The sequence below is a fragment of the Cydia fagiglandana genome, chromosome Z (genome assembly GCF_963556715.1).
Source record: "Cydia fagiglandana chromosome Z, ilCydFagi1.1, whole genome shotgun sequence".
Classification (NCBI taxonomy): Eukaryota; Metazoa; Arthropoda; class Insecta; order Lepidoptera; family Tortricidae; genus Cydia; species Cydia fagiglandana.
The window spans coordinates 8,837,418-8,965,689 of NC_085959.1; the positions used below are offsets into that span (position 1 = coordinate 8,837,418).

General features: G+C 38.1%; 3 protein-coding genes across 8 annotated transcripts; all 3 read left to right on the top strand.

Annotated features, from left to right (window-relative positions):
- The first annotated feature begins 357 nt into the window (after positions 1-357).
- On the top strand, positions 358-66,981 carry LOC134678738 (calcium-binding mitochondrial carrier protein SCaMC-2). 4 transcript variants are annotated; one of them, XM_063537418.1, is made up of 7 exons: positions 358-738; positions 5,159-5,285; positions 13,202-13,289; positions 19,158-19,269; positions 63,811-63,969; positions 64,396-64,969; positions 66,585-66,981. In XM_063537418.1, exons 1-7 carry the CDS (start codon positions 565-567, stop codon positions 66,767-66,769), a joined length of 1,419 nt encoding a protein of 472 aa, XP_063393488.1. In that variant the 5' UTR covers positions 358-564; the 3' UTR covers positions 66,770-66,981. The 4 variants fall into 4 exon arrangements, with proteins under 4 accessions (XP_063393488.1, XP_063393489.1, XP_063393490.1 ...); XM_063537419.1 differs by lacking the exons at positions 358-738; positions 5,159-5,285 and adding an exon at positions 5,416-5,450; XM_063537420.1 differs by lacking the exons at positions 358-738; positions 5,159-5,285; positions 13,202-13,289; positions 19,158-19,269 and adding an exon at positions 50,517-50,788.
- Positions 61,519-62,667, top strand: LOC134678959 (uncharacterized). Its single transcript, XM_063537713.1, has 2 exons — positions 61,519-61,812; positions 62,428-62,667. The coding sequence occupies exons 1-2, from the start codon at positions 61,663-61,665 to the stop codon at positions 62,587-62,589; spliced, it is 312 nt and encodes a 103-aa protein (XP_063393783.1). The 5' UTR covers positions 61,519-61,662; the 3' UTR covers positions 62,590-62,667.
- Positions 66,982-82,540: 15,559 nt separating the features above from the next.
- Positions 82,541-107,337, top strand: LOC134678732 (ATP-binding cassette sub-family F member 2). Of its 3 annotated transcripts, XM_063537406.1 has the most exons (12): positions 82,541-82,670; positions 82,889-83,059; positions 87,466-87,672; positions 98,253-98,441; positions 99,990-100,133; positions 100,477-100,600; positions 101,029-101,227; positions 101,554-101,733; positions 102,849-102,989; positions 103,957-104,148; positions 104,624-104,827; positions 105,606-107,337. In XM_063537406.1, exons 2-12 carry the CDS (start codon positions 82,906-82,908, stop codon positions 105,747-105,749), a joined length of 1,878 nt encoding a protein of 625 aa, XP_063393476.1. In that variant the 5' UTR covers positions 82,541-82,670; positions 82,889-82,905; the 3' UTR covers positions 105,750-107,337. The 3 variants fall into 3 exon arrangements, with proteins under 3 accessions (XP_063393476.1, XP_063393478.1, XP_063393477.1); XM_063537408.1 differs by lacking the exons at positions 82,541-82,670; positions 82,889-83,059; positions 87,466-87,672 and adding an exon at positions 88,562-88,638; XM_063537407.1 differs by lacking the exons at positions 82,541-82,670; positions 82,889-83,059; positions 87,466-87,672 and adding an exon at positions 88,700-88,776.
- The last annotated feature ends 20,935 nt before the right edge of the window (positions 107,338-128,272 follow it).

Below are 128,272 nucleotides of genomic sequence, written 5' to 3' on the forward strand. Positions count from 1 at the left end.
GCGCCATCTTTATATTTCTTATTACACTTATTTTGAATGAGCATGGTAGGAGGCAACTAATAATATTGGTAAACGTTCACGAGATGGCACTGTCCTAAGCTGTTTACTAAAGCAAGCTCATAGATGGCTCTAGTAATCTGCAATAACCTATTGTTTACGATTTTACTTATTAATTTTACTTATGTACATGTTTCTTTTATGAAATAAAAAAACGAATTATAATTAACAATGAAGTCAATAGGCAACATTGTCGGTTGGAATGTAGGACACGACAGATGGCGCATTTTTTCAGAATGACCTAAAAACGCTCAATGCCAATGTACCGTCAGGGATGTGTGTGTGCGACAAGGAAAATGTTAGTAGTGTGTGTGGGTGCGCAGTGCAGTCCTTCCGTCTAGCTGTCAACGGTTCGCTGTTCTCGGAAAGCGAGTGCGAATCTTCCGAAAATGATTTATAATATATTAATTTTCACTTAACTTAGAGTTATGTATGACTATACCAATACCTCCGAAGATATATCACTATCTTGTTGTTTAACAAGTACTTACGCAGACGATAGACACTATGGTGCAGTGTCATCCACCGTTGGAATTAGAGGAATTACCAAAAGAAGACGAAGAAAGACTAGAAAAAGTGTTCGCTAAGTTAGATATCGACGGTAACGGGAAGATCGACATCCATGACCTGTCGGTCGCGCTCAAGGAGCTGGCTCCACACATTAACCGAAGTTATGCAGAGGTTAGAATTTCATTTTTTATTGTATGCTTTATGGAATAAATAACGGTGGTTTCACCTCGCATCGCTATTCACGACGAAACGCCACACGTGTGACGCTCGAGTTATGACTCACTTTAATTTATTCATATAAATTGGAGTAGCAACTAATAATTAAAGTACCTAACAATACAAATGCACATATTATTTATACCTACATATCTAACATCAACTGTCATATCATTAAAATATGCAGTTTCAAAATAGAATTTTACAAAATAGATGTTTTGATTGCATGTGCCAAAAGCGAAATTGTATTGTAGTTGGTTCTTTATGTTCTAATTTCTTGCTCTATTAATTGTCTGGCTAGTGGCTACTTATGTTTATCATTCTTTATCTATGTACCTATCATATTTTTTTACAACCTATTATAAACTTCAGTAGCTATACATTTTTTACAACAATGTCAAAGTAGCATTTTTATAGATGATCTATGGATGCTAAGGTTTAGAACTAAGTCATATAAGTCATATAGTCGCACCAAACAAAGTCTGCAGCGGATTTGATAGCCCACGCAGTGTAAGTGTTATGTATACGTCATAATTTCATAGAAGTTTGATGTTTAAAATCACACTTGCACTGCGTGGGCTATCAAAATTGCTGCAGTTTTTTACAGTCTGACTATAGGAAAAAAATACATAGAGTGCTCACTCCATACTTCAGTTTTAGTATCAATGAGACTATTATTTTCGTACATCTAGCATCGAGTAGTGGAATTATCAGTACTGCTAATTCACAATAGATGTTGCACCAACTGAAAAAGTCTAATGCTCAACAATTTTCAGCTAATATTATAACCGGATTAACCGGAACTCTATTTTCAACTTCTGCTTTTAAAATTAGTTGTAAATTGTTGTTCAATAAAATTTTTGTGAGTCGCGACACTAGTGAATTCTAGTATCAGGTAGCGGTACTGATAATTGCGCTACTTGATGCTAGATGTCCACTGCGAAAATAATAGTTGTTTTGGTACCAAAACTGATGTATGGAGTGAGCGCTCTATTCTTACTGTATTTCTCTATGACTAAGTAAACTACTTCGAGCTAAGTAGCAACTTCTCCTTATAATGAAAGGTACATAAGATACCTAATTTTCTCACTGTCTGAACTGCAATATTTGCCATTGACTTGTTGATAAAGAGATTGATTTATCTTTTGTCAAGATTTAGCCAAAAATCTCATCCAGGTAATCTGTGATAAGAAAAAAGATAAGGTCTATTTATTATATGCAAAGTAGGGTATACTGAAATTGTACATGTACAATCTTGAAACTGATTAAGACAAAATTACGTTTAGGCTCCATGTTGACCGAGACATGCGATGAATTGATGATGCATTGTGATCACATGTTTTTAAGAATCACTACATGCTTAGCGAGGAAAATGAAGTGATGCTATTGTTTCTTAATAAACACATCCCTCGCATTGCATTCTTGCATGAGGACGGCCTCTTAGCCTAGTCGGTAGTGACCCTGTCTACGATGCAGGAAGTCCCAGGTTCGAATCCTGGTAAGGGCATTTATTTGTGTGTTCAGCACTGCTCGCAACTTCTTTTGTGCGTGATGATGATCACTGATAAAAACTATCCTATACACTACCATGGGCTTCTAAATGTCTCCATTCCATCAGTTATCTCTTTTCTTAATTGGTTCAACAGTTTGGTCTTGTTACATTTGTTACGTCTGGGCTTTCTGACATCAGGGCATTGTTACATTCGGATAAATTGACCATGGAGACACTTCTCTGACATATATGCTCCTAAAGAAGATAATAGGTAGTTATTTGTTTTACAAGGGGACAAAGTTGTTGTTTAACCGCTCGTGCTAAAATTGATACCCGAGCAAGCGAAAGATTCCAAAATTGGATTCGAAAAATGGAATCTTGAGCGTTGCAAGGGTTTCAAAGCACGAGGGTTAAACAAAATTTGCTCCCGTGTGAAACAAAATTTTTCACCACACCAACCCGAAGCAAATATTGAATAAAATGTAAAATATCAAACAAAATCAAACCAAATCAAATCCAAATGTATGTTATTAAATATTTATCATCCAAAAACATCATTTAAGTCAATTTTACCAGCAAACATAAGAAAACAACTCAAAATTTGCATTTGATTACTTTGCCTCACATGTGAATAAAATGCAACTTTGCTATCAGTTTTTAAAGTGCAAAGTAAGCATTTCCGAGCTGGTGTGGTGAAAAGTTACTTTCACGTTCATAATATAATATTACAGTACAATATTTGAGATATTTTTAAATTAATATTTTTTTATGGTTGTTCTGTTTCATGCATTATCAATTTTTATTTGCTTGTAGTAATTCCAGTTGTATCAACATCTCCTACAGACATCACCGTTGATAAGTGCACACTTGCAGACATAATGGCATGCAGCCAAGCTAGCTAGAGCAGAGTAATTAGGGGTCATCCATTAATTACGTCACACGTAGGGGGGGGGGGGAGTCACAAACATTGTGACGTCATTTTAACGTCATCACTATTCATCAGTAACTGAATTTTTTTTATTTTTTTTATTCGCTGTACATTTAAATAATGAGGTTTTGGAAGTAGGCAATTTTCGTTCCTAATTGGTTTTGTGTTATAAAATTACTAATATTTCTATTACCAAAAATATTTTTTTATTAAAAAAATAATGCCGAGTTAGTATTTCCGATTTCGTTGAAAACAAAATTGTCTTAAATGTGACGTCACACCAGGTGGGGAGGGGGGGATGTGACCAAGTGTGACAAGCAGGGGGGGAGGGGTCAAAAAACCTAGAAATTTGTGTGACGTAATTAATGGATGATCCCTTAGTACAAAATCATGTTTTTTATCTAGAGGTGAAGATCTGAATTGCATTGTGTATAATCAAATTACTAAGCGGTTGCAACTTGGGTCCGCGATGAAAATGCTTTCAAACCGCCGATCGCATCGCCGCCTTGCTACCGTGCCGCCCTCTATGTGACGGAGCCTTTAGCTAGGTTTCTAGGCTTTATATTTTTAGTTTCAAAGTAGGTACTAATCTATGACACGTATTGATCGGGGTAAATGCAACAGCAGCGGTGTGAAGTGGGGTGTATTTAACGTTCTCCGGCTGAACGCACTTCGAACTAGTTGAGATAGGAAATCGGCTTGCTAATTAAATGTTCCGAGTTTACGCTGAATTGGAATGAAAGTTATAGATCAATGGAAACTAGCTTGTTGACCTTTTGGTTTGGAGTTTCTATCAAGACATACACTAGTGACTCTGTCTCACTCACACATCATAGTGCTGTCGCACTCAAAAATCCGTAAAGAGTGGTCATCACATTAGTTTAATATGTTACTAATGTTAATTTGATTTGATGCAAAGCAAGTCGTTTTATGGCAAGAAATTTATATACATATTAAATCATAAGTCTTAAAAGGTTTTATGATTAACTAGGTAGTAGGTACCTTTATAATTACTGACACGCTATTTAGAACAGTATTTCGGCATACCTTTAGCATAGGCCGAGTACACCTTTTACCACAGATAAAGATTTTATACACTGTGGAATTTTCCAAATATACAATATTAGAACATTTCACCTTTATAGACGTAATAGGAGGTAGCTTATTGATTCTCATTTCTTAATATGATTGAAGAGAATTACCATTAGGTGCACTAGCAGGTGAACGCATGTGTCCTACGAGTGACCTAAATTAAGTGCGTCTGTGTCGCTGAACTAATAATATCGCTGGATCAAAGTATGTGGGATATTTCTCGATACATTGAGGACTCGTAAAGACGTAGGAAATATTTAATTTTAATACATGCACTAGAAGTATTATCTAACGCAAAAAGTAACATTAACTATAACAAGCCTGAGCCTTCAAACATGCAAGTTTCATCTAAATATTGAATTTATCATAGGTGCGATGTTTTTAATTTCTATCAGTTTTTACGACATAATTATTTTCAATTAAAATTACTTTAAATCTTATAAAACGGTTATTGGGAATTACATTTGTTGTCTACGGAAGGCCTGTCGTTTAGCTTAGTGTCTTTTTATTTCAGTGTTCTCTTGACCTCTCACGGCACGTCTCACCGAACATCAAACATCAACATTTATTCACATTGAATTTACATACAAGCAAGAATAATAACAATACATCAACAATTTTATAAAATACAACTAACAATTCAAACTAACGTATTACAATTACTTAGAGATGTAGTCTAAAGTTTCGCCTAGATCAGGAGAATGCCACTTGCTTATCGCTCGTACTGTCGCTACAGTTATTGCCAGTTGCCAGAATTGTACGCACCACCTCCGAGAATTGCCACACTCCACAGTTTTTAAACCTATGCTTAATGAAAACAGTTCGTTTTACCATTTCTGATCTCAATAACTTTGTTGTTCCAGAAATTCCTGGCCAAGTCCGGTGGCAAGGATGCCGGCGACATCACGCTCTCCGAGTTCATACACTACGTGCGCGAGCACGAGAAGAACCTGCGTCTGCAGTTCACCCATCTCGACAAGAACCAAGATGGTGCGTATCACAGCTGTTCGCTGCCCTCTGAACATTGTACTAGATATTACTGGGCAAGTCCGGTTAGGATGCCGGCAACATTACACCCTTAGTTCCTACACTACTTGCGCTAGCATCAGGAAAACCTGCGCCTTCAGTTCGCCCATCGCGACAAGAACCAAGATGGTGCGTATCACAACTGTCCGCTGCCCTCTTAACATTGTACTAGAAATTACTGGACAAGTCCGGTTAGGATGCCGGCGACATCACACTCTTAGTTCCTACACTACTTGCGGGAGCATTGTTGTGTATCACGTATGTTAGTGTATATCGTGGTTTTCTTAACTTTGTAGATTTTTCAGAGATTTACCGCCAAGGATGTTGCCGGCATCCTTACCGTGATGCCGGCAACATCACACTCACCGAATTCATGCACTACCTACACTAGAGTTCTCGCATCTCGGCAAGAACAAAGATGGAGTAGGTAGTACATATATTAACGACTTCCAGTTTCCAAAATGTCGAAGCAGGGTCACGGATTTTCGTTCAAATTGGCGCCAATCGGGCTAGGAGCCCGTGGCATTTTGCCCGCTTGCCACATGTTCTCGAGCATTCCAAGAAATTGTCTACCATTGCACCGTATAAACGCGATTTTTCAGAAGATTTATATACATATATATGAGTTTTATTTTCAGTCACAAGGGATTTCAAAGATGCTCAGTGAAATAATCATTGCTTTGAAACATTGAAAAAAATTAGGTGCGTTAAAAATGCATTTGTACGGGACAGCTCATTGAATGCCCCTTGTTTAGCTGGGCTTAAGACGAAACAGGACGTCAGCCCGATCTCAGTTTTGAGATTTTGAGGTGAATATCGCCGTCGCGCTGACGGGGGCGGCGCTGCGTAGTGAAGGACTATCCCTGTGTGTGTGGTGCGCGCACACAGACGCACACGTCATTTGCCTTTCTTTTCTTATAGTACAAACTTATTCTTCGGTGGTAACTCGTTAGCTCGCTACCGCCACTAAGCGTTTACTTATTTGATTCGGTCAAATTATGTTTTTTGAAAAACTAACTATAGCCAGTATTTTATGAATGTAGTATGATACCTTTGGGTATGGTGCTTTACGCACACTAGCGTCGTACCCCCTCCCCCTGACGCAATCCCCGCCACCCCTTTTAGCATGAAATAAGTCCCGGTTGGCAGTTTTATTTTTATTTTAGGGGTCGGGACACTAGTGTGCGTAAAGCACCATACCCCAAGGTATCATACTACATTCATTGAATGCTGGCTATAATTTGTTTGTCTTCCCCATACATTAGAACACAATTTGACCGAATCATATTCCCTGTTATTGTGATTTAACTTCTTGGCTTTAGGTACCTAACTGAATTCAATATCCGTCTACAACCTGCAATCAAATTAAAATCTTAATAACTGTTTTATTATTGGTCCGATATTTAGGGTTGCGTAGTCACCAAAGAAACCCTTATTGTTTCGCCATGTTCGTCTGTCTGCCTGTCTGTCCGATCAGAGGCTTTGCTTCGTGATCGTAAGTGCTAAAAAGCTGCAAGTTGGCAACTTATTGGCATGGATACATGAATCACGCATTGCGACGGAACGGTAAAATAAAAACTATTAAAAAAGAATTGCAGACCTGAGACCTCCCATACAATATTCGATACCTTTGGGTTCAATTGGCGTAAAGGACAAAATGCTATTTTTCAGGAGACAGAGATTTTTTTAAATGTTGATTTATTATTGTTGTTTATGGAGCTATATTTTTGATGTGTATTAAAAAAGTACTCAAAATGTTAGTCTCTTTAACCTGAATTGCAATCATATCTATAAATTAAAAACGAAAGAAGTTAATGTCCTATAGAATTGGTCAAAAATACTATGAATGTCCTTTACACCCATGCTGCGTTTTTTGATAATATAGTGTATCTTGTTTAGTAGGGTCGTAAGTGACATTCTGAGACTATTTTATTCCAAATTCGGGGTGTATTAGTTACCAGCCACGGTACCTACACATGTTAACTGTTTTCAGCATAGTTTATAACGAAGCTTAAAAATGTATCAAACGGTAGTTAATTAATGTAGCGAGATCTTGTCATACTAGAACAACCTTTGCGAACTGTAAAACTGTATATTTATTTATTTAATCGTATGGCATGCATGATTAGGCAATCAGAGTACAGCTTTGAGGTTGTTAAGCCAGGTATTAAAACTGTATATATAACTCATTTTCGCTAAAATGTCCTTTACGCCAATTGAACTCAAAGGTATATATATTTATTTTTATTTGCTTAGTCCCAATAGTGTGGGGTATCCTTGGATAGGTGTTTCATAACGAATAAAGGTCTCCTTAAAACATTTTTTGATAAATTTATATATTTTCGGAAATAATCGCTCCGAAAGAAAAAAAAATATCCCCACCACCCTCTAATTTTTGAACCATGGTCCAAAATCATGAAAAAAATCAACAAAAGCTTAATAACTACTTTCAATGAAAACTATACAGGGTGATTCATGAGACGTGAGCGGGACTAATCCTGCACACTCAGTAACTGATAATCGATCGATCACCTTCGTATTTAGGTGAAACAACCACACTTTTTCCTATTTTTTAACTTTTTGGCGAGGGCACATTTAATTCTCTACAATCATGGTCACCCTACAAGACCTAATTAATAAACATAAAACCTCTTTAACCGTAATGACAGCATTATGATTACGAAGAAAATAAACTGTCAAACTTGAGTGAGATACGAGTTTTCAAAAGTAACCAGACCGTGATGACATTCAATTTGACACAGAATATCGGTAGTTTTGTATTCTAATTGTAGGGTGACCATGCATGTCGTAAATAAATTAATAACTTTTTTTTTTCAACACGACTAGAAAATTAACGTTAACCTCACTAATACTGATACGAAACAGTTGCTTATAATTTACGAAATGCGCAGTGCTAGTCCTGCTCACGTCTCCTGAATCACCCTGTATAGCGAATATGACCGGACTCCAGTCGGTTTTGAGTTATTGCAAAAAATCTTCTGTTCTTAGTAAAAATCTAAAAATACGTAAAACGCTCTGTACTCCCTTGTAAACGTATGATACTGACTTATCGCCCCGGTTTGGCCTATTTTGACAGAACGGTAACTACAAAACTCTACACTAAGCATGGCCCGACATGCTCTCAGCCGATTATTATTTTTAAGTCAGATTTGGATACATACGGAATAAATACGAAACCCCAATTTGGGACAACAGTATAGTACAAGTTCAAAAGTGTGATACCTCATTGGATTCGGAATGATGTTTAGAAAAATGTATTCAAAGCGTTTATTACCACAGATATGAAATCAAAAATTATTATTAAATAAAAGTGCGTCTACTCAGCTTTGTATGAACCAAGAAATAATAGTGTTAAACGGTTTCCCCTGAGGCAAAAGTGCAATAGGTATTACTTACTTCACTAACTTCGCCTACTAAGAGGCAAATCGCGACTTTGTTATGGTTTATCGATAACTTCTCACATCACTAGATTATCGATATTACATGTCGACTATTGCCCATCACTTTTCTGTCTGTGTACGTATTTAGAAACTTGAACCCGCCCCTAAAATTAGTGCGATAGGGACAACTGCAGCTTAGGCGAAAAATCCTGCGTAAAAATGTCAAAAATCGAGGTTTCGTAGTCCTCTTTTTCCTCCTCCAAATCTTAACCAATCGTAACCAAATTTGGAAATCTGAATGATTATGAAATTATCTGTGTCGGACCGTTTTGCTTTTTTGGCTAATTGATATCAGTTTTGAATACCACGCCTCTCATTGCGGCATAGTCAATTAGGCCATTTTGGCCATTTTTGAAGGGCTCTAGCGCCTTAAAAAACAAAAATATCAAAAAAAGCAAAACGGTCCGACACAGATATTGACAATATTAATCTGTGTTGAAAAAATCATTGCTCTAGCTTCAAAAACCACGGAGGAAAACGAGGACTACGTTTGTATGGAGGAATGACCACTCCCGTTGGCTCTTAACGTTTTTACAGATGTAATCAAACCAATACCAAGGATTTATCGGGACATTGACATCACCCATCGTTTACTTTCAAATGGACATATCGATGTTGTCAGGCGCATGCGTAATGTATTGTTAAACGGGTCCAGATCACCAGATACATAATGTGTGGTGACGTCACGCTCAAACACGAGCAATAACATCGAATCTTAGTACGAGGAATCCATTGGTCTTAGCTTCGGCACAAAAAGCTACGACTGCCTTGTTTTACGAAAACATAAATCCTTAAAGTTAAATAAAGGGCAAGTGCGAGTCGGACTCGCGCACGAAGGGTTCCGTACCATAATGCAAAAAAAAAACAAAAATAAAGGAAAAAGACGGTCACCCATCCAAGTACTGACCACTCCCGACGTTGCTTATCTTTGGTCAAAAATCACGTTTGTTGTATGGGAGCCCCATTTAAATCTTTATTTTATTCTGTTTTTAGTATTTGTTGTTATAGCGGCAACAGAAATACATCATCTGTGAAAATTTCAACTGTCTAGCTATCACGGTTCGTGAGATACAGCCTGGTGACAGACGGACGGACGGACGGACAGCGAAGTCTTAGTAATAGGGTCCCGTTTTACCCTTTGGGTACGGAACCCTAAAAATTAACCAAAAATTATCTTGATGCCACTTTTAACAGCTTTATAAGTAAATAAATCAATTACCCTTTGCGCTCGACTTCGTCCGTGTAAAAATCGTTAATTCTCGCCCCTTGAAGCGAAATTATGAACTAATGATTTAGAATAATTTTTAAGAAAAAAAAACCGACTTCCATGGGGGCCGATGAAAGATTATTGTAGATGGTACACTATGTAGAAAAGGAGGTAAAACCACCCACTTTTCTACTAGCATTTCGCTTCTGTATAATGGCTCCTCTACAGGATGGGCCAACGCCGGCCACTCCAAGGGACGTAGCCATGCGGTAGAATGAGATAGCAATATCACTTGCTCCCTCTAACGCATAAATGCGTCCCTTGGAGTGGCCGGCGTTGGCCCATCGTGAAGAGGAGCCATGAGGGTCGTAGTTCTAGCCTAACCTAACCCACTCCTCAGATAGCAGTTCGGTTCTGTGCGGCTCGCAGTTCGAACCTAATCAAACCCACTTTTCAAGTAGCATTTCGTTTCTGTAAGGCTCGCAGTTCTAACCTAACCTAATCCTTGTTCGGTTCTGTGAGGATCGCAGTTCAAACCTAACCTAACCCACTTAATGGCGCATGCCGTGCGGTGTACGGGGGTTTAAGCGGGAGGGGCTAGTAAGATTGGCATCATCGTACTTTATACGTACGTAATCATAGTTGTTTATTTAGTTAAGGTATCATAGTGGTTTTCTGGGTCAAAAGTCCGGGTCCGAGTCCGGGTCCGAGTCCGGGTCCGTATCCGGGTCCGAGACCGGGTCCGAGTCCGGATCCGAGTCCGGGTCCGAATCCGGATCCGAGTCCAGGTCCGGGTCCGAACCGGATCCGGGTATGACTCCGAGTCCGGGTCCCAGTCCAAGTCAAAATCGAAATTCGTAATCACCAAACGTGTACCATGCGTCATTGAAGAGTTCTGTTCTGGTCATCATCAGCAGTTTCACTTCATCAAATGCGACAGTTTTTAATGTAAATGCTTGATTTTATGATGAAAATACAAAAAAAATCTATACGTATGCCTTTAATATTTGAGGAGTTCCCTCGATTCCTTATGGATCCCATCATCAGAACTCGAGCTTGACAAAAATGTGGCTTAAAAACTTAACTTGCTTAACGAACATAACGAAAAGGAAAAATCGCCAAACGTGAACTATGCGTCGTTTAAGAGTTCTGTTCTGATCATCATCAGCAGTTCCACTTCATCAAATGCAACAGTTTTTAATGAAAATGCTTAAATTTCTGATGTAAATACAAAAATCTCTATACGCATGCCTTTAAGATTTGAGGAGTTCCCTTGATTCCTCATGGATCCCATCATCAGAACTCGAGCTTGACAAAAATGTGGCTTAAAAACTTAACTTGCTTAACGAACATAACGAAAAGGAAAAATCGCCAAACGTGAACTATGCGTCGTTTAAGAGTTCTGTTCTGATCATCATCAGCAGTTCCACTTCATCAAATGCAACAGTTTTTAATGAAAATGCTTAAATTTCTGATGTAAATACAAAAATCTCTATACGCATGCCTTTAAGATTTGAGGAGTTCCCTTGATTCCTCATGGATCCCATCATCAGAACTCGAGCTTGACAAAAATGCGGCTTAAAAACTTAATTTGCTTAACAAACATAACGAAGAGGACAAATCGCCAACCGTGAACTATGCGTCGTTAAAGAGTTCCGTTCTGATCATCATCAGCAGTTCCACTTCATCAAATGTCACTTTTTTGGGTGTATATGCTTGATTTGTTGATAAAAACCCAAAAATCACTATACGTATGCCTTTAATATTTGAGGAGTTCCCTCGATTCCTCATGGATCCCATCATCAGAACTGGGTTTTGACAAAAACGGGACCAATCTGTATGCATATACATTCAATCAAAAAAATAATTTTCAAAATCGATCTAGTTATGACGGAGATATGGAGTAACATACATAAAAAAAAAAAATAAAAAAAAAAAAAATAAAAAAAAACATACAACCGAATTGATAACCTCCTTCTTTGAGATTTGGAAGTCGGTTAAAAATATAAGTACCGTCGCCCACGCTGTTAACTGTACATACGTGGACCTTGTTCCTTATGTAATAAGGTCCACCGATGTACAGTTAGGAGTGTTGTTGTTTGTACTTACCTGTTTCAATTTCTAGTTCGCATTTTGAAAAGTTTGCTGTTAGTACAGTCACCTGCAATAATATGTTACACAACGAAGCCCGCAGTAATATCTGATACGATTTTATTTGTAGAGCCATAAGAGCGTGTCACATATTTTTGCGGCCTTCGAAGAGTAACATATTATTGCAGGTGACTGTACATATATCGTCTATCAGTATCTATAGGTATAACCAGGTCTGTTTTATTTATTTATTTGTGCGTTGGACTATGACCGTAGATATGAATAAAATTTGCTGATGCTTTATCAAAATATCAGTTGTTTTAAGATTTATCAAAACAAAAGACAATAGACATAACAACAACAACTTGCAATAATGGAATCGCGCTAATTAGTGTCCCACTAAGGAACAAACGTCACTTAATGAAGAGTTTATGACTTCGCACTTTTTAAGAAACACGAATAGCCAAATCATTAAACAAAAATACCTGAGTATGAGACGTCTGTATTTTTTTTTACACTTAATTAAATAAATAAATAAATAAATAATAGTTTAATTTTCTCGCGATCCGTGTGGCTTCCGAACTGGATGACGTAGGTTCGACCCCTCATAAGTTTCCCAAAACTTACGTACCTACTTACGTAATATCTTTGATATTACCAACTCGGTAGCGTTTCGGTGAAGGAAACCAGAAACCATCAAGAAACCTAAATTCCCATTTTAATAAAAAGGGGACTAAGGCACGATATCTTTTGAGAGGACTGTGCCCAACATTGGGACTTATAAAGGCTGGCGATGATGCTCCTTATTTAATGGCTCCTCTACACGATGGCCCAGCGCCGTCCACTCCAAGGGACGCATTTATGCGTTAGAAGGAGCAAGTGATATTGCTGTCTCATTCTACCGCATGGCTGCGTCCCTTGGAGTGGCCGGCGCGGCCATCGTGTAGAGGAGCCATAAGATTATAGACCAACCAAAGGGTGGCGGGGAAGGTGCGGGCGGCAGGCGTACGGCGCCCGCACCTTCCCCGCCACCCTTAGTCGTCCCGCCCCGTCGCCCCCGTACCGCGCAGGCGAGGACTCAGTTAAGCGGTCGGTCTATAGTCTTATATTTATTTTTACAGGGAAAGTGGACCTCGAGGAGCTCATATCCGCATTCGCCGATCTCGGGATAGCCGTCGGCAGGAACGAGGCCACCAACCTGCTGAAAAGGTGAGACTGCAATGCGATTTCATTGCTATTTAGCAAACTCCGGGCATCTTTCTCGGTCACTCTAATTTCGCCCTAATTGGAGTAAAAGAGAAAGATGCCCGCAATTTAGGAAATTCGGTGTTCGCAGTAAACGGAAACCGCGGAAATATTCCAAATTATTACAAAAAATCTCAACATAATCGCAGCTAATGGCGGGAACTTTCATTTGGGAAATGGAGAATTTCGATCCCCGTATAAAATATGAGAAGATTCTGAATTTTTTCCATGTGGAAATTTCGCAATCTTGGAATGCTTCCGACGGCATATACATAAGTGTATGTAATTTAGAGCGACACTACCGTGTTTTGAGAGTCGGAGTCTACCGACCGACAAGCGGTAGGTAGTAGAAATTAAATGAAAATGAACTAAAACAGTTTTCAACTGGCTATACCAGATTTATCTTTATGACTATTGTCACCACACAATATTGTTGCATTCTCATGGCAAACAGCCAACGTACAGGGCTTATGCGGCAGAATTATATAGGTAAATGTATGACTGTTTCAATCTGGGAAAGATGTATAATTAGTGCTGGTAGGAATTTGAAGCACTCGTTTTTACGAACGGCGCTAAAAAAATTGATTTTTTGAAGTCCCGAGTACTTTGTTGAGTATTTTTAAAGCGTAACTCAATAGGACTCGAGCCTCCAAAATGGACTCCGTACTCCGTCTACAGTTTTGTAGGTTTCATCTAGAGTCGCTAGTGAGACTTTGGTCTCCGGTCGACGCCTAATAGGCTGCGTCAGGCGTAGCTCACTCCGCAATTTCGTCGCTTTGCTACAGGTACCTAAAAGTACATCCGTTCCACACCAATTTTGGTGGCTAGCCATAAGCCGCGCGTGGCGCTGTCGCCACCTAGCGGTCATATCTGTCCTGATCGTAACAGACGCGTTTTGTTAGAGAGTGAGTTTTCTGTACCTAGTACTATTATTTATTCTGTGGCTGCGTACGAGTACAACAGCGTTTATCATAGTTTCTCTAGAACGCGACGTTGGCATTGTGAAGGGGCAACCGAGAATGAGGCCTTACTGATCTTTACTTATGTCATAACTGCAATAATTATTTTAATGCATCTCTATTTTTTATTAAGTATTTCTCTGCACAGCGAATTTCTAATATCTCTGTGATGTAGCTCGCACGCATTTGGTCCGATTTCTTTTTCCTTACTTTTGGATACAATTTGGATGCTTTTAACAGCTCCTCATTGTGGGCGGGATAAATACTAAATCACAAATTGTACCTACCGATAATAATGTAGTGTACAGTCGCCATCAGATATATCGGAGCGGCTGAGGTGCTCAAAAATATCTGAACATGCACTCTAGCGCCTCGACAATAGAGGCGTGTTCAGATATTTGTGAGAACCTTGGCCGGTTCGATATATCTGATGGCGACTGTACTTATCGTCGGGTGACAAGTAAAAGTCACTAAGTACCACCACAAGTTCATAGCCATAGTGAATCATATTAGTACTAAAAGAAGGTCGGTTATTGTTTAATTTTTTTTTGTAATTAGGGACTTTTGCTTGTCACCTGACGTTATGTAATTTTCCGTTCAGTTAGGTACCTACTATAGTTCGTTTTTATTAGCATTATAAAAACACTACGCGATCTTGACGTGTCTTTTAATTGAAAAAACGCTTTTACAAGTCAGTACTTATGAAAGCAAAAGAATGCATATAATCATATATGATTCATAATTGTTACATATTTGCCGTGTTTTATTTTTCAAAGGGTTTTTCAATAAAAGTACACGTCAAGACTGTTTACCTTTTTCCTAATGTTAAAAAAAAAACTATAAAGTACCATACCTCGCAACTCAGTGGAAGTTTCTTTGGTATGGATACTGCGCTTATACTGTACAAAATAAGTAGTGAACTCTTCTATATGCCCATAATTATATCGAAATATGACGATAGTATTTGAGAACAAAATAAGTACCGTCCCATTTATCTTTTATATTTACTTATCGGTTAAAAGAAATCAATATTCTGCATGCTGCTACATAGATATTCTCAAATTTCTCGTTACATACAATTTAATTTACGTACTGTTTAAATTAGACCGTCCGCACGACAATCTATGCCTGAGAGCTGTATTTAACGTAAGTCCACGCGAATGTTTACACCATTATATGACATATGCCACTTAAAATATGGATTGAGGTCGCGTGTAAAACTAATCGACTTTAGTTATTATGCCTCTAAGGTACAGAGTTTATATGTCTGCATGGTAAATTGCCAAGGCCAATGAAATTGCTAGTTCATACTAAAATAGAATATTCTGTATGCAAAGACCACGCGTAAGTGAAAGGCCTGAGTGGACGCTCGGAGCGGAGCGTTCGGCGGGGCGTGCAGCGTGGCGTCGGGCTCACAAGTGATTTGAGCAGCGTGCACTAAGGCCGCTCCTATACATTTGCATTTGTTTAACATGCACGCCGCACGTCCCGCCCCGCTGCACGCTCAACTCGAGCGTCCACTCAGGCCTTACACTAATGGCTCCTCTACACGATGGGCCAGCGCCGGCCACTCTAAGGGACGCAGCCATGCGGTAGAATGGGATAGCAATATCACTTGCTCCCTCTAATGCATAAAAGCGTCCCTTGGAGTGGCTGGGCCATCGTGTAGAGGAGCCATAAGGCTGGTCCAGTCTGCTAGCTGGCGCATGTGCACCTAGCGGGCGCACTCACGCGGGTGCCTAAGACCTACGAGTATACTCACCGCAATATCATTGGCTACTGAGGTCGTAATGCTACCTCCTTTACCCTCGTTAAGGCCAACCAAGGGTGAAAGAGATGGCATTATGACCTCAGTCGCCAGTTGGTATTGCGGCTACTATAGGTAAAACCCGTCGCACGCGTCCGTCCCAGCGTTGCTCATACTATTTTTCGTTAACTCCCTCATCCATTCCGTGCAACCGTGCCAGCTAGCGGACGCCATTAGGCCTTTTAATAGACTCAAGTCAAAAACTCAAACATACGTACCGAGGTATCTTTTGACCGCCGAAGACGTCAACTGACGCACGCACTACATCCCAATACCAACCTTCATGCATTCCGGCAAGATTCCGTGTGACGTCCGTGTCTTTGAACGGACCAATCACGGCACGGGACTTCGCTCACCTCGTCCCGCGCACCCCCGCATTTTTGGCATCATCGGTTGCATGAAATAATTGCTAAGCTCGGTCTAGAGGATTCCTAGTCTGCGCGCCGCGCAAGATAGGCGTGGCATTGAAAGGGTTAACTGACCATTGGATGCCATTTTTTATTTACTATGTGGACAGTGGCAGAGATGTGACTTATTTGAAATACTTGTATTTAAAATGCAAATACAAAATGCAAAATACCTATTTTGTATTTAAATACCTTTTGAAGAAAACTATTTTGTATTTTATTTGAAATAGTTTTTTGGACCTATTTTCTATTTTCAAAATACAAAATACTTTATAGTAGGTAGGTAATGTAGGTAGGAGTTACAATCTCTTCTGATGTTACAATCCTGGCAACTCTCTCATTCTTTTAACATGGAACTGTTGAATCTGCTGTTTAGTAACGTCGCACATGACCACAAGCGTAGCAAGTGGTTAAAAAAGTGGAATCTTGAGTGTTGCGAGGGTTTCAAGGCACGAGAGGAGAACAAACTTTTTGCCCTGGTGGAACACAAACGAGACGTTTTCATCACACTAACGAGAGGCATTATAATAGCTGTAAAACATTACAAATTAATGCTTTAAAAGTTGGCCGTTAAAAACCATCATCCATAATTCCATACCTACATCCTACCGGTTAATATGAGCAAACAACTAGAAATTTGCACTTTAGATAGAGGATCCGATTGATTTCAAAGAATAGAAAGAGTCTTTTCAACTCGGAAATTCCGAGTAATACTTTTTAATTCAGACTATGAATACCTAATTCACTACTCAGAGTACCTTTTATCGCAAAGTATTTGTATTTTAAAAAAGTATTTTGAAAATACCTATTTCGTATTTTGTATTTAAATACAAATTCAAAAACTATTTTGTATTTTGCATTTGAAATAGTATTATCAAGGAAGTATTTGTATTTTGTATTTAAATACTTTTTATAAAGCATTTTTCACATCTCTGGACAGTGGTAGATAAATTTTATTGGTACCTACTATACGTTGTTGCATTACATTATATCTAGAAAATGTTAACAATGTAGGTAATTAAGTGCTGGTGTTTCAGAAAAGATGCGTGGCCTAGTTTTTGGTGGTAAGTCATCATGTAGCCGGCTTCCACCTGTGGTACACACCATTGTACATACCTATCGTTGTCCTTGTCATTGAACACTGGAATCATGCGATAGAAATACATCGGCTTACATTTTGATAAACCTAAAGTACTTGGAATTGTCTAGACTCAAAAGTAGTTAGGCCAAATTCTGTAGACTAAACCTTTGAGTGTGAATTAATCGGACTCCAAAGGTCGAACGTTAAATTTAGACACTGGAGGCTGCAAATGACAACGTTCCTTCCTTCGACAATAATGTATCAAATGTGTGTAATATGTATAATGGCTCCTCTACACGATGGGCCAGCGCCGGCCACTTCAAGGGACGTAGCCGCATGTAGAATGAGATAGCAATATCACTTGCTCCCTCTGACGCATAAATGCGGCCCTTGGAGTGGCCGGCGCTGGCCCATCGTGTAGAGGAGCCATAATAATGCAATTCCACATCATGGCCTCACATTACCAAAAAGCACAGTCAAAGAAAAAAGATAACACGAACTTTACATGCTTCTTGCATAGTATTTAATTTGCTAGAGCATACTAAGTGTCTATAGGCACTTCCATTACGCCGTACCACTTAAAATGGAGTTTACATGATATTTATAATAGAGGATTTGGAATTTGAATATGAGTATCTAATTGTTGCTTAAAATCGGCCGCACATAGCTAATCAACAAGAACAAACTGTACCATAATAACGGTTCACCAACTGTCTGAGATGTGCTAGACCAGGGCTCTCCAAAATCCCTCCAAAATCCAGCCAGGCTCCAGGGATTCAGTCCTTACAGCAGCAACCAGATACACCCCCCTCCGCGCTGACTGTGGCCCGCGCGAAGTTTCTGAGGCGCAAGTTGGCCCTCAGGTAAAAAAATTTAGAGACCCCTGTGCTAGACCTTTGTATAGAAGCTACCCCAACTGCTTATGCTGTTTTTTTATACAAGATGTTAAGAAATAGGCTACTTTGATTGGGCAAGCGTATATTTTTACCTGCTTTAAGTGTGAGCAATTATTCTTAAAAGATACTGCCACAGCTTTTGTATCTACAAACTAAAGAGAAGTACATTTAAGCCATGCTACAGCGACATCACTAGACATATGCCTAGGTACAACCGTCTGCAAAATTGCATGGCCACGTTATGAGTGAACTCATTCGTGATGAAAATGCAATTGTGCAGCTCGGTTTAGGTACATAATATATGAATTCTTGCGATCACTCCACACAGGCGCTCTTATGGCTCCTCTACACGATGGGCCAGCGCCGGCCACTCCAAGGGACGCAGCCATGCGGTAGAATGAGATAGCAATATCTCTTGCTCCCTCTAACGCATAAAAGCGTCCCTTAGAGTGGCCGGCGCCGGCCCATCGTGTAGAGGAGCGATTATGCTTGCAAAGTACCTACTGCTACATCGCAAGCCGCACCACGCTCCTTTTCACCGTTACTGTAACCGATAAAAGCGGTCGCTCTCTCATGCTAAATTAGTAATTACGCCGCAAAAGCGTGGTGAACTCGTCATCTTACATCTAATCCACTTGAACGCATAGTGTCGGTCTCTTCACTCCTCCCAGTTTGTCCGCAGGATGGACCAGGACGGCAGTCTGAACATCAGCTACGACGAATGGCGGGACTACCTGCTGCTGGCCCCGGCCACCGACATCCACGCCCTGATCCACTTCTGGAGGCATTCTACTGTGAGTACCTTATTATTTGCTCTCGACGACCACTATTTGGTGGGTACGCAATTCCCATGGTGAGGTATCGAAGGCGCGCGAGGCATATCTATAGGTAGGCAAGTTCCTCGCGAGGTGGTTCATTCTGTGCCTAATGCACGGCATGACAGGCATAGCAGACCTCCGAGTCGTTTACCATGCCTCGTTGTTTCGTTTTCGTTAAAAAAATACAGGATGTACTTATTGTAAATAGACCTGAAGGCAGGGTCAGCTACTTTAGGAGGAACCTAGGTCGTTTCATAATTATTGCCAGTTAAAAGATCCAGTATTTTTTTATGATCATAGACCGCCTGCTCTATAAGCCATTTTGTAAGTTTAGTTTTAAATGTTGCTAAACTATTTATATGTAAGTAGCGATAATTTCACACGGGAGGTGGTTATAGATCTTTTGCGACCCATGACACGAGTCGGTGTGACACGCAAGGTAGCTTTCAAGCGCGCGCGCTATGGCTTTAACACATTCATTACCACTAAGTGCTACGGGTTACGCTCGTAGCGCGTAGCCACGGTTTCGCCGTATGTAGCGCGTAGTCGCTACGAACAGTGTACCCGACAGTCGGGTTCTTGGTGTTGAATGTGTTAAAATTACTATGGCTTTCGTGCTTGTGTGATAGCGCGATACATCAGTAGAAAACGCGGCCCCGCGCAGGTATGATGGCTCCTCTACACGATGGGCCAGCGCCGGCCACTCCAAGGGACGCATTTATGCGTTAGAGGGATTTTACCGCATGGCTGCGTCCATAGGAGTGGCCGGCGCTGGCCCATCGTGTAGAGGAGCCATCATACCTACACGGGGCCGCGTTTTCTACTGATGTACCGCGCTATCTCTCAAGTCCTAAAGCCGTAGTAATTTTATTCTTCCACTTTCATCTCGTTATGGCCGTTATGGGTTGATTCCCGGGATAAAAGGTATCATTAGGTCAGAATTGTCTGCCGTATTTGCGTTAGCTACTGAAGAACAATCATCTAAATATCCCTAGAAAAAAATCTAGGGTCAGGTGGGGTAAATACAAGACACGGGTAAAAATAAGCCTCAAGTTTTTAACACTCATAAACTTATTCTACTTCATTCCTATTCTTTAAAAAGCAGCCCTGTGTGTAGACTTATATTTTAAGACTGCATCGAGCAAAATCAGCGAAAAAGGCAGTCACCGTTTAGTGGCTAGCGTCCACATCTCTTGATAATTTTTTTTATAATAAATATCATTATTATCCCAAAGAGTGTGTTTACAACGAATCACCCTTGAAAATTTGAAATCTTTTACAATATAATAAATACACTCATGCAAAGTTGTACCTAAAACGAGATGAACGAGTGTCAGCGTTTAGTAAAATTTGTATAAAAATTTCGATGCTCAAGCTATAAAATCGAGTGATTTCGAAAGCCAGATAACTGGACTACAACGAATCAGGCTTTTCCTATTTTTCCTCTTAAAGACAACAGAGAAACTCAATCGTAAACGTAAACTTTCGTAAAATTTCCATACATCCGCCATATCTGTCAAATTCTCCTTTGAATCAGATGCCCGCTGTGGGCCGTCCGGAGCGGACGCATACTTAAAATCTCCCATTTTGACAGTTCATTTATGACATAAATTCATGTCCGTATACGAATGATGATACCAGTGAAAAACTGTGTTCAAAATAAATAGGGTAAATGAATAATGTCACACGGAGATCAAGAGTCATTAAAATTTTGATTTGTTTTTATTCATAAGTCATAATACTTTAAAAATATAACAAATTATATAAAAAATATACGAACACAACCAAATCAGTGTAATTAGTTTCTTCCTAATTCACTAAAAATGAAAAAAGTTTGAAGATTTGTTTTATCTTATTGGAATAAATTTTCATTGTGCTGGCATTCATATTACGTCATTTTAAAAACATATATGACATAATGTCAATATACTAGATAGACAATTTATCAACAAATTTCTTCACATTTTAACGTAAACAATATAAATTATTAAAATTTTATTTATGAAGACGAAGCAATGTTGTTCACATAATATCAGCAATAAAATTCTTAGTTTCAACCAGTTTTGTTGCTATTCTGAGAGCTATCACGTGCTTTGAAAGTTAATTCAATGATATATCATAAAGAAATTGAAATCAAGACTCGACCTGCAGTCTCAGCGAGTTTTTGTGGCTATATTATCAGTTGAAAGAACGATATTTAAAGCCAATACCGCAGTGGTCTGGTTTACGAGTACCTATATTGGTTCCATGTGACGATTTTTATATAAATGTATCTATCAAATTAACGTGCTTTTATTTCATTGATATTCGGTGCAAAACGATAACTCAGTAACGAAAAATAATTACTTATCAGAAATGCCTTAGGGTTTTTTTCAGTGAACGTTTATTTATAGGTATTTATGAGGTCTTATGTCTTATCAGTGTGGCTTTGGCCTTTGGACATTTTTGTAATGCTTTGTAATAAGGTAGGTGAGGTATCTATATCCCTAATTGTAGTAACCTTTTTTTGAATGAATTACAATTTAATTATTTAAATAAAAAAGTGGTCTACAAACATACATATCCGCTCGGTCCGCTAAAATAATTTAAGTGCCCTACATAATAGGTATATTTAAGATTAACAATCAGTAAACATCATTAATTACGCTCAAATGCTTGTTTCAAAGGTATAAAAGTACAATTTGCTAAGTAAACTGTCAATCTACACTAATTATAATAGATAGACTCCTAGAAGTCAGCTTACTGAAGATTATGAACAACATATATTATAAGTACTTTCTAAATAAAATACAATTTGTTTTTCCATGACTCATGTAGGCCGTATTTTACTATAGACCATTTTAAATTGAAGATGAAATTAATTCATGATAAAAGCTAATAAGGCCCGGTAATATTTTCTATTATTCTTGAACTTATGTTCAAGTCAGTGTTCAACTGTCAGTGCAAGTAACAAGGCCCGGTTCCGAACCAACATGGTATGGTTTTTTTATAAAACGTGTATTTTTCAAAAGCGCCGGAATATTTTTATAATTATTTTGGTATATATGAAGAAACATTGATTTGGTAATAATATCCTGATTATTAATATAACTATTTCAGTTAAAATAAAGGTGGGCCTTATATGCTTCACCTGACCTTATTCGTCCACATTTAGATCCTATAGCTATATTTGGTCACTTTGGCCGTCACTCTCCATTTGATGCCGATTGTACTAACCATTAAAAGTACAGCTCATATGTACTTTTACCTGTACTGAAACTTAAGCATTTGAGCGTAATTAAAGATGTTCACTGATTATTAACATTACGTGTTAAAGAACCGTGTCCCGATTTGGGCCATGGTGCGTCCATTAATGAATCGCATACTAACGGATAGAGGTTTACGAGTACATTCAAAGAAAAATAATTATAGGCAACCCAATACTAGTGGCTTAGTATACCAAAAATAAGAGAAGAGGGGAAATGGTCGGCTCCAATCTATGAAGTCCAATCTATGCTATATTTCTTCATGCTTTTAGCAACTAGGGCAAGTTATATATCATTTTTGTATAATTTAGGGACGAGGAATTCAGTTTTTAAATAATCGTATATAGGTATAACGAATGTAATAATTTATGGTAAACATACTCGTAATGAGTCACCATTATTTTAAGTTTAATATTTGTACGCCAATAGGCAAAACACAGAGCTCTATTTATTATTTTATATATAACACCTTAACTGTACCTGTGTTCCACAAATAAATTTTTACTTTACTTTACTTTACTTTACTTCATACAAATAAACTGATTTTTGCACAATAAATGATAATGATATGTAATTTTAGGACAATTTTGGCCTTTACAATCACAGTGTGGTGATTTGTACTAAATAAAAAATTGCAAAATCTAGGCCTAGCAACAAGCTCTTATGAATCGTAATTAATCTTAATCTAACTATCAGAACAATTTATTGATGTTAATATTATTCCATAATAAAATTGGATTATTATACATATCAAATTTAACACTAAGAATTTCACAGAAGGATCGTCAAACATTAAAAAGATTGTATAAAAAATACTAGTCTATAATTTCTAGAATAAAATCTAAATGTCAAAAAAATAAAAATAGGCACTCATATATTTTTTCTGAATATTAATTAGTAGCGCGTGGCGGTGATGATTTCTATTCAAATTGAATTATGGCCAAAGTCAAACATTTAAAAAAAAAACTGAATCTGGCATTTGAAAAGTGTGAATACAATGTTTTAATATTTTACAGATAAATTACAGGTGATAATTTTGTAGATGTGGAAGGTAGAGTTGTGCTAGGCGTGGTAAGCGGGTGCAGATGCAGGAGCAAATAATAGGCACCAAGCGTTCGTTTTCGCACACCGATTTATTGTCCGTTACGACACACAATACACACATCTATCTATCTTTATACAAACAGAAGGAGAAAGAGCGAAAGCCAAATAATAATTACAAAACACAAATTTAACGGGAAAAAGCAACTTAGTATGACAGCCTCGATAACAACGTTCGTATCTAGCTCTCTGCGCCTGCGGGAAGCGGGCACAATACATCGCTGTCAGCGCTGCAGCCGAGGGCGGATCGTTAGACCGTCAAACACGGCGCGCAGCGCTTACAGCTGCTCTAGGATTACTTACACAGAACAGAGCTCATACATGTGAAAATTATCTAATAATAAAATCGGTCGCTCTGTCCGCGGGTAATTTAATATATTTGGGATTTACAATAAACTATACATTCATCCCTACAATTTTACAAATGAAATGGGTTTCTGCCACCATTGCCACCCTATTATAAAGCAGTAGGCTTTTTTACTAATAAGGGATGCCCACCAAATACGCTCATAAGAACGATTTATTCTATAGATATAGGCTATGAATTATCTAATGATATACAGGGTGTAATCGTTAAGTGTAGCCGGGCTATAAATCCGTAAATATAACAGATATCAGAAAATTTCAAATTGATATCGAAAGTGCGTTATCCAATGAGTAAAATTACATTAATATATTTTTTTAATAAAAGCAGAAATATCCCAAACATTAACTTCAAACCCACCCATACATTTAGTACGACGACTCACCCCTCAAAGAACGTTGGTGTTGTAAGAGATAAATCTGCTTGAGATTCATTATTTGCGATAATAAACTGTAATAAAATAATAAAACTACCGTTTATGAAATAATAAATCTAACATTTATTTTTTAATCACGCCGCAAAGTTAATTTAGAAATATTTAAGGGGGCCCGTCAATGTATCGCACAAGAAGGGCGTCATTTCGAGAAACTACTGTAAACAAAAAATGTACTTCCTTAAAAAATAAGTGTTAGATTTATTATTCCATAAACGGTAGTTTTATTATTTTATTACAGTTTATTATCGCAAATAACGAATCTCAAGCAGTTTTGTCTCTTACAACACCGACGTTCTTTGAGGGTTGAGTCGTCGTACTAAATGTATGGGAGGGTTTGATTGGAAGTTAATGTTTGGGATATTTCTGCATTTATTTAAAAAAAGTTATTAATGTAATTTTACTCATTAGGTAACGCACTTTCGATATCAATTTGAAGTTTTCTGATATCTGTTATATTTACGGAATTGTAGCCTGGCCACACTTAACAATTACACCCTGTATAAGTTAATTCAGGACGCGTCATGGACCAGAACCCATACTATCCGGGACACAGTTCTTTAATATTATGTAGGACTAAAAAGGCCCTCTGTCGGTGCGGGTGACAAGGCCCAGTCCCGGGCCTTATTGAACGTATGAGATGAATTAGTAAATTTAAATATTTTAATATAGGTAGTTATGAGTTATTTGATTTCCCGATAAGTTTTAAGTAAGCATCACTTACTGACTTACAAAAGTATAAGTGTAGTACCTGAATTTTATTAGATGTTTTTAAAGCCTTATTATCAACAGAGCTTTAAAAATTAAGTTATAAGTGAAATATAATAAGCGTCTATAGTTGTAAAAAATGTTACAAGACCTATAACTAATGGAGGGATAATTTTAGATAGAGTCGATCCACTTTTTTCGAGTAGGTAAAGTAGACGATTTCTTATATCTTTAATAATAAAACTCCTAGGTTTAATTTGGTCTATGTCTACAAACCGCATACCTACCATCGCACACCACCACACTGTTAACTGACAGTCCATAAACCTTATTACAAAAGGCATAAGGTCTACCGATGGACAGTTAAGAGCGTCGCCGTTTTGTACCTATCTTAATACAAAAGTCAACAACGAAAATAATTAATTACCTAATACGTCACATACCTATGACATGACATGAACAAACAAGGAAAGCTATATATAAAAAGTGTTTTTTCTCTGTCTTCTCACAAAGGAAAGCTTTGACAGTTTAAATTCCTCAAAGAAGGTCAGTAGTTAACACTAAACTCAAACAGCACCTTTAAAAAAACATTAGGGGTCACTGACCTGTCCCAGTAAATTGAGGTAGTGTGCGTGAGCTGCGTTTGTGTGTGAAATGGGGTAATTTGACAGAATCTGAAAATTTACCCTCCTCGACGCCCTCTTAATGGAATAGGAATGAAATACAATAAGTTTATGAGTGTAGAAAACTTAGTCTTATTTTTACCCGTGTCTTATATTTACCCCACCCTTCCCTATATGTTTATTCTAGGGTAGGGTGTGGGGTAAATACTCCACCTCGACCCTATACATCCACTCAAAATAGTTAATACATATTACTATAATACAATTTAGTTTACATCGGAATCAGTTCAACATTGATTAACTAAGGTTAGCCCTTCATGGTGATCTAACAATGCCATGAGATCATCTGCGTTGATTCGCAGAATTCTGATTGCTCGGCAATCGAAGGTCGTGTGACGTCACTCCTATTCTCAATACTCATTATTAACGGTATTAACTGTTGATTGTAAGGACAACTAAGTTGTAGTTCACACTTAATATGAGACACCTTAGAACTACATTACTTTATTAATGAATATGTGACGTTCCACTGCAAAAGGTACCTTATGGCGGCTGGCGCATACGTCGCGTAGCGCCGCAATAATTTTGGAGCAGCGTTAATAATAGCGTAAGCGCTAACCTTTACCCGTGGGACGTCACATATATAATAGAAAAAGTTTTTCTCCGTACCAGAACGTTACTAAGCATCCGTCCTTCCGTCTGTCTGTCAGAGGGCTGTGAACTCACTGTAACGGTTGAATGTTTTTATACTATACCACGTCTTCGGGAAGCGCTTATAGCTACATCTATTGCAAGAAATATATACTTAACGTCCTAAATGGCAGCTAAGTCTGTAATTTTATCATCGCCAGTAACGATGCGCTGACAAATACTACATTTGATTTATATTATTTTCATAGCTTATTCACAAGAACCATGTTATTAAAAGGTATTTATTACGTTAAGCCATGGACCCATCCTGATAGGGCATACGAGTAGCAAAATAAATTCTAAACATAAACAACAATTGTGTAACATAGTGATAGAAGCGTTTTAATTAATCAGACAGAGGGTGTAAATCAGATAATCAGGTAATATTTAACACAATTTGCCGTCAAAGTAGGTACAGATATAGTGCATAATTGTCTTCCATCGTATTTTCTCGGAAACGTTCGTATTTGTCATGCCACTGCAGTCAACCTCAGTCCTCAGTACTTTTGAAATAGCAAGTAAGGTTCGTACGTTTCCGTGAAAATACTATGGACAAGTGTGCACTACAAATGGGACGTCTTCAGTGCGTCAGTCGTTAACGTAGCGCCTGGTTATTAAGTCACGGCAATGCTTATGTTTAGCTATTTGCCATGACGGATTCACGGTATTAGGCGGCTAACTAAATTACTTTTTTTTTAGCCTATTAGTGTGTCCCACTGCTGGGCAAAGGCCTCCTCTCCTGTTATTACTTTTATGTTTTGTAATTAATGACAAATAAAAAAACGGTTTTAGGATTTGTATTAAATAAATACTTTAACGTGTATGAGGAATGTGATGAATGTGAAGGAAGCGAAAGAGGTATGTCAGGATCGTAACAAGTGGAAATCCGTGGTCTCTGCCTACCCCTCCGGGAAAAAGGCGTGATTATATGTATGTATGACATGTATGTATGTAAATACTTTAACACGCGCTAGACGAAACACACTTTATTCTTCTGTAATTTGCTTTTGTCATTCAATCTGTACGATCCCACGATGTTTAAATTTGGTAAAGCTTATTGCAATCCGATGGCGTGCTGTTTGAAGACTATTTTTGCAGTATTTATAGTATGGCCAACCATTACCAATGGGGACTTACCTTATCTACTCCTCGAATAATTCCTGCCTACTAAAATAACTGTCACCGTAGCTGATAGCACGGCGACGACGCTGGAGTGGAATAATTCCTGTTGCTTCCCTTCAGTATCTATCTATCCTCCTCAAAAGGTTCCGTCACACAGGCGCGTTTTCCGAGCGGGGCGTGAGCGCGGCGTGAGCGTTTTATATGTAAAAGCGGCGCGCCCCGCTCACGCGCCGTCCGCAAAACGCGCCTGTTTGACGAACTAAAGTACCTAATGTCCAATGTCTATAAGCGTTCGGTATGCCCAAAATGCATCAAGTCTGTTATGATGCAGTTTAGCGACATTTTATTAAGACCCAATTACTTTCGCAAATTTTTACAATATCATTATTTATATATAGGTATAATTATGTATTATGTATACCTACTGTTATCTATTTCCGCTTCGGACTCGACAGCGTCCTTGTGTCTTGACAGCGGATTACCATCTGTAACTGTCACGGCGAAGGCGAAAGTCCCGACGATATGTCATCAATGTTATCAACTTATCAGTTATTCCATTTACGAACTTGAACGTGCGAATTATTACTTGCTACGTATATTTCATTTCCTTGTTTTGGTGGTAATTCTGATAGTGTCCACGTATTTATAGCATTGGGTAGCAGGGGGTAGAGGTACACTGCTTTCAAACCATTATCTTTTTATTACCGAGGATGGTCCCCATTTCAGATTGGGCAAAAATGCTTTCGAATGTCCGGCTGTCGGCCTGTTCTCCTCTACCCAGAGGATGGATGGATGGAAGTAGATGAGCACGTTCTATAATTATTTATATTTTTTTGGCATTCCAATTCGGAAAATTTTCGAAATGGCGGAACCATTGAGGGTTCTCGGGGTCTACTTATGTTCCCAGCAGAGCCACTAGTTTATTAGAATGTTAATTGGGTAAAAATCCTCGAATGTTTCACCTATGGTTAGATGGCATGACAAAGATAGGTGCTTTTCACTCGGTAAGTAGTTTTACCAGTACGAAAATCATAGTAGAGTCAAGACTATAGTTTTTAAGTTCAATGTCTTACTCATTGGTTCTTATTATCACTTTTCCATGTTGTTTACATAGATACACAACAAAATAAATACCGTATTGTTTTGATACTACGCTGTAACGGCGCGTAAACATATTTGTTCGCCAGCCTTCCACAACATTGCGCAGTTGCGTCCACTTCAGGCAAATTGCTCTGCAAAGTGTTTGTTCGGTCAATACTGCCATCGTGCCATCCCCTGTGGCGTTGTAAAATGGCTACAGGTAGGTACAAATAGAAACTAGATGTATCGTCCGACGAACGGCAATCAGCGATGAGTATTTTCTTCACGGGCGAGCTGTTACATCTTATAAAGTAAGTATTACTCGTGGGTTTCTTGGACCCTTAGTCAGGTTGCGGGGGAGCTTGGCCAGTATCAGGGTTTTTAGAAACCGCAACTAACCACTGGAAGCTACTTAACAGTTTGGAGTTGGTCATAGCAAAGGGAAGGCTATACTGTAGCCTCAGCATATTGTAACGAGTTAAGGGGCTAGTAGTCGGTGTTGGCCATTCTTGACCATTAACCACTACAAATTGAACCGTCAACTGTAACCGTCTGTTGCCGTTTACGGTTCAATTTGTAATGGTTAATGGTCAATTGTAATTAACGTTCGGCCAACAGTCAACACTGCTAGTAGTTGCCCACGAAAGGTGTAATGGGCGGTTGAATAGAGGCTATTACTGCAATGTTCTGCCGCCAGAGTGCAGCACTACCGCCTATCGTAAACCATAGAGTAACTTATTGCAAGAGTGATAGAGAGGTTAATAATTTTCTTGTATCGGTAGACCATCAGATTGTGATGAATTGTCGTAGTGGCGCCCCGTACGAGTCTTTCGCGTAATATGACCCTATTGTGAACGACCCGTCCACGACTGGTTTTTAGGGTTCCGTACCCAAGGGGTAAAACGGGACCCTATTACTAAGACTCCGCTGTCCGTCCGTCTGTCATCAGGCTGTATCTCACGAACCGTGATAGCGAGACAGTTGAAATTTTGATGATGAATTTTTGTTGCCGCTATAACAACAAATATTAAAAAGTACGGAAGGAACGATGGGCGAGTTCGACTCGTACTTGTGGTTTTTAAAGAAATTACCATCCAGTATATGTCAGGATTTTCAAGGTGATTTCCGGACACACGGATTTCCTGAATGTTCAATTTTTAACCCCCGATGCAAAAGAGGGGTGTTATCATATGTTTGACGCTAATAATGTGTGTCTGTGTGCGGTATAATAGCTCTTATTATAGCGTTTTTTAGGGTTCCGTACCCAAAGGGTAAAACGGGACCCTATTACTAAGGCTTCGCTGTCCGTCCGTCCGTCCGTCCGTCCGTCTGTCACCAGGCTGTATCTCACGAACCGTGATAGACAGTTGAAATTTTCACAGATGATGTATTGCTGTTGCCGCTATAACAACAAATACTAAAAACAGAATAAAATAAAGATTTAAATGGGGCTCCCATACAACAAACGTGATTTTTGACCAAAGTTAAGCAACGTCGGGAGTGGTCAGTACTTGGATGGGTGACCGTTTTTTTTTGCTTTTTTTTGTTTTTTTTTGCATTATGGTACGGAACCCTTTGTGCGCGAGTCCGACTCGCACTTGCCCGGTTTTTTTACTTAAAAGCGAGTTTCCTTGCAGTGGTTCTTAGCTATGTTTAAAAAAATGTTCCAGCAGTCTCAGCTCTTTTCCAAAATGATCTAAGGTATTATTTGTATAAAATTGTTTTTTTGGCATAATGCGCAGGAGGTTTTTAACATAGTTATTCACATGGCAACCCTAGAGCCAACGACACTGTGACATGGTCAAAGTGCGGCCTGATTCATCAAGTAGTCCAATTGCGTTGACGGGCAGTATCAGTGTGACTGATCGGTAGTATATTGTATGATTGAATGATGGGTGTGTCTGCGTGTAATAAGTGAAAATGGCGGTTGTACTATAGTTATAATTTAAAGAGACTTGTGTATATGTTTTCTTAGACTGTTTTTAGTTAGCAATCGTAATGCCCATTTGTTTGTCGTAGTATCAGGCGTGGCTCACTCCAAGATTTCGTCGCATTGCACAGGTAGCTACAAGTACATCCGTCCCACACAAATATTGGTGGCTAGCCATAAGCCGCGCGTGGCCTAGCGGTCATATCTGTCCTAATCGCAACAGACGCGTTTTGTTAGAGAGTGAATCTTCTGTACCTATTACTAATATTTATTCTGTGGTAGTATTATACTGCTAATCTTGCTAAATGCAGTAGATACCTACATCATATCCTGGAATAGGTTGTGTTACTCTAGTGTTCAAATATAGAACTAGTTGACACTTCCTTCCTAAACATATTATCTTTAACTGTTAATGAATATACAGTAATACAGGCACATAACATAATATATTTATTAAATATATAAATATAACATAGTAGTATTTTAATACGTTTTTCGTTCCTCTTAAGTATAGTAATATAAACGTACGTTCCATTTAACTGGGATTACCAACCCGACGAGCTGCTAACGATGTCTCCACTTCACCGAATAATCAATCCAAGTACCCAAATCGACACACCCAACAATCCAAATCTCTTGAACCAATTGTACCTACTGTTCTAACTAATAAATGTTCTAACAGCCTCGGGTTACAATGTTACATAGGCTCTTTTAATTGTAATATCCTTGCCAAAGACGCAACGAATTGCGCAGGACCTATTCTAGACAATCTAGACATTGAGGTCAACGGGCGGGTGGGCGCTTATTTGTGCCCTGGATTTGAGAAAGATGAGGGAAATTGCATAATTTTCTTTAAACTAGGTCGAATGATAAAACGCGCTAAATTTCTGTCACTAGTAGTTTGTCCGGAATGAGAAGATTCGTTAAATGTTATGGGCTCCCTTATATTCCACAACTCATCTCTTTCCACACAGACTATAATATTACGATATTATTTAAATCAATCAGCTTCCTCTTTCTCACAAACTGATCAACGTTAAACATGGAGGCGGAAGCAGTCCCATAGAGTACCTACTGTCAAACTTACCAAGTTCATACAAATAAAATGATTTTGAACTATGATGATGATGAATGACCAAAACGCCTGGAGAACATTAGAGTGTGTACCGACAAGCCCCTCGAGTATTGCGTCGCAAGGATGACGCCGTCGACGCAAATGACAAAATCATGATACAACATTACATCTCAAGTGGTGGCATTAGGGTTCAAAATTGATCACATGTTGAGTTGACCTAATTCACCAATGGTCAAGTCTACTATAATCTTCTCCCTCGCCAGGTATCGCCAGGAGAGTTGACGAAAATTATTACACACACAAATTGAATGAATGTGACTTCAGCTCACGATAGTGGAGACGCAGGCTTTAGGTTAGGTTTCTTCATGTCGTCACAGCACCTAACCCCACCACTTTCGCGTTTGTCATCTCATATATTTGTGTTCAGGGTATTACACTGAATGCATCGATACCATATTCACCCATATACGAGATGACATGACCGAAAACCGATTTCTAAAAGACTTTTCTTTCGCTTGACGCTTTACTACGATATCAAGCTGCAATGTCATCATTGCATGATTTTTTATTGTCATTGTCATTACATTGATTTTGTTGTTGTGTGCGTGACTTCAACTCGAGTGCCGCGATACCTAATCACTTGACTTTAAAATCTGACAAATCTGTAACGACTGTTAGAACAGGAGATTACCCTTGATTTACCTGAATCTTGAACCGTTTACCGGTGTTCGGCCATCCATCACTTAAGCGTCCACAGACGGGCAAAGGTCGGAGCAAAAACGTGCAGTTCACAAATGTAGTTTCAATCGTTCATTCAGAAGTTCATACTGCAATTTAAAACTACAGGGCCAAGTTGAGATGAGATTGCTTCAAATTATAGTGGCCTTTGAGCCCTCGCTCAGGGTTATATTCTTCATAGGAACGTGCAATAAGGGCTACTAGGGTACTGCAATGGAAATGTTTAATAGTGTCTGTACTCTGTAACTCTGTATAGCTCTTGATTTCTGGAACCGAAGGAATTCTGTCCGTGGTGTATCATCAGACACATGGAGATGGTCGAAAAAGCCCTCTTGAGTAGGCACAAGACATATTTAGACTAGGAATCCTCTAGACCGAGTTTAGAGCAATAATTTCATGCAACCGATGATGCCAAAAAGGCGGGGGTGCGCGGGACAAGTTGAGCGAAATCCCATGCCGTGATTGGTCCGTTCAAAGACACGGACGTCACACAAAGACACTTTCGACTCCAACATGGAGTAAAATTACCGTATGCGTGGCAGAGGGGGAAGCGCGACTATGCTCAGTCTGGAGGATGTTTTGTCTGTGGCACAAGATAAAAGGTAAGATACCTAACTCTGTCTAGCTAGACGTAAAAAGATACCGTATTGTAGATTGTAGCCAAAGGTCGTTGTATTGTTTATCGTCTGGTATGGAAAATTTGTATGACACGCAAGTAGAAAACCTAAATAAGTAAGCAGAAAAGCTAAGTAGTTTTTCTGGGTATTTTCCGCTGTAGTTAGTCCAAGGGGATTTAGGGGATAGTGCTACTCTAACCACCCTAGCTCCTCCGGTCTAGAAATGCTTGCTTACCTATTATATATATATATATATATAGCTCGGAGACCTTACGATCGTTAGGAAATTACATTGAGAAAACGCCTGTCGCATATAAAACTTTGCTTTTCCGCCCAGCAGGAAAAATCAAGTTATTGGTTATAATTATATACGAAGCTGCGTACACATCTGTTCACGTATTCCTTAACATTCTGAACCTGATGATCTGTACGGTTACCATCAGTTTGTCACTGACATAAACGCCGTCGAGAACGTAATTTACTTTCTATACATCCCGTTTGCACTAATATGCGAGTGCGAGCGAGATGTATAGAAAGTAAATTACGTTCTCGACGGCGTTTATGTCAGTGACAAACTGATGGTAACCGTACTGAACACATGAGGTCGAAACTCAGATAGTCGAACGATACTATCTGATATTGCCCTTGACATTTCCCATGAAGCCATACCGTGATTTCGCCACCAGCTAGTACAAAACAAGCTAATCTAAACCTTTTTTTAATGTAATATGGTTACTTTTGCCATGTAACAGAAGATGTTATGAAGGGAATGCAGTTGCTGGGCGAAACAGCTATTTCAAACAATAGAACGATCGTCATTTGGCTTCGATACCGTGTCCTATGACGGCTAATATGAGGCTTTTGTTCTTACTGTACAATCGACCAATTATTACTTGTGCCACAGTAGACAGTACACAGTAGTATCACTCAGTTAAAATTGATCCAATATCGAATTACGCAAATTTACAAGTACATAGGTCAGGGTGATCCTAATTTCGTCGATGTTATATTTTTCTACGGGGCACCCGCTTAATGTAAACTCTAAGCCTAAAAATTAATTTTATTTTATATCAGAATTTTTAAATACATTTTAGGGGTCTCTACCGCACTTTGACAATTTGGACCCTCCATACAAAATGCTATTCTTTTTATTTTATTTTTTTTCGATTTTTCGTTGTGGGGCAAACAGTCAGGGTGTATTAAAACTAATGTAATTGTTTTCAGAATTTTTAAATACATTTTAGGGGTCGCTACCGCACTTTGAAAATTTAGACCCTCTATACAAAATGCTATTTTTTAATTCGATTTTTTGTTGTGGGGCGAAGAGTATATTAATATGTAACTTAACATAAAATAATGTCAATGATTTTTCTTTAATTATTTATTCATATTTTAGGGTTCTAAAAGACTTCTAAAGTATAAGTCTTCCAAATTTTCAAAGTACGATACTGACCCCTAAAATGTATGTATTTAAAAATTCTGAAAACAAGTTACATTGTTTTTAATACACCCTGACTCTTCCCCCCCACAACGAAAAAACGACAAAAAAAATTAAAAAAATTTAATTTTGTATGGAGGGTCCAAATTTTCGAAGTGCGGTAGCGACCCCTAAAATGTATTTAAAAATTCTGAAAAAAAAATACATTGTGTATTTTACGCGTAGATTTTACATTAAGCGGATGCCCCGTAGAAAAACATAACATCGACGAAATAAGGACCACCCTAACATAGGTAGTAAGTTGATAGTGACTTTTTCATAAACTCATCAATCATCATCATAGGCCTTTCAGTCTATTGCAGACTATACAAACAGTGTCTGGCAGGGCGACAACGCTTTTCATGGCTTTATAAGCCAATACGGGAGCGGCAACCAAGACCGCAAAACAGGCAGGTGTAGTGTGTCCGTGGCGAACAAATGTCGGGCTGATGACGCTTTTCATAACTAGAAGTAAACATTTCATAGAAGTAAAGAAAAATAATGTGTTGATAATGCGCGATAAACGATAGAAGTAAAACACTTTAGGGCCCCCCCACATCTGGCGTCTTTCGAGCGTCGGCGTCTACAATGCTATGGCCGACGTCGACGCAACGTCGACGCAGCGTCGACGCAACTGCGCAGCGACGTCGTTTTCCATAGCGCTGGACCGATGCCGACAGACGCCGACGCTCGAAAGACGCCAGATGTGGGGGGGCCCTTATTGTTATCTTATCGCACATAAGTAAATATTCAATAGAAAAATAAACAACACAAAATACAAAAATGAACGGTTACGTTTTCTACAAAATTTACACGTACATACATTCAAGAAATGTTGTTATGAAAAAATTTCTTTGTAACTTTCATATTATATCATTTCTCTTCACTTGTACTAACATGTGTAATATTGCCATAGGTACTTTACATATATATGTTATGCATAAAGTATGCACTTATTAATATTAATAATTGTAAATGCAAGCTACATTTAAATTTTTTAAACACGCAGTTACGTCTGCGAGCGATATTCTAAATTTTATATTAAAGGAAAAAATAAAAATTTTACGCTTCCGGCAGGACTTGAACCCGCAATCTCCGCAATCCAAAATAAAAAAGAAAAACATTTCTTCCTTTAATATAAAATTTACAAATTTATTGCATGTAAATTTAGTTTATGTGCACATAATGTTATGTGAGGATAAATAAATAAATAAATATAGACTAAAACGACGGAATTCATACCTATACTGAGAATATATTATATTATGTGAAACAGGACCTTTGATCCCTAATATACATAAGAGCTTGCTTATTCAAGTTTAATATGTTTTGCATCATCCAATTGCATCAGAAACAATGTCATGGGATCTCACTTTATTTCGTTTTCAATAATAATATGTACCTACATATTGAATATAAAATAACTTATTAAAATAAACTAAAACTACAAACAATATAAAATTAATACTAAAACTTACCTATAAAATAAAAAACCTAATTATAAAAAGAATACCCCCTCTAGTAGGTCCGCCTGTGCTGTGGCATGGTACCCATGACGCTGGCGGCGTTTCCTCGCTGAACCGCCAGGGCGATCCGTTGCGAGAAATACGCGCCAGCTGTGGGGTCCCCTGTGGCGTCAATCAGCCGCCCCGACAGGGCCCTCACAAAGGCCTGCATGTCGGCTGACCAAGGGCCCAGTGTCTCTACAATGTCATTGTCAACGCCTCTGTGGTCTTAGACAGTCTCTTCGCTAGAGCTCCGAATACTCGTAGTTTTTGACGTACCTATACGGCTACCATCAGTCAGTGTTGGGCAAAAAGTAATTGAATTACTAATTAACAATTGCAATTACAAAATGTAATTCCAACAAATAATTTCCATTACATGTGGAAAGTAATTAAAATTTTAATTACTAATTACAATTGCAAAATGTAATTAGTAATTAAATTATTAATTACATTTTGTAATTAAAATTTGTAATTTAATTACTTTTTTGAATTACAATTACTTTTATAGAATGCAAGTTTTTGATCATCTTTATTTCCAAAATCAGATGAACATTTTGAATGGTTTTAAATTTGACTAAGCAACATTGTCAATGTTAACTTTGGTTGATTTGGTTGGGGTTGGACTGTAGCAAAGGGAGGGCTGGGACTTAGAATTTTTTTCTGATTAAGTGGTGTCATTATGATACTATTTTTAAATGATTGTAATGTGTAGATCACGTCAAAATAAGCATCTTTTACTGAAACAACTTTTCTCTAAAATAAAAAATGGCTGAGTTAGACGCCTCCAAAGATTGATGTTTTTAAAGGGAGCTGGGACTTAGAAAATTTTCATCGCGAGTGGTGTCATTATGACATATATTTTAAATGATTGTAACGTATAGAACACGTTAAAATAGGCAACTTTTACTTGAAAAACTTTTTTCTAAAATTGAAAATAGCGGACTGTATCAAAGGGGGGCCGTTTCTGGGACTTGGAATTTTTTTTGAGAAAATGAAAAAAACAGGGGTTTTAAAACAGTTCTTAATAAAGTTTTAGAAAAAAGTTTTTCAAGTAAAAGTAGCTTATTTTGACGTGTTCTATAAGTTACAATCATTTAAAATATATGTCATAATGACACCACTCGCGATGAAAATTTTCTAAGTCCCAGCTCCCTTTAAAAACATCAATTCTTGGAGGCGTCTAACTCAGCCATTTTTTATTTTAGAGAAAAGTTTTTTCAGTAAAAGATGCTTATTTTGACGTGATCTACACATTACAATCATTTAAAAACAGTGTCATAATGACACCACTTTGCCAGAAAAAATTCTAAGTCCCAGCCCCCCCTTTGCTACAGTCCAACCCGAAAGGCACCTTAGGTTGGCGCTTACGTCATTATTAGCGGCGCCCCAATACTAATGCGGTGCTACGCGACGTAAGCGCCGACCGCCATATTCAACGTGGTTTGTCACATCGTACCCTGTAAAGGTATGATTCCAGGGACAAAAAATATGTTATAACTATAACGTTATCCAGCGTATAATGGAATTCATAAAAGTTTTTCTTTATAATTACTCCAAGTAAATTTGTTCATATTTGCATATTATTAAAAAAGTAAATGAAAAGTAATTGAGTAATTTAATTACTAATTAATGTAATTACAATTGCAAATTACACAGAAAATTTAATTACATGTAATTAAATTTTAGGTAATTCAATTACATTGTATATCAATTACATGTAATTAAATTAGTAATTAAATTACACGAGTAATTAATTACGCCCAACACTGCCATCAGTACGGTTACCATCAGTTTGGCATTGACATAAACGCTATCGTGAACGTAATTTACTTTCTACATATCTCTTTCGCACTATAATGTCAGTACGAGCGAGATCCATAGAAAGTAAATTACGTTCACGATAGCGTTTATGTCAATGCCAAACTGATGGTAGCCGTACTAGAAGGCACGAGAACTTTTTGTCCAAACTATAGGCAAATCAAATTATATCTTTCGATATTACTATTATTATAATATTTCCACGACAATTAATAATAATAACATAAGTGTTCATTTCCATACAAACTTAAACCATAGACCAGTACTCTGTCCATATTCTCTACAATAGCTTCCAATGCCTGCTGAAACCGGTTCGCGGGTATCTATTGATGTACCCGTGAATGGGTTCCAGCAGGCGTTCCACATGACATCAAATCTCTCCAAACGGCCTCTACGTGTTGGATCTATATCCCCACGCACGCCTTATAAATGACCGGGCTCGAAAGACCCGAGAGTTTCAAAACGGAGATACACATAATATGAAGGTATCCGACCGCTGAACCCATACATGTTTACAGTAAATCAACTTTACAAGTACGATAACTCGCATGTTATTGACAGCGCTTCTTGTTCAGCATTTATAAAAACTAGTATATAGCGTAGAGCCCTGAGTAAGTATAGTTATTACGTACTTGAGGGTCTTGTGAGACTAAACTTGCGCAATGTTTTGTGAGTGGTAGAACTAGTATAAGTCAGAGCTCTGATTGCGCGTAGTTGCTATATACTCGAGGGTCATGTAAGACTGGACAATGTCTTGTGTGTACTTTGGTTCAAGTTCGGTATCGCGCAGGGTCAATATCTAGGCCGTCTTAGCGGTCAAGGCAATAAGCGAATCATGTGTTACGATAAAAATGCCGAAAATAAAAGTTTAAAGATAGCTGCTTGGAGTTTGCTGTATCGACTACACTTTATCAGAATACAGAACACACTTTTTGCTTTATAACCAACGAATGAACGATTCATAGCATACTACATACATATTACTTATTCTATGTCAGCATACCTACAAGGCAGGAGAATATGGTTTATAGTTTTCACGTACGCCCAATGATTAGAAACTGAGGCAAATGACACATCTATGGATTTCTTCGCACATGTACGAAGCAAGCAGGGGGGCCCTTTTAAACTATGTTGGGGCCCTTGGGCACATAAGAATTTGGGGCCCTTTTGGAAACTAAAGAAAGCGAATTAAAGTAACATTTTTCTACTATGATCTTCTATTTATTATGAGTAATCACATAAGTATACTGTTACTGTCTGTCCTTCGGGGCCCCCTGAGGATGGTTCTACATACCATTATCATCTCGGGACATTAACATTATAGAAAATATTTTTTTTAAATATGATTAATAGACAATAAATTGTGGAAAAATATTTTCCATAATGTCTATATCTATGGAGGAAAATGAGAAGCAGCTGTTCACTATCCTCTTAAGCCCAATGAGCTTCAATAGTATTAGCCCACAATTTTCCACGCACGTGCTTGTACACTGGCGTTCAAAAGTGCATAGACATGTTTCAACCGTCATATTAAGGCATTACGGTCGACATCTATCCATGCACCTTTGAACGCCACTGTACATTTTCCAATGCAGTATCGTTCGGCTTAGCAGCGGATTGAACTTGAACGCCTTTAGAAACCCCACATGGTGACTTCGGCGGACATCAATACTAAACAAACTCCAAGGGAAATAGATCCTTAAACGTATTGGCGTAAAGACGAGCCTTTCTCCCTTCAACTTTTAACAGTGCGCGCCCTTCACCTTGAAATGTACTGTCGCGGCTCGAATTAAGGTGCACAGTCGATTTGGATCTTGACATTTGAGAATAAGGTTCAACATTTGGTACTACGACAGAATGCAGCCATTATGAGGCTTTTAACCTCGCATTTGATATGATCTATAGGTTATACATAGTGGACTAAGCTAACTCTGCACAAACTTTGCATTGGGCAGTGTTTGGTATTCATTAGCGACCAGCCAGACGTAAATAAATAAGAGAATAACACCACAGAATATTCCACTGTAAACAAACAATGTGACGCGGCACTTCCCCGTTGTCGGTCTAGCACGGCCTCAGGTCCCATTGGCGACGCCATCCATCGCTTACGGTCATTTTCTAGATTTTTCTACGTTAAAGCAAATTAAATACATACAAAGGGTATCTTACCGGTAGGCATTACTGCAAAAAATGCAGTTACTTGACATGTACGTCACACACATTTTAGGAATTATATAAATTGTTAATAACTATTCAAATACGCACAAACAAGATTATTAAGATCATGCTATGCCAATTATTTTATCATTATTGCCTATGCTATAAACTAGAAATCAAGGTTCATAGTTCAATCACGTACGCTAATAAGCACTTATAGGTATTATAATTACGAGTAATATTTGTTAATGATCAACCGTTTCCCTCTCCTTGATAGGTCAGTCAGATTAGTTTTTTTCCAGGAATTCATTCCCAGCAAGCTGGAAAACGTTTTAAACTCTCATTTTGTTCTAAATTAATGATTTTTTTTCAAACTCGTGCTCTATTCCAAGAGTTGTGGAATAAAAAATAACTCTTTTTCATTTTTTGCTCTTAGTTCAAAAACGGTACGTCCGACGAAAACTTTGACATCTGAGAATCCGAAAGGTACGAGTACCTTTACATGAATTCGTTGTCAAAGATTGGAAAATGGCCGACTCTTTTATTATTTTTAATCGTGTTAAAAAAAAATTAATAATTAAAATATAATTATTATAAATGGGCTTACTCATGGCCACAGACTAGCCGAGGTGTAGACGTGACCACTGGCCTACGATGGAGCGAGCTCGCCCAGAAGGTGCCTGTTCACTCTTGACTTGAAGGTTTGAAGGAATGTTTACCTGTTTCTCTGATTAATATATTAAGAACGGGTCACTTACGTTCTTAATATATTTAACATGTCTGTGCCTCATGGAAGGTTTGTTATTCAAACTGTTTCTCTGTTACTCAGAAAATACTCGTAAATTTGTTTAAAATTTTGCTCGTCAGATCCCTCGGCATCTCGGCAATATAACTAGCTATTTTTTACTAAAATTATATTGCTATGGTATGCAGGCTAACATTATACAACTAAATACAACTCAACTAACAAAATAGCTGAATGCCATTGACCTAATCTCTTCCTTCTTTTGTTCGAACTTATTATTCCAACATGTAAAGAAGGTTCTTTTAGTATTGTAAAAATCTTCTGATATTTTCTCTTAATTCTGACCATCCATGTAGCTTAGCGGAAATGCATAGTCTGAACTACGTATGAAACCGCTCTTGACATTTTGTTTGCCAAACCGATGCCCAGAACAGACCGGCAATTGGCTTAGTTTCATACCAGATATCTATTTCTGGAAACCTAATTAATTAATGTACCTAGATTTTATCTCCAAAGCCGGCGTCATGAGGCAAAAAACAAAATTAGCTGTCTCGCCTACTTTTTTTGGTTATTGTCTCACTACAAATTTAAATTTTATATGTACCTAGTACATTGTACAGACAACTCGTTCGCCAGAGAATCTATTCTCCCCAAATCGAACAAAACATTTAAAAAAATATCCAATACCATCTGCGAAATGTCAAAAGCCAAACTGGATCTCGCCGGTTGGTACCACACGCAAGGCTCGTGCACAAATTGAGTCAGTCCAACTCTGAAAGGGCTATAGTAATAGTAGTTAATGTGTTACATACGTCAATTCAGTCAGGCGAAATAGGCGTTAATTATCATAAGGTTCTCTTTATACACACAGGTGTGTAGCTTGATGACGTTACGATTGTTTTATTGTTTTATTGAGGATGGTTTAATGTTGGCGTTCCTTAGTTCCATTACAATTAAATAATAAATATCTGGGGACATCTTACACTGATTAACCTAGCCCTAAACTAAGCAAAGCTTGTACTATGGCTGCTAGGCGACGATATACATACCTATATAGATAAATACATACTTATTTACATAGAAAACACCCATGACTCTGGAACAAATATTTTTGTACACAAATAAATGCCCTTACCGGGATTCGAACCCAGGACCGTCTGCTTCACAGTCCGGACAGGCAGGGTCACTACCCACTAGGTCAGACCGGTCGTCAAAGTCATTCCAATCATTCATTACACTGTCAATACTAACAATGTCATTATTTGCTCCTTAAATATACGTACTAAGTTTAGATACTACGTTGTTCAGTGACCGGTCCTGTTTCCATTAGTGCAAAGTAAGTAATGGTCAGTACTGTCCAGTCACAGCCTAAGTACTCAAATGGCCCGTGACCAAACAATTATCGTTACGTAACACCTAATTATCACTGGCTCGTGTTTCGTGTTCTTTGTTCGTTATGATCGCCTGGTACTTTTGATGGCTTGATCTTGAAACTAGTTTGATGTCACGTTTACATGAAATATTTAGGGTATAATTATGAATGTATTTAAAAGAAATTATTTCACGCCATGCATGAAATAAAGCACCAGATAATTATTAAAAAAACATAGCAGTTATTTTTAAAAACATTTTTTATTTAATATCGGATAGAAATATAAAGACCGGTCAAGTGCGAGTCGGACTCGCGATCCAAGGGTTTCGTACATTACTCAATTTTTAACAATGTGTTTTTTATATGTGAAACACGAATGAATTGCCTTACAAAACCCGTAGGGGTCGGATCAAAAACTAAGTAATTAGTCCGACTCACGCTTGACTACATATATCTAATAGATTTTCCTGTTATCTATAGGTAAAGATCTATTTTATGTATTTTTTTTACCAAAATTTTAGTACCAGTAGTTTCGGAGATAAAGGGGGGAATGGTAATTTTTTGCATATTTTCTTGAATTACTACTAAATTGTTTATTCTAGAATTATAAAAAAATATATTTGAGATTCTCACATTGAACTCTTTCATTAGATATGTAACACGATATAGTTTTAAAAACTTTATTTTTTAATTTTCGCATTTACCTCCCAGAAGTTACACGTCCGTCTTTGGGTCACAAACTTACATATTTGTACCAAATTTCAACTTAATTGGTCCAGTAGTTTCGGAGAAAATAGGCTGTGACAGACGGACAGACAGACAGACGCACGAGTGATCCTATGAGGGTTCCGTTTTTTCCTTTTGAGTTACGGAACCCTAAAAAGTAGTATTTATATAAGTTGACCGTGACGTCATTGTGTAATATTTCATATAAATTCCATATTAGCAAATTGTTTTGACAATTCTAAAAAAGAAACTCATTTAAGTAGGATAATACCCTATAGTTTTGTTTTTGCTAAATTTAACAGCTACGCTCCATACAAATATACAAATATGATATGTAAATTTGACCCGATCGTTCATACAAATGACCTGTTAACGGTACTTTAAACTGATATCGCGAAAACACAAAAACAGTGAATCGCGTAAACTTATTTCGTCTGTAAAGTGGTATCGCATCTAGAGTCATTGAGGGCGCGTTATGTGAACGATTGCATCAGACTCTTTAAAATTTATGTTCTTAATAGTTCAATTGTTATAGTATGCTTTTCTAAGAAACCTTAACCCTTAACCCCATCTAATTAAAGAAAATAACTCATTGAGATCTGCCGCCGAAAAGCCACCTCCACATTTAAATGAAAACTAATATCAGACATAGTTCATGCCAATAATAGCCACCCTACTCGTACACTACTCGTAGCGTCTTTTGAGCGTCGGCGTCTAGTCTACAATGGCTGCTGCTCGACGCAACGTTGCCGCGACTTTGCAGCGACGCCATTTTCCATCGCGCTGACTAAACTGAAAATCGTAATTAGAGTCCAAAATAAGTAAGACAATATTGCCGCTTTTTACTAGCGCGTCTTGTATTTATGTAAAAATAAGTAAATAAAAGTACTTTTTTAAATCGTAGGAGTAAAATTACCAATAAATAAATTATCTTAGCGTGTTTATTTTTAAAAAGGAATTTACTATTTTACAAACAAATTATTGCAGTGGCAACATTGTCTTACTTTTTTTGGAATCTAATTACGATTTTCAATTTAGACGCCGACGCTAGTGTGGAGTGGACCAAAGATTCATGTTATTTCAGCATGTCGGTTTAAATTAAATACTATTTCATAAGAAATAGCTGTACAAGTACATTATTGCGAGAGTAAATACTTCGTAGCCCAGAGCTAGTCGCTTTCTAGCCACCGGTCAGGCATGTGCCTCAGGCGTCTCCTTATGTCTAATAAATAATTGGCTAAATCACGTTCTAGAATTTCGATGTATGCACTAAACTACTAATAACTGCTCAGGTCTAGATTTTATAAAAGCGCTTGAATGACGGACGGGTGAGCTCAGCATGCATGACTTAGTTACAAACGATGTTCATACAAACTAAGCAAATTTCGACCTTACGTCCAGGCCAAAGTGCTTTTAACGACAGCTTTTACTTAAGCGCTGTTGTACATTATGAGTGGCATTAATGAGATCTGAATCTTTTATTTTGACTTTGAAAGGTCCTAAATCTTGGAGACATAATAATGCCGTTGCATCAAATACTAAGCAAAACTTAAAAGTATGAACCTTGCTTGCTTGTCACTGCCAAACTGTAGACTTAGCGTAGACAGACTCCATAATCATAATCTGAAACACAATATAAATGTGGATTGATCTATCGCCTCAGTATTCCCCTAATCGCGCCGACAATCTCTTATATCATAGATTAGATACAGTAACAGAGGAATGTTCGTCACCTATGCACATCCATATAATTTAAGCTGTACAAATAAACTCGCTGAACTAGCTTATCTTTTATCTCTTCCTCGAACTGTGGTGTCAATACAGTGTTCTTTTCTTAACTTCTCAGTAAGCGACGTTGTAACAATAATAGGGATGTTGACTGTAGTTAGTTCAAAATTGTTCTAATTACATTTTTTTACATTCACGAAATAAAAATATTAAAAAATTAGTGACCTGCGGTAATTTTTGACACCACTAGAACAAGAATACAAGGAATAGTTATGTAAGAGTTTTTTTTTACATTTTTATTTAAATTGGTGGGAGAAACAGCGGTAGCGAGTTGATCGTTCGGGTTAACCGACACGACGGAGTAATTACTAATCGATTACGCATATATGTAGTTATTACTATAGCCAAATGAGAACCTAATGCAATTTGCTGTCATAAATTTGACAGCTGATAATGGTTTTGTATTAAGTTGCGTTACGTTGGTTTCGTTGATTCCATGTGGTCTCCTACTATATATAGCCTGCATGAACCAGCCATTTCTGCTCACGAAACAGTGCGAAATTCCACCCAATCCGGCCCGTGAGAAAGAAACGAAAGCCTACATTACCCGTCTGCGCCGCACTTAACAAACAGTGAGTCTACGTTGTTAGCCATCCGTGACCTAGTGAGGCGAGGCTGTGACGTCATAATGACGTCTTTCACGGAAACCTGAGAAAATTGGCAAATGCCGCCGACAAAAAAACAGCTGTCCGGTGGGCCATGATTAACTTTTTCGCCGCCAGTGACTTGATATAAAGACTATAAAGTCAGTAAATTTCGTGCCCCACACGCCACGACTTGATATTTTATACGTTAGGGTTGTCTACGTGAAGTAATTTTTGACATGGCGTTAATTACTTCATTGACGTGGCGGCGAAAAGTTAACAAGTAGCGATTAGATTAAGCAGGTAATTATAATACTTCGGAGTGTGTACGCAACAGAGATCTATTTAAAATGTCAACCCTATATGGGTTGAGATCAGAATAGGTAACGTTTCAGTTTAACGCGCAACTTTTGAACATTCAGCAGCAGAAGTTGCTAAGCGGGCCAGGTATTCAAAATGATCTTAACGCGACTTTATTGTGAGTATAATAAGAGCATGTCAAGATAATTTTGAACACCTCGCCCGCTTATCAACTTATGCTGCTGACTGAACTATGGCAGAAATCTTTCAGTGACATAATGTTTGTTACCCTAAAATTGACATGAAACTCTAGCGTCGTTTGGGTTTTAGAGCAAAAAATTGTCTACAAAAACCGGGCAAGTGCGAGTCGGACTCGCGCACGAAGGGTTCCGTACCATAATGCAAAAAAAAAAACAATAAAAAGCAAAAAAAACGGTCACCCATCCAAGTACTGACCACTCCCGACGTTGCTTAACTTTGGTCAAAAATCACGTTTGTTGTATGGGAGCCCCATTTAAATCTTTATTTTATTCTGTTTTTAGTATTTGTTGTTATAGCGGCAACAGAAATACATCATCTGTGAAAATTTCAACTGTCTAGCTATCACGGTTCGTGAGATACAGCCTGGTGACAGACGGACGGACGGACGGACGGACAGCGAAGTCTTAGTAATAGGGTCCCGTTTTACCCTTTGGGTACGGTACGGAACCCTAAAATAGGACATGTCATGTATAAAGATACACTGTCAGTGTCAAGTCAATTTTTTATGTTTAATTATAGCAAACATAGCTAGCGCACGTTTAGCTTTTATTTAATTTCAAGTTAACATAAAGAGTAACATTTATTAATACATATACCTGTAGTTTCATTTCGTACGCTTACTTATTCTTGAAATACTTTATGTGCCAATGTCTACAATTTTAGCGGCATCGGCACCATTACAATGAGTGTCAGTTTTAAAATATATTCTACTTTTCCACTTTCTACGAAACTAGAGCAATAGAATGATGATGATGCCGTGTACAGTCTCCTTCAGATATGTATATCGGGAGCGAAAGTGCTAATAATTAATAGCTCGACACGCACTGAATTATTACACGTACAATTGATGAAAAGATGCCTCGTAATTTTGGGTTTCATAACTTTTTGGAAGCGCTGGTAGTTGCTAGCCTATGCTTTGTATTTCTAGGCATTTAACAGAATGTAATCAGTAGGGAGCTGTCAAAAATTTCATTTTCATTTCATTTCAAAAATGAGAGCGACGATTTGTTCATCGTCAATATCGTCATCCATTACGTGAGATTGTGAATCTCGACTGATCGTCTTGTGGACGCAGCAAATCGTAGTTTTAAGCATATGCTTATGCTTATATGTTTCGCATATGCGATCGATTAAGTATTCTGTTATTAAATATTTACCAATTTCAATTATATATTCGTAAAATTTACATTTCATACGTCACTATACAATTACAGATTTAATATTAGGTACAATAAATGGATTTTATAATTTTGCCGCAGCTGGGGCGTACAAATCCGGCCCTGAGCAATTGAGCATGGGCATACTTTTTCAGTTTTTAACGCCACGTATACAAATCTTTAGTTTGTATACCATACGAGTAGATAATTATTTAATTATGTTACTGATCGTTATTAAACTGATCCCGTAAAGAGAGAGATGGGGTACTTATACTTATACCTATTTTACATATTTCGATCAATAGTGTGTTACGACATGTGAGAGATAGTCCTAGTCATAGGTAGTTCTATAGTCGCGTGCGCGATCACGTTTTGGTCAACAACGCATTAGAATTACATCCGTCATTGTCGTGTGTCAAGTCAAAGAGCACGTGTATTGTAAATCTAGGCTTAAGCCATATCATAGAGAAATATAGTAAGAGGGTGCTCACTCCATACATCAGTTTTGGTACCATAAACGACTGATATTTTCGTAGTCGACAGCTAAACCGACACCGGTATAGTGCGTAGCTTTCAAATAGAGCCCGATGGCTAATCCTATTGTCTATTGTTAAGTAAAACCGCACGTGCTACTTACCTGCAAAAAAGGGTCTTCTTTATTCTATTTGGCATCTGATCGCGGGCTAGTCCAACGCTCAAAAAACCAGTGTAGGTGCGCTCTCCGATAACGCGCCTTTGTTACGCATCTCGATGACACATTTTAGACTGGTTCTGTAGCGTTCGACTCGCCGGCACTCAGTAACCAAAGTACGTATTTTTTGTGCAGGTGGTTGTGGCACGTGGCACGAGCGGTTTTACTTAACAATAGACAATAGGATTAGCCATCGGGCTCTATTTGAAAGCTACACACTATATAAGTAAGCTCTCCACTCGTAGGTTATTACGGATCTCACGGTCACGTTACACTGGAGTTTTCGAGATATTCTACACGCTTGCGAGTTGCGAGTAGCCAGCAGCCGATGGGAATTAATTAGATGATGATGCTTATTTTAAAGACTGACCTGTAATTACTAGAATTAAAGTATGATTTTACTAATGCTGTAATTATGTAATGCGACATGCTGATAGATATTACAAAACACCTATTCTTTATAAAAATGAGACGCGCAGTCATGCAGGTTTTCGTAATAAAAAGCGAAGTGCCTTCTACCTAGGCACAATTGCCGTCGACGGCGACGATTAGAGAATCCGTTTTCGTGCTATCAAATTGATTGGCTTGTTGCTTAACGATTTATATTCGTGCGTTGTCAGTCGGCAGCCCCAAAAATAACTTCCGCATTTCTCTGATGTAACCAAGGCTAGTGTAAGATGCCAGAACGCTTGTGACGAAATGTTTCACTGAACTAGACTTGAAATCGGCTGTCCCTTTTCAGACAGACTATCTAGAAAGGAATGGAATGTACAGGAAACGATAGTTTCGACAAAAAGTGAGTAATGTGACAAAAAATAATAATGGTGCAGTCCAGTTTTTATATTAGAACAATACGTTTGACCACAATTGTTTAATGGTATTATATTTTTTCGTGTTGTTTTTTATTGAAACTCAATTAAGGACGGAGTGAGGAAACCCAAATGTGACAGATTAAGCCTTAGAGCATTTAGTAACTGGAGACGCCTTGGCTGTCATTTTCTGTAGAAAACAGTCTGCCGATTATTATTGCAGGGGAGGGCCACGCTAAAAGTATGGCTCTTTCTACATGATTTCTATATGTAACGTACAAATAGCCATGTCAGATAAACGTCAGTCCATACAATAGTTTGCACAACTGTGCAAGATTTTCGGTAGAGGGGTAAGCTCTTAAAGGCGACTCCGGTTATTAAATGCTCTAAGGATTAAGGCGACTTCTAGGTAGAGTCCATCTAAGCTAACTTGAATAGACCAAAGTGCGGCCATGTCACATGTCATTACAAACATCATATTTTCATAGAATTTTGACATTAATGATGACATTACCACACTGTCATTGCAAATGGTATGCAGAGTTAACTTGGTCCAGACAATTATCCGTCAAAAATATTGTCAACTTTGCTTAAATAAGAAGCAATAATATATTTTGAATTTGAACAATGAACTTCAATGCATAGAATATAAAACATACCCTAATGTACAGACGTAGGCATCAACTAAAATATTATAGAAATAACAGTTTTACGACGAAAATACATAGTAGATACAAAGAAATTATAGCGAGTAGATGTTTACTACTCGCTCTATTTGCGGGGGGTCCATGGTTCCTCTATAGTCTAGTTAGTCAACTCTATTCTATTGTATACGGTAACAAAAAACAAATGCCATCTAAGCATTACTCTTATTTTACTAGATCGTTAATTAACCAGAACTATTGGTTAGCTCTTGGAGCTTAATTATTAATTAGACGCAATTAATTAGTAATTAGTTGTAGTGTTTGCTGTTAATAGCTCTAATAGTATAAACACTTGTGACATTACTTAAGTGCAATCCTCGGAAAGATCACTTACCCTAACCACTAAATGTAAATACTTAAGTACCTAAGTTTATTGGTTATTTAATGGCAAAAAGTTAAGTACATATATGGAATGTTTTATCTTCACTAAGGGGCTCGGCGCAACATTCATCGCTTTCACCTTCGACTACATCCAACCGAAGTTGCTAACTAAACTCGCTATCGCAATTCGCGCAGCCGAGCCCCCGGTAACCTGTCCTGACCGACCGTTCTTTATCAGCTTGACTAATTACTACCACAATCGGTGTGTTAAGTATTTACAACAATTCAAGGAAATGCTCTGAAACTAGATAAAAGCTAATAAAATATCACGTCATAGATTGTAATTCCAAAAGATATAAATCACTCGGGGTTAGTCCCGACATTCATTGACAACAAATAGCAAATTAATGAATCATTGTCTTTGAAGAGCAAGTTAGCTAATCATTGTCTATGACTAGATCAGCTCTGTACGCATTCGATTAAACTTGCGTTGTCGCGCGCGACTCCATATGTCAAACGCGACTTGAAGTATACAGTCGAGCGCGACAACGCAACTAATGCTAATATCTGGTTCAATAAATGTTAAGAAGAAAGCGTAAAAAGGAATTGTCAAAAGAGTTTGAAGCCCTTTTGAGGGTACCTAATACATACATTGTACACCTTCGACTTCATCCAACCGAAGTTGCTAACTAAACTCGCTATCGCAATTCGCGCAGCCGAGCCCCCGGTAACCTGTCCTGACCGACCGTTCTTTATCAGCTGTTATGCCTGTACCACTGTATCACCAAGACGGTTGCTTATCGCTCTAGCTTCACTGTTAACTGCTCGTTTGACTAGAGTCGTCCGGTATCGTGGTACTGGCTCGTCGCCTCGCACCGCTGCCATGCGGTTCACAGTTCTACAAACTCGTCTCACATTCCGATTCGCTTACCGAGTTTAAGCTCAGGCGAACACTTGTAATTGTTACCGTATAAACTTAACGTTATCGGAGAGCGCGCCCACAATGGTTCTCTTGAGCGTTCTAGTTGGGAAGTGTGTGGAATTATGTCCGTGAAGGATGACGAAACACCGACACGAGGACCGCCTGGCCAGTGTGACACCGTTCGCTGGTCGAATCGTACGCGTTTCGCGTCCCGCACTCCTAGCTAAACTAGTATTATAGACTATAAGATCTGATAGTCCAAAGCAAACGATCTGTGATCATAGAATTTAATTTTTAATAAGTATTTATCTTATTTACCCGTGTAAACTAGATAATATAGAAATGTCTCTGGAACTGGAGGAGCTTACGGTCGGAACGGGCGACGTCTTCGAGGACTTCCTGATCGTCTTCCGAAGATGTTTGGCAAAGGTAAACGCATTCTAAATTAGTGCTTAGCGGCCTGCTAGTGCCAGTCCGCGTCTAGACTTCTGTTCGGTCACTTCGATCGAGAATACTTTGAATCGAGAATCTTTCTTCTTAGTGACATTAGAAATTAAAAGTGACTTTCACCATGGATATGGAATCTTATTACGACGCTTGGGAATGGATCGTTAAGGTAACCGAGAACCATTTAGAATTCCAACGCCACTTTCTAGCCTTTAGCTGTCTAGATATGACACCTGTGGCATTTGGAAAGCATTCAAGCTATCGCGAATATGTCTGGTTCTTGCATTATTAAATACGGAACTAAATTTTCAATGCAACTGGCAAACTGTCAGATTCTACCCACTCTTTCTAAGGTGTCTCGCCCTCCTTTATTCTCGTGCGGAATGTCTTGTACTCACGTGGTGCGGTGCGGACTGTTGCCAGGGAAACGGTCCGACATATGGAACCATTAAAATTAATAATGCAGGCCGTAATCGCCTTTATGTCAATAATAGTAAGGACCTTGACATTTTGGTGGACGACAGAATAATCGAGCGTTGGAAATGTCAAAAGTGGGAAACATTACAAGTAACGATAACGGGTGCGGGTATGCGATGGACATGTGCTTGTTTGGAGCTATTCTTGATTATTCTAGAATTAAGCTTCGGTGTTGCTATGCGAAAGATATACAAGCGTTTTGGATGAATTCAATACATTTAATGTACTTATACTAATCTGTATTTGATTAAATAATAATAATTTATATCTCAAGATGTTTCAAATGTTATAATCGATTTTTTGTAGGTACGAGTACTTACCTACTATTGTGTTCATCCAATCATTCTATGGAGCGAATTTTGTAATTAACGAGTTAAAAGTCACTAGTAGGGCATATTCTACATCTCCTTATTTATTTATACGGATAAAAAAAAACACTTTGGAGAAAGTATTTTTCACAATGAAACTACATAATCACTTGACTAATTACTACCACAATCGGTGTGTTAAGTATTTACAACAATTCAAGGAAATGCTCTAAAACTAGATAAAAGCTAATAAAATATCACGTCATAGATTGTAATTCCAAAAGATATAAATCACTCGGGGTTAGTCCCGACATTCATTGACAACAAATAGCAAATTAATGAATCATTGTCTTTGAAGAGCAAGTTAGCTAATCATTGTCTATGACTAGATCAGCTCTGTACGCATTCGATTAAACTTGCGTTGTCGACTTGTCGCGCGCGACTCCATATGTCAAACGCGACTTGAAGTATACAGTCGAGCGCGACAACGCAACTAATGCTAATATCTGGTTCAATAAATGTTAAGAAGAAAGCGTAAAAAGGAATTGTCAAAAGAGTTTGAAGCCCTTTTGAGGGTACCTAATACATACATTGTACTATATGTATTTTAGACTATTATGCTATGCGATTTTATAAGTATTGTTTTATAATACAGCCATGTCATAAAATAATAATTTTCTCAATCTATATTTGAAATAAATTAACAATTTCCTATACAATTTTACCCGTAATTGTACTTATGCTAAACGCTATAGGACGTGTGCGCACCATTGCCCACACTGTTAAAGTTCGTAGGTTTCTAATAGAGCCCGAGCTAATCCTATTGTCTATTGTTAAGTAAAACCGCTCGTGCCACGTGCCACAACCACCTGTATAAAAACCTGCGTACTTCGGTTACCGAGTGCCGGCGAGTCGATTACTACAGAACCAGTCTAAGTGTCATCGAGATGCGTAACAAAGGCGCGTTATCGGACAGCGCACCTACACTGGTTTTTTGAGCGTTGGACTAGCCTGCGCTCAGGTGCCAAATAGAATAAGTATGATCCTTTTTTGCAGGTAAGTAGCACGTGCGGTTTTACTTAACAATAGACAATAGGATTAGCCGCCGGGCTCTGTTACAAAGCTACGAACTATAACTGTGCATCGGTGGATCTTATGCCTTTTGTAATAAGGTCCACCGATGTACAGTTCATATAAAGTGCGTATAAAATTAGAACATTTAGTTACTTACATAAGGTTAAACTGACACTTATTATTGCATAGACCAGGGTGACTTATGGTCAAGAGTTGTGTGTTATACATCGTATAACTGTACCAAAAGCACGCTTATCGCATACGCAGCTCGATAAACACATTCCTAGACTTATTACAAAACTGCAATATGACAGTATTTACGTATCAGATAACGAATAGGGTTAAACTAACACGTACCTAGTTACCGGGTCGCTCGCTGTACATTTGCCATCAGATATATCGGAGCGGCCGTGTTGTTCACAATACCTGAACGCGCACTCTATCGCCTTTACAATACGCGTGTTCAGATATTTGTGAGCGCCTTGGCCGCTCCTAACCGATATATCTGATGGAGCCTGACAGAAACCAAGAACAATAATGTAATTCTATTCTATTCTATTCTATATAGTTCTATCGTCCACCAAATATTGTATTTGACCCAGAAAAGTAGCATAGTTATTTGTATACTAAAACGATAGCTGACAATTTATATACCTTACGTCCTAATATTCACTTCCGTTTGTACAGGAGGCCATTCCTACTTTTGCCTAGAATCTAGAAATCTCTTTTGTAAAAGTGTCAGTGAAATTTATAAGAATTGAGCTTTTTAAAACAATATTTATGGATTTTAATTTTTAACAAGCAGAAACGTCTGCGAACGATGCTATTAAAAAATTTATTCTAATATTTATGGACTTTGTGTTTGTTTATGGGACTATTGAGTCACACTGTATTTAGTTCTCGTACAATCACGATGACTGTAGATTTCTATAATGTTATTAAACTTATTAACTTGTAAAAATTTGGCGGCTTGTGTCAATTTTTTCCTCGACCGGAACGGAACTAATACCTGTTGTATTTCCAGACGTAAAGTGACGACAATCGTCGTTGTTTAGTTTAGGTTTAATAACTAGGGATGTCTCTGCATTAGCGGGTTTATTAAATTCGAAATGGCAGATTTAATACACATATCTCCCAGACAACTGATAAGTCACGACTATCAGCGTACTGGTATTTGGACAAAGTTCATGCTATTTTTACAAGCGCCGAACTCGTAGTAATCTAAATATGCTTTCGTTCTAATTAAATAATTAATAAAAAAGTAATGGCTTATTTAATTTCATTTTACTTCAGTTAGGTAAATAATTCTGTAACCTGTTACTTCTTCCGGATTACTGAAGTTATGTTATGTGTATTTGGTGTTAAATTGGCGTCCGTGACACATTTAATTATAAATATATTACGACTGTCAACAAACAAACACACAAATTGTTACAGTCGACGTGTAAAACAAAAACGCAAATAAGAATATAAGTAATCGTGACAGCCCTATTTGCGCGTGACGCGTCGTCGACGCGTGCGCGTGACGTCATGCGTCCGCGCAGCGCGCGGGAAACTACGTCTCCGATAACTGACAGGAAAACATGGCAGGATTAGTGTTCGTGGAATTACACGTATTTAAAACATAACTCAAAACCAGCCGGTAAAAATGACTCGCATTTTTAAAAGCTTATATAACCTAATAATTGTGTTTGGGATTTTTAGAGTTGTCTTGATGAGTATTAGTTGCGGAAAGAAACTTAAAGTCAGCAATAAAAGCTTGTACCAAAATTAAAATTTTGCCAATAACTTATTAATTATTTAAGTGATAAACACGCGTACGACCTAGCTCTTATTTCATCAGCTAAGTAAATATAAATATTATGGGAGAAACTTACTCAAATACCTACCTAGTCTCACACTGTTAGGCAAATAAGGTGGCTCAGCGAGGCAGATCGCACTGTACATGTGAATATGGCCTTACATCCCGAGATTTAAGGAGGCCAAGACGATGCTCCATATTTGCAACTGCATTTTATAGTATTTTTATGTTTGTATCATATAGTTAATATATCTTTCATACTCAAATGCTTGAATGGTTTTATCTATTCTATATGAAGCCGGCTGCTATGGTACTTTAAGTAAAACCCATTAAATACAACGGGATTAACCACCACTCGTCGCTAAGTACGCGTATTGGTAATGCCACTAATGCCCACCTGTCTAGTGGAAAAGCTGATAATTCCAATGCTTGCAACAACACGTGGTTCGGTACAGCAGCAGAAGTGGGTAAGCGGTCCAGGTGTTCAAAATGATCTACACACGTTCTTATTCTCTTAGCAATAATCACAATAAAGTTAACTATTGGCTTCTGTGTTTATACATATACAGGTAGTTGGCAATTGCGCTCCTTGGTTTTATTATGAGTCGGAACCCGTCTTAGAATCATGAAAAAAAGGTATTTCAATATAATATGTAATGTAAATTCTGCGTTTCTATATGTATTAATGTACATAATTATGTCCAATAGACGGTCACGTTGATTTTATGACCTATAAACTCGGTCTGATACCGCTCTGACCTAAATGGCATTGTGAATCCATTCACTATACATATATAAGTACTTAATACATAAATATGTGTCGACTGGAAAGATTTATGCAATACACGTGTCTCTGAAATTATCTTAAGAGGCTTGAAATTGGAACAGTGACATAGATTATGTGTAATAATTTATACTAAAATATTATTCATTGCCAATACTTTGGAATAAAACAAGTATAGTTATACAAACTTAGAGTCGGACCAAGCTAACTCTGCAAGGCATAAGTAATTTGCAATGGCTATGTCATTAATCATGTCAAATTTCTATCAAAATATTACGTTTATTTACTTCCCACACTTTGTACAGATGTAGTGCATAATTGTTTTCCATCGTATTTTCTCGGAAATGTTCGTAATTGTCATACTACTTCAGTCAACGTCAGTACTTTTTGAACCGAGACTGACTGAAATAGCGAGACACGTTCGTACGATTCCGTGATAGGGTATTAGGATATTTGATTACTAATCAAATCAGTTTCTTTTTAGAACTGTCAAAACGATGTGCTACTATGGAATTTATATGTGTCGCTTAACTTCAAACTCGGGTAAATCCATTGGACCCTCTCAGCAAATATTATCTACCCTATTACGTTTTCTTAATACCAAAATCGCATAATCTGACAGATGGATTTACCCGAGTTTGAAGTTAAGCGACTCATATGGAACACTAGCATGTGACGTCACAATCAAATTACCTAGGTAATACTCTTTATAGTTTTATACGGGTTTTAAAATATAAATTGTGTCTAAAAATAACTGCTGTCTACGTTTCTCTATTAATCTTCTGCTGCTTTATTTTTTGCATGGCGTAAAACCATTTATTTTAAATACAGTCAAATACCCTATTGTGTACTAGATCTATATGTTACTGTAAAAGCCCGAAGTACGGTAAAACCTAGGATTTACCGGTAATACCTACTGTTCAAGTGTAACAAAATTTTACAAACACATTCCAAATTCATAACATAGTCTGCCTCGCTTAGTTTTCACGTTTCATCATATTCCAGTCACACAGATGACGGTGACGCTCAATGATAAAAGTATCTTGATAACACTGATTACAATTTTAAATAACTACGCGTTACATACTATAACATTAATTATTAAATATTTTAGACTTTTCTTGAAACTGTAAGTGATTCGCCGCGCCGATATTAGAAGGCAAAGTACAACAAATATGATAAGTTTATCTATGAGGTCGTAGTTATATTAATTAACTCATTTAGTTTGCACATCTATAGTTCGTTTTTTTAGTATTAGAAATAAGGTAAACAATCTTGATGTGTCTTATAATTGAAAAACACATTTTAAAAATAAGATACGGCAAATATGTAACAATTATGAATGTAATACGATTATTTATATTCTTCTGCTTTCATAAGTAATAGTAACTGATTTTTAAAAAGCGTTTTCAATTAAAAGACATTTCATGATCGCTTACCTTCTTTAAAGTTCTTTCTAATGCTAAAAAAACGAACTATAATTTTGAAGCCAAATCTGGAGGGGTTGGGAGTTAAACGATCTTTAGAAAGCATGCATAATTGTATGTACATGAAGCTGAAGAGATTAACTGACCCCCACCCTCCATAGAAACTTGTTTGAGAGGGGGGCAGTTACCTCTGCAGCTAACTGTACTTCAAATGGCAACCCACGTTGCCTTTAAAATATTCGTATATCATGTGCGCGGTGCGTCATCGAAAACCTTGTCACAATGCACGGAGATTAGTATTGGTATTAGCCGGCCGCGTCATTTGACGTTCTTGGCGGTCAAATGGTTAAGTAAATTTGCAATGAAAACGTTCAAAGTTTGACCTTCTATGAGAATCTCTAGTGTGCATATAGCCTTCCACACCATATAGGTACTATTATTAATATTCAATTATAAATATCCTTTAATTCGAAATATTGGTGTTAGTCCGATGGATTTGTATGAACTGTCCACCGATATCGATTCGAGCTCTCTAACACGGCTCTAACTACGTACAACAATTACTTTTAGACAACGGTAACGCGAACATCATTCGTTCTAGATCGCAATGGATTTATTTATTACTCTTAATGATCCTACCTACTATTGGCACGCGTACGTTACCAGCGGTGACATTTCAATATCATCACGCAGACAGAGCAATAATCTCGTTCATACTCGTATCTTATCGTCAGCAAACTTAACAGCCGAGAAACAATCGATTCCAAACGTCATTAAATCTAAATATAAATAATGTACCTACTTCTAAATATCATTTAATAATACCAAAAGGTACTTATATTTTTTTTATTCTACGAACGCGCGCCGGGGATGTCCACTGCTATACATACCGACATGTAGGTACTTTTAAACATAATAATTATAATAAGTTATGTCACGAGTGTGTCTCGTGCAATGACGCGATGACTCACAAGTCATCCGAACGCGTTGCCAATTCACAGAACTATTAAGATGTACTTTAGGTATGTTTAACTAATTGGGCTGGCAACTGTCAAAGGTTTTTATAGATGGCGCCAGCATTCGCTTTTACCTATCTCTAGGTTTGTTCTTGAGGTGGCTTAAAGGGCTCGTACCCAGGGCATACATTTCCAAAAAAAAGTATTTATTTGTAGGATTGACAGGTAAAACCTATGCTGGCGTCATCTGTAAAATACTTGGGCCCGCCAACCACATTGAATGAAATGAAATGAAATGAATACATTTATTTTCAGGCAACTATTGGCCCACAGATAAATACCTTAAAAACTATTATTACAAAATATATCTTAAAACTAAAAACACACAATTATGGCATATTAATATAAAGCACTTCACATTTGAAATGTTTTCTTAACCTGTTGGACGATAAGGACGCTTAATATAAATGTGCCCACAGTGCCAAGAACGCTTATAAGACAAGTGCTCCGAGATGGCGTTCGCTGTCAATAACTACAGTATTTCAATGCTTTCAGATCCCTGAGGTTTATATTGTTTCCCAATTCCCTTACCCATGATCTTGGCTTGTAAGTGACATTTTGATTAGGAAATATGCCGTTCCAAGGGTTAGTCATAATTACAAAGCAAGTTAAGTCTTAAGTTAAGGTGATGCCTTGTTGATTAAGACCCTTATCCAGACGTGGCTCACTCCGCGATTTCGTCGCTTTGCTACAGGTAGCTAAAAGTACATCAGTTCCTTACCAATTTTGGGGAAAGCCATAAGCCGCGCGTGGCGCTGTCGCCACCTAGCGGCCATATCTGTGCTGGTCGTAACAGACGCTTTTTGTTAGAGAGTGAGTCTTCTGTACCCAGTTCTATTATTTATTCTCTGTTAAAGTCCGATCACACAGTCCGAAACAATTTGTAACAAAACGGTTTACTAAAGTTTTTATCAATCGATCACGCAACTTTTTATCAAGCCGTATTGAAGTAACAGTTTCATAACGCCGGCATTGCGAAGGTTGTCTATCGGGGTCAGTGTCGAATTTGGTCGGCTAGAACACCAAAAACGAGGTTATGACCAACAGCGACCCAATTGCTATGATACTTAGGTAACATCATGCTCCGCGATTGTTAGGTACGTCATTTAGGCTAGCTAAATTGGTTGTTCAATACTTATGCTATAGAATTTCCAATTTACCAAGAACCCTAAATGGCATAACAATCCCGTGCGGTGACTGTACTTACCCCACCTAGCGGAATGAAACATTAAACCTGTATTGCCGTAGCTTATTGGGCTTTCCTTGTATTTATCTATGAACACTTCCTCTCTTAATCGAATCTACCTCCTTAGAAGCCGATTTAAGAGCTGGCGAGAAGTAATGGTTCCTTTAAATCGGTCAAATACATTATATTTAGGAAATAAACCCTAAATAGGAAATTATATTTATATTTTATATCATGTGGCCCCTTTTCTTTCATCTTCTGTTGATAATTTCGATCTCCAATTTGGGAATTTTAAAATCATATCAACGTCCCGCATTCTGTAGAAGTGGCATTGACATTTCAAAAACACCCACAAAGTGACGATAGTGATAGTCACGGTTAGATCTCAATGTTAAGGAATGTGGTGAGAAGGCTGCAGCAAGGTTAATTGTCTATACATAGAAAAGGTCATTACCTAAGGGAATTGATTGTAATAGAGAGGTAAAGATTAAGAAAAAAACGTGCCCCTTAGACATCCAAAACAGATGACGCTGTACTGCGCCGTACGTTTTGCGGTCACTGAATTGTCTAACGTGAACTTATGACAATCAGACTTACCGCCAAATGTATAGAGCTGTACAGCGCCATCTCTTTTTCCTCTCAAATTAAAAAAAAGAAATTGTCTTAGATTTTACGCATCTATCTCAATCTTAAATGGAATTGAACGGAACATGTTTCCAGGCAGAGTAATAGCAGGTAGACCTCTAAGTATAACCGAATAGGTGGCCGCTTTCGGATGAAAGAAGCACCTAGCGTCCGTTACTTAGTAGCTCGTTGCGTAGACAACATACAAAATTCTTGCAGAGGTCTTTGCAGACACCGGTCAGTTTTAAGTGACTTAACTTGTTTTTATCTTGATTTTACTCAAGATTTTTAATTTTTATCCAGGCAAGCCGTAACGAGGTATAAACTTGGGGCAATTCTATAGCTGCCCTAAGTATGGCGAGCATGCCCTAGCTCAGGGGTCGGCAAACCCCGACTCGTGAGCCGCATGCGGCTCTTAGGAGGTGCATTTGCGGCTCTTCAAGAGGTCACTCATATTATTTACACTTGGAGTTCCCTGATCAAATAATGATCAGCTGCCGACCCCTGAGCACAAAACAACGTTTGCGGCTCTTTGAGGTTCCTAAATCTATTAATTTCTACTGCGGCTGGCTCTTCTTGAAAGTTTGCTTTTATTTAAATATACCCAATGAGTAATTAAAAGCATAAAGCCTAAGGTAACATTCCATTTCTAACCGAAGCTGCATTACTGTCAATTTTACTATGGAAATTGACAATGACAGCGACGCGTTTAGTACCGGTAGTGCAGCTGCGGTTAGAAATGGAATGTTACCATAAGAAGCATCATAGCTGGATATTCATCGTCTTAAATGCTAGGAAAAATATCATATACCAACACGTTTTACATATAAATATCAAACCATAATATCATTTAGGTAGGTACAGTTACATCCGCATGTGTGACACAGAGCAAAGTCCGCCTTTTGTGGCGCAGAGCTGATTAATGTTCAATTGTTCTAATTCCATCATTTTATTAAATTTTATATTAGGTATATATTAGTACTAGCTACTAGTATAACTACCTAATTCTGACAGGGACTTTTTTACTCACAACGTACTTAAACGTAACATGATTACTAAAACGTATTATTTTAGATATACATATACAATTATACATGTCCCCATTTTCATAGTAATTTGGCTTTAATGATGACACTGTCACTTTTTTCTCTGCAAACGCGATGTAGACTCAGCTTGGTCCAACTTTCGCTTCCTACTGGGGTCCGAGATCATCTCATAAATATTTGAGAAATAGCATGTGCGCAACCAGCAGAACTATTTCGAGCTGTATTTGCTAGTAAAAGCAAATATACAGCCAAAACGGTCGTGCCAGATAGTCTAAACGTAGTATTAGTGTGTTATAGTTTCATTCGCATTCGGCGTCCATATATGTAATAACAGCAGCAACGTAACGTAACGCCGGAACGTTTCTCATAACTTTCTAATTACTTAACACAAAAGAAAGAATTTGGCGAATGTGTGGCGCCCACTTTCCATTTCTGGATGGAACCGGTTCGCGCTAGACCGAGGTTCCGGATGTTTCGTTAATGACTAATGACATACATACATACATAATACGGTTACGCGTGCATATGTAACTTTGTATTGAGTCTAATGATTCAAAATGATAACATGGAGTCTGTTCGGAAAGAGAAGAGTCATGGAACGTACATTCCACGACTCTTCTCTTTCCGCACAGACTCCTATCTGATGAATTGGAAAGAAATAATACAAATGATACTCGTTGGGTACGTAGGTGTCCCATGTTGTTTTGTATATGAAAAAAAGGCCGTCTTATATACAATATAACGTAATAAGATAGTGCAACCAGAAAATATGTTGGTAAATTATTGTTATACCTTGAAAACTGAAGTGAGGTTCACAGCACAGTTATGTGGTGGAACAAGTTGTATAATGAGGGTGGTTCAGGTGGAAGTTGTTAAAATGGAAATGCTACATCACATAAAAATACCTAACCCTACCAACCTATCTAGTTCAGCTTCTACTTTCCCTTTAAGGGCAAAGGGTATATATAGGTCGTGGGTTAAAAAATAAACTTCGCTTGCCTATACAAACTCCCAGCTCCCTTTTACATGCCAGCTGTAAACTGACATCTGTCAAAGTAACAGTCTTGAAAACATGCTTAGGCATCGCACAATTGGTGGGCAAAATTAAAAATAATGATTAGCAAGGGAAAAATTGTGTTTAAAATTATCGTTTATACAGGATACCAGGAAGCCATGCTTTGGCAGACCTACGTTGCTCTGCTGACTCTCGCCGTTGACTTGGAACATACGATCATGGGTCAATACAGATTGAAGGAGACTGCGGTAATATACCTACCTGCCTTGTTTAAACACATTTCTCCAATATTATTTTGAGGATTCTTAAATGAAGTTCGATGAGAATTCAATAAGTATCAATAAAAACACATTTGAAAGCAGTCACTTCTTTATCTAGTTGTTTCAATCGCAAATATTGGTCAAACTGCTATAAAATCTAATGGCATTGTTTTGTATGCTAGCTTTGTATCAATGTTGGTTAAAGCACTTGAAAATCTTGTCGAGACTGACTGTAGCTGTAGCTTGGTAGTTGACATGCTCTATGCGAATCATAAAATACGATCGTCAGATAATATTACTGCACTAGGATCTAAAGAATATTTATAATAAAATGCTTTATACGTCTTTTATTTATGTAATTTGTATATACCACGAGAAAAAGCTATAAACACGATAGCTTTTGAAGTAGGAGGCACCATGTGCAAGTAACAAGCTTCTATACAATAGCTATCATTTTGTATTTGAGTTGCAACGGATTTTATCAGTTCTATTCACGACTACTTAGAGAAGTGACGCTTCTCAAGTATTTCCATAGTCGTCAAAACGACTTCTATATCCATTAGGTAATTTGGCCTTGGAGGATCTGACCCTAGTTTCTCACAGGCGGAGCGGCTTCTGTACCACGCGTGGACTAATTTTAATATTAAATTCAAACAAGTGAAATACGTCAGACCCGAAGTGGACGAGCCACACGTCGTCGAGGATGATGATGATGACGATGTAGAGTATGAACATGAACAACATGTAGACCCTGTATTAGGGTAAAATACTTATCACTAGCTACATAGTTACATACCAGTAACTGGCCACTTCACAACTTAAAAAAATCTAATAACAGTGCGGTTACTAATAAGTGTAATAACCTGTCGTCTGTGTTTGATAAGAATCCTGATATAGATATTTTTATTTTACAATTTTAAACCACCACACACATACGAGTATGAAATGTTAAAACAAAAGCGACACTGTTAGCTCTTGTGCGTTGCGATACCGCGAGTTAGACTAAACTAAACAGGGTAGGTATTCCCCATCTCATGTCCGGAACGATATTGCCACGCACACGGGCTGTGAATCCAGAAAATTTAGTAGACCAGTTTTGATAATAATTTAGTTGTTACTAACTAAATGAGATTTTATTAAGTGGCCAGTTACTGGTTCATATTCTTGTACATTTAATAATAGAAAATAAAGGCACATCCTAGTCGAATCATGCCAGGAAAATAATACAAATAGCAAATCGCGAAATCATTCATTCAATCACTACAACATTTTGGTATTGCTCCACAACACGGTGGTAGAGTGTCACATTGGCATATGTAGGTAGAGTGCAAATCTCAATCCCTAGAATAATATTTAATTTAAAATCAGTAACTTACCATACGATAAACAGATATGTAGATTTTGGCTTCTTAACTGCTACTACCAGTAGATTAATCGCGTCCTTTAGTCCTTTCACAATTTAGTTATACCTTTACTCTAGATGCATTCTCTCTTCACTCTACATTCTGTCATGAGCGTAATGTTCTGAGCCTAACAAAAATCTTTCTTTTATCACACGAATGGTTAGAGTATTTTTAACGTTTTGGCAAACGCGCGAGTTGAATGGCGCCAAAAAGAATAATCTTTGCCACGTGTCACCTAAAGACTCCCTGTTTTATTTCCATTACCAGTAGAAAGTATCTCGCTCATATTATAAAATTATGCACGATCGGCTGCAGAGTTACCCATGTAAACTAGTTTCTTCTAGAGTATTTTATAAAAGGCACTGCAGGGCATTCAAAGTTCAACCAGATGTCCTCGGCAAACATAAGTTAAGGTGTTTACAGTAGCTACTCGTACCTCTGAAGACTTCTTACCAAGCTCTTCCCTCAGCAGCAAGAGCATCTTATTTAAACTGTTTCAATATTGTAAACTGAGCGAGTTGTATATTTAACATATTCCATGCTACCAGGCACCCATAAACTAAACAGAACCTTCTCCTTCCAGTATCTGGACATCGGGGAGGACATGAACGTACCCGACGACTTCACACAGAGCGAACTCCAGACGGGGAAGTGGTGGCGCCATCTGCTGGCGGGTGGCATCGCCGGAGCGTTCAGCCGGACCTGTACGGCGCCTCTGGACCGACTAAAAGTGTTCCTGCAGGTAACTAACTGCAACCTTCACACTGACTTTGTCAAGAGCAGCCTTTCGGGGCGGGCCAGCGCACTGTATGTTAAAATTATTGGGACGTAACTGTGAGCGTTTTTCTGATGATTGATGAAGTACTACAGATACAGATTTTCACGGAAACATACGAACGTGTCTTGCTATTTCAGTCAGTCTCGGTGCAAAAAGTACTGAGGTTAACTGAAGTAGCATGACAAATACGAACATTTCCTAGAAAATAGGATGAAGAACAATTATGCCTTACATCTGTAACGACAAAATGATAATATTTTTCCAAAGTCAAAATAAACTCTCTCTAATCCCATAAATCACAGTTAATATTAATTACTAAGTTTGGACGGCTGATAGCAAATCCAACTGGATTCAACCACCGCTCAATTAACCCCGATTCTTATTTTCCAGGTGAATCCAACAAGAGAAGGCATGAGCAAGTGCTTAGCGAGAATGATAAGCGAGGGCGGCATCACCGGCCTCTGGCGGGGAAACGGCATCAACGTCATTAAAATAGCGCCAGAATCAGCTATCAAGTTCGCCGCCTACGAGCAAGTCAAGCGTCTAATACTCGGCGACAGAAAAAACCAGCCTCTAGAGATATATGAGCGATTCGCCGCCGGCGCTACGGCCGGGGCGATCAGCCAAACGGTCATATACCCTCTCGAGGTTCTCAAAACGCGATTGGCGCTTAGAAAAACTGGCCAGTACAGCGGCATTCTGGACGCCGCGCGGAAAATATACGCCCGCGAGGGGCTCAGATGCTTCTATAAAGGCTACATTCCAAATATCCTAGGGATCGTGCCGTACGCGGGGATAGACCTGGCGGTGTACGAGACGCTGAAGAAGAAGTACATAAACAAGTACCACCACAACGGGCAGCCGGGCATGCTGCTGCTGCTGGCGTGCGGCAGCGCCTCCTGCACGCTGGGCCAGGTGTGCTCGTACCCGCTGGCGCTCGTCAGGACCAGGTTGCAGGCGCAAGGTTAATATACACTAAACATTATTAATTAATGTTTGCTATAATAGCACTCATGAGGTTACTAATTCTTTTTTAGGGTTCCGTACCCAAAGGGTAAAACGGGACCCTATTACTAAGACTTCGCTGTCCGTCCGTCCGTCCGTCCGTCCGTCCATCCGTCCGTCCGTCCGTCCGTCCGTCTGACTGTCACCAGGCTGTATCTCACGAACTGTGATAGCTAGACAGTTGAAATTTTCACAGATGATATATTTCTGTTGCCGCTATAACAACAAATACTAAAAACAGAATAAAATAAAGATTTAAGTGGGGCTCCCATACAGCAAACGTGATTTTTGACCAAAGTTAAGCAACGTCGGGCGTGGTCAGTGTCAGTACTTGGATGGGTGACCGTTTTCTTTTTGCATTTTTTCCGTTTTTTTTTGCTTTATGGTACGGAACCTTTCATGCGCGAGTCCGACTCGCACTTGCCCGGTTTTTTTTTATTAGGGCACATCTTACTCAGATCAACCTAGCCCCAGACTAAGCAAAGCTCGTACTATGGGTGCTAGGCGACGATATACGAGTACATACTTATATAAATAAATACATTCTTATATACATAGAAAACACCCATGACTCGGGAACAAATATTAGTGTTCATCACACAAATAAATGCCCTTACTGGGATTGGAACCCAGGACCATCGGCTTCGCAGGCAGGGTCACTATGCACTAGGCCAGACCGGTCGTCGAATTTTCAAAAAATCAAAAATCAAAAAATCAAATTGCTTTTAGCGGTATTTTCACTATTATGTAGCGTTAGCGGTATAGACTTTAGATCAATTCGAAAAAATATTCATAGAAGTTAGAATAAAGGATGACTCACGCTAGACAGGGCCGGAGTTTCGGGGCGCTTCGTTTTCTATAGAAAGCACCGTGTGAAAATGACATGTCGGACGCCTCGGCCCGGGCCGGGCCCGGTCTAGCGTGAGTCGTCCTTACCTCTGTCACTATCACACGACCACCCTTGTCAGTTACACCGAAGGAAGATTGAAGAAAACAATGTCTTACGGCGCGATTCGGGAAATGAATTAGAGATTCACTAGACATGAAATAGTAATGATATGTGACGTTCCACGGGAAAAGGTACCATTGCCCCGACTGAATATTGGAGCGGCGTTAATAATAGCTTAAGCGCCAGCCGCCATAAGATACCTTTTGCCGTGGAACGTCACATATGTTTACTATTTCATATCTATTGAATCTCTAATTCATTTCCCGAATCGCGCCGTTACTGTAGTCTCTTCGAGCAAGAATGTTTCCCATTACAGAACGGAACGTTTTGTGGAACGACACACTCGAGATAAAATTCATTCATCATCATCATCATCATCTCAGCCATAAGACGTCCACTGCTGAACAAAGGCCTCCCCCTTCATGATGGGGGTGAATGCCATAATCGCCACGTTTGGCAGGCGGGTTGGCGATCGCAGTCGAGTACGCCGAATTTGAGGGACGCTGCTGCCCGTCCACCGGTGGTCTTGGACGTGGTTTAAGGACATACCCGGGTCCTGGACGTAGTTTAAGGACATACCCGGGTCCATTCAAAATTCATTAACCAATCCTTTTCCTCATTTCAGAGAAAGCAGCCAAAGTAGCGGAAGGCACGATGCGCGGCGTGTTCAAGGACATCGTGCAGCGAGAGGGCGTCCGCGGCCTCTACCGCGGCATCACACCCAACTTCATCAAGGTCATACCCGCCGTCTCCATCTCCTACGTCGTCTACGAGTACGCCAGCCGGTCCCTAGGCGTCAATATGACGTGATCACGCACCGAACATTATTGAGTTATCACTTAAGCATATTAGCAAATTTTGCATTTGATTGTATATAGCTGTATGTAAGTCTTATTTATTCTATGTATGTGACATATTCCATTTTTGAGTACGCGTCGTACTGTGGTGAGCTAAATGATTGCATTTTGTCCGGCCCGGTTGGGTAGCATCTGTGATTATAATAAATAACGTAATTTTTTTTAGTTTGATTTTTTTTCGTTCCGTTTTTGTTTTGGCGTAACTAGCGCTTCTCTCAATCTGGGTTCTTTTTATTTATTTTTATTATTGTGTTACTCTTTGAAAACTCATTTAGGGCATCCGCTCGCTGACGCGGGTGCATGGAGCGGGCGCACGTACGCGGGTGCCATTGTAGGTAAAATCCGTCGCACGTGTGAGAAAAGCGAATTATAATAGCTGTCTAAGTAAATAAGGAGAATCCCCACCTTAAATATCACACTCAAAATAAATAAGCAATATTACTTCTATTCTCATTACTGCCTAATAACACTATGTTTGGTGTAAAATTTAGGCATAACTTTTCGTTAGATATTTATTTACCTTGATTCAAAGTATGTACAACTGCTAAAACAATCACTGGTTGTTATTGGAGTTATAAGTAGCATAAATAAAATAATAAACAGATGTAATTGAAAATAAAACTGTTTATTAAAGTCAATACTCCTATTTATTCACCTTATCATCAACAACTAATAAATATAATTACTAAGAGTAATTATTCACTAAGAGATGGTAGAATCAATTAATCCATCTAATTAATCAAGTAAATACTTAATTATTATAATACTTATTATTAATTATCAACATAGTATTTACTTAACTTTCAATATTCCTTTGGCGACGATTAACTCAGTGCTGATGCTCAAAGCAGAATGACCCAAATGAATTTTGGTCGGGCCCTTTTATGCCCATCGCTAGCCAGCCACTTGCACCTGGTTAATCATGCCACTTGTCATTCCAGAAATGACGTCACAACCGTGGTTTTTCATGTACCTTGTCCATTTATCGAAATATCCAAAATAAAATGATTATAACATCTTTTCATTAAATTCCGTTATACATAAAATTACTAATCAGTAATATAAATACATAATAAATCACTTAAAAGTAATGTACAAATCTTAGTAGTAGGTTAACTACTATATTATTACTAAAGTTACCACTACCCCTGTTTCTCTTATCCACGGTAGGTTTTGTATCGTACCCACATAAATCACCAATTGTGTAAACTTCATGTGAAGTTGTGTTTAAGTGTTTAAATAGTGCAATATATTATCAACATTGGACTTCAAAGAGAAACAGGTCAGCTTCATACGTAACACAATTTGTACATAGGATAATAATATTCTAACACGGCCATACTGACTTGTACTTCGTTCCCGAAGTACACCTCATTATGGTCTGTTAGGTAAGTATTGTATGATCATACAATTGGGATACCTATTACTATAGTTTGGCCAGGGACTGTCTCATCTCAAACATAGATAGAAGGAATCATATTGTATTCTTCTTACGCTGGTACTAGCAGCAAAAAAAATTAACCATGTTTTTTTTTCTTCACTTAAAAGTTGAATTGCCAGTTTCTTTTTTTGTATACATATGTTTTTCATGTACATTTCTTTTTTTTTTTACAGTCATTTTTTTTCAACCATGTATTTCCAAACTTTATCATAAGATGCATCATTTTAAATCATTGTGTACGATATGATAGCTCCTTCTTAAATAGTCTACCACATCGACACTTGGCCAACAACATGGTGTGATTTGATCGCTCCTTCTTCAATAGTCAACCATATCAACACCTCGACAAGATAGCTCCTTCTTAAATAGTCTACCAAGTCGATATATAGTTAACACCATGGTGTGATAGGCGCTCCTTCTTCAATAGTCAACCATATCAACACCTCGACAAGATAGCTCATTCTTAAATAGTCTACCAAGTCGATTACATAGTTAACTACACATGTGATATATGATTGCTCCTTCTTCAATAGTCAACCATATCATCACCATGACAAGATAGCTCCCGCTTAGGCAGTCTACCAAGTCGAAACTCAATCAACAATATGTGATATATGATTGCTCCTTCTTCAATAGTCAACCATATCAACACCTCGACAAGATAGCTCCTTCTTAAATAGTCTACCAAGTCGATATATAGTTAACATCATGGTGTGACAGGCGCTCCTTCTTCAATAGTCAACCATATCAACACCTCGACAAGATAGCTCCTTCTTAAATAGTCTACCAAGTCGATTACATAGTTAACTACACATGTGATATATGATCGCTCCTTCAATGGTCAACCATATCATCACTGTGACAAGATCTCAATCAACAATATGTGATATATGATTGCTCCTTCTTCAATAGTCAACCATATCATCACCATGACAAGATAGCTCCCGCTTGGGCAGTCTACCAAGTCGAAACTCAATCAACAATATGTGATATATGATTGCTCCTTCTTCAATAGTCAACCATAGCATCACCATCATCGTCAGTCATATGACCAACTAACATACATCTCTCTTTTTTTTCCTTTTTTTTTTTTAATACATAAATTATGTTAAGTATATAAAACTTCTTAGTCCCATAGCAAGCTCAACTAGCTTATGTTTTTGGGCACTAGAAGACTATAGAGATGTATAAATATATTTATGCATAAGTATATATAATATGTTACGTATACTTATGTACATAAAAATCATTCATGGCTAAGGAACAAATCCTTCCGTTAAACACAAATAGATGTACCCACTGGGTATCGAACCCGGGACCAGGCAGTGATATCTCAATTTCTTTCTTTTTTTTGTTTTTTTCTTTTAATTCTTTAATATAATATTAATATTATTGGACAATTTTACACAGATCAGCCTAGTCCCACAGTAATCTCCAAATACCTTGTGTTGTGGGTACTAGACTACGATATACTCGTATATATAATATACACATACATACAAACACTTATATACGTAGAAAACATCTATAACTCGGGAACAAATATTTGTGATGAACATACAAATAAATGCCCTTACCAGGATTCGAACCCGGGACCTCCTGCTTCGTAGGCAGGGTCACTACCAAATAATCTGACAAATGAAAACGCCAAAATATGAAAGTTACCAATCCCAGACTTACTAAGTTCTTGTGAACTGTAAATTTACAACCACAATTATAATGGTCTTACATAATTCAATTTGAACTTCTTATAACCCTAATGTAAAACTCCGTTCGGCTATCCTTCAAACAACTACTCTACTCAGTGATCAGAATTCCATATAATGTATTCGAAAATTTTATGTTTACACATAAAACTACACATTACACATCTATGTTACATGTTACCATGTAGAAAAGCCAACAAATTTATCTCTCTCTTTCTTTTCGTCTCTTCACTTTTCTTGCCCTCTTTTTGGAACTGTTCTGTATTTAAAGCTACCTACCTACCTACCTACCTACCCTATTTAGCAGATTTCGCGATATAATCCCTTATCATTCAAACACAAAAATATGAAGGCAGACCTAATGCAAAAAGTCATTCTAAGTCTAGAATGTCTAAGTGGTACCATCAACCTTTTTGTGTTTGTTTTTCTATCCCGATATCCAATGGATAATAGTGGCACATTTTATTGTTAGAACGTTTGTTATATTAATCATGCTTAATAAATGGTTCATTATGGAAGTGGCTTATTACTTTTAAAAAATGCATGTTTGATGAATACGTGGATTATACGATTTGCATTTCTCTTGTCAAGTAACACCAAAAGACTAATTCAACCATCTACATTCCGCATGACTGTTCTTTTCTCGTATGTACCAAAATTAGGACAATAAATAACGAACTAGAAAATTACTACAATTGAATTACCACCAGATCATGTTAATGGTTGTACATATACCAAATGGTGGGCATATGAGCTTCTACGAGAACCGTTAATGTTTATATTATAACGGTTTAAAATTATGATTTTTTATTTATTAACAGGTTAGCTAGATAAATTTCCCTAAACGAATAAGTTCGCCCATGTAGGTACTTCCTTTTTGCAATAAAGTAATTTATTACCAAGAGAATATCTGTATTTTTCTTATTTACTGTCTAATAGTACCTACAGCATTGTGCAAAACACTACCTATCTACTTCACGGTTTCAAAAGCAGCATTTACTAATACGGGACTTCAACTACCTTTGACAACCACAAAAGACAATAAGACAATGCTAAACAGGTTGTCACTGACTCATCCTTTATTTTATTCATAATAAATTACTAAATTTATCAAGCTAACTGGAAAAATAATTTCAAGGACGTTGCAACGTTTCAAAACACATATTTTTATCTGTAAACGGACCTCGCAATAAGTCTCATATCGTACCACTGTAGATTTTTTTTCTATTCTCTATTTCCAAAATAGTGTACTTAAACGTTTTTTTCTTGTGTGCTGTCTTTATCCTTCACCTTCAAACGACCTGACAATTTAATATTATTTTATTTACTGCATCATGCTTATTGAAAAAGTATTTGTTAAGATTCTGATCGGTGATATAAATTCTACCCTTAAGATATGTGACTTCGAAAAGACTATTAGAAACCTAACCTAAGTAACTGGTAAAACCTAACAAATATCTATTCATATTAATCCTATGATAAATAAGAATAATTTGAACTTTAAAATACAGAGGATGTATCAGGGCATTGAATAAAATAAATGAAATTAAATTCTTCACTTAACTATTTACGGTTAGCAAAGGTCACAAAACTGACGATAAATATCAAAACCGTAATAAACTGACAGCTGAACGTGACTTGACCTCTCTAACATAAGACACGCTGTAAGTTAAAAGCTACAATAAAAATGCCCATTATATTTAATCATTTAACTAAATTCAAACGTAGTCTTTAATGAAGGCCTCAGTTTCGAAATTTATCTAACAAAACTGCTTTTCAACGTTTTTAAATCCTTTTTTTTTATTCAGATATTAAATAGAATAGAATAGTAATTTGGTGGGGAAGGTAATAATACTGATGATGAATATGTTTAAGATATTAAACACAAGAGTCCTACTTTTTAGTACTACAAAATTAACATACCAGTAACATAATTCATCAGTCATCCTTTCAGACAGATGCCACTCCGCAGCGTCTCACAGGCACGGCAGTTTCTGTGTCGCCAATTCTTTTTAGCTGCTTGCTGCTGTTCTCCATAAAAAGCGCCAAGCTTAGTATACCAAATATCGTGTTTCACCTGGGGTTTTCACTGAAAGTGAACCGCCAGTGTCCTCGTTTCCAGTATAGCGCAGCTTACAGTTGCGCTTGAAGTTGGTTAGCGTCCGGCTTTTGACTGGCATAATCAGTCTTTATTTATACTCGTACTGCTCCTGAAACATTAGTTTTGTAGGCATAGAATGTGTGTAACATCCCACTTCTGATGTGAGAAAAGCGAATTATAATAGCTGTCTAAGTAAATAAGGAGAATCCCCACCTTAAATATCACACTCAAAATAAATAAGCAATATTACTTCTATTCTCATTACTGCCTAATAACACTATGTTTGGTGTAAAATTTAGGCATAACTTTTCGTTAGATATTTATTTACCTTGATTCAAAGTATGTACAACTGCTAAAACAATCACTGGTTGTTATTGGAGTTATAAGTAGCATAAATAAAATAATAAACAGATGTAATTGAAAATAAAACTGTTTATTAAAGTCAATACTCCTATTTATTCACCTTATCATCAACAACTAATAAATATAATTACTAAGAGTAATTATTCACTAAGAGATGGTAGAATCAATTAATCCATCTAATTAATCAAGTAAATACTTAATTATTATAATACTTATTATTAATTATCAACATAGTATTTACTTAACTTTCAATATTCCTTTGGCGACGATTAACTCAGTGCTGATGCTCAAAGCAGAATGACCCAAATGAATTTTGGTCGGGCCCTTTTATGCCCATCGCTAGCCAGCCACTTGCACCTGGTTAATCATGCCACTTGTCATTCCAGAAATGACGTCACAACCGTGGTTTTTCATGTACCTTGTCCATTTATCGAAATATCCAAAATAAAATGATTATAACATCTTTTCATTAAATTCCGTTATACATAAAATTACTAATCAGTAATATAAATACATAATAAATCACTTAAAAGTAATGTACAAATCTTAGTAGTAGGTTAACTACTATATTATTACTAAAGTTACCACTACCCCTGTTTCTCTTATCCACGGTAGGTTTTGTATCGTACCCACATAAATCACCAATTGTGTAAACTTCATGTGAAGTTGTGTTTAAGTGTTTAAATAGTGCAATATATTATCAACATTGGACTTCAAAGAGAAACAGGTCAGCTTCATACGTAACACAATTTGTACATAGGATAATAATATTCTAACACACGCGTCCACGCCGGTTAGGCAACGCTCATACTATTTTTCGGACTGGAGCGGACGTCCTTACAAGTAAGTAAGGCATTATTTCGTTGTACTAGTTTACTATTATAAAATTGGTAACATCAAGCGTACTTTTAACAGTTTTTAACACAGCGTGACAGATAGCAATTTATAACCATACGAGTAACATTAACGTTTCAAAAAATAAACTTACACAGTACTCAAACTGCTGTTAAAATATATATTTATTTTATGTCAGGATATATTTCATGGGCTGGATTCGTAAAACGTGAGACTTGCTATTGGTTTGCTAGTTACGCCGATAGACCGACTTCAAAGAAAGACAATTCACGTAGTTTAAATATTTTAGACGTCACGTACTGTCAACAGTACCAACAGTAGAGACAACCTTAGGTATACATGTACCTAAGGAGTACATAATAATGCAATGACTACATAGGCCGCAAAAGTATTAGTTTAGCACCCCTGCATACATATTTATATGCAGGGGTGCTAATCTAATGGTTTTGCTGACTACTCGAGCCTCGCCTCACTCTATCGAGTGGGTGCCAGCGCCTGCTTGTGGCCTGCTTAGGGCCACTTGCACTGCACCATTCATTAACCCGGGGTTAACCGTTTAAGCCCGTGAATTACCATGGTTACCAGTACAATTTGACACTAGGTTAACGGTTTAACTGGTTAACCCTGGGTTAGTGGGATGGTGCAAGTGGCGCTTAGTCTGTTCCAAACTTACTATTCTATAGGAACTGAGCTATAGAATTGGTCAAGTTTAATAGAAGTGTTATATTTAAATAATATAGCCTAAGCTAAGCTACATCAACTTGACAGTGACAAAGTGTGGCAACGCCACTATAAATGTATTTTCAAAGGAATTGGACTTCTATAGTGACTCATCCACCACTGTTGGCCGAAACGTTAATACAATTGTCAATTTTTGACCATTAACCACTTCAAATTGAATTGTAACTGTAAGTAACCGTCCGTTACCGTTCACGGTTCAATTTGTAATGGTTAATGGTCAATTGCAATTAACGTTCGGCCAACACTGTCGCTTGCCAAGTCACTGCAGAGTTATATTTTCAATAATTTACTTGGATGTGGGAAAAAGCAACTTATATTTGCAGAAGTTAAAGTTATCTCGCAGAAAATATCCGGTAAGTGAACCGGCAATACCGGCATGTAACTATGGATATGCCTAGATCTAGTTTTTGTTCTGAACGCCTTGAGATTACCAACTTTCTTTCATATTAATTGTAATAGAAAACGACCCAGTGGGTATATATGGGTTAAAAAAAATACTTATACTTCTGAATGCGCAGGTAGAAGTATAGAAATAGCAAATATGTATCGCAATCAAACATGTCCTCGTAAGAGACCACCATACATAAACGTAAGTAACGTAAGAGTAAGTTGCTTATTCTATGCTTCATCTATCTATATGATAGGTATCTAAAAAAAACTATATATTCATGCAATGTCCATATGAATTAAGTAAAGTAATCACAAGACGACTAGAAATTATGTCAAATGTGGGAGCTGTGATTAGAGTAAGGTATGAAGGATTTAAGGAATGTACAGTTAGCTGCTAAAACTCAAAAATACTTAAAATCTAGCTGTGAATGCGCTAGTGTTAAATACAAGGACCTATACTGCCTCGCCCAGCGTTAATCACTACTGGTGTGCCGTCAGAAGGTATCCATATTTGCGAAATTTCCACATGTAAAATATTCTGAATCTTCTCATAGGCTAGAGGCTGATGTAGGGACCTAAGGGCGTCCGCTAGAATCGCTAGCTGCAGGAATAGGGCGCAGCTAGCGGGTGCCATTGTAAGTAACATCCGTCGCTCCAGTCCGCGCCAGTTATTCTCTAGTTTCCTAGGATAGCGGTGCCGTCATATAGCGGCCGTCTCCATACAAATATTACGACATCATATTTAGCCGTATTATTTAGTATGGAGACGGCCGCTATATGACGGCACCGCTATCCTAGGAAAACCGATCTTAGCCTTGCTCAAGGTGGTCCAATGTCATTGCGATTCAGTTTCACTCTCTCATTAAGCAAAATGTGCGACGCAATATACATTGGACAAAGAAATTGGATAGGTGGAATACCATCCTCACATAATATTTGTTAACCCCCGCTCCGTGCAACCACGCCATCTATAATAGCCTTCTGTCATAATAATAGCAGACGCCCTAAGGCGCATAGAAGATGTCAATAGATCCGATCCGTCTCACTTGTTAAAACCAATAAAAAATCAAAATAGAGGTATTTTTTAACGGTCTATTCATTCTTTATTAAATTAACAGTAATTATTTATTTATTTATTTAAACTTTATTGCACAAAGTATAAACAAAAATGTACAAATGGCGGACTTAATGCCAAATGGCATTCTCTACCAGTCAACCATAGGGCCAAACAGACATCTACAATTGGTGCAGAGAGAGAAATATACTTTATCAGTGAATAAAAAAAAAAGCAAACTATACATATAAACTACATAAATAAATAAAATATATATAAACTACTACATATTTATACAATACATACTATAAATATAATAATGATGGATATTATTCGAACTCTTGTTTTAGCAAATGCTTACGCAACAACCGCTTAAAAGAAAACTTACTTGGAGCTTGTCTAATATTTAGAGGGAGTGAATTCCAGAGACGACTAGCCTGGACGGCGAAAGAATTAGTCATAAAACCAGTACGGTGAGAAGGTATGGTCAGTTTGAGAACGCGGGAGGTACGCAGCTCACATCCTGGACGAGGAGTATCGAAGACGAATTTACTTTTGAGATATCCAGGAGCAGAAGGCTCAAACAGGATCGAAAATAGGATACAAAGGATCCGGAAGGACCTACGACGACGGATGGAGAGCCAGTTGAGCTGCCGGCGGTAAAAGGAGACATGATCGTATTTACGAAGTCCAAATATAAATCTAATACAGTTATTGAGTAGACGGTCTAGTTTATTGAGTGATTCCTGAGTGGCATTAGTAGTACACACATCCCCGTAATCAATTATTGGTAACACTAAGGACTGCACTAACATTTTTTTCGTGCTTACAGGCAGAAAGTTTTTAAATTTATATAGAGTTCTAAGTGTACCTAATGTGTGTGTGTGTAATATTGAAACAGCATAGTGAAATTATCATTTTAACTTAAGTTTTAAATGTTTATGTGCCTCAGGCATTTAAACTCTTCTGAACTTTAGATAGGCATTGAGAAATATCACTATTCGATTATTAATCGAACCATTTTGAAAATTATAGGTATAGGATGCCTAAGTTTAACGACATATATACTGGGTCAAGCAAATCTTGTCAGTAGCAAACGGCGGCAAATTTGAAAAATCGTGGGTTAGCAACACTGTGTTCGAATAATTCCAAAATTGCGTGTCATCTGTGTTTTATCTGTGGAATATGGATCGCGAATGACAGCCATCATCATTGTTTAGAGTCTGGCTAGCCAAAAATTGTTGACAGATATTTCGTTGTTGTATCACCAATTGTCTATGATTTGAAAAAAAGCTAAAAGTCAGTTGTCGATTTATGTCATTCATTCAAATTGTTTGCGGTTTTTATGGGGTTTATTTTAAATAATATTAATAATTTCTATGCTGAGTGAGGTTCACAAACTATTATTTAAGCTCGTAAATAATTACGACAATGTGCGAAGTCGACGTGTAGCGTTGTATAATGAAAAAGTGCAATGTTTACAACTTCTAACCAAATGTAAACAAAATACGAGGTTGGTGCTCTATAAATATTTTGATACTTTAAGTACTAGTTCTAACATTTGCCGATTACTTTTATTAAGTACGTGAATTTATTAATGCCTGAATCTCATAAATAGGACAAGTGTATAAAGAAACGGATAAATTAAAAGTTCTGAAAAATATCTATAAAATCTAAATATTGGAACGTAAACATGTGTGTTTGTCGTTGACTGTACTTTAAATAGTGGTAGAAATTATGTGAGCTGACTTTGAGTGCACTTAAACGTTTATTTAGCTTATTTCCTTAGGTACCTTATTTGTGCACAGAATATCAAAGATATTGTCTAGTATCAAAACTATAATTCCTACTACACAAAGTGTGACCAGCCCAAGATTTTTTGAATTTCCCGCCAATAATTTAGGTAAAATTTCAGTAGCCAGACTCTACGTTCGGAATCGATTCTAATTCAAGAGATATTTCTGCTGAGTTACCATTAAATACCAATATATTAAATAAGATTGTGCTTAATCAAACTAAGGTGCCTACAATGCCTACAGCGCCAACTGAGGAATCTAATAAAATATTAAAATCCAGTAGGACATCTACCTGCTGAAGCAATGATTTTAATCATACATTCTTGTTTAACGGCATAGTCCACTTCTAATTTTATTTTGAGATCTTTAAATTGGTTAATCATTTTTATCAACAACACACACCGCTTTTAAATTGTCCGTCCATACCTATTAATAACAATTTCAAACATTTTCAATAGAGAATCCGCAACTGACAATTTGAATTGACGTACGTAATAGGGCGCACTCGGCGGAAAAAAAGTTTTGGTTCGATGAACATTGTACATTGCTGCTTTTCTTAGCGCAATACTACTCTTTGAGTGTTGCCCTACTTTAGTTTGCTTTACATTGCTACTGACAAGATTTGCTTGACGCACTATACCTACTTATAGGTACCTATCCGGAGTCTGGGATGGGGTCCCAGATCCCATATTAGAAGGCGTACTACAATAAAGGGGGAGACGCGATTTACCTACGTACAAATAAACTTTAAAAATTCCATGTAAAGTAGTAGTTTTCATATACAGTTGCTGTCAGACCTTTGCTTCTTTGCTCAAAAATATCTGAACATGCACTTTAACGTTCTAATTAAGTATAGGGACATTATCAAGGAATTTGTGAATACCTTGGCCGCTACGATATATCTGATGGTGATGACGATTGTACATATATAGTTCAAAGTACCTAAGCTTAAGTCAGTGGCGGGAGTTTCCTAGCAAGCTGTCCTTATTATATAAGCAAAGATGAGTACATAATAATGCAACAACAAAAAGTAAAGTGATGCCATCAGGATATTGTACCTACATTTCCGAATGCAACGTTGTGTGGACATAAGCAGTCGTTATAATTGACTCGTCTCTGTTATTAGATAGTCTTTGAAATAATATACAGTGATTTTCCATATTTAATAGTTTTTAAGCATTTTCATAAGAAAACCCCGGGAATAAGTTCTTGGAAAAATATTTATGGGCCACTCTTCTTTGAGAAAAATAGGTATACCTAGAGTCGGACCAACAAAAGTCTGCAGCGGATTTGATAACCCACGCAATGCAAGTGTGATTTATATGTCATAATTTCATAGAAGTTTGACATATAAAATAACACGTGCACTGCGTGGGCTATCAAATCCGCTACAGACTTTTCATGGACTGACTCTATCCTGATTTCATTCATTATTCAGCTTTGTCAAAGTTATAAGTATTATTCATATTAAAAATAACGGATCTCTTACAGTTTCAGGTATTAATCATACTGTAGACACTGTTAAAGCTTCTGACTTTCTAATGCTGCCCGGAGACGCTACGGGATTCCAGCCGGAATGTGTGTGGTGACGGAATACCGTCTGGCAGTTGAAAAATTACGTCTCGCCTCAAATGACCCTACCCCATGAATCTAGGATATACCTGGATCTGGCATGGGTGGTGGGGGTAACTGACAGAACGAGTTAGTCTTATGTATCTTTCAGTAGGAGTAGCAGAGAAAGCGGTATTATTGCTTGTCCTTGTCACAGTCTCACTTTTTGTTTGTTCCCCACCTTTTTATTAGTATGGAGAATGCTGGGCAACAAATGAATTCGACCAATCACAGTGTCGCATTTGCGTATGTTTTGTCCCTCACGGAAGCACGCGTATACCACTTCTATGCGATCCTACCTTCTATGCCCTACCCTAAGAAATCAGATCCTTTTTCTTTTTTTAATTTCAACTTTAAGTACTTAATATATAAAAGAAGGCCACCACTGGTAAGATTTTTTTGAGTATATTATATGTAGGTATGTTTCGGTAATGATCAGTCAGCAGTATCACTAATGTATAATAATTGCTTAAATGCATTCTTGGGGTTTTCATAATTTTTTGGCTATATGAATGTTAGATAATAGTTATTCAATACCTAGTTGTTAAATATTAAAACTGCCATGATGCCTGCCTCTCGACCATTTATAAATCCAGGATGATTAATATAAAAGGTAAATATGGAAGCAAACTGTAAAATTGTAGCTATGTGTGTGACGTTCATCTATAAAATTATTGCATATATTTTTTGTCCCGATTTAATTATTAAATTGCATTTAAATAATGCGATGGCCTTCGGTCGGTCAATCATATGATACCGCAGAACTACAATATTTGTCGTACAGAGTTAACGTCATTCTAGATCTGTGTATGATATAGAAGTTTGAAAATTTCACGGAAGAAAGAATGAGCGCGCCGCGCATTTAATTAACGAACCGCCTTCGCTATCAAAGCGCTAATTCTTAGAGCATTTAATAACTGGAGTCGCCTTTAAGAGCTTATCCCTCTGCCGAAAACCTTGCACAATTGTGCAATCTTTTGTATGGACTGACATGGCTATTTGTACGTTACGTAGAAATCATGTCGAAATAAATAGCAATGCATTTAACGTCCTCTCCCTAGTCCTCTCCCCCGCAAAAATCGGCAGACTGTATCCAGTTACTAAATTAATGCTCTATTGATTGGTATTGCGAATTAAGCTAAGCAATAATAAGAAAAGGGACAGGGGTAGCGCGATTTTAGAAGTCTTGAATCTTGACACCAAATATAAATTTTTGATGTAATTATTTCGTAGGTAGGTAGCTAGTCAACAAATTATGTGTCGTTTTTGTATTAGATATGCTAGGCTCTAGGCTTCGATCAATATGCGTGCTGTTACTTTGACAACATTTTCATATTATAAGACAGAAATACCTAGCGGGTGTATAAGCAACAATCTACTTAACCATCAAACTAGGGAAAGCCTTATGACTTTGCTACAGACGTATCAATAGTTACGTAGTTTAGTTAAAGGAAGATCTTGGGGAACCATTTCGTTTCTCTAATGTTCGCGGTTAAGCTCACCGCAGACGCAACGGAGTTCCGGATCAGCCAGCCTAGCCAAGGTGTCAATCGCTATCGCTTCGATAACGAAACGCTTTGTGTCTCTCTATCACTCTTCCATATTAGTGCAATAGTGACAGTTGCTTTTCGATCGCTACGGAGCGTAAGCAATGGGCATGTTGGCCATGCGGCCAGGTATGAAACCACTGACACACTGCTCCCGGAAATCCGTTATACCCGCGGTGAACCATCAGTCTGAATTTTAGTAGCCGATCAAAATCGAAGTCTGCCGAGGAGCCAAAATGTGACATTGCAATGAAAAACCTCGTAAAAATGACTCTCCGAGCAAATACAAAGGAATACCAACGAAGGCAAATTCAAAGGGATAGCTGTACCTACGCTCAAATGAGAAATGAATATATATAATTCACCTCTCTTTCAGTATAGCTCCAGCGACGCCCGACATGAGGCATATATGATTTATGTTTCAAATAACTGTTGCATTCTACTTCTTTTTTGTTAATTGTCCTAATATTTGTAATAAATAACCTAATCCAATTTTCTCTCAATGTTGTTAAAACGTGAGCACCTAAACCATAAATACAAATATCTAAATGTTTCACATTAAACTTGTAAAAATCAACATGTACGCGGTCACTAATTGCAGAAAAAATTTCATGCCTAATAAATACAACGTGTTGTATTCTGTAACGTTGAAGTAAATTAATTGTTGATTATTGTAATTCACTATTGTCTGTTAATATTTAACATCCTAATAAACATATTGGAAATACTTTTTGTGTAGTTTTTCTTTCTTCGAAGCCTTAGTTATGTTCGAAGAGTAAAGTAGGTAAGTATATATATATAGGTGTTATGTTACAGGGGTCTTCGCTTTGCTCTTTATTCAGTTTATAACACCCTCGCCGTAAGTCCATCTTATTATTTCAAATAATGAATCTCAAGCAGTATCTCTTACGACACCGACGTTATTTGAGGGGTGGGTCGTCATACTAAATGTAGGGGAGGGTTTGAAATTATTGTTGGGGATATTTCTGCTTTTATTTTAAATAACTTATTAATGTAATTTTACTCATTGGGTTGAGTTAGACAAAGAAAAGTCTGCAGCGATTTAGATAGTCCACGTAGTGCAAGTGTCATTTTAAACCTTAAACTTCTATGTAATTATGACTCATAACTCATAATGCGTGGGCTATCAAAATCGCTTCAGACTTTTCTCGGTTTGACTCTAACGCACTTTCGATATTAATTTGAAGTGTTCTGAGCGACTACCGCGAAAACCGAAATTCGCAAATTGCGGGGATCTTACTCTTTTACTCCAACGAAAGCGTAATTAGAGTTACAGAGAAAAAATCCCGCAATTTGCGAACTTCCATTTTCGCGGTTATAGCCTAAAGCCTCCTCCACACTCTTGCGCGAATCGCGGCGCGAAGCCGCGAACGCGAGTCTGGAGTCGATTTCGCATATCAGCGAACTAGACTCCACACTCGCGTTCGCGGCTTCGCCCGCGATTCACGCGCATAGTCTGGAGGGCGCTAAAGAGAATATAACCACTACGTTTAGCCCCCTCCAGACTATGCGCGTGAATCGCGGGCGAAGCCGCGAACGCAAGTGTGGAGTCGATTTCGCTGTCTGCGAAAATCGACGCCACACTCACGTTCGCGGCTTCGCGCCGCGATTCGCGCACGAGTGTGGAGGAGGCTTTTTAGTTATAGCCATATCTATTATAATATATTGACTGAATTATCGCCTGGCTACACTAACGATTACACTCTGGGCTATAACCTCGAAAATCGAAGTTCCCAAATTACGGGGATCTTTCTCTTTTACTCCAATGATGGCGTAATTAGAGTGACAGAGATAAATCCCCGCAATTTGCGAATTTCGATTTTCGCTGTAGCCCCTTTATACAAAAAACCAGTTCCCATAGACAATATACCGTGATATTGTTGTGTGGGTTGCGCCACCGCCACAATCTTCAAAATTCAGAAAGACTAGCCCAGGACTAGCCGCATTTGCTAAATAGATCTTGGGCAAAACAAGAAAAATTATAAAAGTGTTATTCAAACAAAATAATTTAACATTTCAACCAAATTTATTTTATAGTGGAATCAGTTATGACAACATTACAAACCGAGCAACAGTAAAACAGCTGCGATTTGACAAATGAGTCATTGTCATTTGTAGACATTTTAATTTGCGGCTGGTATCACCTCTCAAATTTTCAATAATCTTCCTTTTCATAGCAGCACGTGTAGACGCGGACGACTTGCTTATCATCTTATAGAATAATTTCGGTATATTGATTATTTTTAAAAGCTTTTGATACTATAAATGTTACCAAAGTAAAGTCTGTGAAATTACGAACCAATATATACCCTCCAAGTGGCCCTGGAAAATTGGCACCCATGGAAAAAACCGTGAAGTGATACGTTTGATCCTAGTGGAGTGAATATTAACGTTTTTATGATTACACTCATGTGTTGGTGACGCATTAATGGTTTTTTTCCTTCAGCTTAGGTTCGGATCAAGATGCCTTCAGACGCGAAAAAGCGAGCACAACAGAAGAAGAAGGAGGCAGCCAGTAATAGGAATAAAAAGAATGTGACTCGGGTGACGAACTCTGAAGAGAACGGTACAGCGAACGGCACCGCGAAAGAGGAGTCGAGAGAGCTCACGGCTGAAGGTACGCGTGTGGTATAACCCTCTTCAACGTCTTGTTCTATATATGGTCACGCTTGACACTATGATACATGATTTACATTCTTCAGTGCTACTTCCTAGATCGCGTGTCAATTCGAACGTGGTTCTTTTCGTCCATTGTAATGAAACTACCAACAGCTTTAGGTTTTGTTTTGTTTAGTCAAGTGTAGTTCATGATTAAGCTAAAGGTGTGTAGTTGAATTACTACACAATCAATTTGGAAGATTTGATTCAATCTGCTCTAAAATTGCAATGACTGCTTATCTTACAACATTAGTATATACTATTAAAGGTTTTTGTAAAAAATACTTGTTTATGATACAGGATAAAAAAATACAGGCTGATTAAGAATCTATTTCTTCTCATAGTTTACTGAAAAAGATTATTTTTATTAATCTGTATCAATAACTGGATGCAAACATAATTGTTATAATAGCAAACTTCCGCATACAGTTTACATGGTAACTGTATTGCAGATTGCAGCAGTTGCTTAGAAGCATTTTTGCCACAGCTCATGGGAGCCTGGAGTCCACTTGGCAACTAATCACAAGAATACTAGTTTTAACGACAGCGAGCAGTGTTCGGGGTCTTATATATGGTTCTAATACAAGCCATTTGTACTGTACTAGAGAGAGGAACTCGCAGACTATCCACGCCATGTCCAAGTTCATCTGATCTGACCCTTGATCCAACCACCTAGCGAGAGACTCTTCGCTATAAATTTATATCATTATTAAACAAAGTGAGGAATGTCATTATTAGTGTATGGACAAGTGGTGACATTTTGAAGAGAGCGGGAAATGGAGTAGTTATTATATATATCCCAGTCGCCATTCGCAATTAGGTAAATATCGCAGCAGATATTTGAATAAATCAATAAATAAACTTTGGTGCTACTTGAATAAGAATTAAAAAGTGTAATAAATATGTTTTCGAATAATCATTTAATCATAAAATGTACCTAGGCGACTCCATTTCCCGCTCTGTTCAAAATGCCATCACTTGTCCGTACACTAGTCATTATAAACGTCATATTTTTATAGTGACATGTCATTACCACATCATTACATTCATTACAAAGCCTTCCCATGCAGAGATCTGTTGGTCTGACCGACTCTTAACTCATTGTTTTGGAGCAAGACAAATTTCAACTTTCATGTAATACAAAATAATTTTTTAACTTAAATATTTTTTTTATATTCAAAATCGAATGTACTAAGATGAATTCTATTTATAAGTGAATAGAATTAATTTTTAGTATAAGGTGGCCAGTTATTAAACAGTGGCAGTCCTTTTAATTTAAAGTATCCATGGTATCCATCAAAGAGTAAAGTAAGTATAATAGGTAAAGAGAGCCCTCTTGAAGCATTTTATGGAAACTCATTTGAAAGCGCCATCTCTGATTCTCCCCGGAAACTAAGTATGTATGTGTGCGTGTACAACTACATATGCATCCATACGTGTACTTTCGTCCCACATAATATTAGGTCTACTTGGTCGGTTTAAAAGTCCATTTTTTGATTGGTTTCTTGTAACAAATAACTATAATTGTTTACAAGAAGTCAAACAAAAAATGTACTTGTAAACCGCCCAAGTAGACCTAATATTATGTAGAAAAGGTTTTAAAGAGTGGAATGAATATAACAGAAACATAATAGTAAGTAATAGTAAAGTATTTTATTGCCTTCAATTTGGTATATACAGATAGTACCTATTGATTTGCTTGCAGCTTCTGACTCTATATCCATTGTCTAAGCAGGTACCTCCATAATATGCGCTCCAGTTCCTCCCACGACGTGTCTTTAGCGGAATCAAGACGCACGATTTTTTGCAGAATGTCATAGAAGCATAGAACATGTTTGTCGTGACCAAAATTAAAATTGCACTATTATAGTTTCGAACTTATACACAGGTCCTTTTCATCGCTATTTGCAGTGAGCGCTAACGATGGAATTTTTCATTTTTCGTTCGAGAATATCTAAACCTCCCGGCATTTTCTTGAGCACTATTAAAATTTTTAAACCTCCAGGTGTTGTAATATTGGGAGGCTAATTTCCCTATTTTTGTATTTAATGCTTGCTCCATTTTTACTCGGTTACACTTTAAAATTAATAGAGAATAATTATCTTATATAATTTGTTTACGACATTTATTTTGGTCTGACAAGTAAACAACAGTTGCTAAGTAACCAACATTATAAATAAAGAAAGGTCTTGACAAACTAGGTATGTAACCTTCTCAATGTTGTATTCATGCCTTAAAATTTTATCAATTTTATAGTGACACATCTAATGACGTAGTTTGCATAATCGGAAGTCTGCTTTACGCAATTTTTCTTTCTTTCTAAATTGACGCCATCATCCGCCATCTTTACTGACGTTAACTATGTTCCGAGTGTCCCCCCCCTGGTATCCATTATATGTTTTTAACAAGATGACATTTGATATTGAATCTATTAGTATACTTACTCTTTGATCTATTATCGAATCTAAACTATCTAAAGCAAGACAGATTGTTGGCAGTCTGTAGTTTTTGTAAGAAATGCAACTGTGCCCAGTCTACCGTGACCAACTTTCTATAGCCCATGGGGACAATGAACTTTGTAAAAACTTAATAAACTATATAGTTTTTTCACTGCTTTACGTCACTTGAACAGTGCTTACTCTGTAAAAGTCGTATCTAGTTGTCTTTAGGCTTCTACAGACGTTGCAACAAACTGCTTGCGATTTTAGATTACGGAATCAATCCATCGACCAAATACCGCAATGTATTGCAAATCACATGCTATTATCGGTGTATGGAGAGACCATTATTTAATTATCATTATTATTCGGCCGGAGTAGAGATAAATCATTTTTAAAGTATAAAGAAATCTGAAAAAATATTTACATGCCCACGTTTAATGAGGCAACGCACGTGAAAGAAATAAAAGGACTTTTATTGTGTTTCGTATATTTCTATGAGATGACTTTGGATCTGGGCGTAAGTCGTCCGGGGACGATAAAAATTTCAAGTTCAGGCGGGTTTATACACAAAGGACTTTTGAATGTCCCATTCGATCTTAATGCTTGTCAGGCTGTTTCTTTTCAACAAACTCATGTTACAAAAGCGACTAATTGTGACAGTTTCTTTGACAAGATTATTTATTATTATTACAGCTATATTTATTTCAGCGAATATAATGTTTGTTTATATGTTGTTGTATTATTTGTTAATTCTTTTCACTGATCCCTATTGGGTAAAAGCCTCCTCGAGTCCCTTCCATTGTTCTCTATCTGTAGCTAATTTCATCCAATTTATTCCTGTTTTTCCAACTATTTGAACTATGTCGTCTGACCAGCGCTTCTGTGGCCTTCCTTGATGTCTTTTTCCAGGTGGTCCTGTCCATTCAGTCACAGTCTTAGTCCATCTTTTGTCTGTATATCTTGACACATGACCAGCCCATTGCCATTTTAGACGCAGTGTTTGTTTTAGGGCATCCACAAGTTTAGTTATTTTCCTGATCTCTTCATTTCTGACTTTATGTATTCGTCTTAACTTCAACATACTCCTTTCCATGGCATGCTGACATGTGGAAATTTTATTTTTTACTGTATTTGTGTATGTCCATGTTTGACAACCATATGTCAGACAAGGTAGTATGCAAGTATCCATTATTATCTTTTTTAACTTTGGATGGTAGTCGCCTTTAAGTACTTCTTTTTGTGACCAGTATTTTCTCCATGTGTTGTTTATTCTTCTGTCGACTTCTTCTTCATTTTGTTTTTTATTGAAGGACACTTGTTTGCCTAGATAAATATAGTCATTTACGTACTCCACTTCGCTTCCATTCACTTTTATTATCCGAGTTTTAGAGTTGGTCATTACTTTAGTCTTTTCTATGTTCATGTACAGTCCGACGCGCATGCTCTCATTTGCCAGAGATTGCATCATTTCTTCTAGTTTCTTTGATGACTCGGCAAAGATGACAATGTCGTCTGCAAATCTGAGATGACTGAGATATTTGCCCCGTATCCACAGTCCTTTGACAAGATTATTAACAATAAATAAAGAAAACACTTGAATTTTCTTTTGCCACCTTCACACGGGGATCTCAAATGGGTTAACAACTAAAGATTTCACCATTTTTGTTTCGTGGGCCAGTGTAAAGTTAGGAACTGGGGCATGTTATTTTAAGCGCAATCTGTAAAAAAGCGATCGGCTGTGGAAAAATAACTCGGTTCATTATATTGTAAAAGCAATTGTAGTATAATATTACTCAACGCTACTGTCTTACGTCATAATTTTTTCCACATAAAGTAAGTTATTGTCCTCGCAGTTTTTAAACGTCAAACCGGGGTATGTTCACGATTCATTGACCCCAGACTAACCAGTGTTCATTGTCCACAGAGGCGCTGTGTCTCAAGCTGGAGGAGGAAGCGAGAATAAACTCGGAAGCGCGCTCATGCACCGGCTCTCTGGCCGTCCACCCTCGCTCTCGTGACGTCAAGATCGCGAACTTCTCCATCACCTTCTACGGGTCAGAGCTTCTGCAGGACACGCTGCTCGAGCTGAATTGCGGACGGCGGTATGGCCTGGTCGGGCTTAACGGATGTGGTACGTACGCGGTACCATGCTAGCTAGTAGACGTCAAGGTCGCATTTTCCATCCCCTGCGGGTCAGAGCTTCTGCAGGACACGCTGCTCGAGCTGAATTGCGGACGGCGGTATGGCCTTGTCGGGCTTAACGGATGTGGTACGTACGCGGTACCATGCTAGCTAGTAGACTTCAAAGTCGCATTTTCCAACAACTACGGGCTGGAGCTTCTGCAGGACACGCTGCTCGAGCTGAATTGCGGACGGCGGTATGGCCTTGTCGGGCTTAACGGATGTGGTACGTACGCGGTACCATGCCAGCTAGTAGACGTCAAGGTCGCATTTTCCAACAACTACGGGTTGGAGCTTCTGCAGGACACGCTGCTCGAGCTGAATTGCGGACGGCGGTATGGCCTAGTCGGGCTTAACGGATGTGGTACGTACACGTTACCATGCTAGCTAGTAGACGTCAAGGTCGCATTTTCCAACAACTACGGGCTGGAGCTTCTGCAGGACACGCTGCTCGAGCTGAATTGCGGACGGCGGTATGGCCTTGTCGGGCTTAACGGATGTGGTACGTACGCGGTACCATGCTAGCTAGTAGACTTCAAAGTCGCATTTTCCAACAACTACGGGCTGGAGATTCTGCAGGACACGCTGCTCGAGCTGAATTGCGGACGGCGGTATGGCCTTGTCGGGCTTAACGGATGTGGTACGTACGCGGTACCATGCTAGCTAGTAGACTTCAAAGTCGCATTTTCCAACAACTACGGGCTGGAGCTTCTGCAGGACACGCTGCTCGAGCTGAATTGCGGACGGCGGTATGGCCTTGTCGGGCTTAACGGATGTGGTACGTACGCGGTACCATGCCAGCTAGTAGACGTCAAGGTCGCATTTTCCAACAACTACGGGTTGGAGCTTCTGCAGGACACGCTGCTCGAGCTGAATTGCGGACGGCGGTATGGCCTTGTCGGGCTTAACGGATGTGGTACGTACGCGGTACCATGCCAGCTAGTAGACGTCAAGGTCGCATTTTCCAACAACTACGGGTTGGAGCTTCTGCAGGACACGCTGCTCGAGCTGAATTGCGGACGGTGGTATGGCCTTGTCGGGCTTAACGGATGTGGTACGTACGCGGTACCATGCTAGCTAGTAGACGTCAAGGTCACATCTTCCATCACCTTTTATGGCTCCGAGCACCAGAGCACACTGATCGGCGGCACCGATGGACAGCGGTGTGACCTGGTCGAGCTTAAGAGATACGGTACGTACAGAACAGTTGCAAAGATAACTGACTCCCCCTGCATAAATTAGTTTTCACCACACCAGCTCGGAAGGCTTACTTTGCACTTCAAAAATTGATAGCAAAGTTGCATTTTGTTCACATGTGAGGCAAAGTAATCAAGTGCAAATTTTGAGTTATTTTCTTATGTTTGATGGTAGAATTGACTTTTAAATGATGATTTTGGATGATAAATATTTAATAACATTCATTTGGATTTGATTTGGTGTGATTTTGTTTTGTTTGATATTTTACATTTAATATTTGCTTCGGGTTGGTGTGGTGAAAAATATTGTGTTTCACTCGGGGGCAAATTTTGTTTAACCCTCGTACTTTGAAATCCTCGCAACGCTCAAGATTCCATTTTTCTAACCACTTGCTACGCTTGTGGTTCAATTTTGGAATCTTTCGCTTGCTCAGGTATGAATATTAGCATGAGCAGATAAACAAGAACTTTGCCCCCTTGTAAAACAAATAACTATAGCAGTATGAGTATAAGGCTACCTGCCTAAGTATGAGAGGAGACGTACCGTGCGCTAATTACAGCAGCATTGGTTGTACAAATGTACATGTCCGCCTCAGTGGAAGGGCTTCCCTACGCTTAGTCTGTATATAAAATAAAACTATGTAATTTATTTATTAACTTAAAAGCTTAACAATATTCAGGTTCGCGTCTCTTTTTAATATAAAGCTTGCTATGTTGCGTAAAACTGCGATCATTCTTGTTACTTTACTGCACTTGCTTTATTTATTGTACATCATTCGTATGTATGTATGAACACATAAATGTAACTAGGTCTGGCGTCATCACTTGCAAGCAAATAGATTTCTCTATTACCAAAACAATTAAATATTGAACGTAATGCATAGCGAATGTTGAATAATACATTCTTGTAAGGCATCGCAATGTTTTTCGGAATTTTCCTTTCGAATGTATGTATTTGTTATCTACAATGTTCCAATAACATTTAACGTAGATGAAACTTTACAAGATAGAGAATAATGATTAGTTTAGTTTGACATGTTTTGGCTCTTGCGACTTTTTAGAAATCTGTATCGCAATATGGAAGTTTCCCTAAATATTAAATCGCGTAGATGGATTTTCAACTCTATGCTTTGCAATTTAAAGTCTGATACGCAGTGTACGACTATAGTGTAGGTACGGCTGTTTAGTAGCGGTGCGTTTTGTCAATTGTTTGCGGGTAGTTAAAGCGCGCCGTGGCGGGGTTGCGTTCAGTTGACGAGTGGCCCTCGCGTCGGCCGGACGCCGGGCGCGGCGCGTTATTTTTACACTTATTTCTTAATCAATTTTCGTTAGTATTTCGCAAAATATCCACTTGGAGACCAAGAGAAATAGTTATTGCTTTAAATATTGTAGTGTTTTATTTTTTTTCATTTTGTTCGAAAGCACCAAAGTTCAACAACGAAAGCTTCTGACAATTCATTGCGAAACTATATTGCCTTGTGAAACAGTTAAAGTATTCATTCCAAGATTGATTATTCTATTTAATTCTGAGTCATTCCTTCTAACCAATTCGTAGAACGATAATTAGAAAACAGGTTGAATGCAAACGTCGCGCCCGGCGTCCCGCCATGACGGAGGGGCAAAATTTTAGAGTACAAGAACCTTTTAGTTGATAGAATATAGTTAGTTCCTTCTTTCAAGTTCGTAAACATGGTAAGCAGCATGTTAAGAAGGTAAATAAAATTGATAGATAATATTATCTTGTGCAACACACAACCTTTTTTTTTATAAATTTACCTTTTTTACGTTTTATTGTCTATGTTTTTTGATACCTTTTGGTCTTTTTATGACTGACACATTATATTTTGTTTTACCATTGAAAATCCAGTGCCTTTTTATTTTACAGTCATCTATAAAAATCTATTTATAAATAAGAGTAAATTTCACTGAAGTAACTTTTTCCTTGAGAAACCTCTATACTTATTTATTTAAATATTAATCACTAGTTATATCTAAAATACCGCATCACGGTTACTAATAAATACTTTATAAGGAATAGTATAGTCATTTCGTATTTAGATGTCTGTGCTGAAAACGTCATTCTTTCACTATGTAGCAATTATAGTTTTTTTTTGTATTGGTTCAATTGGTTGCTAGTACAATAGTTATTAATAATCATACCTGTCACGAGGCCAGGGCGTCATACAATTGAAGGGCTGTTTACAAAAACAACGTAACTGCTTAGAGCGGTTGACACTTTTTTAAGAACATTGTTAATCGTTTCAGGTGTCAACCAGTGTAGTCAGTTATGTTGTTTTTGTAAACATCCCTTCAATTTACAAACATTGGGAGCCTGCCGTGTGGCCAGTGCAGCCCCTACCTATAAGTAGTTACTACTTTACTCTTTGGTAGCAACGACCGGACGACGTAGGCTGTTTGACTGTATTTATAATAAATTATTTTACACCACAAAAGAAATAAAAGAAATGTGGACACGAGTTATTTTTAGACACAATTTATATTTTAAAATCTATATAACCTTAAGGAGCAGGTAATTTGATCGTGATGTCACATGCTAGTGTTTCATATAAATTCCATAGTAGCAAATCGTTCTGACAGTTTGAAAAAAGAAACTGATTTGTCTAGTAGTCAAATACCCTATAAAGGCCAGTGCACAAAGGCTCGCGTGTGCGTGACGTGTACGTGTGCGTGCGCTAAAATGTTGGAGCCGCACACGCACACGTCACGCAAGCGGTGTGCCGTCTCTCATCAAGATCTGTGTACTACAACGCCGCACGCGCACGTGCACGTCACGCACACGCAGCCGGTGCGCACAGGCCTTTACTTCTTCGAGTTCGACCATGTAGCCCATGTAATACAGCAGTGGCGGATCGTCGAGTATAGCTTGGGAGATTATGGTGCCATAGTTCTCCGCCAATCTGTAAATAATAGTTTTACAAAAAAAGAGATACATTAATCCTTCTTTCTATGATCGTGTTCAAGTGTACTTATCTGCCGCTTGTTAAGGCCCCAGTACACAATGGGTCATCGCCGGCCACTCCAAGGGACGCATTTATGCGTTAGAGGGAGCAAGTGATATTGCTATCTCATTCTACCGCAAGGCTGCGTCCCTTGGAGTGGCCGGCGATGGCCCATTGTGTACTGGGGCCTTTATACGTTAAGAGGCTTCTTGTTAAAGTGTTACAGAATGACACTGACTTTCTTCGTGAACATGAAAAGCTGACTGTACATTAACAGCCTCTTTTTTGATACAATCATCCTGTTAATTAAAACTTAATTGAACCATATTAGACTAGACATAAAAATTCAAAATCGCTCTCCTTCTTGATTCGACTGGCAAATCATATTACTTTTTGGCAACCGGGTTTTTTAACCTAATTAGACCCCGCTGAATCCGAATTTGCTCGATCGAAATCATGACCGGAAGTGAGATATTTGACATTAAAGGTCCCTTTTTTTAGTTTTTCGTAAATAACTCTTAAACAGAGGCGCATAGCAAAAAATGTTCTATCACATAAGTAATCTGCATAAAATTGCCTACAAGAAAGATTCAGTACAATTTTTCGCTAGGATCAATATTCAAAGAGATATTAACGCGGGAAATTTAATTATAATCACTTCTAAGGTCCCTTTTTTTAGTTTTTCGTAAATAACTCATAAACGGTGGCCAATATCAAAAAATGTTGTTGAACGATAATAATCTACACAAAATTTTGAACAAAACAGATTCAGTACACTTTTCGCAGGGATCAATATTTAAAAAGATAATAAAGAGGAAAAGTTCTAGTATAATGAATTCTAAGTTTCCTTGTTTTTATTTATTCGTTAATAATTTGAAAAGTATGACTCATAGCAAAAAAAATCTTATACCTAAATAATAAATATAAAATTTCCTACAAGAAACATGTAGAACACTTTTCGCTAGGATCAATATTTAAAAAGACAAAGCAGCGGGTAAGTTAATTATAAATAATTTTAAAGTCCCTTTTTAGTTATTTGTAAATAACTCGTAAACGGTGTCCCATAATAAAATAGGTTTTTAAAAATAAATTATCTACATAAAATTTCCTCCAAAAAACATCTGGAACACTTTTCTCTAGGATCAATATTTAAAGCGATATTAATGGAAGAAAGTTAATTACAATCAGTTCACAGGTCACTTTTTATTAGTTTTTCGTAGATAACTCGTAAACGGTGGCCCTTTGCAAAATAATATTCTACATAAATATTAAACATAAAATTGTCCACAAAAAAGGTTCTTTACACTTTTTTGCTACGTTCAATATTTAAAGAGGTATAAAAGGGTGTAAGTTAATTATAATCAATTTCCAGGTCCATATTTTTAGGTTTTCGTAAATGACTCGTAAAGTAAGGCTCATAGCAAAATAAGTAGAGATGCACCGGATATCCGGTTACTATCCGGTATCCGGCCTATCCGGCCATTATTTTACTATCCGGCCGGATACCGGATAGTGACTTACTATCCGGCCGGATAAATATTTGAAACGATATTAAAGAAAGAAAGTTCATTACGATCAATTCACATGTCACTTCTTTTTAGTTTTTAGGGTTCCGTACCTCAAAAGGAAAAAACCGGCCAAGCGCGAGTCGGACTCGCGTTGCAAGGGTTCCGTACATTACCCAAATTTCAACAACGTATTTTTTATATGTGAAACGCGAGTGAATTGCCATTAAAAAACCCGTTCAAAAACTAAGTAATGTGCGACTCGCACTTGCATATTTCTAATAGGTCTTCCTGTCATCTATAGGTAAACCCAGTAGTTTCGGAGATAAAGCCCCCCCCTCATAGCCATACATCGTTATCGCGGGAGCAAATACGATTTGACAATACTGAAAGATTATAAAAAACAGTCAAAAACAGAAATGACATTCGTATAGAGAAACGTTTATACCTACGACCTTAAAATGTATAATTATTTTATTGAATATCAATGCTATCTTACCTCCATACTTGACTTGATTGGTACTTAAAAAGATTACCTATTAGGTACGCAACCTTATCAGTCAATTTAGACATTTGTCAATCTTGACTGATCTTTATTTGTAACAACATAATCAAATAGAAGTTGCCTTTAAAATGCCTCGAAGGAAAATAACATGTGATGAATTTGTGGGGTTGTTTATACAGGATTATCCTGAGCTAGAGGCTCGCGATACAAATCTATTTTGCTCGAAGTGCAATATTAGTTTTTGTAAAACTAAATCTTCCGTGAAACGTCATTTTAACTCTGAAAGACACACTTCTCTCAAAAAAGATTTTAGGTTGGAACTGACAAAATTTCTAGTAAGCTGTAACATACCGTGGTCTCAAATAGAGAACCCTGTATTTAAAAATTTCATTGAAGATTGTGTATCTGGAAAATTTGAAAAAACTGTTCAGATCCCTTCAGAATGTTTGCTGAGGCAGACTTGCGTGAATGAATTATACGACAAAGAGATGGATATAATTAGAGACGAATTAAAAGACGCGTATATATATGTAAGTGTTGATGAAACCACAGATGCTATAGGTCGTCAAATCGCTAACGTTATAGTAGGTGCTATGCTTGAAGATGATGTTGGAACTCCACACGTGCTGTCAAGCAAATGTTTAAATGAAACGAACAATATCAGTATAACTAATACTGTAAAAAATGCCCTGGATGATTTGTGGGGCCCTGGTCACAATAAGCATGACAAGGTGTTGTTGTTATTGACTGATGGTGTGGGGTATATGTTGAAAGCTGGCAGAAATTTGAAAACACTTTTTCCGAACATTGTCCATGTTACATGTTTAGCCCATGCTCTTAACAGAGTTGCCGATCAAGTTCGTGTTCTTTTTCCAGAAGTTAACCTATTAATTTCAAATGTAAAGAAAGTATTTCGCAAATCTCCGAAAAGAGTAAAAGCATTAAGAGAAATGTTTAATGGAATTCCTTTGCCTCCAAACCCAACAATTATTCGCTGGGGAACATGGATCGAGGCTACCACTTACTACAACAAGTATTTTGATGAAATAAAAAGCGTTATAGACACATTTCGTAATTCAGACGCACAGTGCATCGTCAAAGCAAAAAAATCTTTACTCAGTGCAAAAGTTCGAAAAGATGTAAATTTCATAGCAAAGTATCTGCAAGTAATACCAGATGCTATAAATAAACTGCAGTGCCAAAATCTATCTCTTAGTGAAAGTTTGACCATAGTACAAAATACATACAAACATATATCCAAATTAATTTTGAATAAAGATGGAAAACAGATTTTAAAAAAGTTCAAAGTGGTTTTGCAGAAAAATGCCGGATATGAAGTTATGAAAAAAATGTGTGAACTGATATCGGAGAAGGAGATAGTACTAGATTCAACGATATATCGTTCTACATTTGATTACTTCCGTCGTTTTAAAAACGCACCCATTACAACAGTAGCAGTCGAAAGATCATTTAGCCAATTAAAATGGATATTTACTGCACGACGCCGCAGATTAAGAGTAGAAAACATAGAGAAAATTTATGTCGTATATTACGAAAATCACTTAAGATCAACAAAAATTAAATAATGTTGTACAAAATAAATCATGAATATTTATTTGATATGTCGATTCCGGGTCATTATTTACTAACAGAGTGTAAAGCAAGATTTATGAACATTATGCAACAAAAACTTCGTGCTATGTATGATGAACTTCTTGGAGGCTTATAATGTGTAGGCAGAAAGGTCTGTTTTTACTAAACGGGCAGTCTGTTTTACCACTTCTTTAATAAATTTATATTTGCTCCCGCGATAACGATGTATGCTCATAGCCAAACAATGACCACCCCCCCCCCCCCCCATTTATCCGTTTACGAGCCATTTACGAAAACCTGAAAATAGGGACTTGGAAATTAATTATTATTGATTATTGAACTTACCCCCTTTAATACCTCTTTAAATATTGATCGTAGCGAAAAAGTGTACAGAGCCTTTTTTGTGGACAATTTGATGTTTAATATTTATGTAGAATATTATTTTGCAAAGGGCCACCGTCTACGAGTTATTTACGAAAAACTAATAAAAAGTGACCTGTGAACTGATTGTAATTAACTTTCTTCCATTAATATTGCATTAAATATTGATCCTAGAGAAAAGTGTTCCAGATGTTTTTTGGAGGAAATTTTATGTAGATAATTTATTTTTAAAAGCCTATTTTGTTATGGGACACCGTTTACGAGTTATTAACAAATAACTAAAAAGGGACTTTAAAATTATTTATAATTAACTTACCCGCTGCTTTGTCTTTTTAAATATTGATCCTAGCGAAAAGTGTTCTACATGTTTCTTGTAGGAAATTTTATGTTTATTATTTAGGTATAAGATTTTTTTGCTATGAGTCATACTTTTCAAATTATTTACGAATAAATAAAAACAAGGAAACTTAGAATTCATTATACTAGAACTTTCCCTCTTTATTATCTTTTTAAATATTGATCCCTGCGAAAAGTGTACTGAATCTGTTTTGTTCAAAATTTTGTGTAGATTATTATCGTTTAACAACATTTTTTGATATTGGCCACCGTTTATGAGTTATTTACGAAAAACTAAAAAAGGGACCTTAGAAATGCTTATAATTAAATTTCCCGCGTTAATATCTCTTTGAATATTGATCCTAGCGAAAAATTGTACTGAATCTTTCTTGTAGGCAATTTTATGCAGATTACTTATGTAATAGAACATTTTTTGCTATGCGCCTCCGTTTAAGAGTTATTTACGAAAAACTAAAAAAAGGGACCTTTAATGTCAAATATCTCACTTCCGGTCAAGATTTCGATCGAGCAACCAGCAAATTCGGATTCAGGGGGGTCTAATTAGGTTAATAAACCCGGTTGCCAAAAAGTAATATGCTTTGCCAGTCGAAATCGTTTTGATGAAAAATATGACCAGTCTATATTAATATTGGGTACCTTTAGCTATTTATATTATTTTATTTTAATCTTTATTGCACAATACATGAAGGTACAAATAGCGGACTTAATGCCTTATATTCAATTGTTCATGTGTCAACTTGCGTGCATCAGAATCTTTGCATATTGGGTAGTGAACCTTAATTAAAAAATATTATATTTTTGCTGAGCGAATTTATCTTATTAATATCTTAAATGTATCTACATGTTGGTTACTATTACCGCGAAAAGGCTGGAAAATCTGTAAACCCCTTATAATCGTACCCCCTTATTCATAAAACTTTACGAGACTGATTTACAGTCCGTTTTTTTTAGCATTAGAAAGAACTTCGCAGAAGTAAGCTTGTGGTTCCAAATCCGGCACTTTTAGCGGTAATAATTTGAAGTAAATGATATGTATTGACCATGCTACATTAGATAATTCAATAATTATTAACAATTAAAGAGCCTGATCAAAACTGCACGCTTGCTTCTGTGGAGTTCTTTCTAATGCTAAAAAAAACGAACTATAGTTAGAAATACATAATGTACATAGTGGACCCGGGTATGTCCTTAAACCACGTCCAAGACCACCGGTGGACGGGCAGCAGCGTCCGTCAAATTCGGTGTACTCGACTGCGATCGCCAACCCGCCTGCCAAGCGTGGCGATTATGGCATTCACCCCCCCAAAAAAGGGGGAGGCCTATGTTCAGCAGTGGACGTCTTATGGCTGAGATGATGATGATGGCCACTAACGCGTTTTTGAATAACGCCATTAGAATTTAGTATTAAAGGATACATCCTTTACTATAAAGGATACTCCTTATTATCAAATTGTGGTCGACTTATAGGACAGAAACTAATACTGAATAATTTATTTTAAACCTCAAGGACGTGACGATATGTTAAAGCCTACAACTAGAATAGGTAGTATTACGGCATATCATGTCACACTTTCAAAGTACCTCGTTCTTTTGAATAACATTTTATATGTACTCGTTTTTCACTATGGCTTATCAATTTAATTATGATTAACAACGGATTTTAAAGGTTAATAATAACGGGTTGGCACTGAACCATATTTGGGTCCAACATACACTGCCAATTTTTTATCATAACTAAATTTGACGTCATCTCCAAGCTTAAATGGAGTTGGGCGGGACATGTTGCTAGGTAGAGTGATGGCAGGTGGACCAAAAGGTTGACGGATTGGTGGCCGCTTTCGGATGAAAGAAGCGCCTGGCGTCCGTTAGCTCGTTGGGTGGATGACATTCGGAAAATTGCGGGGCACTTTTGGATGAGACTAGCCCAGGACCGGGATAAGTGGCGTACACGAATAGAGGCCTATGCTCAGCAGTGGGCGACTGAAGGCTAGAATGATGATGATGATGATGAACTAAATTTTGATTGTTTCCAGGCAAATCGTCTCTCCTCTCCGCTCTCGGCCGCCGCGAGGTGCCCATACCGGAGCACATCGACATATTCCACCTGACGCGGGAGATGCCGGCGTCCGACAAGAGCGCCCTGCAGTGCGTCATGGAGGTCGACGAGGAGCGGATCAAGCTGGAGAAGCTGGCCGAGGAGCTGGCGCACTGCGAGGACGATGGTGAGTGTGCGTGCGTGCGTGAGTGGTTGCGTGCGTGCGTGGTTGTGTGCGTGCGTACGTGGGGTGACTGTGGGCATGTAGACTTGAACATTATGACATTTTGACTAAATATTAGCCATGCTGTTACAACAACCACTTCCAAGGCTTCGTCCAGGAGGCCTTCGTCCAGAAATGGATGATTCCCGCGTAACAAACCAATTGGTACTTACCACTTAATTTTAGTATTTTAATTTGTTTTTTATTTTGTTTTATACGTGAAAACGTTAATAACTATGTACCTACTTTCAGGGAAATAAAGGCTATTTTTATTTTATTTTTTACAACAACCACAATTGTCAGACGGATCAATGGCATACAAATGAGAACTATGAACACAATAACATACACATTTTATGGAGTTTTAAATTAACGTTGACAGATGGTTTCGAGGTAGGTTCTCCACCGCCTCATCCATTGGTTTCAATTGATTCTTGAGATTTTGGTTCTCTGAGCAACTGTCTACTTATTGGTTAACTAGACATGACCGTTGAGCATCGAAATATAGGGTCAGCCGGGCTAGCACATGATTGGCGCGACAGTATCTCGCGGCGAGATAGACCACCCGTCCATCTTTTATTAAACATAGAAAAAGACGGGTAGTCTATGTCGCCACGAGATAGTGTCGCGGCAATCATGTGCTAGGCCTACTGGTTGGGGGTCATCCATTAATTACATCACACGTTTAGGGGGAGGGAGGGGACACAAACTTTGTGACGTCACTTTAACTTCATCACTTCATCAGTAACCGAAAATTTTATTCCCTGTACATTTAAATAACAAGTTTTTAAAACGATAATCGTTTTTATTCGTTTAATTTTCTTTCCTAAGCAGTTTTAGGTTATAAAATTACTAATATTTATATCGTCAAAAATATTTTGATAAAATATTAATAATACTTAGGTACTTACTTAATTCGATTTGGCGATTTCGTAGAAAAAATGTGACGTCACAATAGGGGGGAGGGGTTTGCCATGTGACCAAGTGTGACAAGGAGGGGGGGAGGGGTCAAAAAACCTAGAAATTCGTGTGACGTAATTAATGGATGACCCCTTGGGTAAATATAAGACACGGGTAAGAATAAGACTACGATTTTAACACTCAAAAAACGTATTCTCACGCAACTTTTGCGGCTAAACCAGGTGTGGCTCACTCCGCGATTTCGTCGCTTTGGTACAGGTAGCTAAAAGTACATCCGTTCTACACCAATTTTGGTGGCTAGCCATAAGCCCCGCGTGGCGCTGTCGCCACCTAGCGGCCATATCTGTGCTGATCGTAACAGACGCGTTTTGTTAGATAGTGAGTCTTCTGTACCTAGTACTATTATTAAGGGCTGATTTAGACGGCGTGCGAACTCTCATGCGATTTTAGTTACATTGCGGACTGTTGGTTACGTCCAATTCAACCGACCGATCAAAACCCGCAATGTAATGAAACTCGCTCCCCCGTCTAAATGAGCCCGTATTCTGCGGCTAAACCTCGAATATAAGGGATTGATAATTTGTTGCGCAGAGTCTCAAGACCAGCTGATGGACGTGTACGAGCGGCTGGACGAGCTGAGCGCGGACACGGCGCAGGCGCGCGCGGCCAACATCCTGAACGGGCTCGGCTTCACCAAGGAGATGCAGCAGAAGGCCACTAAAGACTTCTCCGGAGGTAACACTTCCAACACTACTATACATGGTGTGTCTGACCATGGGGCTTTAAATCCGGATTTAAAGGAGCCCTGGATTTAAAGCCCCATGGTCAGAAACACCCTGTCACGTAGTATCCCTTTGAACGACACGCCGATCCTGTGCAAGTCATCGTCTGCCTCAACGAAGTGTACGGAAAGTGCTGTGCTGCGTAGAAAGAGAAGAGTCGTGGAATATAAGGAAAAAAATTCATTCTACAACTTTTCTCTTTCCGCACAGACTATTGGGTTGTAGCCGTGCGCGGCAGGGGTTGTTTGAGGCTCGAATGTATGTTCTAACTTTAACGTATTATTTTTGTTATACAGGGTGGCGCATGCGTATAGCGTTAGCACGCGCGCTGTACGTGAAGCCACACTTGCTACTACTGGACGAGCCCACCAACCACCTGGACCTGGACGCGTGCGTGTGGCTCGAGGAGGAGCTAAAACAGTGAGTGGCCCTCATAAATCATAGTTTTTTGCCTTTTCTATTATTATTATTTGGAGCCTGTCGTGTCCCACTGCTGGGCAAAGACCTCCCCCCAATTTCTCCACAAATCTCTGTCCAGTGCTATGTCTGGTCAATCCTTTAAGAAGGAGTCTATTTCATCCCGCCATCGCCGGCAGGGTCTGCCAGGTCCCCGATTTGAGTTTTTCGGGCTCCCACTCTGAAGTGATTTTGCCCCACAACTCATTCGGCAGACGTGACCAGCCCAGTCGCATTTAGCTTGGCTTCCGAGCTACATCGACGATTTGGGTCTTGGAGCGTAGCGTGGTGTTCCGGACTCGATCAACCAATTTAACGCCTAATATGCTACGCTCCATGGCTCGTTGACAAACCTTTTCTATTACATAACTAATATTTTTTATTTATTTTAGCTACAAACGCATCCTGGTGCTTATCTCACACTCCCAGGACTTCTTGAACGGGGTGTGCACCAACATAGTGCACATGAGCAAACGGCGCCTCAAATACTACACGGGCAACTACGAGGCCTTCGTGCGGACGAGGATGGAGCTCCTCGAGAACCAGATGAAGCAGTACAACTGGGAGCAGGACCAGATCGCGCACATGAAGGTACTGTCTCTCGCACACGCGGGACTCGCTGCAAGCGTGACCGGGACACACGACATTGTAAAGGCGCGTAACGTTAGTGACGGTCCGAACAGATCTGGACGTGCCTTATCATTGGACAGCAGCAACATTCTGTCGCCAGCGGGAATAAGAACGCATCTCCGCCGAATATAATGCTATCAACATACGCCGCTTACAACATAAATAATTGTGTTAAGTTTAAACAGCTCTAATTTTTTCGCACCTTTTTTGTCGAATTGAACTCATTAATGAAAATACTAAGATTTTTTTCTTATTTGTGGAGATTACAAACTTTTAAATGTCAACAGAACTACATCGCCCGCTTCGGTCACGGTTCGGCCAAGCTCGCGCGCCAGGCGCAGTCCAAAGAGAAGACGCTGGCCAAGATGGTCGCCCAGGGTCTCACGGAGAAGGTCGTCGACGACAAGACACTCAACTTCTACTTCCCCTCGTGCGGCAAGGTGCCGCCGCCCGTCATCATGGTCCAGGTGGGTCGTGTCACCTTAAGAAGAAATATTAGTTGAGCCTCTTTTCAGATTTTGGAAATTTCAATGGGCGCAGCCTTAAAACAATTTTTTTATATATTTTATTTTACCACTTCGTCGTGTTAATTCATCCTTATACTCATTTCCAGCATTAACGATCACAGAGCAAAGCTTCGGACAGACAGACAGACAGACATGGCGAAACTATATGGGTTCCTAGTTGACTACGGAACCCTAAAAACGACATTTGATTCAAAATCTTGTTGTTGAATATGAACTGTTGTTATTCGCGTGCGTCTACTCTGATCCGTGTCTCTAAGAGGACTGACGACCAAACTTCGAAAAATAATATTCGGTGAAATAACGGATCATCTCAACCATTCATTTCTCAGTCATGGCGATTCGTCTCTTGCCTAATAGTTAAAGTTTTATGGCGTGATTCATAAACGCGTTACTGGCCTGAATTAGCTATAAATCCTTTGTCTTTATCTGTCATTTTGACTTATGTATTTGTAAGAAGGGGATAAAACAATTTAACTAAATCATACCCGTAAAGTTTTATGTTAAAAGTTCATTGCTGTCCGGAATAAAACATCTTTGGTTATAGGCCAGTAGTTTGTATTTCAAACTTTTCTATGCTTAATATTGATTGGTTTTACAAGCTTTTATTTAGTTTCACCTTACTGTTGCCTGTCTGTCGGTCTGTAATCAAATCTTGCAAGTTAAATTTGATCCACTTCCCGGTTTCCGATTGAGCTGACATTTTGCATGCATGTATAAATCGGATGACAATGCAATATTATGGTACCATCGAGCTGATCTGATGATGGAGACAGGAGGTGGCCATAGGAACTCTGTGATGAAACATTGCAACCTAATTGTGTTAGGGGTTTTTAGAATTCTCTAGACGAGTATTAGTTGTCTGTCGTAAGAAAAGTGCAGTCAGCGATAAAAGCTTAGGTGGTCACAAATATCTGAACACGCCTCTATAGTTAGGGCGTTAGAGGGCGTGTTCAGATATTGTGAACACCTTGGCCGGTCGGATATATCTGATGGTGACTGTACCAAAACTGATTTTTTTTCCACAAGCTTATTTTATAACCAGTATTGTATTTCAGAACGTGTCATTCCGCTACAATGAGAACACGCCGTGGATCTACAAGAACCTCGAGTTCGGCATAGACCTGGACACGCGGCTCGCGCTGGTGGGCCCCAACGGCGCGGGCAAGTCCACGCTGCTCAAGCTGCTGTATGGAGATGTGAGTAACCACTAGCGAATAACATTGTAGTGGCATAAATGGGCTCATTTTTACGTACTTGGCTGGCATGATGACCCCAAAATGAGTCTTGGCCTCCATCACAAGAGCACGCCACTTAGTTCGGTTTAGAGCGGTATTACGCCAACTTTCGCCGACGTCGAGCTAACGGAGATCTGCCTATTTACGATATTTAGTATGACCAACAGGGCGGCGTCCAGTTGGTCGATCCATGTAGGCCCTTTTGGCTTCCCGATCTTTACCCATCCTTTGGGCTCACCTATTATATTCGGCTGGTTGGTTGTATATTTCGGCATTCTTTCGGATCCTCCAACTGCCATCGTCTCTTTTGATGGGTCCCAGAATCTTCCATGACACGTTTACGTTCTGTGACTAAAAGGCTGTTCTCCTCCTTGAGTGTTATTTTTATGTAGTGTGTCCAAATTGTTTTCATTGGTGTTCGGTATTATTTGGTAGATACTCGTATATAAGCTCACTATCATGTAAAATATAAAAACAATTTTACTCTCTACATCCTAAAAAAAATCAGTAGCATAGAAAAAAGTATAGTATTTCGTAACTCCAATCGGTTCATCCGCATCTCAACCTTTTCCCAGTCATGGCGATTCGCCCCTTGCCTATTTTTATTTTATTACACAATTACATAGGAACAAGGAAATAGAACATTAACAGATGCTTAGCCACTTTATAAGGTTTAAGACATTTTAGCTAAATGCTAAATGGCCCTTGATATAATGCCCAGTAAGGGCATTTATTCGTGTGATGACACAGATATTTGTTCCCGAGACATGGCTCTTTTCTATGTATTTAAGTATTTATATATTACATACATATATATAATCGTTGTCTGTGTACCCACAACACAAGCCTTCTTGAGCTTACTGTGGGACTTAGTCAATCTGTGTCAAGAATGTCCTATAATATTTATTTATTTTATTTGATATTGCAGCTGGTACCAACAACGGGCATGATCCGCAAGAACTCGCACCTGCGCATCGGCCGCTACCACCAGCACTTGCACGAGCTGCTGGACCTGGACCTGTCGCCGCTCGACTACATGATGAAGGAGTTCCCCGACGTGCGCGAGCGAGAGGAGATGAGGAAGATCATCGGGAGATACGGCCTCACTGGCCGCCAGCAGGTACCACCCACTCAACTCACAAAATAAACCTTATTGTAAAGATGTAGGGTCTACAATGGTCAGTAGTCAGTTCAGGTTTGATATTGGGGTGTAGCCGCGCGCGTCACTCGATGCCTTTGCCGGTTCTCGGTCTACACATGAATAAATTGGCTACTTTCCTACTAGTCAAATCAGCTTCTTCTTTAGAACTTACAAAACAATCTGCTAATATGAAATTTATATGAAAACGTGTATAGTGACGTAAATTGTTGTGAAAAATAACTGCTATCTATGTTTCTCTAATAATTATCTGGTGTTTTATTTCGTGCACAGTGTGAAATAATTAAGCAAGTAGAGGCACAGAGTAAATAGTAGTACTAGGTACAGAAGACTCACTCTCTAACAAAGCGCGTCTGTTACGATCAGGACAGAAATCTCGAAGTGAGCCACGCCTAGTAGACGGAAGTATCCAATGAACATGTGCCTTTGTCCCCAGGTGTGTCCGATGCGTCAGTTGTCAGACGGGCAGCGGTGCCGCGTGGTGTTCGCGTGGCTCGCGTGGCAGACCCCGCACCTGCTGCTGATGGACGAGCCCACCAACCACCTGGACATGGAGACCATCGACGCGCTCGCCGACGCCGTCAACGACTTCGAGGGCGGCCTGGTGCTCGTCAGCCACGACTTCCGGCTCATCAACCAGGTGAGCCGTTATATCGACCTGGTACAATGTTCGCGATCCTAGGACGCCTCCCCAAACGGCATATTGTGGAAAACGCCGGTGTGGGTTTAGTGGGTAGGCTCCTGGTCTTTTCACAATTGAAAAGAGCTGGGAGGTGAGAGTCCCACATGAACATACCCCCCATAAAAATGTGGCGTCGTATACTACGCGTAGACTACGCTTCATATGCGTACTCTATGCGCGCATTTACTTGTTATAATTACAAACCTGTGTAGAATCCGGACCGAGTACTTCGACCAAGAAGTGTGACCGAAAAATACGTCAAACTAGAAAGAGTAATTTATTAACCAATTACATCATTAGACAATAATGCCAACACTATAGTATTTTTCATACTGCCTATATGAGTAGTGTGTTCAGGTGTCATCTCCATATAATTTATAACCTAAAACGCCAAATCTCGCAAAACTGTATTAAATGACCCCTGTCATTTTACCCTGCCCTACCCATCAGGCTTGAAAAATACTATACAATATGTCAATTTATGTCAAAGCTGAAATTAGTGCGAGTGAGCCACAGTGCTCTGGTTTGATTATCTCCTTCGGGCCTTTTCCTCTAGTTTCCTGTGGTCACCTGTCTTGCTCAGGGATTAGGGTCAATTTTTAATAAGCCTAAATGTATTATTAATTTACAAATTATAATTTAAAATCACTTGGCTATGGAATAATAAAATGATATACTTTTTATATTCTATAAATATAAACGATCGCTTCCCAACTAACCACTCAAATAATTCTAGGTTGCCGAAGAGATCTGGATCTGCGAGAACACGACGTGCACCAAGTGGACGGGCGGCATTCTCAAGTACAAAGACCACCTCAAGTCCAAGATCCTGAAGGACAACGCCGCCAACGCGGCCAACGCGGCCAAGATACGCAAATAGTCCAATGCTTAGCCTTACACTCATGTACGCACCGCGTAACGCCCGAGTAACCGAGTACACAGTAGCCCAGGTCGGTCCTGCTCATAACACGGGTATAGACTAACCAACTTGCGGTCTTCCAACACAACTTATATAAGGATATCGACACATACGGAAGGCAGTGATTTAAGCTAAGCAACAAGAATTTCGCACATTTACACGCCATCTCCTATCTCTATCGCACACGGATAATTATATTGCTGCCTCCCAACGACGGTCAATGCCACTGTGCGAGTAGGACAATATAATTATGCGCGTATAATGGAATTGGCAACTGTCAAAGGTTTGCATATATGGCGCCATCATAGCTTGCCCCCTTTTCTATGAGACCTGGCTTAAAGGGCTGGCATCCAAGCCATAAAATTCCAGAAAAAAACAAAAACTTTGACACAATTATAGGGATTGACAGGGCAAGCTATGCTGGCGCTATCTGCTAAATACTTCGACCGGCCAACCCCATTGAGATAGGAATAGGCGTGTCAATGTACGAAATTCTCCGTTCTTAGCGTCTTTACGTAGAAATGATTCTGATTGAAAAAACAGGGTCAAAGGTTATGTTCAGTATTTTGGAGGTGGCCGAGTTAAGATTGGGGATGGCAGTTTTACACTACACTGAGGCTTTGAGGAAGGTCGCGTAGATTTGTTATCAATTCTAAATTTGAGGTCTGAGCCGCTCGTGGTTAACAGGCCGAACGCCGGAGGTACCAAAAACGTTATACATTATGGTTGCCCGGATATTTCTTTATAGAAGCCACAATTTGCCTGATGAAGCCGTCAGTGTATACAAAGCAGCAATTATCAGGAGCGCCGTTTGCATCCTGTGTAGTGTACGGTTCCGCCTGATTCCTCTCTCATGATGCTCACGAGTTCGCCCTGGGGTCTACAACTCCTTTCTCCATACCCCAAACTTTTTAGAAGTTTTCACTGTCTTTCGTATTGGTTGTTCCTCTGACATAATTATTTTGCATGAAAATGTTATTTTTGGTAAATTAACTGTAGCATAATATTCCATTCTGTATATAAAGCCTTTAAAGGTTTTTTTTATTAGTAGAAGCCATAATTTAACTAGAAAAGTAGATTTAAATTAGTGAATTAGATCGTGAGTCCATGCTTTTACTGTATTGCCGTGTGTCGATTATGGCAAAAGTGACCACTTTGTGAGTTATTAATATTCTACTAGAAATTAATTACTGACAAGCAATAAAGTGGTACTTTTTGCATAAGTCACATTTTGAAATAATTAGATTGGTGCTGCTGGGCTATTAGTGAGACTTAGTGATAGAAACAATTAGTTTCCTTTTTACTTTCCGTTAACCGTGATTTAAATGTGTCCTTATTTTCCAAAAGGTACCACTGCCTGTTGTTAATAGGCAATGCACGACAGTGGTACGTTTTGAGAGAAAATGTCACAAGGGTAACTTTTTAAGCACACTTGGATGACGGTAGGGTATAGGACTGAGGCCGATAGTCTCATTCTTGATACGTGCACGTTACTGACATTGTGAAATTATTCAATATGTATGATAAATAAAGTTGTCACTGCATTTTACACTTGAATTTATTCTATTTCCCAAAATTAACATACTGAGTCGTATTTAAAGTTAACGTTCGATATCCAAGTTATAAATCTAACTTTAGACGTAATAGTCCTATACCCTTATAGTAAATCAAAGATACATTGACTGAGTAAGATGCGTAAAATCTAAAGATAATTTCGAGCTTCGAATTTAACAAGTACCTAAAGGAGATGGCGCTGTACAGCTCAATACATTTTGCGGTAACTCTGATTGCCAATAGTAGATGCTTGACAATTAAATGACCGCTAAACAAGGAGCAGTACAGCGCCATCTCTTTTGGATGTCAAACTAAGGGGCTCGTTTTTTTCTTATAGACTACCTCTATATTTCAATCAATTATCTTAGTAAATATTATAGGGTTATTTAATTCATAATTATGTAGAGTTAGTATGAGTAGAACAGTATTCGAGTATTTATTAAGTTTCTAAAATGTCTACGTTAATAATTTGACAATTCATTGAAAGGGCAACCAGTGCATTGCATGTTTTAATACTAAACACTGTTTAGGTGAATCTTGTAAAAATACAACAATGAAGTTTTATCGCTACTAATTATACCCGTTTCATAAATAATGACAAAAACAATAAACTTATACTAGTTAGTTTCCAGTTTATAATCGCTATTTAGGATTGATCCCTACTTATTCAACAATTTCCCTAGTTATTCAAAATCGATTTCGTCCTAAACCTGCATTGATCGTGTACATGAGTATCTCGTGTTAAATATGATCAATTGCCCAAAAACTAGCCCCGCTAGAGTGTGATAACCACATACATACACTCAAGTCACCTACATCTGTCGGTTAAGAAGTTAGGGTAAAAATTTGGTAAGTGTAAAAATATGGGTGCACGAATCATACTAAAAAATATGTCGCATAGCGCTTGTGCCAGCAAATAGGGAATATGTATTACGCGAAACTCTGCGTAGGTGGCGCCACTACCACTATCCGTCACAATCTGGGGGTCTACTGAGAAACAAGAAAAAAATTCGTTATCTAACTTCTACACTCTTGTTTATTCGAGCGATAAAGAGGCAGATAATTAAATTTCGATTTTCGCGTTTCCCGGTAGGCCCTTGTTAACAAACCGCCTTGATGCATCAATGTAATAATTTATTGTCTGTGAAAACTTGTCAAAAAACGGTTTACGGCACAGTGTGTATAAGTTACCTAGAGGAGCTAGTGCTGCACTCTGGCGGCAGAACTGTGCAGTACCCCTTATAAACCACCTATTGAGAACTATGGGACTTATTTTTGAGTAAGTTGCCTACACCCGACACATATTATTACACTTGACTGTAACCACCCTAACACGTTTTAATGGTCGGTATGGCGCATAAAAACACTAAAATTCGTTGTTTTAAGGTTCGTGGAGGTATAAACTTATTCCAATGGGTTGAATGTTATAAATTAAAAATGTCTTGTATGAAAAATAACAAAGTCACGTATTTAAGACCAAGAACGGAAAACAGCCATCTTCCAATTTTGTAACTTATTTTTTATATTATTTATTGCCTTTAAACATGAAATTACACATTTTCGTGTTAAGTGGGCTTTGGTTAACCAAGTATAGTATTTTAAAATTTATACTTGTTATTATCTTTAGGGACGCGAGATCGGTGTGGTATGATTATGGTCACAGCATGTTCTTATCTACCTAACATGACGTTTCATCTAACTCTATAATTAAGATCACTAAGAAAATTAATTATTTTAGCAAACCAGCATTTCAAAAGCTTCTCATACGCAATAATTCCTTATAAAGAAAACCATTACCATCTTATTCTTAGTATAATGTAGGTGGATATTATACTCTGACAAGCCCACTTTGTCCGTACAAAGAGGCGCGAAATTCAAATGACCTGCGGGTGTTCTTCACGCCTATATTTTCAAATTTGCCGTCTTTTACTAGTGATGGACATGGCTTGCCAAACTATGGTTAACTTCTAAATTTTATCCTCTTAACCGCCATCAATATTAATTTTTGTTGTCGACGGCGGTTAAAAGTTTAAAATGGATGATCCTTTTCCAACTTCCCAACTAAACTGTCATCGTCGGCTGCTCCACTTTACATTGTAGTTACATCAAAGTTTACTGACGTTACGCGGTGCGTTTACGCCTAATGGTTCTCTACACGATGGGCCAACGCCGGCCACTCCAGGGGACGCATTTATGCGTTAGAGGGAGCAAGTGATATTGCTATCTTATTCTACCGCATGGCTGCGTCCCTTTGGAGTGGCTGGCATTGGCCCATCGTCTAGAGCAGCCATAACATCTGCCTAACTAATTCCTCGTTGGCTTCGTGTTTCAATTGTTGTTGGGATACTCGAATACTACAATCAATAATCGACTGTATGGTATGGTTATACCTGTTTCTGACAACGCAACATGTCTTGTTTTATAAACGCTTCCTCTCTTTCCATCTGCATTAATTAGAAAGAGATAGATGGATTTTTTGCACGGCATGATGTGTGCTGTGTGATTTGCGCGGGGATCATGCGATTTTATTTTATAATCAGGTACGGAGTAGACTTTACTTGGCCGAAAAAACCAATTGTATTGTGTAATAATGATTAAAATTTATTGAAAGATTTGTAATGTGTTATCAGTTCACTTTTTAAAGATTGTACGTTACGCAAAAGAACTATACCTATTAAGTTATAGTTACAGTTTACAAAAATATATTGTGTAGTGCTAAATACCTGAACATCAAACATCAACATTTATTCAGCCCTGGCCTGATTTATGGGCCTGACAACTGCCACGGAATTCTTCATTACGACATCCCCCTACAGGAGAAAATTGATACGTAAACTGAGTTTTTAGCCAATTCTTCTCATCAAATGTCATCTTTGCGCAATTAAAAAAAGAATTGGCAGCTGTCATCTCAATGCACCTTCTATGGGAAAACAACGTAGATAGTAGAGCCAAAAACGCCAATAAACCAATGATTATTGGCTTATGTCAGTTTTGGCATCTGGCGCAAATGGCGCTGCGCAGCCGCTGAATATTTATAAATTTTCCAAGAGATTCTATTCTAAATTCTTACGGTTTTGTTCTGGTTATGGTACGACCTTGACACGACCCATGCCGTAACGACACTGTCGTGAAGTGTCGTTATAACACCGATCAGCGCCATCTAGTGGTCAGCGCAGTCTGCTTTTCAATAGTGCAGACCTTACGAGTAGTTCTTTATCTATGGCCGTAACAACTGAGTTCCTGGCTAGTTCTTCTCAGCAAGTGTTTTTCTAACCATACCAAATGTGAATGGTTAAAAGTGTAGCGCATTCGTGGAGAGGGGGGGCTAACAACTGCCACGGAAATTAGCACCATAATTCAACATCCCCCCTTACGCTACGCTCTATTTTAGACCTCCTGAGTGCTTACTAGATGACGTTGCGCTTTATCTCTTTGTTGGTGGCGCCATCTAGAATAATGATGAGGCAGAGAGTGAAGATGTATAGTCTATTATTTACTTTTCTTTGCTTCTTTTGAAGAAGGCTGCATTTAATTAATAATTTATAGTGTTTGTGCGGAAAGAGTAGAGTCGTGGAATGTATTGGGCCCCATACATTCCACGACTCATCTCTTTCCGCACAGACTCTAAATTAGAGTATACTTTGTATACTTTGTGCAACAAAATCTATTATTGAATCGTACCTAGATTAAGTGTTTACTTTTGTCGAAAAATCAGTGGTTTTACAAGAGATGAAACGAATGGCTCCAAACTATACCTAGTTTCAATTCTCGATAACGTTCTACGTTTACTATGGGGAACGTTCTCGTTTCTTCATACGAAAGGAGAACGGTACATTTTATTTACTCGACACTCATGTTGTAACTCAGAAACTAAGGTCACCCTCATACTTATAACCTAAAACCTAATGATGTACAGTGTTCGGGTATTCCAAAGTATTTTTAATTTGTCTTTTCACAACTTCTAATCACAACCTAGCGCTTAATTACGGGCTGGATATCGTCTCTTTCACACTAACGCTCTATAACTTTAACTAAAAAGAGACAAGCCCGCGACAAGCCTAGCAAATGTAATTGTAGCAACGAGGTGCTAAAATAGTATTATACATTCAGGGTCGGTTGCACCAAACCGTCTGCCACCGTTTTAGCGTTCGCTAAATTGTATTGTATGAAATGTTTCATAGTTATCTTATCTGCTGCTTGACGTTGATCAGTCTGTTAATTGTGTTTGGTGCAACTGGCCCTTAGTACAATAATTGTTCACGCCGGCTGTATAGTGCGAAATAAAATAGTAGAAATTAATTAAAATAATACTAATAAAATTACAAATTGTTGCCGTGTTTATTCATTTTACATCAAAAATTTGACAGTTACGTATGAAGTGGCGGCCTCAATAATTTTCTACAATTTCTCGTCGGACTATACCTAGATACTCGTCAAGAGATCCCGAGACAGACCGAGAACGAGTGTATACTCGTCCCGCCCTTATTCGATTGGGTCGGGTTTTTGGTAAAACTCTGCGAGAGGCTCCCGACGAGTGTGTACCGTCGGCATTCAATGTTTATAATGAGACGTTTAGAGACAGCTAGCGAATAGTGTATTAGCAATGGAATAATAATATGTATTAGCCAAGTAAGTTTTGTGCCGGATTTATCTAGATTCAGCAATAGTAATAAATACTAAAGTTTCTCTCGCCTCAGTGAGGTCCTTAGAAGTAGTTGAATAGATATACTTTCTTATTATAAGTAATCAGCTTCTGCGGACACCGATGAGTGTCACAGTCGTATAGCGTTGCTCATACTATTTTTCGTTAACCCGCTCACCCCCGTTGCGTGCACCCGCGCCAGCTAGCGGACGCCCCACAGACACAGACAACAGCGTAATCCGATGTTATCATTCCAAGTATCACGAAAATATTAAAAATATTTGTTATCAATCATGCATATGATTGTTGCGCCGCCCTATCGGGCTTGGGACACATTTCTTGCCTGTCCGGGCTGTCCGAATATACCCATTTCAAATTCCGTGATGTTTCAGACTGAAAGAGTCATGTTTTACGTCCAATGAGTACAGTGATTTTCATCTCTTGGATTTTGGACCAAGAACGGGTTAAATCCGGCACAGAACACCATGTAATTTATTATCTTATTCATAAAGTCACGTGTGGTATGTTAGTAAATCTGATATTAATATAGGTAATATAAATAAACAAAGTCAAAAAATATTTTGTCAATAAATTTGTTGCCACACCCATCTGAACATACTCGTATGTCGTCAAGAACTTAAGACCGATATTTACATTATGAATTTGTATATAAGACTTGGCGCTTCCTGCTTCTTTGAACGAGCCTGCATTATATACGTACCTACACCTAATAAAATTCAGGAATTTGTGGTCCAAGAACAAGTTTTCTTTATACTTTTCGGTATTTGACTTTGTGTGTGTTCAGAATGGCTCTAAAGCCTTGAAGAATACAACAAGTTTAGAAAAATATGTAATCTAATTATACATCAAGATTAATTAAAAGAAAATAACATTTATACAGGTATTAACATCCGTTAAGCGCTAATCACGACACATTGTCGTTATGTCTCTGAGAAGCATTTATCGGCTACGGCGTCGCACTACGAGTTGATAATCCTTGAGCAAATTTACAAATATCCGAAAAAAATTAAAGGAAACATGTTTCTTTTATACCAACAACTCGCTGGTGTATTTTAACACGCTTTACTTTTTACACATCTTATTGTCACCGAAGTTACTAGTAATTCAGTGGACCTTGTGTTGTTTATTAGTTATATAAATTATTAACAGGCTATTAAAGATAATTAATAGGTACTTCGTGTTTAATATGATTTCTACTATAACCGATCGTGACGTGATATCTTCTGCCTACGGTTGCAAGTCGTTATTATTATTATTACCATGTCTCTAGTTGTGATGTGTAGCTACTTGGGCCTGTCGAGATAGTAAATTCGAGTGCCTACGTCCCAGAGTAAAATACGTGTTCAGATACGTGTGAGCACCTTGGCCGTTAAGATATATCCTTAGGCGACTGATATAGATGGTTTGCCTTACAGTCACACCCTAGTTCCTAGTTGACAGTTTGTAACCGAACACTCGCGTCCGATAGCAGTGTGAAAAGTTGTATTATTTTGTAATGTCAATAAATAATCATGCATTGACACGCTATGTGGTTATTTTTCATTTGTCTTCAGTCTACCGGGTGTGGCCTGTAATACGAGCAAAAAATTAAACTGTAGGCTGTACGCCTCATACTGACCAACATTTATTCAGCAACTTTGGAAAATAACTTGTGGTTTGATTTTTAATACACTTTAAAGTTTATTCTAAGACGCAATTGCGTAAGACGCAAGTATTGCGAATTTTGCTATGTTTAAGGCGTGACAAGCAACGTCAATCACAATGATATTATGGCGTGGCGATGGCGTCCATTGAAGATAATATTTATTTTGTATGAAAAATAGGGAGTCTAAACACTTCATATTTTTTTTAAAGTTGTTGAACAAAAGTGTCACCGTTTGAGGAGTACAGTAAATGTTTTAATTATTTGCTCTTGTTACAGGCCACACCCGGTATAATAATCTGGCATCGTAAATTTTATAGCATTTTCGGTGCAGCGGAGTGGTGTTAACGGAATTGGTATAAACAATTTCAACCCTAATGATTACCCAACCCAACATGCCAGTTGGAATTATCTATAATAATTCAGTTGACACCACTCCGCTGCACCAAAAATGCTATAAAATTTACGTTGTCTGATAATAATATACCTACACCAGGCGTGGCTCACTCCGCGATTTCGTCGCTTTGCTACAGGTAGCTAAAAGTACATCCGTTCGACCCCAATTTTGGGGTTTGCCATAAGCGGCGCGTGGCTGTCGCCACCTAGCGGCCATATCTGTGCTGATCGTGACAGACGCGTTTTGTTAGAGAGTGAATCTTCTGTACCTACACCCAATTCGTATTCGGTGCCTACATCCAAGTTTATAGTTTCATTTTTAAACGACGACGATACGCCAACGGCCGCTGCTAATTCGCGACACACATGTCCAAAGTCCAAAGTCTCATTGCAAACGCTACAGTAAATTACTAATTTACGATTTAATACTTCGGAACAGTCTGTAGTCGCACCAATAAAAGTCTGCAGCGGATTTGATAGCCCACGCAGCGTAAGTGTTATTTATACGTCACAATTTCAAAGAAGTTGGACGTTTAAAATGACACTTGCACTGCGTGGGCTATCAAAATCGCTGCAGACTTTTTACGGTCTGACTCTAGATACACAATTAAAGAGTATGTCATGTGACTCATGTGTCACTAGTATCATTTTAATCATATCGCCATTGTGAACGATTGGTTCCGTAAGCTCTTATTTATTGATGATTTATTTGAATTAATTTAACTTATTTTTTTATGTTTAGCTAATCAAATCATTGTAATTTCATACGTTCTAGCCTATTTTCCAAAGTTGTGACTCGATGTTGAGAAATAAAGTGTCAATCTATGCATCTTTATAACGCCATTGCTGCATACACCGACTAAAGTCACTAAAGGATGACTCTCGCTAGACCGGGCCGAGACGTCCGACATGCCATTTTCTATGACGGCTGACCGGTGATTCACGCAGTGCATGCCATAGAAAACGAAGCGTCGGAAGCTCCTGCCCGGCCCCGGCCCGGTCTAGCGTGAGTCATCCTTTACACCGACACCGACTAAAAAAAATCGTAGGCGGTTTATAGTTTTTCAAACGTTTCACATGTATTGTAGCATTGCTATGTGATATAGGGGATACAAAATTAAACACAAATTCTATTGATAAAGTTTACTGCAGGTTGAAAAGGCATGGGGACATCAAAGCAACCGTACAAATTCGCCGAGGCGAACCAACGTACTACGAACCTTTAGTTATACTCGTATTATAAACGACTCCGGATACCGCACGGTGGCTGCGAGAGCTTTCTTGAACCCTTTCTGAACACCATCACTTGGTACAATATGATCCTACGCTTAAACTATTGTTTGTCATACATATTACCACGTTCATGAAAACAAATTATCCAAAGATATCTATATATCCATATTCAATTTTACAGCGCATAGGCGCTAGCTGTAATGCCTGTAATGCTGTAAAATTATCCCTGAATAAATATCAAAGATATTAAGTACATACTTACTTATGTCCAGATCTTGCGAATTCGCTGCGACCATGCACGCATGTTTTCTTCAAGTTGCGTGCCTAATTAGTACAACTCGTCCAAAACTCGCTTAAGGGCGCGGCCAGACTGGCGATTTGCAAGCGAGTTGAAAGCGAGGAGGCAGCGTGTTCGCCGCGAGCGTGCAACGATAACGATCTCGCCGCAAGCGCGCAACGATTTCGCCTCGCTTTCCACTCGCTTGCAAATCGCCAGTGTGGCCGCGCTAAAACATTCGTGCATATTTGCTAGATCTGGACGCTCCTATGGAGACAACGTAGCATGCGCATAAGGATGTTAATGCCCCATTAACATTATTCTATTCGCTGTACCTCCGCGATTGCGTAGTCGAATTGCAACAGCAAAACGTAAGAGGCGAAAAGTTATTTGTTTTACAAGGGGGAAACTTGTTGTTTAACCGCTCGTGCTAATATTAAGCAAGCTAAAGATTGCAAAATAAAAAAAAATTATCTTGAGCGTTGCGAGGGTTTCAAAGCACGAGGGTTAAACGAAATTTGCCCCTAAGTGGAATACAAAATTTTTCACCACACCAGCCCACCTCTTCGAACCACTCGCTACGTTCGTGCTTTAATTTTGCAATCTTTCGCTTGCTCGGGTATCAACATTAGCACAAGCGGTTAAACAACAACTTTGCCCCCTTGTAAAACAAATAACTATTAAAGCACCATTCTCACACCAACATGAGGGCAAGTTCAAGATGCTCTGAAATTGTAGTCGAATCAATATCACATTTAAAAAATCAGAATTCGCCTATAGGTCGACGCGCGCGATACCTATTTGACGGGTTGATTTTGTTTCCAAATCGACCTCGGTTTTTGGCGAACGGATTAATGTAAACGTGTCATAACTACAACTATGTTTTTGGTATCTCCCTTAATATAGCTTATTCTATAATTTACTTTAATATAATCGAAACTATACATTTAAATTAACAACAATGTACCAAAATACGATCATGTCAATCATTCTGGCATTGTAATCAAATTCTCGCAATATAAATCTTTTATAAAATTCCACATTCCACATTTATTTTTAGTTTAAAATTTAATACGTCAACCTGCGTCTCCAGCCTAATTGGCTTGACGTGTAGAATTTACGAAACATACATAAAAATCTCGAGTTAAAACGTTTTTTCTGTTACAATAAATCTAATTGAATTTGGAAAGGTACTTTCACAGAAAATATTAATAGGTACTAGTTCTGTGGGTACCTACTTTAATGACCCAAAAGTAAAGATAAACCATTTTTAAACTTTGTGTTACTTTGCATATGGAGGTAGGTGCTAATGCTAATAAAAGGACCGAGCATATTATAAATGGTTTATCTTTATAACTTACTGACTAAAACGGACACATTTCATTCACACCACAATCGACACCATAGTCATGTGGGCTCTCAAAAATTTGAAAAAACGGAATAGGTACTCATTCCGCTTCACGCCGCAAACCAGCACGGCTACCACGAGTTGGCGTGTGACATTTACGTTAGCGTCTGCCTGATGGACTACCATCGAGTTTAGGCAGTCGCTAACATAAACGTCAAGTGTCAAATCGTGGTAAGAAGTCATCAAACTATTTAGGTATTTGGTAGGCAAAACTTTTACTTTGATTACAGTGAAGTAAAGCGGGGATTATGCTGTTTAATGCATGTTTAGTGCCTTGATGGCATATAAGTGTAGCTTCAGCGGCGGTGAGCGTGTAGCGGCGTGATCGGCGTGCCCTGGGGCAGTTCGCAACCCACGTTGGCATTCGTTTATCATGGCTCCTTAACACGTTGGGCGAGCGCCGTCCACCCCAAGGGACGCAGCCATGCGGTAGATTGAGATAGCAATATCACTTGCTCCCTCTAACGCATAAATGCGTCCCTTGGAGTGGCCGGCGCTGGGCCATCGTGTAGAGGAGCCATATCGTGCGCGCCGCGCCACATGCTCCGCTCGAGCGTTCACTCATTTTACACACAATGTTAATACATTTTCAGATCGCACAAAATATGGCGGCGGTGAATGCATCAGTCCCCGCGTATTAGTAGGTACCTAATAAAAATTGTTCAGAAAGAATTCAAGTAAAACTTTGTAGTAAATGAATGAATGTTGCATGCCATTTGTGAATTGTGTCAACAGGTAGATAATTCAAACAAAATATAAATATAGGCAGTGTTGGCATCAATCTGAACTAAATCAATCCGGATTGATCAATCGAATTGACGCGTCAATCCGAATTGATCAATCCGGATTGATCAATTCGAATTGATTCAATTCAGATTGACGCGTCAATCCGATTGAATCAATCGGGATTAACGCATCAATCCTCAATTCGGATTAAATCAATTCTCAATCTAGATTAACCATAGTCCCTAAGATTACTTTTCAAAGGTGTCCTTTTTTGGGACTTACTTACTGGACTTAAAGTCGATATCTGAGGTTCCCAGAGGTTCGAAAACATGTTCCTGATGTCAGTATTGACTGATGTCCCTTTTTGGGACATTTTTCGAAATTGGCCGATTACGTTCATATTCGTAATCGATGTCGACCATAGGTCCCGAAAGATGTCCCTTCCATTTCGGGATATTTTTTTAAATTATTCGTTGGCACTTTAAAACGATATCTGAGATTTCCAAAGGTTCACATGGTAGGTAACATGTTTCCGACGGCAATACAGACGTAGTTTCCTTTTTTTTTGGACATTTATGGGACATTTCTTAAAATTAACCTATTGCGTTCAAAATCGATATCTGAGGTGCCCAAAGGTTTCGAAACATGTTTCTGACGGCAATACCGAGAAGTGACTTTTTACCTACGCTAAGGTTCCGAATCATGTTTCCGACGGTAATATTCCGAGATGCCCTATTTTGGGACATTTCTTGAAACCAACCGATTGCGTTCAAAATGTATATCTGAGGTGCCCAAAGGTTGCCCAAAAGAATGATTTATTTTTATTGAATGCCTTGCGAGTATTACAGTAAGTATCGGGATATCCCCCGGTATTCACTGTAATACTGGCAAGGCTTTATATATTGAACTTTACTTGTTATTATGGATATTATTTATTCATTTATCTCACAATAACAATCTGTCATAAAAACATAACAAGCATCAAAGCGGAGTCAGTTATGAAGTTGCCCCAAAAAATTTTTATTAAGCTATGAGCTTCATCACATATGATCTTTGAGTAATTCTAAGCATTTCAAGCCTGGGAGGCAATAAGGGGAGGGGGGGTACAAAGATGGCCGCCACCCGTCATCATTCAAAAAAATCTGTTCTGGTCCTGGTGGCCACTAGGGCAAGTTTGGTATCATTTTCGTATAAACCGGAGACGTAGAATTCATTGCTGATATTTGTTTTTTTCAGCTTCATAGTAATTTTACAAGAAAAACGTAAAAAGATGAAAATTTAGGATGGAGATATTTGCTTTGAGAGCTAATAACTTTTGTATAGTGGCCAAAAATATCATATAAAAAATACTATAATAAAGCGCAATTCATGTAGATTCTAAACATATACACGTTGAGTAATATCCCACTGCAAAAAGATGGTGAAAAAATTATTAAATGACCGCAGCGCGGGTAGTTGGACTTTCGTTTATCTTGCGGACCGTCGTTTATCTTACAAAATGATCGAGTACGAGTATCTACGTAGGTATGCTTACTTTGCTAGATTTTATGATGACGAATAAAATATTTTCATCCAGACATAATTCATCATACAGACATATGAGCGTGAACGGGCTCACACGAGACGACGCCCAGGATCGCGCAAAGTGGAGGAAAGCAAGTAGGAAAGCGGACCCTGGCAAAGGCCGGGATAACGCTAGGTAGAAGGAAGGAAGACATAATTTTATGCACTTTAATTTTAATGCACTTGCAACGATTTGAGTGGGGCCTAGTTTTATTTGACCGGTGTTTTCTGTAAGGTGGAGGTAAGTACGTACTTCCCCAGTTGGGCTCTGCTCGGTTAGATCTGGAATGACATCCGCTGTGCTGTGCCCTACCACACAAAGCGAGATGACATTTACAGTGCCCATACCTCTCTTTTGAACGTAGTTTAAGGATATACCCGGGTCCAAAATTGGGTCCGAGAAATAACTATTATAAATGAAATTATTCTAATAAAATAGCGCTCTTATTTTTGCTGATAATATTAAAACACTATTTATGAGAGAAATTGTACTACTTAGGAAGAGGCAAAATATTTATTTTCACGATAATTTTCATGCTATAACTCACTTTAAATAATTTTATAGGTACTTACTTGTTGTTTTTAATAAATAACTTCAACCTGCACATAACATTCATTTGGATTTGATTTGGTTTGATTTTGTTTGATATTTTACATTTAATATTTGCTTCAGGTTGGTGTGGTGAAAAATTCTGTGTTTCACTCGGCGGCAAATTTTGTTTAACCCTCGTTCTTTGAAACCCTTACAACGCTCAAGATTCCATTTTTCGAACCACTCACTACGCTCGTGGTTCAATTTTGAAATCTTCCGCTTGATCGGGTATCAATATTAGCACGAGCGGTTAAACAACAACTTTGCCCTCTTGTAAAACAAATAACTATTATGCGGAGAACTTACATTTAGAAATCATAACATTCATAACAACTATGTATATTTGTCATACTAATATAGGTTATGCAAGTATGACTTGGTGACAAACCAACGAAGCCCCGCCTCGCGGGGCTTCTATTTTCTGCTCTGAGGGATAAAAGGTAACTAACGAACCTAACCTAACCCAACCTGAAATTGCGGTTGTACATGAACTTATTTGTTAAGCGAGCCGCCCTCCTCTTTAGACATGGGGATACCTGTGTCTATTTTTTTATTCTGTGTCTATTAAATACAGAAAGCATTTTATTCGTCATCATAAAATCTAGCAAAGTAAGCATAGTTACCTACGTAGATACTCGTACTCGACCATTTTGTAAGATAAACGCCGCCTAGCGAGAGTCCAACTACCCGCGCTGCGGTCATTTAATAATTTTTTCACCATCTTTTTGCAGTAGAATATTACTAAACATGTACATGTTTAGAAGCTGCATGAATTGCACTTTATTATAGTATTTTTTGTATGACACTTTTGGCCACTATACAAAAGTTATTATCTCTCAAAGCAAAAACCTCCATTACAAATTTTTATCTTTTTACGTTTTTCTTGCAAAATTACTATGAAACTGAAAAAAACAAATATCAGCAATGAATTGTAAGTCTTCGGTTTATACGAAAATGATACCAAACTTGCCCTAGTAGCCACCAAGACCAGAACAGATTTTTTTGAATGATGACGGGTGGCGGCCATCTTTGTACCCCGCCCTCCTCGACTAGACGCACGCTTCTTTTCGCCTTCGAGGCTAGAAATGCTTAGAATTACTCAGAGATCATATGTGATGAAGCTCATAGCTTAATAAAAATTTTTTGGGTCATATATGGCAGCGATCCGTAACTGACTCCAGTAGAAGGGAGCCCGAAATATGATATTTTTTCATTAATTTAGACATAATTATAATATCGTATAGAAGTTATCTTACAGATGTATTCTCATAATTATTTTTTATCCATTAATCTTGCACACGAAAATAACAAAGTGAAATTTTTAAACCCACATAACATTGTTCTAGAATAAAAAAATGTACCTATAGATATTCAATGTTAACCTTTACGACAAATAATAGTTGGTAAATGTTACTTACCGTAAGAACAACTGCGATGTCCAATCCTCAAAGTCACGCCAAGTTAATCGTATGAAACAGTCCAGAAGTAAATCCAAAAATCCGTATAACAAGCCAACGCCAAAAGAAAATCCACAGTCCAATTTAAAACAAACACACACAGTCACACACCAACAAACAACAAGGGTTGAAGACCGAATGTCTTATCTCTACTGGACTCAAACTGGACACCACTAGAACAATAAAAGGATTAGAATCATGCTATCTCTTTCGCACTCGTACGTTTTTAGAACGCATCTTGTTATCAGCAGGGTAAAGTAAAGTAAGTAGGTACGCGGCTTAGGTGTGGAATCTAAATATTGCCGTTGAAACCATGTTTTGCACCTCAGATATCGATTATGAATGCAAGCAGTCACTTTCATAGAATGTCACTAAAATGTCCCAAAACAGGACACCTTTCAATATTGCAGTTGAAAAGATGTTTAGAAACCTCTGGTTACCTCAGATATCGATTTTAAACGCAATCGGGTAATTTCTAGAAATGTCCCAAAAAAGGGCATCTCTCAATATTTCCCTCAGAAACAAGTTTCGAAACCTTTGGGTACCTCAGATATCGATTTTGAACGCTATTGGTTAATTTTAAGGAAAGTCCCGAAAATGTTCCAAAAAGGACTTCCTTCATATTGCCGTCGGAAACATGTTTCGGAACCTTTGGTAAACTCAGACACCGCCTTTGAACGTATTTGGCTAGTTTCGAAAAATGGCCTAAATAAAAAGGACATTAGGTAGGTACATACAAAGTAATCGTCAATCCGAATTGACGATTGAGGATTGAGGATTGACCGATCAATTCGAATTAACGATTAGTAATCGTCAATCCTCAATCAGTAGATTTAGAATTAGTTTCGTCAATCGTCAATCGTCAATTCGGATTGATCGGTCAATCCTCAATCGTCAATCGTCAATTCGAATTGATTTTTTGCCAACACTGAATATAGGTAACTGGAAAAAAAGGTGACAACATGAAGAACGTCGACTGCAATACTAATGCTGATATAAATCGTCGTTGCTTGTAGGTACTGGGACACGTCGGCGACCATATTCCACATTATGTTGTTCCAGGTAAGACTTTATTTATCGGTAGCATGAAGTCTAAACAGCCTGTAGCCTCGCGGTCTTTACATGAATACTTTACATATAGTTCGTTTTTTTAGCATTAGAAAGAACTCCACAGAAGCAAGCGTGCAGTTTTTATCAGGCTCTTTAATTGTTAATAATTATTGAATGATCTAATGTAGCAGACAGTACTTCAACTTATTACCGCTAAAAGTGCCGGATTTGGAACCACAAGCTTACTTCTGCGAAGTTCTCTCTAATGCTAAAAAAACTAACTACGAGTATAGCATTAATCGCTGTCGAAACATCAAAGCTTTGAGGATCGGATCTAAGAGGCGAATCCATGATATTTTGAACCGGCTTGTGAGAAAAAATTGCATGGTGGTAAGTTTATTTTATCCGGCAAAAGTGGAACAGTAAGAAAACTATTTATAAATGTTCCTTTTTCTTTCTACATCTAGCCTTATATTTATGGTTCCGTAACTGAAAAGGAGAAAACGGAACCCTTACTTTGTTACCAATATTATATTATTTCATAATAATTAAAAGCACCATAAAGCATCGACCATTTATCCCACACCAAGTTAAGATCAAAAGAGAAGAGACAGAAAACCCATCGTCACTTGGACAATATTGTTGTTACCTTTTTTTCATGTACAGTCACCCAAGAAAGTGGTTTACCACTTTTCGACTCTATCAATCAGATAATAGAGTCGAAAAGTGGTATACCACTTTCTTGGCTGACTATACGAGTACTAAGTAATATTTACACTTAGTATTTCCGTTAGTAATAACGAGTACCCAAAGACCACGAAAAAAAGTCTTAAGGAAAAGTTAAATGAACGAACCAGATTTTAAAACATCCACTTGATTTTTGTATTTTAATTAACTAATTCAGTGCTATAGCTACGGTCGTAGCTCTACGCCGTAGCAGGTAACATGGATTTTCCGGTACGTAGCGAAAATGCTACATAGAGACGGAAAATTAATGTGTCGTGAATTAGTGATTTAGCGCTGAATAGATTAGCGAATGAATGATACATAGTTCTTTTAAATATATACGAGTAAATACTGTGAAACTTCAGAAATAATCAAGTGCTTCGTTTAAACTCTGATCTTTTGTACACGTTTTTTAAATACAAAATATATCCATGTTATAAGGTTGCCACCGCGGTGGAAGATACAACGTTAACAACAAGTTTAAAGCTGAAATATAGTTAAACATACTATCTAAATGTACATGCTAACTATATGTTTCCATCGTACGGTATACGGCGCCCGTCACTACTATTCAAAGTGATACAATATTCCTTAAGTGTATAAATATATGAGTACTAAACGACTCTATCATTTTACTCTAAAACTCTCCTGTTGTAGGACAATGCCAAATATTCATTTTGATGAGGCAAAATACATACTTTACTGAAACGATTTAAAACTCACTCGTGTTTCGAAAACAATTTGTTGTCAGTGCCGTAATATAAATTAAATACAACCAAGGATATAACTGAATAAAAATATTGGGTGTGTAGTTTCCCATGGAAAAAGTTCTTATTTGCTTTATATATGTATTCAAAAATGTGTAAATATCCTTGTAGTAGACTGTACAACCTAACGTTACATCGTCAGTGTATTATGTATCTTGTTTCAAACCATCCCCATGCCAACACCACAAAGGCATATTGTCCTATATATAGGACAATATTTATGCCTTTGTGGACATATACCGTGCATCAGTAGGTAGTATTTAATCTATAATCGTTTTCAATCTGGTAAACCCAAATAATCGAAATATTTTATACTACTTTTTTTTTAGTTTGGTACCTATATAATTCGTTCCAAGATATAACGTTTGCCTAAATTAAATCAGGAAAATAATTTGTAAAGAAGTCCATATTCTTCGAAATATTAGGTATTTGCAACCATATTTTGACTACAGTCTGTTAACAATGTGACGAAATCACATAGGTACATAAATAGATACGTTTTACAGAAACATTGGTACCAGCCGTTCTAGTATTACCTATCTTGAAAGAGAAAATCTGTAAGTACGATGATTGATACGTAGTGACACGTACATAATAAAAGAGCTAGTAACTTTTTTACGAATAGCGAACCCAATCTAAAATTGTGTTTTGTAGTGACATTCGATATCTCTATCGAATACCTACGAAAAGTGCGAACTGAATTTTTAGAGAGAAAGTTTTATGTTGACTCTGTAATTTATCGACTGTTGTAATAATAGTTTGATGGCAGCTTTTCTAGTGTTTAATAGTTACATGAAGAGTCCTTTTTGAGTGATAGAGTGGTCAAGAGATGAATATTTGGCACGACCCACCGACGTGACGGCGCCTCGCTACAGCGCCCTATCAGAACCTCAGTTTCTTCTAAAGAAAGCGACACCTTACATATTAAGTAATATAATGTAGTATTGTATGTTATATATCACAAACAATAGCTAGTTTTGTAGTAATAGTACAACAGTCAACATTTCTGTGCATCATTGATACAGTGTAGAGTAACTACAGAGTGCTACAGACCTCTCGGCAAAATAAATTATTGATTGGTAGGTACAAAGCAAAGTGACGTCGCATGTACGGTACCAAAACAGATGCGAGTGGCGCTTACGTCAGTCCGCTTCCCACCACCGTGAAGAGGAGATACAAGTTATTCATCATTACCATCGAACACTGATATACAATAAAAGGTAATCTAGACACGAACAATGAATATAATTATTGTTATTTTAAAACACATAGTTAATACTAAGTCAACGCTGAGTCCGTGGCAGGCATTTTACCTGGGGGATCCCTTTGTTTCCCATAAAATTTTAAGTCATAATGTATTGTTTGTCATATTATCGTTAGTCATAAAACTGAAACCGTTAACTTTTCAGGATTTTCGTAAGGTTATTCTATAGATAGGTAGGGTTAGGTTAGGTTTGTTTTATGGCAATCCTGAAAAGTTACGCGTTTCTGAGAAAAACCAATAATGACTAACGAAAATTCGGACAAACAATACATTATGACTTAAAACTATTTGGGAAACAATATAGACCCTTTTACCTGTTTAACAATTAATCTGACATTTTACCGCCAAGATTATATTGGAATGAATCCAACTTATTTCACCATAAATTTTTTACAACGATACAAACATATTAAGTACCTAAACGATACTTTGGCGGTTATAAGATAAAATTCAGTCAGCAGTCACAACATATGCACCGCACTATTTAAATAACATATAAATCATAAATCAACTGTTCGTTACCACCTGTTCGAAAAACTTGACTTCAGTGACGACATATTTAGTTCGTAAGTTTCACAACAAGTTGTCAAGTTGAGAACCAACTCAATACCTAATAAGTTGATATATACTGCCGTACTGACATATCAACATTAACAAACTTTCAGTTCCTTCTTTGATCTTACCGGATTTGTGCCTGGTCTTTTGAATTAGATTAGGTACTTAAATATATAAAAAGTAAGTGAGAATATCTCTTGATCTCTAAACTCATGTTGATCAAAACTGTATTAGGTATTCAGGTTGTTACTAAACGTAGTTTATCAGTAACTGAATTATCTGATAATTACTAGTATTGTTACTTATCGTCCAATAAAATTGACACCGCACAATTTTATAACACGTAGAATTTATATACGAAAGCTTACCATAATGCTTCTAGGATTCACTAGGTACTGCACGAACTAGTGAATCCTTGAACGTTGGCCTCGCGAACTATTAAAATAAAACGTTACGTGTCTTGTAATACGTACAATTTTCATATTTTGCATGTGTAATTTAATGCACAATTAATCGTTTCTAAAACAGGGCCTATTATGGTTAACCTCCGATCGCTAGTCGTAATATAAGACTATTAGGTACACCGTGCCGTCCCGCCGCCATGTAATATTACTTGAAGATTATAATTCGTTATTTTAGCATTAGAAATAAGGTAAACAATCTTGATGTGTCTTTTAATTGAAAAACACATTTTAAAAATAATTTACGGCAAATACGTAACAATTATTAATCTAATACGATCATTTATATTCTTCTGCTTTCATAAGTAATAGTTACTGATTTTTAAAAAGCGTTTTTCAATTAAAACACATGTCAAGATCGTTTACCTTCTTTCAAGTTCTTTCTAATGCTAAAAAAAACGAAATAGATAGAGTTAGTTACAGTCATACCAATTGAGCACATTTTTCGATGCCGACGGGTGTTTATTATGTAAATGCGTAAGTAAATGTAAGTGGCGTGGCATCTGGCGAACAGCACGGGTCTTATTGTAAAACTAGAAATAAATAACACATCAGTTCATAATTTCCACGGATCTTGGCGGTGAATCCCGTGATATATAAACCTATATAATTATGTCATACAGAATAGATGACACCAATCGTAACTTCTAGTAAACACGGTCGTGTGCGTGTGGTGATTATTAATATTTATGATACTGGGATCATGTTATCTACTAGAAACAGTTTAGTTTGTGAACCACCTTTGTTAAATTGTCGCTTGAGTTAAATTTCCCGTTTAGTATGTAGTATGTTTCGCCCACTACGCTGGTGGTTTATTTCCTTTATAGGGCAGGGATAATAAGGACGTACAATTTTAAAATGTGAAGTCAGTTCACAGTTGTACCGCCCGAGTCTAAGGCAAGGGCATGACTACGATCTTATATAGGTAGGTATTACAACTTTACTATCCTAAGATATCCAGGCGGGTCACAAACCCATATGTTTTGGCGGGACTGGGACGACATCTGGTGCAACTAACAATCATAACGGGTATAATCCTTTTTTTGTATTTTCTCGGTTTTAATTCAACAAATAATGTAAAAACTTAACTTTTTAACTTAGGTATATAAGACATTTATGCATTAAGAGAGGCGGCTCGTAATTACAAGGACATTTCACTGGGGCAACAAAGATAATCTAAAAGGTATTTTGTATTACATATAACATTAAAGGAACTGATGTTGCCATTTGACATCTCATGGCTTACAAGAATTCCAAGAGCGAGAGTACTATCGATTACTTGCGTGAAATCGATTATCAGCCGACTCAGTTTCATCGAGTCATTGCACTTTTTGTGTGGAAAATAGGCTAAAGAGTCTGAGTATGCGAATCCATCACTCCAATGAAAAATATATCGGTCCCAGAAAAGAGAAGGTAGTAACACCCTGTATGTTGTTCCTAATCCTACGCTCAATCGCTGGACTCACATTCAGTCAACCGCGTACTTCTATTCGACGTGCTCGCGGTCGAGATACGAGTAGCAAACTTCGCCAACACAAGCTTGTCGAATAAAGGTGTAGGTCGACTGAACAAGTCCAGAGATTTAATCTCGCGATCGCGAGCTGGCCAACAAATATATAAATCTCTATAAACATTACTATAGTTAATTAAAATATTAGTGACTATAGTGATTATACGGTTACAATCTATTCAAATAGATTACGGGGTCATCTGACGTTAAAGAAAGGCTACCTACAGAAGGAAAACTTAATCAAACTTCGATCGATAAAAGGCTTTTGTCGATTGTGTACGCGGACCTGAGTATATTTTTTTATAAACCCCAAGTACTACCTACCTACGTACGTACCTACATGTTGTATTGTATGGTATACTTTTGACTAGGTACGTACTTTACCGACCGCAAGTTTTATCAGCTTGGCTTAAAAGGACATATTTTTTCGTAAAATAGGGAAATGTATAATGTGTGAATATTGTTTGCAATTTCTGCATAAACTTAAAGATAAACGTCATCAATTGATTGGAATGTAATATTTGTACTTCGTTTCTTAGGTAAGTATGATTTATTTATCGACAAGTGCATTAGACTCACACAAGAAAATCAAGTAAATCACAAGCATCTGTTGAGTATTAGAAGCATATGATACATTAGA

What these genes read in the sequence shown, in the direction of transcription:
- LOC134678738 (XM_063537418.1), top strand. Translation starts at nt 565, where the DNA reads ATGGTGCAGTGTCATCCACCGTTGGAATTAGAGGAATTACCAAAAGAA. An exon ending in TCTCGACAAGAACCAAGATG is followed by an intron (nt 5,286 to 13,201) that starts GTGCGTATCACA and finishes TTATTTTTACAG; the next exon opens with GGAAAGTGGACCTCGAGGAG. An exon ending in GACCAGGTTGCAGGCGCAAG is followed by an intron (nt 64,970 to 66,584) that starts GTTAATATACAC and finishes TCCTCATTTCAG; the next exon opens with AGAAAGCAGCCAAAGTAGCG.
- LOC134678732 (XM_063537406.1), top strand. Translation starts at nt 82,906, where the DNA reads ATGCCTTCAGACGCGAAAAAGCGAGCACAACAGAAGAAGAAGGAGGCA. An exon ending in GGTCGGGCTTAACGGATGTG is followed by an intron (nt 87,673 to 98,252) that starts GTACGTACGCGG and finishes GATTGTTTCCAG; the next exon opens with GCAAATCGTCTCTCCTCTCC. An exon ending in ACTTCCGGCTCATCAACCAG is followed by an intron (nt 104,828 to 105,605) that starts GTGAGCCGTTAT and finishes AAATAATTCTAG; the next exon opens with GTTGCCGAAGAGATCTGGAT.
- LOC134678959 (XM_063537713.1), top strand. Translation starts at nt 61,663, where the DNA reads ATGATTAGCAAGGGAAAAATTGTGTTTAAAATTATCGTTTATACAGGA. An exon ending in ACAGATTGAAGGAGACTGCG is followed by an intron (nt 61,813 to 62,427) that starts GTAATATACCTA and finishes AGTTTCTCACAG; the next exon opens with GCGGAGCGGCTTCTGTACCA.